This window comes from Emys orbicularis, chromosome 7 (assembly GCF_028017835.1).
Source record: "Emys orbicularis isolate rEmyOrb1 chromosome 7, rEmyOrb1.hap1, whole genome shotgun sequence".
NCBI lineage: Eukaryota > Metazoa > Chordata > Testudines > Emydidae > Emys > Emys orbicularis.
The window spans coordinates 87,680,404-87,824,582 of record NC_088689.1 but is presented as its reverse complement, the minus strand read 5'-3'; the positions used below and the strand labels follow the sequence as shown (position 1 = coordinate 87,824,582).

At 43.5% G+C, this 144,179-nt stretch overlaps 1 protein-coding gene across 1 annotated transcript; it reads left to right on the top strand.

Moving 5' to 3' along the window:
• The first annotated feature begins 90,910 nt into the window (after positions 1-90,910).
• On the top strand, positions 90,911-143,903 carry SFMBT1 (Scm like with four mbt domains 1). Its single transcript, XM_065408146.1, has 20 exons — positions 90,911-90,959; positions 92,049-92,143; positions 106,261-106,501; positions 107,767-107,855; positions 109,020-109,266; positions 111,337-111,434; positions 112,939-113,040; positions 115,469-115,619; positions 117,947-118,029; positions 119,244-119,370; positions 121,025-121,138; positions 122,444-122,486; positions 123,777-123,841; positions 132,931-133,070; positions 136,518-136,627; positions 138,577-138,752; positions 139,513-139,691; positions 140,051-140,296; positions 141,636-141,764; positions 143,763-143,903. Exons 1-20 carry the CDS (start codon positions 90,911-90,913, stop codon positions 143,901-143,903), a joined length of 2,625 nt encoding a protein of 874 aa, XP_065264218.1.
• The last annotated feature ends 276 nt before the right edge of the window (positions 143,904-144,179 follow it).

The following is a 144,179-nucleotide window of genomic DNA, read 5'->3' as shown; positions in this document are numbered from 1 at the left end:
TTGAAGTTATGTAAGTTTTTTGAAAAACTTCAAAAACAGACTCCAACAAGAGACTGCTGAGCTGGAATTGATATGCAAACTAGACACAATCAACTCAGGATTAAATAAGGACTGGGAATGGCTGAGCCATTACAAACATTGAATCTATCTCCCCTTGTAAGTATTTTCACACTTGCTTCTTATCAAATTGCCTGTACTGAACTATCTTGATTATCACTTCAAAAGTTTTTTTTCTCCTACTTAATTGGCCTCTCAGAGTTGGTAAGACAACTCTCACCTGTTCATGCTCTCTGTATATGTGTGTGTATATATATCTCCTCAATATATGTTTCACTCTATATGCATCCGAAGAAGTGGGTTGTAGCCCACGAAAGCTTATGCTCTAATAAATTTGTTAGTCTCTAAGGTGCCACAAGTACTCCATGTGCTCTCTGGTCATGTAGCCGCATTCCTTGGTAAACACACTTCACAGTACATTGGTCTTCTGTTAATAATATGGCCAGTCCAAGAAAGCCAACGAAACCAAACCAGTGCTGATAGAGGCAGTTGCTGGGTTTGGCTTTGAATATCTTCATTTCTGATCTTGTCATGTCACTTAACATGGAGCAGCTGATAAAGATGGTGAGCGGGGGGAGTTGAACTATATGGGATTACTTAAAGTTTGTGAGGAAGGGTAAATCTGTTGAGATTTTTTCTGACTTCATAGCCAATTCTAAGAACATGGGTTTTTTCAGCTCTCTAGATTAAAAATTCAGTACTCAAGACATGGTGGTTAGTGTGGGGACTTCTTGAAACTGTTGTGGAACTTTGCTTATGCTCAGTTGCAGGGCTTGTGCTGTACCGTATGGATGCTACGTGTGTTATGTAATCCAGCCTGTGTGGCGAGAAGTAACAGCATTACTTCTACATGATGAGCATCTGAATCTGATAACTGGTAGGAAAGGGATTTGAGGAGGCTGCTGATGTGAGAACTGAAAGGATGGATACGTTTTTGTGGTGTAAATAAGAACAGTAGGAAGAAAATGTTTCCTCTTTTTATACATCAAAAATACTCAGTGTTGTGGCATTAAATTGGGTGCCAGTAGCATTTATTGGTGATGATAAGTTCACTTGTGTGAATTTCTGAGACATGGTGAACTCTATAGGGGAGAAAAAACAACCAAACAAAAACATGGACTGCAGGTAAGTGCAAGATCTTGCAACTTTCTATTTAATAGGAAAAATTCTATTCAGCTGTGTCTAAGCTCTAAGGTAAAGTTGTTATGAACCTTTATATTATTGAGGGCCTTGTTTGGAACTGTTATGGGTCCCCTGAGATGTTGTTTATTTTGTTATCTTTATAATCTTCCATTATTCATAGTTTTTCATGGGAATTATCGACCAGCCTGGGCTGGAAGTCCTGAAAACAAAATGTGAAAGAATCCCTGGAAAGCACTGGGAGATCCTAGAACTCTGCCATGAAAGGATTGAACTCTGTGGCTTCCAGAGCCTCTTATGAATAAATCCAGCTTTTTGGAAATAAAAGAAAATGCAATTCTGAAGCAAGGAAGGGACAAAGGGAAGGTAGTTAAATCATTAATGAAGAACAACATTAACAGCCTTTCTTAATATACTTAAAAATCTTCTTCTTGCTGCAGTGGCTTTTGTTTACGATTCTTTGCTGTAGGGAAATTTAAAAAACATAATTAAAAGGCTATATTCTGTTCTTGGGTGCCTCTTGCAGCATAATTTGGCCCAAAGAATTGTGCTTTTGGGCAGGCCAATAAAGTGAACTGTGTATCTCACTTATTGCTCAAGCCTCAATCTTTTAAAAAACAACAACAACGGGGCGGGGAGAGCAATTGAAGAGCGGCTTCCGCTTTTTCCCTTAATAACTACCAGAGAGAGGAGCAGTTGCCAGCACTACCCATCTTCCAGCTGGCAAGGCAGCAGCTAAAACTAAAGCTAGAACAGAGGCAGCTCCTTCATAAGACACTGATCCCTTATGCACTTATTTCTCAAAGTCTCGTAGTTTAAGCCCTTCCATGCTCTTATTCTCTCATGTTAAATGTTATGCGCTCTTTACAGCTTAAGTGATTAAAAACTCTCATATTGTAACAAATCCACAGCCATTTAGTCTCCAGGCTTCTGCACATCATAGTCATTCAGTGTCATGATGGCAGCAGGAGTAGAGTGCATCTCTGCCTGTTTTGTTTCAAAAGCAAAGGATTCTTCTACTTGAGCTAAAGAATATTCTGTTAGTAGTATGGTGCCTATGATAAACCAGCAGTTCTGACAGAAACCAGCAGAGGGCAGTGGCACGTATAGACACTAGTCTCTGTGTACTTGTGGCACCGTAGAGACTCTGAAACTACTGTAGTCTTTATGTAACATTCATTTAAAATAAGATACAGTATAGATGTGTATAAAACTAAATGAAACGGCTATATGAATACCATCCATGTATTGTTTTACTTACTATTTTAAAAGTGTCCTTGAAATTTGATTTTACAGATGGCAATCATGCTTTCTTTACTGTTTTGTGGAGGAAAGGAGTGCTAACAAAACATAAAATCAGTACAGAAACCAGTATTGGGTGTTTTCACTATGAAATAGGAAGTTACTGTTCAGTTTGTCATCTCCTTGGAATATCTGAAACTGCAAGACTTAGGGTTTGATAAAATATTGATGGAAATATTTCAGAGACTTCTATTTATAAAGCTTATGGTGTTAGGGAAATGTTTTGAATTACTGATAGTGAATAGTTTGGATTCCCTGCAGCACAAACCGATACATGATTTTTATCACTATGGTTGCTAAAACAAATACCTGCTATATAAATGATTGACAAGAATAAAAAGAGAAATGGAACGGTTTCCTATATTGGATGAACTGGGTAAAAACAAGTCAGCAACATGTTGTATAATGTGTATACTTAACTTTCCTGCTAATCTCTGCTTTATTCCCTTTATTTGTATATCTGATGCCCATCTCTGTCTTTTTAAGAATAACTTGTGCTGCCAATTTCATTTCTTTGATTAAAAATGACTGAAAGGTATATAATTAGAAAATAAAAGAAGCCATGCTCCTCATCCAGACAATGCAAGTATATAACCATGGAGTTCTGACTCAGGTTACTGGAAGCAGCAGGTTGATCGATCCAGTTGCCTTCATGTTTGGAAAACTTTTAACCTAAAGTTGTATTTCAAAGACTAGTCAGTGAGGACAAATCCTGCAAAGTGCTGACAATTAATCAGCACCTTTTAGGATTGTGTCCTGTCATTCCAATATGAATACCTATGTAGAATTAAGATGTTTAGCTGTCTTTTTCTCCTTAAATTCACAGCATGATCTGAATTAAGAAGTTTTGTTTCTTCTGCAGGTACTTTTGACTTCATTGACCCCTAAACTGCAGCATTTTCCTGTGCTGCTTTAGGTGCTTTTGTTGTTGTTATTAGCAGTTGCTGGGGGATATGCACATGGTGGGTTTAAAAAAAACCTTTTCACTTCACTATGTGGGGTTGCAGCAAAAGCTACTGTCATCACTTCTGTATTTGTAATGAAGGCATAAAATTTTCCTCATGGACTGAGATTTCATTGGTGATTGATTTTTAAAATATATGAGGAGGACAACTATGCAGGCTGGGAGCATTCACCTCAAACTCAGCAACAGCCTGATATGTGGAGTATGGTAAATTCTCTCATCTGGAAAATTTAAGCCTATGCCAAAAAGTGCAGAGGCCATTAAAAGAGATGCTGTCAAATAACTTAAATCCAAATTTGGTGGTGGTTTATTCTTTTTATAAAACCTGAGGTATGTAAAAGTTTGCCTGGTTAGTTGAACATTCCAATATGGATGAGGTCTGCTATTTCCTTGCGGTGTTTGGAGACATCTGTACACTACAGCATTGTATTAGTATATAACTAAATGATTGTTGGAGGCTTTTCCTAGAGGAGTAGGATGCCTGGACGTTAATAATATTTAGTCCTCCTTTTAGTTGGTAGATTGTTTTATTTTTAACCTTTGGAAGAGGGGGGTGCAGATTTGTTTATCACTGAGATCCATCAGGCAACTTGTGTTGTCATTGCAGTTTTCTAACACGGTGGTCTCCAAACTTTTTTGATCATGTACCCCTATCAGTAAAAATTTTTGAGCACGCACCCCCAATATATGTATATTTATGTATAAATTCTATACATGTACTACTGTAATAATATATTATGTACATTGTAAAACCTACACAAAAATAGAAATTAAAAAAGGATGAGATAAAGATGAAATAAACTATTTAAAAAATTTTTTTATTAACGGTACAAAAAACGTTTTGCTCTCTCTAAAAAAATTATTATTTTTTTAGTGAGAGAAATGTGATTGAATATGCTTCATTATTTTTGAAAATCTTGGTTTAACACTTCGTGATGCAGCGATTCGAAGGTCTGGTTTTAAGTTCAGTTTATTTTGCACCTTGGTTTTAATGGCTGTCATAGCTGAAAAAGATGCCTCACACAGATACGTAGATCCAAATGGAAGAAGTGCATTGCTGGCTGTGCTTACTAAATCATGATACTCATTTTTCAATCCCATCCACCAATTATGCAAAGGTTTTTGTTGAAATTCAGCTAGTAAATTTCCATCTTCCCTGATGTCAATCAGTTCTTGCAAACTAATCTGAAGGTGTTGCATTTTTATATTTTTAACAAATGGGTTCAAAACCCACTGAAACTCTTCATTTGGAAGATTTTTAAACAGGTTAGAAAATCCTGTTTCCAAGTTTAAGTGTGCAGATATGAGAGTTTTTATAGGTGACACTTACATTGTTTTCAGCAACAAAATCACATAACGATGGAAACATTTCCAAACATCCGTTTTCAAAATGCTCTCTCCATAGCACGAGTTTCTTTCGAAAAGCAGTTACTTTCTCACTCATTGTTAAAACGTCACCTTTACCGTGAAGGAACAGATTAAGTGTGTTTATTTTTTCAAAAATATCTGCTAGGTAGCATACTACTGACAACCACTTGTCATCAAAGAAAAGGTCAGCAAATTTGGAACACGTATTTTTCTTTTACAAAAAGACAAGTAACTCATATTTAAGTTCGACAGCTCTTTTAAGCACTTTGCCACGAGATAACCAGCAAATCTCTGTGTGGTACAAAAGATTTTCATGGTCACTCCCCATTTCATTACAAAGTATTGTAAAGATTCTACTATTTAAAGGTCTTGTTTTTATAAAATTAACCACATTGATGACATCCTGTAGCACTTTGTGCACTTCTGGCTCCAACTTCTTTACTGCAATAGCTTGCCTATGAATGATGCAGTGAATGAATTTCACGTGTGGTGCTATCTCTGTAACCTTACTCTGGAATCCTTTCTTTATTCCAGTCAAAGAAGCCGCTCCATCAGTGGTTACACTTACACAGTTTTTCCATAAAACATTGTTTTTATTAAAGAAGTCATTTACTGTTGAGAATATATCTTCTCTGGTACATCTTTCCTTTAGTGGCTCACAAAAAAGTAGTTCTTCGTGTATTTCATTATTGAAACAGAATCTAGCAAATACCATAAGCTGAGACACGTTAGAAACATCTGTACTTTCATCCAACTGTATAGCAAACCTCCCACACTGTGTAATTTGTTCTAATGCTTGTTGCTTCAAATCTTCAGCAATGTTTTCTATGCGTCTTCCAACAGTATTTGCTGACAAAGGAATGCATTTTAATTTGTCTTCATATTGTTTTCTGTGTATTATTTCATCCATTTTTACTGCAGCAGGAAGAAGTGTTTCTCCAATGGTAGTGGCTTTTTGTCTTTTGCTATTAAGAAAGAAACCTCAAAAGAGGCTTCTAAACATTTATCATTAAGTTTAGTGAAATTTTCTGAAGTACTGGATTGAGTATCGCATGACTTTAAACATCGCTGAAAAAATTGTAGAGGTTTGTGTTCATGTTCTGCATGCTTAGTTTTTAAATGTCTTGCTAATTGTGATGGCTTCATACTATCATTAGCTAATATTTTAAGGCACAATATACACTTAGGGCGAGGTTCATCGTTAATGATAGTGGATGTAAATCTATACTTCAAATAGTCGTCTTGATAATTTCAAATTTTTTTGGCCCACTTCTTGTCAGATCTGATTAGATCATCATTGTTTTTACCTCGTAATGTGGCTGATGAAGAGCCTGTACTAGGAGTAGAACTGTCAGCTCTGCCATTTTTTTGTTGTTCGCTTGTGCTCGTATTATTAGTATTCTCTTCAGTCCGCGGTTTCTTTCCAGGAATCTTTTTAAGCCACTTGTCCATTTTGTGAGGGTTAGTTTGGTTAAAACTAGGTAATATAATCTGTAAATCCACTTAACCGGGCACACGTAAACTGCAATACATTGCAATACACTGAAAGTGAACGAACGAGTGAGGGCGCCACTGTCAACCCCTCCGCATTGTGGAACTCCCACTCTTCCCTCAGGATACCTTGCAGGGCCGACTCCAGGCACCAGTGTAGGAAGCACATGCCTGGGGCAGCACACTGTAAGGGGCGGCATTCTGGCCAATCTTAGGGCGGAGCTCCTCCGGCCGCCCTTTTTGCGCACACTCCCCCCCCCCCCCCCCCCAGGCGGCACTTCTCCGGCCGCGGCCCCCAATGGATGGTCTTGCACACCCCCTGGGGTGCGCGCACCCCACTTTGGAGACCACCCTCTAACAGACTAAGAATCTGTTTATTGAGCTCTGTGGAGTCAGGTGTAACTCTTGGCTAAAATTGATATTCAAAAATATATTTTTTTAGGTAGAATTTCTATTTAATGTGAAAATCAGAAAATGAGGGACCAACACTTCACTGGATCAGTCTAAAAATTCAGATAGTGTCCTTGTTCAATGCAAAACACTATGGAATACTTAAGTGAATATGGAATATTAGGCCCTGATCCTGCCCTGAGAACCACATGGGCAGACCACTTGTTGGCTTCATTGGAGCACAGTGATCTGTCTATGCATTTCTCACTCTGGAATTGGGACTGGAGTGTGATCATCTCTTGGGTTGTAAAAATTTAAAATATATTTTCAGAAATCCCCCTAGAAACTCAGCTTTGTGACGTCTAAGAATTTGGTGAATGTTAATGATTGGGGGGTCAACAGATTTAAACCAAAGTGGAATGGGAATATCAGTAAGCCATTATACTGGAAAAGTCTAAGCTTCTAAAAGTCAAAGGCAGAATCATAAAGCATTAATCACCCATGGAAATTTTCTATGAAATTTTTGGATTCGGTACACAATCTACTTGGCTGTCTTTATTATGAAGGATGATAAATTATATTTTTACTTGCCCTGGATGATTACTAGAGTATAGTTTTGCACAAATACAGTATTATTTAATGTTAGGCACCCAGTTATATTTATAAGATTCATCCATCATCAACAATGCACTGAACTTGATAAGTGTAAAGAATCATCTCTAGAAGGAGTTAAGTATTAGCATAATATCATATGGCTATATCTGTGACCACAGATGGCTTTTTTTGGAAGAGGAAAGTTTCTTATTTGGCCTAGTGTAGATACAGTTTTAATTGCAAGAAATGAAGTTTCCAGTTTATTAAGACTTGGAAACTGGGGATTTTAAGACATAGGTAAGGGCGTGCCTACGCGGGTAAGTGGTGTGGTTTTTTTTGTTTGTTGTTTTTTTTTTTAAACCAATTATATTGTTCTAGTTATATCATTAAAACTCCCTATGTGGACCCTTTTTCAGTAGGAGTGACTCGTTTCAGTTTAGTTGCTTTCGAAGCAGTTTAAGCTAAACTGACAAAAGCCACTCTCATACTGGAGGAAGTGTCCACACAAGGAGTTACACTGGTATAACTACAGCAGATTAAATCAGCCTCAGCAAACAACAATATAACTTTCCCATGTAGACAAGCCCCAAGATCCTCTTTCAAAGAAGAAAAGCAGTAGAGAAATGAGATGGATGTTTTGGATAATGAATAGGTTGATCTTAAAGGTTCTAATGGCACTGAATTGTAGGGTGTAGTTCTTGCCATCACATAGGACTTTTCCGTCTTTTGTGATCAGCAGTAGCAAAAGGCCTGCTAATTCCAAAGATTAGGGTCTTTCCAGCAGAGTTTCATTTAATCTGTTTTGGTTGTGAAAGCCTTCAAATGTGAACTAATTAACCCTTGTCGTAATGCCCTTTTCTATTCTAGGCTTGTTTCATTGTTTCCATTGTTGTGAGCACCCATGCAAACAAGGCACCAAAGACTTACGTAGACTTTAGCAGAGTATAAATTTCCCCATTTTTCTCAATGTGATGTTAATCCTGAAGCCTAATTACAATTACCACTGGCTTTGATCACAGTTTTACTCACATGAGTAGTCCCATTAAAATCAATAGGACTGCACACGTGTATGTATTGAAGTATTTGCAGGATCAATATTATGTTTGGAACCATTTACACTAGTTACTGAGGTGACCTGATAACCTAGTTCCAATGACCTTAAGTCCTGTGTCACACTAGTAAGGCCATGTCTAAACATACAGCACTGCAGCTGTACCAATACAGCTGTGCCGCTGCAGCACATCTGGTGAACATGCTCTATACCGATCGGAGACAGCTGCGTAGTGTACACATAGCCTGAATAGAATAGTGTTACCCTGTGTCCCTTATCTCCACTGCAAATCTAGGGTAAATGGGCCACTTTCTACCCATTTCACTACTTTTCACCTATTCTCCCCACCAAAAAAATTCAAAACTCTCATCTAGTATATCTAGGGCCAAACCCACCTTGTGTTCAACCAAATCAAGGATCAGTGCTTGAGCTGTGTTTAAACAATCTAAGGGTTTGTCTACACTCAGAACAGTACAGCGACACAACTGTGCTGCTGAAGCTCTTCAGTGTAGAGACTACCTGTGCCGGTGGGAGGGATTCTCCTATTGGCATAGCTAATCCACCTTCTCGTGAGGTGATAGCTAGGTCGACAAAATAATTTTTTTGTTGACTTAGTGACATCTACATGTGGACTTAAGCCAACCTAACTATGCCGCTTAGGGGTGTGGATTTTTCCCTGAAGGACCTAGTTCTGCCAAGCTAACTTTCCAGTATAGAGCAGGCCTAAGGACTTACCTGGCCCTCAAATAAACAGTCTGAGTTCTGGTCTGCACTAGAATATTAGGTCAGTTTAACTGTGTTGGTCAAGGGTGGGAAGAATCCATGTGCCTGAGCTGTGTAGTTAAGATGACCTAAGCCCTGTGTAGACAGCAGTAGGTTAACAGAAGAATTCTTCCATTGACCTTCTTGAGGGGGTGCATTACCTAAGGTGAAGGGAGACCCCCCCCCCCCATCGGTGTAGCTAATGCCTACACTGAAGCACTACAGCTATGCTGCCATAGCGTTTTAAGTAAAGTCAAGCCCTCAATTAGAGCTAAACTAGCTAATGTGGATGGAACCAAAGTCTTTAAACAAACTGAACTGTATGCCTATCCGGACTGTAGAAGACTTTTGGGTCACCTAGGCTGTAACATGATTGGCCTATAATCATTTAACTTGGTTATTGTTATAGACAAAAACTTAAGAAATAGTTTACCAGGAGCCATTTTTACTTCCTTTAAAAGACTTTTCCTTGAGGATAATGCCAGGGAATAAAGTACCGATTTGAAAATGAATGGCTTCTTCCTGCCCTTTAATGGTGACCTGAGGCTTCTTAAAAATTGGATGTGTTCTTTTTAGCTGTGTGAGTCTAAAAGCTGTGTGTTTTTCCAGCTTGGTTTTTGCCCCATACATGTCAGGCATGGCAAGTCCTGGTCTTCCTTGCTTTTTTTGGTACGCTTCTTGAGGGTGATAAACATTAACGAGCATTTTATCCTGATTTTTTCATTGGGCACTAAAATTAAATGAGTTAATGAAAGAAAGTCTGAGTTGCATCCCATGCCCACAAATTCGTAGTCTTGTGATGTCATAATTTTATTTCTTTTCTGATCACCATTGTCTTGGAGAGTAGAGAAGATTAGAATTTTTAATAATAGTTTTTTTAAAAAAAAAAAAACCCTGGAACTGTGGGCACACAACTTTTTTTTTTTTTTTTTTTTAATTTAAACAAAAACCTCTTGGGCCTTTCCATGTAATAAAAAAGCCAAAACAAAAACAAACAAACAAACCCAATTTCCCCCTATTTTTTTAAAAAAAATAACTCAGTGCTCACAGTAAAAGTACTTTTCATAGTTCCAGCAGCTAAGAAGTGTTGGATTTCTGTGGTGCAACTTTTGGGATTTGGTGGGTTTTCTGTCAAACTCCTTCAGCTTCAACTTTAACTGAATGCATTTTTAAATGGATCTCTTGTTTTGGAATAGTATCTGGTATTGAAATCAGAGTAGGTCCAAGTAGAATAGAAGATACTTATCCTATGCCCCCTTAGAAATTACAAAGAGTAGGTGGGGAAGTCAGGGAGTTCCTGCAGGTTTGTCCATAATGATCAGTGCGTTTTCTGTGGCTAAAGTTTAAAGAGGTGCTGCTGGAGCTTAAATTCTTCTTTGGGTCTTTGTTTCCCAGGAGTGGAACAAGGTGCTTATGTACAGAAAGGATCTCTCCCATCCCATTGGCCATCTTGTTAAGGTTGCTGTTTCACTTCTGGGAGTTGGGAATCCTCAACAGACTCCTAATTTGGCCCACAAGAGTAGGGACCTGCTGGGAGCAGCATACTGATGTCAGTGGTTCAATCCAACCGGTAATGTATTGAAACTGAACACTGTACCAAGGGTAGCTTGTTTTATGTGCTGACTGCTTGTGAGCTCTTTATCACTGAAGATCTTGATCATTTTTCTCATGAAGACGGTTAAGTAGCTAGAAGTAGTTTTACTTCTGGAGGCTGAAACTCTCTCCACTGCACTATGGGTAACGCAGACCACCAAGCTGGTTACCGTCATCCCTAAATATGAGTCTATTTTGTTCATGGCTTCTCTGCCACTGTGGTGGCTCTTGAGATGGCTTTGTGACAGAGGATATCAGTGGACATACATTTAACTTATGTCACATAGGCCACATGTAACAGGGTGGCCTGCCCTTTAAGGGCCAGGAGACCTGGGGCAAACCCAGGCCTGTTCAATCACCCCCACCTGTGCCATAATTAACTGCATTTCAGCATGAGAGGGCAGGACTAAGGGAGTTACCATACAGCTGCTGGTCACCATACTAACAATTACTTAAGAGAACAGATAGAAAGAAGCTGGGGTAGAAACCCCAGGTTCCTGTGGGAAGTCCTGAGATAGGACCTGTAAGAAATAGGGCAGCCCTTGGAAGACACTGCTGGAGTCCCCAGGGAGGGAAAACAGTGGGAACACTGTCTGACCCAAGACATGGTTTGGTTTGTATGTTATTTCTCCTTCTGTATTTATGAGAATTCTCCATCCAATGTGTTAAATGTAAATGCAAAAGGAAGCTGTGGACAGCTGAGGGAGCAGGTGAAAATCTAGATCATTTTCTCCTTGCTTATTATGGTACTTGAGGTGAAGACGTTAACACAAACATTTTAATAATTGGGAGGGCAATAAAAACTCATTATTGGAGAAAACACTTCCTTGAGATTACTGAAGACAACTTGACATAGAAATATTCAGTAAAGTGGAAATGGGGTGAGTTATTGTAGTGGGCTTTTTAAGTGCTGACTTGTCACTCACAGAATCTACACCAATGCCCTGAGTTCCTCCCAGCATGAAAACTGAGATTTCTCCAAATTCCAATTTAAATTTAGGTTTCCTGCATGACAGTGCAACATGCTGCTATCCTGCAATTAGGCATCTCTTGCAGAACCTAATTCTGCCTTTTCAGGTGTCAGGAAAGGCCCATTTGGGGTAGGTTTTTATGAAAACTTGTACCACAGTTTGTGTGGTGTTTTTTTTTTTTTTTTTTTTTTTAAATCTTCTAATTATTGCCACTGTCCAAGAGTATTCTCCTTTACCTTGTTTATTAATCTTGTGGTTAATACTGGATTTGGATCTCAAAAGACCATTGGTTCAATTCCTGGCTCTTACACAGACTTCCTCCATGCTGTAGGACAAGTCATTTATTTGCTTCTGTTCCCTATCTATAAAACAGGGACAACGCTCCCTTTTCACTGCCCCTTGTCTTGTCTGTCCAGATTGTCAATTCTTTGGGGATAGGACTATTGTTATATGTAGAGTGCCTCCCATTGGTGAGCCCCAACTTCTCTTGAGGCCTCTGGACACTACTGTAATGCAAATAAATTAGGGCTGTCAAGCGATTAAAAAAATTAATCGCAGGATTAATAACTCTGTTAATAATAGAATACCATTTATTTAAATATTTTTGGATGTTTTCTACATTTTCAAATATTTCAGTTACAACACAGAATAAAAAGTACAGCGCTCACTTTATTTTTATTACAAATATTTGCACTGTAAAAAAAGTGATTTGAAAAATACTATTTTTAATACAAGTACTGTAGTGCAATCTCTTTATCATGAAAATTGAATTTACAAATGTAGAATTATGTGAAAAAAAAAAAAAAAAAAAAAACTGCACTCAAAACCAAAAGAATGTAAAACTTTAGAGCCTACAAGTCCACTCAGTCCTACTTCTTGTTCAGCCAATTGCTCAGACAAACAAGTTTGTTTACATTTGCAGGAGATAATGCTGCGCGCTTCTGGTTTATAAAGCCACCTGAAAGTAAGAACAGGCATTTGCATAGCACTGTTGTAGCTGGCGTCGCAGGATATTTACGTGCCAGATGCGACAAAGATTCGTATGTCCCTTCCTGCTTCGCCCACCATTCCAGAGGATATGCTTCCATGCTGATGATGGGTTCTGCTCGATAACAATCCAAAGCAGTGCGGACTGACCCATGTTCATTTTAATCATCTGAGTCAGAGGCGACCAACAAAAGTTTGATTTTCTTTTTTGGTAGTTTGGGTTCTGTAGTTTCCGCATCGGACTGTTGCTCTTCTAAGACTTCTGAAAACGTGCTCCACATCTCGTCCCTCTCAGATTTTGGAAGGCACTTCAGATTCTTAAACCTTGGGTTGAGCGCTATAGCTATCTTTAGAAACCTCACATTGGTACTTTCTTTGCATTTTGTCAAATGTGCAGTGAAAGTGTTCTTAAATCGAAGATGTGTTGGGTCCTCATCCAAGACTGCCAGAACACAAATTATATGGCAGAATGCAGGTAAAACAGAGCAGGCGACATACAATTCTCCCCCAAGGAGTTCAGTCACAAATTTAATTAATGCATTTTTTTTTAATGAGCGTCTTTGGCATGGAAGCATGTCCTCTGGAATGGTGGCCAAAGCATGAAGGGGCATACGAATGTTTAGCATACCTGACACGTAAATACCTGGCAATGCCGGCTACAACAGTGCCATGTGAACACGTTCTCATTTTCAGGTGACATTGTAAATAAAAAGAGGGCAGCATTATCTCCTGTAAATGTAAACAAACTTTTTTCTTAGTGATTGGCTGAACAAGAAGTAGGACTGAGTGGACTTGTAGGCTATAAAGTTTTACTATTTGTGAGTTGTGCTTTCACAATAGAGAGTGCACTACAGTACTTGCAAGGTCTTGGAAAAAATTTTGAAGGAAAAAGTAGTTAAGGACCTTGAGGTGAATGGCAATTGGGACAAATTACAACATGGGTTTACGAAAGGCAGATCGTGCCAAACCAACTTGATCTCCTTCTTTGAGAAAGTAACAGACCTTCTAGATAAAGGAAATGCGGTGGATCTAATTTACCTCGACTTTAGTAAAGCGTTTGATACTGTGCCGCACGAGGAATTATTGGTTAAATTGGAAAAGATGGGGATCGATATGAAATTCCAGAGGTGGATAAAGAACTGGTTAAAGGGGAGACTGCAGCGGGTAGTACTGAAAGGTGAACTGTCGGGTTGGACGGAGGTCACCAGTGGGGTTCCTCAAGGTTCGGTTTTGGGTCCGATTTTATTCAATCTATTCGTTACTGACCTCGGAACCGAATGTAGGAGTGGGCTGATAAAGTTTGCGGATGACACAAAGTTGGGAGGTATTGCCAATTCGGAGAAGGATCGGGATATTCTGCAGGGAGACTTGGATGACCTGGTAAATTGGAGTAACAATAATAGGATGAGATTTAATAGTGAGAAGTGTAAGGTGATGCATCTAGGGATGACTAATAAAAATTTTAGTTATAAGTTAGGGACGCATAGGTTGGAAGTGACGGAGGAGGAGAAGGACCTCGGAGTCCTGGTTGATCGCAGGATGACTATGAGTCGGCAATGTGACGTGGCTGTGAAAAAAGCTAATGCGATTTTGGGATGCGTTAGGCGAGGTATTTCTAGTAGGGACAGGGAGGTGCTGCTTCCGTTATACAAGGCGCTGGTGAGACCTCATTTGGAGTACTGTGTGCAGTTCTGGTCTCCTATGTTTAAAAAGGATGAACTCAAACTGGAACGGGTACAGAGAAGGGCCACTAGGATGATCCGAGGAATGGAAAACCTTTCCTATGAAAGACTCGAGGAGCTCGGTTTGTTTAGCCTAACCAAAAGAAGGCTGAGGGGGGATATGATTGCTCTCTTTAAATATATCAAAGGGATTAATACCAAGGAGGGAGAGGAATTATTTCAGCTCAGTAGTAATGTGGACACGAGAACGAATGGATATAAACTGGCCGTGGGGAAGTTTAGGCTTGAAATTAAAAGAAGGTTTCTAACCTTCAGAGGGGTGAAATTTTGGAACAGCCTTCCGAGGGAAACGGTGGGGGCGAAAGACCTTTCTGGCTTCAAGATTCGGCTTGATAAGTTTATGGAGGGAATGGTTTGAAGGGATAACGTGATTTTAGTCAATTAGGCATTAACGTGCCATCGCGGGTAAAATGAGGGTCCGGCTGTAGAATCTTGCCTGTATGCTCGGGGTTCTGCTGATCGCCATATTTGGGGTCGGGAAGGAATTTTCCTCCAGGGTAGATTGGCAGAGGCCCTGGAGGTTTTTCGCCTTCCTCCACAGCATAGGGCAGGGGTCGCAGGCTGGAAGATTCTGTTGTGGGTGGGTCAGCTTTTGTGGCCTGCATCATGCGGGAGGTCAGACTAGATGACCATATTGGTCCCTTCTGACCTTAAAGTCTATGAGTCTATGAGTCTACTTGTATGAGGTGAATTAAAAAATACTATTTCTTTTGTCATTTTTACACTGCAAATATTTGTAATAAAAAATATAAAGTGAGCACTGTACACTTTGTATTCTGTGTTTGTAAATTGAAATAAATTATTTGAAAATGTAGAAAAACATCCAAAAATATTTAATACATTTCAACTGGTATTCTATTGTTTAACAGCACAATTAAAACTGCAATTAATTTTTTTGAGTTAATCATGTGAGTTAACTGCAATTAATCGACAGCCCTAAAATAAATAAATTAAATAATCAGTCTGAACTTCTAGGAAGAGCGGTTTGATCAGATATTAGGTGTTGGGACTCTTGGTTTGTCTTGCAAATTCCATTATTGCTTTCCTCTCTGACCTTGGGCAAGTTACTTAACCTCCTTCTCCATTTCCCCTTCTTTTATTTGGATAATCCCTTTAGATGGAAGCCACTGAAAGCTGCCAAGTATTTCTTCTTGCTGTCTAGCAGAGAGCATTCCCATATTTTCTTCTCTCTTGTGACACAAATAAATGTCTTTGCAGTAGAATAGTTATTTTTAGTTTTATAAAATAGGAAATGCCTCCCTGAACACTAGACATCTGACAAAATACTTAAACATACAATAAATAACATTTTAAAATACTAAAAAACAGGCAGCATAAAAATAAACCAAATTTCCTATCTTTTCCTAAATATCGTCCCAGAAATATCTGCATCTTGAGCAGCCCTCATAAGATGTGCCTTGCATTGTCCCCTGAAGCTCAGTAGATTTTTGAACTGTTTTAGAGGTTGGTGAGTCCTTACCACATTTAGTTTTACTCTTACAATATTTAATGTTGTGATACTGCATTTGTCATCTTGAGCATCAATGCACAGTTGCAGAAATAAACTGTGCGTGCCCTCTGCTGGCTGCCTCTTCAGCACAGCAAAATATTACAGGTGGTGACTACTTCTGTTTTTGTTTTGTTAAACTTTGGTCTACACTACGACTTTAATTCGGATTTAGCTGCTTTAATTCGAATTAACGCTTGACCCGTCCACACAACGAAGCCATTTAATTCGAATTAAAGAGCCCTTTAATTCGATTTCTGTACTCCTCCTCGACGAGAGGAGTAGCGTCAAAATCGGTATTGTTAATCCGAATTAAGGTTAGTGTGGCCGCAATTCGAAGTTATTGGCAATTCAATGTTATTGGCTACCCACAATGCAACGCTCTGGAAATCGATGCTACTACGGTAGCTTGGACGCACACCACCGAATTAATGGTGCCTAGTGTGGCCGAATACATTCGAATTTATAAAATCGGTTTCCTAAATTCGAATTATATAAATTCGGATTAATCCTGTAGTGTAGACATACCCGTAGTGTCTCTGGGTTTTTTGTAAAATCTGTATGGAATCTGGAGGACTTTCCTATGAAACCATAACAGTTCTTACATTTATTTAGGAATGGAGTTCATTTAGGCCTTTTCAGTGAGTAGCAAGTGTTTTCCCATAGTAATAGTGCAACATTTAACCAAAATCATCATCTGTCTTGCAAGAATTGGCTATGGCGTAACTCCACTAAAAATGCATTATCAGCAAAATTATCATGAGGCATTGCATTACTGTGAAATTTTGTGAGGTGGAGGTGGGCAGTCAAGACATTACAGGTGGCTCCAAGGCTTAGTCACATTAAGGACATGCCATGTGTTCAGACCTAAAATGAACTTTTCCTTAAGGGTGGGGTGGGGGAGACAGTTAGAAACTAAATTGAACTAAATACTTCCAGATATTGTTTTTTAAATGCTAAGGCTTGCTTTTTACCAAGTACTTTCCTGAAATGCAGGAAATAGCCACAAAGCAGCACTCTTAATTATGCTAAGCTTTGTTACAATGAATACTTGTCTGCTTACAGCTTGGGGACAGAACCAGACTTGTCAGTCGCAGGCAACAGGGAAATGCCCAGCCTCCTGAACTTGGGTTGTTATTGGTAAAAAGAATTTCCCATGCTGTGCAATTTGAGGAAGGAGCCAGATTCCTCAGTCTATTCAACAGTCTGTAATCTTAGGAAGTAGATTTGAATTATCCTGGCTGTGGAAGCTATCTCAACTGGAGGAAACTTGTGGGAGCTGGACAGTCCACTTTTGCCAGTGACTGACAGATCTGGTTCTTCCCCCAAGCTTCGGGCAGGCTGTAGTATCCATTGTAATGGAACTTCAGACCTTATTCAATGAGAGGAAACTTTTTCTGGTAAGCACAGATAGACTTTCCTATTATGCTAGTGTATGAGCAAGAGAAAACAGTCACTTTCACTTAATATATTCTTCTGTTTTAATCTCGGTTTGTTGTCATTACTGAGGCCTGGTCTGCACTACAGAGTTAAGTTGACATAAAGCAGCTTACATCAACCTAACTCTGGAAGTGTCTGTGCTACAATGGGTCTCCTGCCAATGTAAGTTCACCCCAATACGTCAACTTAACTCCACCTCTGCAAGAGGCATACAGTTTAGGTCACTGTAGTTAGGGTAATAAAATGTACATATAGACATTGCATTACTTACTTTGTCTGTTGGCTGTCAGCCCAGCATGGGACTCACAGCCCAGGCTATTAGCTGGAGCCCTCCTACCCCCGGGGCTGAGTGTCCTCCACCAGGCTCACAGCTCAGACTGTCAGCCCCGGGGGAGGGGGGGGGGGCTTCTAGCTGTCAGTACCCCCCACTTCAGTTGGTGGAAATGCTCATGGTGAGGACATGCACTGCCGATAGAAGGAGCATAGCGTTTTTACTGCTTTAATTACTGCAGTGGCTGTAAATCAATTTCAGTTAAGTCGACTTAATTTTGTAAGTGTAGAGAAGGCCTGAGTGAAGTGGCAGAGGTATTTTTAAATGTTGTTGAAACTAGCTTTTTTGTAGAGTCAACTAAAATTCTTAATTAAGCTTGCTTTTTTTTTTTTTTTTTTTTTTTTTTTAAGAACTCCTCTCCCTGGAACCAAGCGTAAGAATTGTAGGGACCAAGTTTACTCATTAAGATTTCAGAGGTTCCAGACTACACTATAGTGTAAATACAATGTATAGAATAGGGTGACTGGATAGCAAGTGTGACAAATTGGATGGGCGGGCGGGGGGGTTGGGGGGGGGGAAGTAATGAAAGCCCCAAATATCAGGACTGTCCCTATAAAATCGGGACATCTGGTTACCCTAGTGTAGAGTGGAATAGCCTTCAGTCTTGCCTTTAAAATTTATGGATGTCTACGCTTAAATTGCCACAGCAGCATAGCTACAGCGTTGCAGCTGCATTGCTCTAGCACTTCAGTGTAGACACTGCTTACACTTATGGCAGGGGTTCTCCCATCGGCATAGGTAATTCACTTCCCCGACAGGCAGTAGCTAGGTCAACGGAAGAATTACGTCGACCTAGCACGGTCTACGCTGGGGTTATGTTGCCGTAGCTATGTCTCTCAGGAGTATGGATTTTTCAGACTCCTGAGCAATGTGGCTATACCACTGTAAGTTCCTTGTGTAGACCAGCTCTCAATTGGATGTTGGTGCACTAATACATGCTTATTTTATTCTAGTTCTTATTCTAGTTCTGTCTACTTCCTTACCCAATTATAAAATCATGAACTGTGCCACATGTACAATCTAGTTATCAGTAAAAGGAGCCAAACAATTTAGAGTGGTTTTCTGGAGTACTACTGGCTTAATTGGCAACTGCAAGCTGCTTATACTGGGGGTATGCTATTGGTATTCACGCTGAACTATGCTGTGACGCTGGCAGACAAGGTATCAGCTCATGCCAAAGTCCCCATGTTGCAATTGAATGCTGACAAATACATAGCTGGAATCAGTCTGGCTCACCTGTGTGTTAATGTTAAAATAGGTATTAGAATTGTAAGAATGTGTTTAGACTTCATTGTGTGAGTTGTTGCATGTATTAATCTCACTCATAAGATCTGTATCCCTTATTGTAAGGCAATATTTGAGTGGTTGTATTGTGAACCTCTCTGACTATGGACTGATCTATACTGGAAAATTAAGTTAACGAGCTACGTCGCTCGGGGGTTTGAAAAATCCACATCCCTGAGTGATGTAGTTAAACTGGCCTAAGTTCCCTTGTAGGCAGCCCTATGTTGACAGAAGAATTGTTCCTAGCTACCGCCTCTCAGGTAAATGAACTACCCATGCTGCTGTAGCATTTTAAGTGTAGACAAGCCCTATGTAAATCACCAGACGAGAGAGATATTAATTAGTGTCAGGTGTTGATGTACAACAGAAGTTATGTCCTTCCCAACAGAAAAGGTCCATCAACACCAGACACAGTATTGTGGGATGTTAAAGAGGACAGAAGACTTTGTTGTTCTGATGTCCCCCTCATGAACATTCCTTCCATCAGCTGAGTTTGCAGCTCAGAGCACATGGCCGGAAGGGGATTAAAACCCCCGAACAAGCAGGAACTGATTATCTCTATGCTGCTTGGACTTTGGGGGGGCAAGGGTTTCCTAGGCATAAGCAAGAGATCCCCAGCTGCTTAGCATGGGTTAAATATATAGAGCTTGGTTATATAGAAGCTTCTCTTATCTTTTGAAACTTAAGATTCTAACTCATTTGTATGTATGTGTATCTGTTACCTGCCTTTACCTTGTAAACACTCTAATTTTGTTTTTCTATTTAATAAATCTTTATATAGTTTATTATAGAATTGATTAAAAAGAATTGTCTTTGGTGTGAGATCTAAGGTGCAATTGACGTGGGATGAGTGACTGCTACTTTGGGACAGGAAGTAACCTGAATATTGCTGTGATTCTTGGTGAAAGAGACCGTCTATCACAAAGGTAAACTCACCTTGGTGGCAAGATAGATTGGAGTCTGTGACTTCATGTTTAGGTTGTTTATACTACCTGAAGAGTTCATGCTTGATCGTGTTTGTGAGTTCTGTAGTTAGATTTCACCAAGCCATCTTTGGGGGTTTGTGCCCTGCTTCCTAACAGTCTGTCCTGAGGTTAGTATAATGCTCTTGAGTCACTTCAAGCAACATTACATATACCAGACAAATACAGGGCTCCTTTCCCAAAGAGCTTACAGTGTAGTACTATGAGCAACTATAATCTAACATAGAACAAATTGCATACACTAGTTAAATTACCCATTGGTGGTAACAGGTGTCAACATAAGGTGCAAATGAACATGGTTTAAATTGAGCAGCCCCAGGCCTTGTCTACATACAAATTTATACCAGTTTAGTTAAATCTCTGTGAACACTTACGTTGATTTCATTTAAACCTTTTCCCAATTGATTTAAACCCTTACTTTTGATTTAACTTTTCCTAATCCCAATTTCAGAGAGAGAAATCAAATTGGATTAAACTGTGATTGAGTTAAACGGGTGCAAACTCCTGTGTGAATACGCTTATTTCATCTTAAACCTCACTTTGAGTTTAGCTTGCATCTAACTTACAGATGCCAGCTAAACAGATAAACCTAGGAATAAACTGACATAAGTGTCCACACAGGAGCTTTCACTATCTTAACTAAATCATTAATATTTGCATTCAATATTGCAATTTGATTATAACCAAATCAAGTTAAAATCACAACTTGAACTAAACTAATGCAACTGTATTTACAGGCCATTAGTGTTAGCAATGGTGTGAAATTTCTGTCCATACCTCACTGTGGACCCAGACTGACCTCAGTTGCACTATTTGCATGAATAAGCATTACACTTATTACCAAGTGTAGTACTTAATATCCTAAATAACTCCATTGATGGGAGTGGGACTACGCCAAGGTTGTAAATACTGTATTCATTGGGAAGTGGTTGCAGGACAGGACTTCGTGGTTTAAAAGGGCAGTGTCCTTGTCTTATGTCTGGAAAACATTGTGTAAACTTTTTGGAACTAATATAATAAATCCAGCTGAAAAGCAGTGTTTAACCCAAGAGTTAAATAAATGTGAATTTTTGCTTCTGATACATAAATAGCCAGATAAGGATTAAAAGAAATAAAAATAGAGGTCCACAGATGGACATGTTTTCTTCTTGATTATTGGTTCAGAACCAGGGCTTAAGAAGCTCACTGTTCTGAAAGTATTTGTCCTGGTCTGGCCAAGTCTTTTCTCAACTTGGCATGTTGTGAAATATAAGACTTTTTTTTAATCTATTGGTGTCTGCTTTCAATTTCTGTACTGTTCCAGGTGAACTACATAAAATTTTAGAAGTTTCATTTATAAGAAATAGGGCTGTCAAGAGATGAAAAAAGATTAATTGTGCAATTAAACCATAATAGAATACCATTTATTTAAATATTTTTGGATGCTTTCTACATTTTCAAATATATTGATTTCAATTACAACACAGAATACAAAGTGTAAAGTGCTCACTTAATATTTATTTTTGATCACAAGTGTTTGCACTGTAAAAAAACAAAAGAAATAGTATTTTGCAATTCACCTAATACAAGTACTGTAGTGCAATCTCTTTATCATGAAAGTTGAACTTACAAATGTAGAATTATGTACCAAAAAAACTGCATTCAAAAATAAAACATTGTAAAATTTTAGAGCCTGAAAATCCACTCAGTCCTACTTCTTGTTCAGCTAGTCGCTCAACAAAAAAGTTTGTTTACATTTGCAGGAGATAATGCTGCCCTCTTCTTGTTTACGTCACCTGACCGTGAGAACAGGCGTTCTCATGGCACTGTCGTAGCCTGCATCGCAAGATATTAACGTGCCAGATGTGCTAAAGATTCATATGTCCCTTCATGCTTTAACCACCATTCCAGGGCACATGCATCTATGCTGATGAAGGGTTCTATTCTATAACAATCCAAAGAAGTGTGGACCGACGCATGTTCACTTTCATTATCTGAGTTAGATGCCACCAGCAGAAGGTTGATTTTCTTTTTTGGTGGTTCGATTTCTGTAGTTTCCGCATCGGAGTGTTGCTCTTTTAAGACTTCTGAAAGCATGCTCCACACCCCGTCCCAATCAGATTTTGGAAGGCACTTAAGGTTCTTAAATCTTGGGTCAAGTGCTGTAGGTATCTTTAGAAATCTCACACTGGTACCTTCTTTGCGTTTGTCAAATCTGCAGTGAAAGTATTCTTAAAAGGAACCATGTGTGCTGGGTCATCATCCGAGACTGCTGTAACATGAAATATATGGCAGAATATGGGTAAAACAGAGCAGGCGACATACAGTTCTCCCCCAAGGAGTTCAGTCACAAATTTAATAAGCGTCATCCGCATGGAAGCATATCCTCTGGAATGGTGGTCGAAGCACAAAGGGGCAAACGAATGTTTAGCATATCTGGCACGTAAATACCTTGCAATGCTGGTTACAAAAGTAGGAGCGTTGCCAGCAGATCAAGGGAAGTAATTATTCCCATCTATTGAGTACTGGTGAGGCCACATCTGGAGTATTGCGTCCAGTTTTGGGGCCCCCACTTCAGAAAGGATGTGGACAAATTGGAGAGTCCAGTGGAGGGCAACAAAAATGATTGGGGGGGGGGGGCTAGGGCACATGACTTATGAGGAGAGGCTGAGGGAACTGGACTTACTTAGTCTGCAGAAGAGAAGAGTGAGGGGAGGATTTGATAGCAGCCTTCAACTACCTGAAGAGGGGTTCCAAAGAGGATGGAGCTTGGCTGTTCTCAGTGGTGGCAGATGACCGAACAAGAATCAATGGTCTCAAGTTGCAGTGGGGGAGATCTAGGTTGGATATTAGGAAAAACTATTTCACTTGGAGGGTGGTGAAGCCCTGGAATGGGATACCTAGGGAGATGGCGGAATCTCCATCCTTAGAGGTTTTTTAGGCCTGGCTTGACAAAGCCCTGGCTGGGATGATTTAGTTGGTGTTGGTCCTGCTTTGAACAGGGGGTTGGACTAAATGATCTCCTGAGGGCTCTTCCAACCCTAATCTTCTATGATCCTAAGAAGGAGGGGCAGCATTATCTCCAGTAAATGTAACAAGCTTATTTGTCTTAGCGATTGGCTGAACAAGAAGCAGGACTTAGAGGACTTGTAGGCTCTGAAGTTTTACATTGTTTTGGTTTTGAACACTTCTTGATTTCAATTACAACACAGAGTACAATGTAGAAAAACATCCAAAATATTTAATAAATTTCAATTGGTATTCTATTGTTTAACAGTGCGATTAATTCTGCAATTAATTGCGATTAATTTTTTTGAGTTAATTACTTGAGTTAACTGCCATTAATTGACAGCCCTAATAAGAAACTGCTAACATTTGTACCTTTGCTGTGTTTGCCCCTCAATAAAATTTGAGTGGCTGGCTGGGGTCCTGTGATGTTGCTGTGACTGTCATAAGTAGTTTCAGTTTTTGCTCTTCAAGAAGAGTTTCAGTAGCTCAGTCAAGTGAAGAAAATATCAGCCTTTTATTTATTTTTTTTACTCCAAGTCCAATATTTTCTTGACTGAGCTTAATTAAGTTAATTAGGTTGTGCAATCACACGTGACTGTAAAAGAGTTGCTTATGACTCCGTCAGCATAGGACTCACCAGAAGCAAAATTTTGAATATTAATGTTCTTAATTTTTGTGAAAATAAAGCTTGTCAATATAGATAGGTGGGGGGTGGGATAATGAGCTTAACATGTGCTTTAAAGTAAAGTTACTCTGATTAGTGTCTTGCTCTCCCCCCACTCCCTTAGCCCCTAAGCATGAACTCCAACATTCTAGAACTCAGTATGTAGGGATTAATATTTCATTACATTTGAAAGTTGGAGTTTGAGACTTTGAGATATAGAGCATTAGTTCTAGCTCTAACAGGTCTGAAGGTGGTAGCCACAAATAACCTCAGAACTGTTTGAGAATAAGGTGAGAAGTGGAGGGACAAGACTGGTGGGGTAAAGGTTGTCGTGGTTTATATTATGGTAGTGCCTACAAGCTCTGATCAGGGATTATGGCCCCATTGTACTAAGTGCTATACCACACACACTAAGACAGTTTCTGTCCCATCTGTACAGGTTACATCAGTCTGAATACCTGTAACATTAATGACTGAAATTGCTGAATGTACGAGATCTCGTTCACGGTTGATGCAAGAAATGAGTGCTGTACACCACTAGAAAAATAGGATCTCCAGTAGGGTATAGTAACAGTCATAATGGATTGATTTTTAAATCTCCAATTTTAATCAGCAAGCAGGAAACCTTGATTAAGTCATTGATTTTAACGTGGTTTTATGTTGATACTTTTTAGTTCTCTTCTTAAAGATTGATTCTCATGGGCTAGTAACTATTAAAAGATGTTGATTTGTGACTAAATACTGTATAGCCTTTACATTAAGTTTGATGTGTCTTTATGCTAAGTAGGAGGATACACATCAATATGGAATTGTATAGCTTAACTTGCATACAGATTCTTAATTTTTCTTTTTTTATAGTGAATGGGATATACATTTCCTATTTATTAGAGGATTAATTTTTTACTTCTGATTTGTGTTAAGATGTATTTGGAAATTAGAGTTCAGTTAAAATACACAAACAGCATTTAAATTTTTTTCTTATTTAACCTACTAAATTTAAACACAGAAGTATTTTTAGTTAGTGACTTGGACTGATTCTGGTTAACATGCCCTTCAAGATTTTAGAATTAATGATCTCCTCTTCCCATATCTAATTTTTATTCAGAGATTGAAAGAGGAAACAAGCTTTCTTGCTTTTTCAACTTCAAATTGTTTTTTTTTAATTTTGAACTGAACTAGCTGAATAAACTGGATGAAGAAAATATTCTCCGTGTACAGTACCTGCAGAAGAGGCTACTGCTGTCCAAAGCTGATTTTAGTACTTCAACAAACTTGGGTTCTAGGTGCTTGGCTGGTGACTTCCACCAGTTTGATTTTCTTTAAAACTTTTTGGCAGCAAACATGTACTGCTTAGTAGTATTTAATTTAATTTTAATAGATTATAGTAACTTTAGGCCTTAACGTAGGTACTCTTAATTTCAAATGTAATCTGTACTTCAATAACTGATCTTTTAAATTGATTTGTATCCATCCTTCTAGCATTGTGATAGTGCATGAGAAATTAAACAATGAAAGCTGTAATTAGACCTTCAGCCTACAATGCTATTTTGGCATAGGTCCAGGATTTAATAGCAAGCTCAGTACTTCAGAAATCAAATGAAGATGAAATGGAAAAATAGACACAGTGGATACTAAAAAGGAAAAAAGTGCCTGTTTGTACATAGCACAAACCAAATCCTGAAGTCTTCACTCAGGCAAAACTCTTAATAGGAATAATTCAGAGTGGGACCTGCATTTCTCTGTTTGTGCAACGCCTAGCACAATGGGGCCTCAATCCTGAAAGAAGTTGGAGGCTACTGATATTAAATTAGTAAATGGTTACACTATGTTCACTGGGAGGTCAGTAAAACGATGTCCAGTGGCCAATTGACAACATTGGTATGTTGGTAGATTTGCACAAAACACAGAGCACAAAAAAACCACCAGCACTTAACAGAAGTAAAACGTGAAGGTTGTTGTCTTGCTAAATTGGGTAGGTAGTTGTTGCTACCTACCCAAGCCATACAAAAGAAGTAGTAATGGTTGAGCTACAACCTATCAGATTATTGGCAGATTTAGTCTCTTGTTCCATATTGCATAGGCAGTTAACAAAAGAGGAGCTGAAATTTCACTTCAAAAATATAATGCAAATTGTGAGTAACCATTAGAGTAATTTGTGAGGTGTGTTATGCACTGAAGAAATGAGAAAAATAACTATCTTTAACTTTGATTTAAAAAATAATAAATGTAAGCTTTAACAAGCTGAGTAATGAATGTTAACATTTCTAGTTAGCTAACCATCTTGATATTTTTTTCTCCCTCTGAATCTGTTGTGCTGTTTGATTGCAGCCAGTTTTTTGAACCAATTGTTTTAAAAATAATTTTCTTCACAAAGTATTCATTTGGGGCTAGCGAAAGGTAATGGAAAATGTGATAGAAATTTTAGTGCTCATAAAATTATTTCTGTATGGCTGTTACTATTTTTATTCTGTGGTACAATGTTTTTAAAGTGGTTAGTTTCTGTTATGAAGCACGCTGGAATGTGTCAGATGTAACAATTCTGTCCTTTACACTTACAGCTTCTTTTGGAGCAGGTGGCATCAAAGAGAGAACCAAGGATGAATAGAGGGATAATGTAGTAGTTTAAATTAGTGCCCTACATATGGTCCATGGGAATGAGACCCATTTTGTCAGATTTTCCAGTGGAGTGTGTTGGTTATTAAAGTTTAGTCTTGAGCCTTAGGAAATACTTGGTGAAATAATTTTTACCTACAGATATGTGTTTAAAACCAGACATACAGTATACTTACTTCCAACTTAAACCACATTGGACAAAGCCACCTGTCCATGGCACCAGGCAGCTGCTGTGTGAAATTGCAGGACAACTGGAGATGTTCACAGCTGCCGGGTGCTGAAATCCACAGTAGGACAGGGGATTAAGATCACAAAAAAACAAATTCTGCTTTGTTACATCTATGCTCCCCCATTGAAGTTAGAGACTATATGGATGTAACTTAGCAGAACCAGCATTGGTCATCTTTATTATTTAGTTAGTGTTCCTTTTCTGGCTCCCACACATCAAACTGACTAAAGATTTAAAATAATAAACCATTGCCTTTATACAGACATTCTTCAATTCAGTTTCTTGTGCTGTGTATAACATTAATAAATATTTCAGCATAAATGTGTATTGGGGAAAGTGGAAAAACTCTTGAGCTTTGGTTTATTTTGTCTGCTAGAAGTTGTTGATTTTTATTAGTCTGCAGTTGTCCGTCCCTGGAATTATCTGGTCTCCAATCACTGAATACAGAGTGCACTTGAAGATTATTTTAACACAGATCCCCTTAAGACAAAATTCAGATTACTATTGAATCTACTGGGACAAAAACTGACCAGCCTTTTCTGAGGTTAGAGCCTACATGTTAGTACTCTGCAAGATCTAGGCAGGCAACCACCTGTGGCCTTCTGTTAGCTGACCTTGTTCATTTTGGAGGCATCTTCACTGGCAGCCATTGTCTCAGTGGTTTAAGCCGAGGCAAAGTATCTGCAGTGCTGCACTTGGGGCAAAGCTTTCTAGAATCTGTTCCAGGATGATGGTGATGTGAGCACTTTCAAAAGCTTAGTGCACGTGCACTGTTGGAGGGCTGATTGCAGTTTGTACAGAGCATCAACTCCTCTAGGACTTCCCTAAGGAAGGGAGATAAATTGGTGTTCCTATAAAGACAGGCTTAACTAGGTTAAAATGAAAACAAAACAAAAATGAGATGTCTGTGTGACGTTCACCTGGTGTTACCTGGACCGGTGATCTGCTAGGTCACTCCAATCCTTGACTCTGGGAGCCAGCCTTACCCTGCTCTGCTGTGAGAACCTGCGCTCTTGGGCTGTTCATGCACAGCCTCTGGCATGTAAGCTGCTCCCAGCTACTTGCAACCGAATGACGCTAGCCAATATCTCTGGTCCCAGACACAACCCTAGGAATCGCCATCTTGCAGTGTCCAGTAATGCCTGCTGGATGCTGCAAGCTTATATGAGTTTGTCAATTTAACAAAGAAATTGATATGTACCAGGCTTGTTATCCCAAGGGGAGTCTGACATACTTCAAACCAAACGCACTGCTTCAGGTAGAATAAACAAACAAATTTATTAACTACAAAGATAGATTTTAAGTGATTATAAGTCAAAGCACAACAAGTTGGATTTGGTCAAATGAAATAAAAGCAAAACACATTCTAAGCTGATCTTAACACTGTCACTGCCCTTACAAACTTAGATACTTCTCACCACAGGCTGACTGGTTGCCCTTTCAGCCAGGCTCTCCCCTTTGATCAGTGCATCAGTTGTTTGGTGGTGATGTCTGTAGATGGAGGTGGAAGAGAGAGAGAGCATTGCAAACGTCTCTCCCTTTTATTATGTTCTTTCTTCCCTCTTGGCTTTGCCCCGCTCCCTTTCAGAGTCAGGTGACCAGTACCTCATCGCAGTCCCAAACTGACCAAAGGAAGGGGGGATGACTCACTCGAGAGTCCAACAGATCCTTTGTTGTTGCCTAGGCCAGTGTCCTTTGTTCCTCTGAGACTGGGCTGGGTTTGTCCCATACATGGCCTGATGAGGTGTGAACTGCCCCTCTGTTCTTGGAGAGTTTTTGCCTGGGCTTGCTTTAAGCCATGAGAACATGTTTTCAGCCTCATAACTATATACATGAAATTACAACCTATAACATTACTATAGCAACAATGCTCAGTGCATCATGAGCCTTCTGAAGACACCCGACATGACAAACTTCACATTAGATACCACACAATCCTATTATAAGGATGAACATGAGGTGCAGGGTATTCCCCCGAGGTACAGAACATCACAGTCTGCTAAAAGCTGTAACTTTGAAGCTAAGCTTTAATCATTTGCAGAAGAGCTTTCAAACTTTGGAGTAACTGGCCTCTTCCCTATAAAGTAGCAGTTCATTTGGACAAATCCATTATCTGATTAAAGTGACCCGGAAACGGTAGGCTGCTTTTGTTGATTTCTCGGGATGTTATACACTAAACTGCTGGGAGGAATCTTTAGGGAGGAGGCAATACAGTCTGGGGAGCGAAGCTGTTCCTAAATGGGTTGCCTTGCCCTACACTAAGGCTGTGACCTAATGAGCCCTGTTCTCCAAGGCAAGCCTTGCCTTTGCCTTCATGTTCCACTATTTTTCCTTAAGCTCAATGATTCTGCTCATAGTACAGGTTGGAGAGAACATATGCCTATTATTCAGCAGGATTTTGACTGTCCTGCTGATTTTGATTTCTTTCTTTCAGTATTCCATTGCAGGTGTATTAGCTGAGCTTTTTCATGTTGTAGACCTGGCCTTCATGTTATGCCCCTTCTTCATTCAGTGATTCTGCTTACGTAGTTGAAGAAAGATAAAATGGGACTGTGGCCTCGTCTTTGCTACGGAGTTAGGTCGAAGTAAGGCATCTTATTCTGTAAGCCTAACTCTGTAACCATCTACTCTAAAATGTAGCTCCCACCGATGTAACTCGCCCACTACACCAACTTAATAACTCCACCCCCGTGAGAGGCATAGTGCTTAGGACGATGTAGTTAGGTCGACGCAGTTTCTGCATAGACACTGTGTTGCTTACATCTGCTTTTACTGCGCTGCTGCCTCCCACAACGCCCCACGCTGACAGTTTTAAATCAGTGCAAGTGCTCCTCTTAACTTACTTCAGCTGTTGAAATTTGTATTTATGGAATAAAAGTTTCCTTTATCCAGTTTCACTCATGTGGGTCTGTGCCTTGATCCGAAGCCGGAAGTACATGTTAACCACTGAAACATACATAGTGGTTGATGGGAATAAATATTTGTCATTTAAAATAAGAATACTTAAGCTCCGGTACAGGTACATCCACTATCATTATGGTAACTGACAGGCTGACCTGACTTTAAAATTGAGATCAATTAAATTAACAACCTCAGTCACTACCATATTAATTTTACCCAATTGTTGCTTAACTTGTTACAGGGGTCTTGATAGCAGCACTTGACCTTTTTCATCATAATGCAATGTGGAGACACAGCTGGGCAAGTTAAAGATAGACTTCAGCTTTAAAGAATGTTATTATTTTTCTGATTCCTACTATCTTAAGGTAACTTAGAAATATCTACAGTATTCGAACGCTTCCATTACTGTAGCATTTGAGCACCAACAAAACTGCTGAAAGAGAATAAGAAATTGAAGGAACTGTTCTGAGTCCCTTCCTCCAGACGATATTTTTAGAGGTGTGGGTTTTAGACAGGGTTAACGGTCAGTTTGGGGTGTTGTGGGAGGCAGCAGCGCAGTAAAAGCAGATGTAAGCAACAGTGTCTATGCAGAAACTGCGTCGACCTAACTACATCGTCCTAAGCACTATGCCTCTCACGGAGGTGGAGGGGTTTTGTATTTGAAGTGGAGAAAGAATTTGTTAAAGAATTTGAAGAAACAGTGCTGGACCTGAGTCTTCAGGGTTATTCCTGTAGGGAGTCCTTTTTGCAGAGAGGTGGGTCTTACTATTGCCAGAGTAAAAAGTATGATCTGTGGCTATCCTTTTTAGTCATTTGTGTAAAAAGCCTTCTGTGGCTACTTTAGAAGGGAACAAATTGAGAAAAAAGACCCCTTCGGCCTTAAAGTGACAGCAAGTGGGTTTCATCTTTAATATTGTTCTACAGGGTAGGAATGTTAGACATTGAAACCATGTGCCATTACAACCTGGTACATTGGTATAAATGCATAAATGGGCTAGTCTCTATATATAGCATTAGATTCCTCCCTGCCCTGGGGTGGGGGCTCCGCCTCCTTTTGGGAGCATACTGGAAGGTTATTGTCATAGATATCAGCAATGGTCAATATACACAACAATTTAACTTTCGTGTTTAGACAAGCACTTACAGTAACTCCTCACTTAAAGTTGTCTCGGATAATGTTGTTTCATTGTTAAATTGCTGATCAGTTAGGGAATGTGCTCGTTTAAAGTTGTGCAATGCTCCCTTTATAATGTCGTTTGTCAGCCGCCTGCTTTGTCCACTGCTTGCAGGAAGAGCAGCCTGTTGCAGCTAACTGGTGGGGGCTTGGAACCAGGATGGACTGGCAGCCCCCCATCAGCTCCCTGTTCCCCTAAGTTCCCTGTGCAGCAGCCGCCCAGCAGGCTATCAATTGCCAGCAGTTCAGCTGTCCCTCCCCCCACTGGCATGTGCTGCTCCTGCCATTTGCCTTGGAGCTGCTCCCTGGAGCCTCCTGTTTGCTGTGGGGGGGGGGGGGGAGAGGGGGAGAAAAGAGGAGGACTAATGTCAGGGTGTCCCCCCTCCCCCCTGCTCCTGCACCCCACTTACCCCATCTTCCAAAGAGTGGGGGGACATGACAGGGCTCAGGACGGAGGGAGCTTCCTGGCAGCAGCTGCTGTCTCAGCTTCCTGATTAACTTAAAAGGCAGTGTACTTAGTGGGGTCAGCATACTTAAAGGAGCAATGCGCATCTCTCTCTCACTCTCACACACACACACACACACACACACACACACACACACACACACTGCGCATCTCTCTCTCTCTGCCATGCTGTCTCCCCTCCCTCCATTCGTGCTGCCTTGTAGAGTGTGAGGCTACATTAACAAGAATGAGTTAACCCTTGAGGGCTCAGCCAATTGCTAGTTCATCATTTAGCAGTAAGACATTCCCTGGGAAATATCCCACCCTCTGACTTCACCACCTCAACTAAGCTTCACAATCATCATCGCTGTGTACCAATATTAAATTGCTAGTTTAAAACTTAGTTTGTGTGTGTGTGTGTGTGTGTGTCTAGATATAGATATAGATATATAATAGTCTTTTGTCTTGTGAAAAAAATTTCCCTGGAACCTAACCCCACTATTTACATTAATTCTTATGGGGAAATTGGATTCGCTTAACACCGTTTCGCTCAATCACATTTTTCAGGAACATAACTTCAACGTTAAGCGAGGAGTTACTGTACTTAATTTGGAATAATGTATGGTAGTGGTTCTCAAACTTTTTTTTTCGTGGACCACTTGAAAATTGGTGAGGGTCTCGGCGGACCACTTAATGATTTTTTTCCAAATATTGTTTGTACCATTAGCTAACTATTGTAAAGCGCTTTGGATAAAAGCGCTATATAAAAAAACTTAATTAACATTTTTGTTCTGCAAATAAAAGCTCACAACTCATATTTTAATATCAGTAGTCTTACCTTTCTAATACGATGGATGTGCCCTTTCTCCCATGCCGCGGCAGCCCTGGAGCTGGGAAGGAGGGGAGGGTCTCTCCCTCTCTCCCCTATCACAGCAGCCCCTGAGCTAGGGCGGGAAAGGAGGGGGGTCTCTCCCCCACTACACCAGCCTCTGAGCTGGAGAAGGTTGCCTCTTTCTCTGGCCGCCGCAGCCTTGCACATCCCAAATTTTCCCCCACCCCCTCTTCTCACCGCAAAGCCACCACCTCACCTTATATGTGCGTCTTCTCCAGGTCCAGGCATCTAATTAGTGGAGCCACACCTGCGTGGCTCCACTAATTAGGTGGGTGGCCCTTCATTCTCTTGTGTGTGACCACCTAGGAATGCATCTTAGAGGGAACTATCCAAGGACCACCTGAATGGAGCTCTCAGACCACTGGTGGTCTGCGAACCACAGTTTGAGAACCTCTGATGTAGGGTATTAATTTAAAACAGATGAACTATTCCTGATAAATTCCATGTGTGAAAGCTCTTAATCTTTTTTGAGTGGTGTCCTTGTGGGTGCTCCACTTCGGATGTCGATGCGCCGCTGCGCTCATAGCCAGAGATTTATGGTAGCAGAGCCCAATTGGGTCGCACATGCGCGGTCCCCATTTCGCACCGCTTCAGGCGGTTAACTGTGCTGTACAACCAATCCTCCCGCCCCCACGTTCCTCCTCTACCGCTGTTGTCTCATGTCGGAGCGCTCAGCAGCTAGAAATAACCCTTTTCCCCATTAGTTTAGTTCATCGTTTTTAGTTGGCATAGAATAAACTATTTTCCCTTCCTACTTATCGCCGTCCCTTTAAAAACAACAACAAAAATTCCTCATAGGACCGTAAGTTGCTGTTCTTCTTGATCACAGCAGCACTATACTCGTATCTCTTTCCCCATTACTGAGAGAGTATGCTTCCTTGGGGACATGCCTGGCTCCCTAGAGTTCAAACGCTGCACTACATGCAGGCTTTCAATACCCCCTCTCAGACGGGAACACTCAGTGTGTCTGGTGCCTCGGTGAGGGACATATTCTGCAAAAGTACTTGCACTGTCAAAACTTGAAAGCCCGCACGAGAGAGGCAAGAGTTCTCGAGCTAAAACCTCTCCTCATGAAGAAATCTCTTTGCCCGGCATCTGAGCATCCCTCCCGGCTAGAAATCGCCGACTGCAGCCTCAGACAAAGGCCCCTCTTCCAGAGCAAGGACTCCTGACCAACCTGCCAAAAAGGCAGCAAAAAAGGGGCACCACGTCTCCGACTCCGGAATCGACCCAGAAAAGGCGTTCTGATAGCATCCAAACGCTCACAGTACCGACCGCACTGGCCATATCAATGGCCGACAGAGCGGGTCCCTCCGGTACTGATGGTACCAAACACCTAAGAGCTCCTAAACGATCGAGCTCTGCCAGAGGCAACAAGGGGAAAGTGAAACCCCATGCCACGGCACTGGCAACTGTCAGCAAGCCATCGGTACTGGGCATTCCAGCACTCGTGCTGCCACCTAGTGCTGGTATTATGCACTCCAGCCACACACCAGCGCCGATGAGCACACTCCAGCACATGGTATTGGGGGAGATCGGTAGCGAGACCGGTCGCAGCAGTTCCTCTGCCACAAAGACTTATCTGTCTCACTGGTACCGCAGTCTCCTCTCCTAGGCACTGACAGTACCACGGTACCCATGGTACTAAGCCAATTCAGCTGTCCACATCTTTCAGCACTATTCTGTAGTGGAGAGGAGGATGTAGGACACTTGCCACAACATTCCTCTGCTGTGGCTACTCCTGCCACACAGGCCCCACCAGGCACAGGCTTCCCTGCAAACTTTACAAACCAGCCCTGGGACGGCCAACCCTGGATGCCCACCATGCCCTTCCAACCGCAATGACCATTCTGGCAGCCATGGACTCCATACCCACAACTGCAGCAACAGGGAGTACTCACCAATTTGCCTGTAACTAGTGCACATCAACAACCCATATTGACATCACAGGCACGGTCTGTTGCTTCCGAACAAGAAGCCGAAGAACAAGAGGAATTCTCAGACGCCGAGGACCCGACTGATATTCAATTTTCATCCTCCTCACCGGATGACACAACTATGCCTCCACCTCCCACCGTAGCGGATGACTTCAAACGGTTTCAGGATCTCTACAAGAGAGTGGCCACTTCACTGGACATCTCTGGAAGAGGTCCAGGAATCTCGACACAAGTTAGTGGATATACTACACATGTCCACTTCTAAAATCGCCCTTCCAGTGAATGATGTGATTATGGACCCTGTGAAGCTGCTCTGGCAAACCCCAGCAACGATTCCATCTACCTATAAAAGATCTGATAAGAAGTATTACGTGCCAGCAAAGGGCACTGAATTCCTCTTCTCACATCCAATGCTAATTCGCTGGTTATTGACGCAGTCAATGAACTGGGTAGGCAACAATACTATAGAAACACCTCATATGACAGACTGGAAATGGCTTGACCTGTTTGGCCGCAAAGCATATTCAGCTGCGACCTTACAATTAAGAATTGCCAACTATGAGGCCCTACTAGCAAAGTACGATCACAATAATTACGCAAGTCTCTTGGAATTTATCAACTTTATTCCAGAAGACAAAAAGGATCAGTACAAAGCACTCATCAGAGGGCCACCTTTATTACCAGAACAGTGTTACAAGCTGCCCTTGACTCCGCTGATTCCGCAGCAACATCCATAGCAATAGCAGTCATTATGAGGAGAGACTCCTGTCTTCATCTATCCAGTTTTCCAAAGCCAGTATAGTCCACCGTTGAAGTCTTACCATTCGTAGGTTCCAAACTATTCATGGACAAAATGGACGAGTCACTGCATACCCTGAAAGACTCAAGGGCCACATTGTGGTCTTTGGGCATCCACACATCTAGGAACAAGAGACGGCAGACCAATTACCAAGCTCCTCAAAGATTCTGGCCCCCTCCATATACACAACACAATAGGTACTATGATCAACAGGGGCGGAAACAAAAAAAAACTTTGAGAAGATGGCAGTCCGCTTCCTCGACCACTGCCTCTCCGCCATCAACCTCTAGGCAACAGATTTGAAGCCTTGGTCAAGGGCTCGAGAACCCCATCCCTCTCAATGCTGGCACCATCTACAACTGGCAAAATTTTTGGAAGATGGCCATTCTATCCCATCTGGCAATCCATTACCATGGACAAATGAGTATTAGAAATCATCAAAACTGGTTACTTCATCCCCTTTACCTGCAAGCCACCTAACTACCTCCATTCCCCGTCCCTCTTCACGGATCCCTCTCATGAACATCTACTGCAAGAAGAGGTAAACCATCTCATATCTCTGGGACCAGTAGAACCCATACCAACCCACTACTTTCTCACGTAGAAAAAAACAGGAGGTTGGAGACCTATTCTCGATCTATGCCAACTCAACAAGTTTGTAAAAACAAAGGTTCAAAATGGTTACGCTAAGCAACATAATCCCAGCATTAGAGAGAGGGGCTGGTTCTCAGCCCTCTACCTCCAGGACGCATATTTTCACATATCAGTCCATCCCTCACATCGGAAATTTCTATGGTTTACAATAGCACAGGACCACTTCCAGTACAAAGTTCTACCCTTCAGCCTGTCCACTGCGCTGCGGGTATTTTCTAAAGTACTAGCTGTAGTAGCAGCCTACCTACGCAGAAAGGGAATAATATTTCCATACTTAAATGACTGCCTGCTGAAAGCACCAAAGCTACAGGCATCCATAGAGTCCACCCAACGTACTATAAATCTCTTCATCTCCTTAGGACTTCAAATAAACTTAAAGTCCACTCTAACACTTGTCCAACGCCTGGAATTGATTGGAGCAGACCTCAACTCCCTTGAAGCAACTGCCTCCCTTCCAACAAAACGTTTCCAGACTCTAACCATCTTGATCTCAACAGTGCGAAACAGTCTGCAGGTGTTTGCCAGAACATGCCTACAACTCCTAGGCCACATGGCCACCATGACCTTCATCGTCCAACATGCAAGGCTACACATGAGGTCTCTGGTTATGGACACATCATGTTCCCCACAGGCATAGCATATACAAACTCCTTACCATGCCCATGCAGTCAAGGACTCCCTGTTATGGTGGACCAATCCAGACAACATCTGCAGGGGCATGCCATTTCTACAGAATCCACCAGCGCTCACCATCACCACATATGCATCCCTTCTAGGCAAGGGGGCACACCTACAGGCAGATTCTATACAGGCCGGCTGGTCTCCAGTGGAGTCCCAGCTTGATATCAACCTGCTGGAACTACGAGTGGTTCGAAATGCCTGTTCTTATTTCCTACCATTAATCCAAAACAAAACAGTACAGATCCTCACAGACAGTGTGGCCAGTATGTTCTACATTAAAAGGCAAGGGGGAGTGCGGTCACACTCCCTATGTGTGGAAGCCATGCGTCTTTGGCAATGGTGCATCAAACACAACGTCCACGTTATAGCATCATACCTACCTGGATGCCAGAACAACACAGAAGACACCCTGAGCAGGAAGTTTTATCAAGACCATGAATGGGAGCTGAACACACGAGTCATCCAAGAGATTTTTTTCGGAGGTCGGGGGTTCCCAGCAGTAGACCTATTCGCAACCACACACAATTCCAAATGTCCCCAGTTCTGCTGCAGAGCAGGACTCGGTGGCAACTCACTGGGCAACGCCTTCCTCATCAAGTGGAATGCTCCCCTGCTGAATGCCGTCTCCCTCCCGCCCCCCACCCTCCTAGCCTGTGTACTCCACAAGATAAAATAAGATGGATCCAGAGTGATCCTAATAGCCTCCACATGGCTGCGACAAACGTGGTATGCTTACTGTGACGTTGCACTCTATATGATTTTATGAAAATATGCTAATGTAACTGGAATATGCTTCATGCAAAAGGTCTCTTGTAAGATATCATTACAAAGCTTATAATCTACTGAGTGTGGTCATCCTATTTGTATAAAGGTATCACTCTTGTATCTGAAACTAGAAATATGAAATATAACTCTGAGGGCCTATTTGTAATTATGCAAAGTGTGGGCCATTAATGGTGGTTTGGAATCTCGATGACTCCCATTAACCAGGACAATTGTCTGCAGATGGCTCTGTTTTACCTGTAAGTTTCCCTGTATACGTGTGTGCTGGCAAGTGGGTAATGAAGTCTTACAGTGACATATGCTCATGTCGCCTGAACTGGAATTCATTTTTTAACCTGATGTTTTTCCATTAAAAAGGTGGGACAAATGATTCCCGCCTTATGCAAAAAAGATATAAGTGGGTGGGAGAGAACAAGAGGTGGCAGCCATCATGAGGAATCCCCTAGCTACTACCTGAGCTGGAACAAGGGCTGTACCAGGGGAAAGGATTGTGCCCAGACTAGGAAGGCGTCCAGTCTGTGAAAGAAACTTATTGAAACATCTCTCGGGTGAGATTTTATCTGTACTCAATTGTATTACTGTATTAGGCTTAGATTTGCATGCTTTATTTTATTTGACTTGGTATTTCACTTTGTTCTGTGAGTCTATTTAAGCCCAGGGGAGACCCCTCCATTTTGGTCTTCAGCTGGCTAAAGAGAGAGCCTCTCCACCCCCAAAGATACCTGAAAGAAACTTGAACAAAGGACAGTGACTGCAAGGGGTGTGAGTGATTGCTGGACCCAGACTAAAAGGAGATTAGTCTGTAAAAGGAAGCATTCTGGAACTGGTGAGGATTTTATCTGTATTCAGTTGGATTAGACAGAGACTGGCTATTTGATTTTATTTTACTTGGTAATTCACTTTGTTCTGTCTGTTACTACTTGGAACCACTTAAATCTTACTTTCTGTATTTAATAAAATAACTTTTTACCTATTAATCCAGAGTATGTATTAATACCGGGGGGGGGGGCAAACAGCTGTGCATATCTCTCTATCAGTGTTATAGAGGGCGAATAATTCATGAGTTTACCCAGTATAACTTTATACCGGGTAAAACGGATTTATTTGGGTTTGGGCATCTGAGTGTTAAAGGCAGGAACACTTCTGTAAGCTGCTTTCAGTTAAGTCTGCAGCTTTGGGGCAAGTAATTCAGACCCTGGGTCTGTGTTGGAGCAGACGGGTGTGTCTGGCTCAGCAAGACAGTGTGCTGGGGTTCCGAGCTGGCAGGGAAAGCAGGGGCAGAAGTAGTCTTGGCACATCACTTGGCAGTTCCCAAGGGGGTTTCTGTGATCTAACCCATCACACTTACCTTCTCCACATATTGGTCTGTCTCCAACGTACACTCCCGCTTCTGTCGCAGGATTCAGGTCGCATCATCCATCGGGATCCCCAAAAGCTTCATCTCAAAGCCTGGTTATTACATGACTCTCAGGATCTGAAATGACGTGTTCCTCCGAAGTACAGACCATATTATTAAATAGCCGTAGGAAAACTACCCGCCATGTATATATGGACATATGTGGAAATGAGTTGAATCATGGTGCCAGAACAAATAGACTACACCTGCATCAGCCTCCTTATCTCTTACCTTAGATGATCTACTGGAACTGAAACAAATGGGCCTCTGAGTTCCATCCGTGTACACCTGTTGGCCATCAGGACATTTCATCATAAAGTTGACGGATTCTCTATTTTCACACATCAGATTACTAAACGCTTGCTAAAGGGTCTCTCCAACTCCTATGCAGAAGTGAAAAAACCTACTCTGCCATGGGACCTCAACTTAGTCCTCCACACCTTCTCTGGGCCCCCTTTCAAGCCCATAGCCACAAGCTCGTTACTGCACCTCTCTATGAAGTTTGCCTTCCTAGTGGCCATTACACCTGCCAGGTGGATGGGAGAACTAGCTGCTCTCAAGATGGACCCACCCTATACAGTCTTTTTCAAAGATAAAGTATCTCTCAGACCCCACCCCAAGTTTTTAACCTAAGGTGGCATCATCCTTTCACCTTAACCAAACTATATACCTACCTACATGTTTTCCGAAACCACATACAGGCAGTCGACAATCCAGACTACACTCCTTGGATGTCCACAGGGCTCTTGCCTTTTATATTGACCGAACAAAATCTTTTCACAAGTCTCCAAAACTGTTCCTTTCCATCACCGAATGATCTGAAGGCAACGCTATTTCCAAACAACACTTATCCAAATGGATATCAGACTGCATTAAACTCGGTTATCTGCAGTATGAACGACAACCCCATACGGGGATCTGTACACATGCTACTAGGAGACTTTTTCAACCTCCATAGCATTTCTTAACATCCCTATTGTGGAAATCTGTAAGACCACAACCTGGACCTCACCACACACTTTTACACAACACTATGTATTGTAACAACATGCATCTTCCGATACCTTGTTTGATTACATGGTGCTTTCATCTGATACAACTTCAACTCCGAAGCCCCTTCCTTCCACCCGAGGGCACTGCTCTGAAGTCACCAAAAGTGGAGCACCTACAGGGACACTACTCAAAGAAGAAGAGAAAGTTACTCCTTTGAGGATCAGGGCTTTGGAGCGGAGCCCGGAACTGGAGCGCGGAGCAGCTCTGGAGCAGTGGAGCTGCAGGTTTTTGCCTGGAGCTGGAGCGGAGCTGGAGCACAGCTCCAAAGCCCTGTTTGTGATGGGTGCTCCACTACCCTCCCTTCTCCCCTCTGTTTCAGAGTTCTATCAACCAGACTCTGTAGTAGAGAAGGAAAGGGGGGTGGGATTGTCACACAGTGCCAGATAACCGCCTGAAGCGGCACGAAATGGGGACCGGGCACTGCTACCATAAATCTCCGGCTATGAGTCCAGGGGCGCATCGACACCTAAAGTGGAGCACCCACAGGGACACACTTCTCGAAGAACTTCCATCACTGCACAAGGTGAGTAACTTCCTCTTCTGGAATAAGAGTGCCTTATTCTAAACTAGTTTTAACCCACTTCCCAAGTGGGTTAATTCTAATTCAGATTAAAGCACTCTTCTTCCGGAGTAAAAGCTTCAGAGTAAAGCATTCTTATAATGGAATAAGAGTGTTCACACATGGAGTTAATCAGGAGTAGCTATTCTGCAATAATTCCCCCTATAGACAAACCCTAAAATGAAATCTGTCCCCAAAAGCTTGATTATTCTAATTCCTGTTTACCATAACCTGTGCGATATAGATGTGAACTTCTGACTTGGTCCCCAGTGCAGTTGTGGTTCTATCCGTTACCTTTAAAACACACATTTTTAATGTGCATCTTCAGGGGACGATGTGCAATTTGCAGTCTGGAACAAGTTATCAAGGGATAGCCAACATTTCCCACTATCTTTGGCTTGACTGAGCATTGTGTATTCTGATGCTTTTAGTGGCTTGTTTTCTGTAATGCAGGCACCTCGTTTAAGGGTTGTTTGTATTTAGCAGATACTATTGGTTTAAATTTGGGCTTAATACCAACCTTACCTTGTTACGGTTGTTCTATCTTTCAGTTTATTTGAAAACATTCCTAAACATAGTGCTTTATTAAATCTGTACTCGCAACCATACAATACAATACAAACACAGTGGCAGAATCAATACTGAGTAAGGACACTGCCTTTATTTGCTGAGGATCATTGCAATCAACAGTGAGGAAAATCCTTTGGGAAGTGGCTGCCTTTAACCCCTATAATCAGAATAATTCTAAGATTTAAACATACAGAAAATTTCTTACCATCTCCAAGCAAGCACAGTCTACATAAAATGTGCTTTGAAACCCATGTCCAGTGTGTTATGGAGTAGACTGTTCAAAATCTAACTTGCTCTAGAGAGAATTTTAAAGTAAAGAGTTTGGAGAATAAAACCTGTTATTACTAACCTCGCCCCAACATGCTCACAGCTAAAGTCCAACTTAATACATTCCCTTATTCCTACCCTCAGCAACGCATCATCCCAGGAGGCTTCACAAGCACTGTTTTGGATTCTTAGCCTGGACCATAGCTTTGGGTTCCTTATCACATGAATTGTATATGAATCACATAACACCAGTGTGTTAAATTAAGCATTTAGTTTGCACCAAACAAGCCACAAGATATATTCACAACCTCCCTTCTTCTCTTCCTCCATATCAAATTATAGGGCAAGGCTTTGCAAGGGAGAATCTAACACAGATGCCAGTTCAAATGGGATCTCTTGAGTTTATTAACACCTTACACAAGGAGCACTGTTTGTTTTTTGTTTTTCCCCTCCCCTCCGCCCCCCCCCCCCACTGAAATTGTGTTTGCTTTTTAGATGACTGCAAAACGTCCTGTCACTTCTCTTGGCAGGTGAATAACCCTCTTTCGGGCCAATGTGCTCCCGGCATGGGTCATCATCAGCCATCATCACACTTGCCTTTTTGGTCCGCAACACTGTTAATTTTATGAGCTAGAAGCTTGTGATAGCTCCTCATCTGTGTCCCCTGTCATGAAGAACCAGTGCCCCGCCCTGTTCCACCTTTACTGTATTTCAGTCCAAAACTTACATGTTAGAGACAGTCAGCTAATAAGAAGATCCCTCTTGTAGGGCAGCTTGCCGTTTTCCTCTAATGGAAAAGGAACAACTTGCTGAAATGTTCCATAGTGACTTACCTTATGCTAGCACAAAGCTATGAAATAAGTATTTCAAAATTAAAATTCAGGTGGGGGATTTATGCAGATTGCCTTATTTGAATATTTAAATCTTCTGTAGCTTTTTGATGACTGCTTTATCATTGTTTTCTATATATATCTATATATATATAGATATATATTCCATTTTTTTATTATATATGAGAGATGCTCATTTACAGCCTTCCCCAATCAGTTATTATACAGAAAATACTACTGCTATAAATAAAATGTCATTTGCAAGAGGCACAGAGTTTTGTAAGTTAAATGAGGTGGAAATTCTCCCTTTGAAAGAACGCTCTCAGTGCTGCTGTTGAAGAGGTGGACAAAGTACACTTTTTCATACAATTTTTTTTTCTCTTTGAGGTGTCTGAAAAAAATCTACTTATTTTGTAATGTCTCAAAGGAACTAAAGTAGGGGAAGTAAAGATCTGATGAGTGAAGATTTTAACAGTGGCAGAAAGTGATGATCCTCTTTTTATATAACCACTTTCATTTACATTAAAAAGTGTTCCACAACTATGGACCAAACTGACTAGGGAAACATTTTGAGCTACTTACATTTGTGTGGCCCTCTGTGATGCATACTCCAGTTTAGAAGGGTCTGGTATGCACAAGAACTCAGAATTCCCCTTCCTCCTTATACCAAGGCTAGTTTGTTGTTTCATTCTGCCTTCTCTCACCCCTGACAGCTTTTTGGGGCTAGAGCACAGAACTGGTAGCCAGGAGCTGAGCTTTCTGCTAGGTACTATATGGTTCACATCACCATAATATCTAAGTACCTCAGTCACTGATTCCTTGCATGCACCCTTCCCCACCATCTTTTGTAGTGTCATCATCTATTGTGTAGGGCTAATATATATTGTGACAGGTTGCTCTCCTTAGGATGCCACCTGATGTACTGAGATACCACTGAGCCCGCCTGTTATGCCAGTTTAGGCACTCTTTTTACCTGTCTTGCTGAGTCAGGCTATTATATACACACACACACACACACACACACACACACACACACACACACACACACACACACACCCCTCTACACCCAACTGCAGAATGAAACAGACACTGATATCAGTTCTGGGAATGCTCAGCTTAAGGGACTTGCCCCAGCACACAGGTGTCCACCTCCCTTGGAGTGCAGACCCCAAGATATATTATGAAATCCGCCTCCTCCCTCAATGTGGCAGAAGGTATGCACAACTTCTCGCCCCTCCCCCATTAGGAACTGGATTTAATAAAAAATGAAACAAATTTTATTAACTATAAAAGGCAGATTTTAAGTGGTAAAAGGGGTAACAAACAGAACAAAGCAGATTACTAAGCAGATACAACCAAACATGCAAACTAAGCTTGTTTCACTAAAGAAATTGGTTACAAATAGTAATTTCTCACCCTAGATATGGCTGCAGGCAGATTACAGAAAGTCTTGAAAAGCAGATGCACTGGTCTCCAGCTTGAAACCTCAGTTATTACTCACAAGCTGGATGCCCTTCCAGCTTGGGCTCAACAGTTCAGTTCTTGCTTCCAGGTGTTTTTTCTGTGTCTTTGGGTGGGGAGGAAGAGGAGAACCATGATCATGTCACTCCCCTGACTTATATAGCTCTTGTGTAAGGCGGGAACCCTTTGTCTTCTAGTGGAAAACCACTGGCATTCCAAAAGGGGTGGAGGGATATCCAGTACCAGGTGACTTGGACCCATGTCTCTGTATGGCTGTGGCAGCCATTGCTTGTAGGCTGTCTTCAGCGTCCACAGGAAGACCATGGACTGTGAAAGGGCTTAGTCTCTGCTAATGGTCCATTAGCCCTGTGTGGCTTTTCCATTGTTGTACCTGAAGGGCTGGTTGGGGGTGACACCCAAAGTAACACATTTGAAATACACATATTAGTTAATATTCCTAGCTTCAGATACAGAAATGATACAGGCATACAAATTGGATAATCACATTCAGTAAATCATAACCTTTCCAGTGATGTTTCACATGAGCCCTCCTGCATAAAGTATATCTCAGTGATGTCATATTCATATCATAAGCATATTTTCATAAAGAATATGGAGTGAAACATCACATATATCTGAGGATTGTTGAGGCTTACTGCATCGTTTGCAAAGCACTTTGAGATACTCATAACTTAGATTACTTTGAAATGCTTATACTGACAATTTATAAAGTTATATTTTTACAAGCACTATGCAATCTAATCATAACACTAACTAAAATCCTTGGGAGGGATTTGACTACCTGAGGGTGGATGTTGCTCTGGGGAGGGAAAATTGCAGCTGATTGACAGGAAGCTTGTACAACAGATAAGGGCACTAAGTAAAGTGTTGACTATGAAACTGAAAGTACAGGGGGGATGTGGTTTTTTTGTTTTGTTTTTAGTTTGGCAGAATGTATTTGCTTAAGTCTGGTCTATGCTAAAATGTTGGTCGACCTAGCTATGTCACCTGGGGGTGTGAAAAATCCACATCCCTCAGTGACATTAAGCCGACCTAACATCCAGTGGAGACTGTGCTAAGCTGCTGGAAGAATTCTTCCATTCACCTAACTACTGTCTCCCAAAAAGGTGGATTACCTACACTAACAGGAAAACTCTTCCTGTCAGAGTAGGTAGTGTCTACACTGAAGCAGTGCAACTGCTGTGCTGTAGGTGTACTACTGTAGTGTTTCAAGGGTAGCTAAGCCCTTAAGGCATGTCTACACTGGCAGTTACAGTGCCACTCAGGGAGCGCTGAAAGGAAACCACTGTTGTGTGTTCACACTGTCAGCTGCCTGCGCAATAGCGTGTTCACACTTACGGCACTTGCAGAGGTATTCGGAGCGGTGCACTCTGGGCAGCTATCCCACAGAGCACCTCTTTCTCTTCTGCTGCTAAGAGTTGTGGGAAGGCGGAGGGGGTCGCAAGGCATCCTGGGTCCTGTCCCAGTGCCCTGTGATGCATTGCTTCACATCCCAGAAATCTCTGTGCTTCCGTCCACATTTGGTGCCATCTTTCAATGGTTTGTGTATTGCATGCCCTGCCTCTTCAGGCTGCAGGAATGGATCCCGAACTGTTGACCTGTATGCTGCTCGCTCTGACCAACACGTCACAAGTGGCAGTGGGTTATTCCTTAAACTACAAAGGCAAGAGGAGTGCGGCATTGATCTCTCCATGCGTAGTAGCTATGACTGGGTGGTGGGATCATATCGTGATGCACGTCTGGGATGACGAGCAGTGGCTGCAGAACTTTTGGATGAGGAAAGCCACATTCATGGGACTATGTGATGAGCTTGCCCCAGCCATGCGGCGCAAGGACACGAGAATGAGAGCTGCCCTGCCATTGGAGAAACATGTGGCGATTGCATCGTGGAAGCTGGCTACTCCAGACTGCTACCAATCGGTTGCTAACCAGTTCGGAGTGAGAAAGTCGACCATTAGACTCATGTTGACGGAAGTCTGTAGGGCCATTAATCGCATCCTGCTCCAAAAGACCATGACTCTGGGCTACGTGCGTGACATTGTGGATGGCTTTGCACAAATGGGCTTCTCTAACTGTGGAGGCGATAGATGGCACGTATATTCCAATTCTGGCACCAGACTACTTAGCCACTGACTACATTAATCTCAAGGGTTCTCCAGGCGCTTGTGGATCTCTGTGGGCATTTATATGGAGATATACCTATCTCATAGAACTGGAAGGGACCCCGAAAGGTCATCGAGTCCAGCCCCCTGCCTTCACTAGCAGGACCAAGTACTGATGTTGCCCCAGATCCCTAAGTGGCCCTCTCAAGGATTGAACTCACAACCCTGGGTTTAGCAGGCCAATGCTCAAACCACTGAGCTATCCCTCCTCCAATTTCACAGACATTAATGCAGGCTGGTCCGGAAAGGTGCATGACGCACAAATTTTTTGGAACACTGGCCTGTTCAGGAAGCTGCAAGCAGGGATTTTCTTCCCAGACCAGAAGATCACCGTAGGGGAAGTCGAAATGCCCATTGTGCTCCTAGGAGACCCCGCCTACCCCTTAATGCTGTGGCTTATGAAGCCCTGCATGGGGCAACTTGACAGTAGCAAGGAGTGGTTCAACAACAGGCTGAGCAAGTGCAGAATGACTGTTGAGTGTGCTTTTGGCCATTTAAAAGCCCGCTGGCGCTGCCTCTATGGGAAGCTGGGCCTGGCCAATGACAATATCCCTATGCGTATAGCTGCGTGCTGTATGCTCCATAATATTTGTGAAGGGAAGGGTGAAAGCTTCACTCAGGGCTGGACCGCAGAGGCTCAGCGCCTGGAGGCTGAGTTTGAACAGCCAGAGAGCAGGCCTATTAAAGGGGTGCAGCACGGGGTCATAAAAATCAGGGATTCCTTGAGGCAGCAATTTGAAGCCGAAAGCCACTAATATTTGCTGCTATACTTGGTAGTGCAGTGCTTGTAATGCAAGGAGGTGATTGGTGCAGGCAATGCAATATGTGGGTTAACATAATCGTATGTTGCTTTGCAGGGCTCTTTTTGCTTTCAGTTAATAGAATAAAAATTGCTTTCAAACCAACACCGTTACTTCATTAAAAAACAACCGGAGGAGAGAGCCCCCCCCCCAAAAAAAAAATCAGCAGTGAGGGGGATGGGGAAAAGGAAGGTCCCAGGAGGAGGAAGGGTCCCGGCATGGCTAAAGATTTGTGTATGTCCAGGGATCGTATCCAACCTTCTCCTTTAGAGTACAATGCAGCGGGTACTGTGGTTCAGCAGGGCCAAACTGAAGAGGGATGGGTATTGAGTGCAGTGGGTAGTGGGAGTCTGAAGTGCTGGACTGTGAGGGGGGAGGAGTGGAATGCCGCCAGGAGGTTGATAAGAGTGTGTTGGCAATGTGGGGGGGAGCATGGGAAAGAGTTTTGCGACAGCGGCTGCAGGGGAGGGCAGGCGCGGAGCTGCTCAGTTTGAAGAGCTAGTATCGCCTGGAGTGTGTATGCTTAGCACTCCATGACCTTTAAGAGCCGCTCCGTAGCTTCATTCTGGCATGCCGCGTTCTTCTTTCGGTTCCTCTTCTCGCTGTCCCGCCACTCCTTCAATTCCTGTTTCTCGGCAGGGGAGTGCATCATAACATCACGCAGAAAGTCCTCCTTAGTTCTTCTTGGCTGCTTTCTAATTCTGCACAGCCGTTCAGCTGCAGATACCAAAGAGGGAGGCTGGGCTCCTAAGGTCATCTCTGAAGTTTAAACGCAACATTTTACAGAAGCAGTATTGTTTGCAACACACAGAACACTGATTCAGTGCTTTAAAACGCAGCCAGTTCTCACACACCTCTCACTAACTGGCTGATCCCAGGCAAGCACATGTGAGCCACAAGACCCCCAAAATGGTGAGGAGCCACAGGGGCGGGGTAAATCACTCTTCCCAGACCATGCTGTACACTGGGCTCACAGCTCTTGGGAAGAGCCAGCATTGTGGGGGGGAGGCTGATAATCATTCCTGTCCCTACAATATCCATAGAATGTGATCATTATGGAAGATATCTCTCTGCTGAGGGTGAGCAGGGAATTAAGGGAGGGTCTTCTCCAAGACTGCGGCTTCCGCCCTGGCCCCTGTGCTGCTCACCTGTGTGCCGCAATGGTTTCTCCCCCTCCTCCCCCCCCCTTGATGGCACAGTGGCACGGGAAAGTTACTGTTAATGGGGCAAGAAACAATCAACAGCCTGTTCGACTGCTCAGACTAGGCAGGCAGTGGAAGACAAGCCTGCTTTCTGCAATCCTCCTGCCCCTAACAACTCGCTTCAGCGATTCCCGAAATCAAATCTGTTTACCAGGGCCGCCTCCTCCTGTTTGCGCTTTGCCAAGATCCGACAGCTGTGACTGGCTAGCCTCCTCCAGGGTAGAAAAAAGCTCCTGGCTGCATGCATCTCTGGCCTCTGAGTCATCCTCTGCCTCTGGGTTCCCCTCTTCCAAGATTTCCTCCTCCTGACTCGGTCCACTTTTGACTGGCACACGAGCCACCGAGAGGTGGGGTCGCCGCCGAGTATCATGTCCAGCTCTTTGTAGAACCGGCAGCTCATGGGCACAGCACCGGAGCGGCGGTTTGCCTCCCGTGCCTTGTGGTAGGCATTCCGCAGCTCCTTCACTTTGACCCTGTGTGTCCCGGTCATGGCCCCTTTCTATCCTGCATTGTGAAATCTGCCCCTAGGTATCCTAATTCCTACAGCTGGAGCGAGTTGGGACTGGACCATAGGCGCCAACTCCATGGGTGCTCCGGGGCTGGAGCACCCATGGGGAAAAATCGGTGGGTGCTGTGCACCCACCAGCAGCCAAGCTCCCCGCCCCAGCTCACCTCGTGTCCGCCTCCTCCCCTGAGGGTGCTGCGTCCCGCTTCTCCTCCTTGCGGCGTAACAAGCTGTGGGAGGGGGGAGGATCAGGAACACTGTATGCTCAGGGGAAGAGGTGGGGCCGGGGCGGTGATTTGGGGAAGGAGTCCAATAGGGGCAGGGAGAGGGCGGAGTTGGGGCGGGGACTTTGGGGGAGGGGTGGGGCCGGGGGCGGTCGAGCACCCACCGGCGCCAGGAGAAGTTGCCACCTGTGGACTGGACAGCCATTTTTGTGTGTGTGTGTGTGCGCTTCTGGTGGCAAAAGGCTAGAGCCGGCCCTGGCAGCAGCAGCGCCTTGTGCGCAGGGGGCGCCCTGGGGCCACTGCGGTTTGTGCCGCTGGAGCAGCGCCTGCACCTTGTGGCTGGGCCGGGCGACACTCTGGCTGGGGGCCGCCCCGCAGGGCGCACGGAGCCGCCTGCAGGTGCTGCGGGGCGGCCACTGCCCGGGGCGGCGGCAGGGCAGCCAGAAGCAGCTGCAGCGGGACCATAGAGGACGGGGCGCTGCCGTGCGGGGCCCGCGTCCTGCTCTCCGGGGCTCCACTCCCTCTGGGGCTACCCTGCCCTGGCTCCTCAGCCCCCTGCCGGGGCGGTCCCCCGGCTCTCCCCTCCCGGGTCCCGGCCGGTCCTGGAGGTGGGAGCCCTGGCTGGAGGGACCCTGGGCTGAGGTGCGGCCCGGGAGCCCCGCTGCTTACCCAAACCCTGCCAGCGCCGGACCGGCTGGAGGCAAGGGGGGAGCAGGTGGAGTCAGCACTGGTGGGGGGGAGCCCAGGGCTGGAGCGGCAGGGGGTGCAGGTCGGGGGGGGGGGGGGAGAGAGCCCAGGGCTGGGGTGGGGGGCAGCCAAAATTTTTTTTGCTTGGGGCGGCAAAAAACCTAGAGCCCGCCCTGGGACAGGGCAGTAGAGTTCAAACTGTTGACTAGACAGGCGAGAACAGGCATTGTGGGACATGTCCCACATGCCAATCACAGCACTGTAATTGACCAGGGTGTCTACACTGGCACCGCAGAGCTGTAGCCCCAATGCAGAAAGCTGTACACTTCTCGTTGGGGTGGCATTCTTACAGTGCAGAAAGCTGCTTTACTGTGCAGAAACTTGACAGTGTGGGCAGGGCGTTAGACTGAGTGTCTCCAGGAGACGGGGTAATGCCCATATTGTGGGCGAACATTTTTCACAAAATGATCACTTCATATCTGACTTATCTGTCCTCCATCCTCAAAGGAAACCTGCACAACACCTTCAAAGACAAGCCTGGGAGCTTAAATTCGTAACTTTGTTAGACACTAAAAATCACGATTTTAATAAGGACATTGGATTTATGGCTTATTAAAACAATCTGTATCCCACTAGTTGCCCTTTTTTGTCCTGTGACTGCAGGGGTGTTAATGGGCCACTTCATCTTGAATGGTCCCTTAAGGTATGTCCATGCAGCAACTAGACACCCGCCACTGACCCATGCCAGCCGCGTGGGGCTTGGGCTGAGGGGCTGTTCCGTTGCTGTATAGATATCTGGGTCTCCTGCCTTAATTAAATGGAGCACAGAACTATGAGAAGGTTGAAAACAAACTTATAAGACCTCTTCTGACTCATTAGACAAACATCCCAATTATTAGTGAGGAACTCTTCTCCCTTCTAATTAGTTGCCTACTTACCTGTTAGCAACAGGTTTCAGAGTAGCAGCCGTGTTAGTCTGTATCCGCAAAAAGAACAGGAGTACTTGTGGCACCTTAGAGACTAACAGATTTATTAGAGCATAAGCTTTCGTGGGCTACAAGCCACTTCTTCGGATGTTAGCAACAGTCACTTGCACAGTAACAGGCTACAAGTGAGTGACTTTTTAGCGTGAATAAACAGCAGGACATGATTGGGTCTCAATTTGGAGAGTTTTAAAAATGAATCAGCCTTTGAATGTGGCCAGCTTCCCCCCTTCCCCCCCCATAAATAGTGATGCCAAAATTGTCAGAGTATAGGGACCTAAAGTTGCACTATTGAATCCATAGTGAATACTTCAGAAGCATTGAGCATGTAACAGCTCCCATTGAAGTCAGCTGAATCTGCTGAGTGCTCAGCACTCTTGAAAATGTGGCCACTTTTTTTAGGCTTTAGGAGACCAACTTTGTTCCTGTTTTTGAAAATCATGACTGAAGGTTAGGCTGAACCCTTAATGTTTATCATTATAGAGGTAGCCGCATTTAAACATGAGACACCAAACTCAGACCTGGTACAACAACTGCAAATATATCCGTGACTGACCAGATCTGAGTGTGTCCTGTGGTCTACATGGCTACATGCTAGTTGCTCCTCCACTTCAGCACCTTAGGTGCAAAGTTTTCTTTTTGTGGGAGTTGCCTGGTTTAGGCATATAGTTTATGGTTTAAAAGCTGTTCTGAGAAGTGGTGAAATATGTTACCTTAGCATTTTGATTGAAATAGTATTTAGTACAGAGCAGAAAGGAAATTAACATGTAAATACATACTCCTGCTTAAGCACCGTAAAATCAAGTCAACAGTGTACATCCCATACATACAATTAGTTTTTCCCCCTTGATACTTCACTGCTTGGATTTAGAGACCTTCAGGAGAAGCAGCAATTTGCCTAGGATTTTCTGGAAGGAGTAATTTGATTTCAGGGGATGAATTAGGTAGATATTGCACATTCATGTTTCCTTTACATGACTTAAAAGCACTGTTTCAATATTTTATTGAATGTATTTTGTATATTGTGCTAGAACTTGGGAATTTGACAAAGAGGACACACTTGAATGAATCAAGCCATATCACAATATTATAGAGCAGAGGTGGGCAAACTACGGTCCGCGGGACCCTCCTGCCCGGCCTCTGAACTCCTGCCCTGGGAGGCTCGCACCCAGCCCCTCCCCCGCTGTTTCCCCTTCACCCGCAGCCTCAGCTCACTATGCCGCCAGCACAATGCTCTGGGTGGCAGGGCAGCGAGCTCCTGGGGAAGCACAGCTGCAGAGCCCGGGCCTGACCCGTGCTCTGTGCTGCGCGGTGCGTGGCTGGCTCCAGCCAGGCAGCGCAACTGCAGCGCCGCCAGCCACCGGTGCTCCAAGCAGCGTAGGTAGGGAGCGGGGGGTGGGAGGGATTGGATAGAGGGCAGGGCAGGGGAGTTCTGGGTGGTGGTCAGGGGGTGGGGGTGTGGATAGGGGTCGGGGCGGTCAAAGGGCAGGGAACAGGGGTTGAAAGGGGGCAGGGGTCCCGGGGGACAGTCTGGGGCAGGGGTTCCAGGGGCGGTCAGGGAGAAGGGGTGGTTGGATGGAGCAGGGGCCCCGGGGGGGCGGGCGGGCGGGCGCGCGCGGCGGGAATCAGGAAGGAGAGGAGGGGTTGGATGGGGCGGCGTGGGGCAGTCAGGGGCGGGGGTTCCGGGGGGCAGGGGAGGGGGCTGTCAGGGAACAGGGGTTTTGGATGGGCCAGGAGTCCGGGGGGCCATCAGGGGGCCAGGAGGAGGGTGGGGGCCAGGCCACGCCCCTTTCCCCTAACCGGCCCTCCATACAATTTCCAAAACCTGATGCAGCCCTCAGGCCAAAAAGTTTGCCTGCCCCATTATAGAGGCATATAGCACAACTCCATACTTAAGACCGCATTGACCTTTGTGCTTAAAGTGGAACTAAAATCATTCACACTGAATTTAGTCTCCAAATCTAGCACAATAACCATTCAAAAAAATCTGAATTTTCTATTGTTAATCTTTCTATGAGCTTTATGCTCCAGAGCATTTATGGATAAACAGATGATGTGGTGCTATTAGCAACAATAGCAGCAGTTACTGGGGAAGGTGTCACTTACTGTGAATCCCTATTTAATGCTGCACTTCTTTGAAAATACAGAAGCTTTTCTTCTTTCATTTCCTAGAAGGCATATAACCAGTATATCTTATTTTAAAAAAAACAAACAAAACTAAACCCAACTTTTATATCCTCTATTGTTTAAGTATTGAATTGATTAGTATTTTCCTGCATAATTGTGTCAAGCTTGAGTATGATGTAGTTGGAGAAAATCAACACTTGATTTGGAGGAATGTATTTAACAGTTTGTTGACAATGGAAGTGTTGTAAAATGGGCATGTCTTTGTCATTTTAAATCTTAAAGCTATCTATTTGCCCGGTCCATGAACTGTGCGTGCCTTGTAAGCTCTATGACATGACTTGGGTCCAGGGCCGATGCAAGGATATTTTGCGCCCTAGGCGAAATTTCCACCTTGCCGCCCCCCCCCCCCCCCCCCCGTAACATCGGTTCATTGAGGGACAAATCCCAACAAGCCTTTATAGACCTCAGGGGCCAGCCTGCCCAGGGACTAGCCATACCCAGGGACTGCTCCCCAGACCAGGTTCCCCCCTCCCTGCCCCTGAACTCCCCTGGAGGGTGCACAGACCCCCCCCCCCCCCCCGTGAGCTCTCCCCACCCCACCCCGGCGGACCCCGCCCCGAGTCCACTCACTGGCTTTGCCGGGCTTGGGCCACTGCAGCAGCTCAGCAGGGAGGAACTGCCTTCTGGGGGCTCCTGCAGCAGATGCATGTGGGCAGAGGCCCCTGTGTGCCCCCCTCGGCTCCCACCTCGCCGTGCTTGGACTCTGCGGCTCCCGGGAGCGTGAGCTGCCGCCGCCGCATTTCCCACTCCCGGAGCAGGCTCAGGGCCCCGCGCCCCGGCGGCGGCTCACATGCCCGGGAGCCGCAGAGCCTGAGTGTGGCGAGGGGGGAGCTGGGTGGTGCACAGGGGGCCTCTGCCCACATGCAACTGCTGCAGCCTGCAGGAGCCCCCGGGGGGGCGCCAGGCCACAGCCTGGGCAGGAGGGGCAGGGGGTGTGACTGCTTCCCGCTAGCGGCGCCGCTGCCTTTGCAGGGCTCCTGCCCCCCTGCGCCGCGCCGGCTCCTCCATGGCTAGGGCTCACTGCCCCCACAAGCCGATGCTCTGGCTCTCCGGAAGGCGGCTCCTCCCTGCTGAGCCAGGGCACCACTTTTTGGCGCCCACAGGGCCGTCCTTAGGATTTATGGGGCTCTATGCAGTATTATTAAACTGGTGCCCCTATGCCCGACAGCAGCCTGAGCTTGCAGCCCAGCGGGGGCGGTGGGACAAGGCAGAAAGAATAACAAGATAACCGGCCCGCCTCACGGTGGCGGAGAGTCACAGTTTCCCGCAGAGACCCCTGTACCCTCTCCCTCACGCAGAATGGACATGCAGAAGGTAAAAGCACTAAACTTGGGAATAAAAAATGTCAGTCACAGGTTTTTTGATATGCCCTGAAGTTTGTCAGATATTTATTTGCAAAAACTTTGTAGTAAGGGTGAGTCAGCTGAATACAACATTAAATATTATGGAATACATGATGCAGCTCTTCTCTGTTTTACATTTTCTTAATCAGTATTTCTAAGCTGATCTTATATTTTAAATGTACTCTTAAGCCTTCATAAAGTAATCATTCCAGATTACTACATATTTAACTCACTGAAACAGACATTATTTTAAATTAATCAGTCATAGAGGTTTAGAGTGTTCATAACAATGTTCATTGCTTTTAGAAAAAGGGAACACTAACGTACTGTGTGTGATCTCCATAACAATACACATGTTTATGAAATTTCACCAACTTTGGAAACATTTTTTAAAGATTTTAGGCATAACAAAGGATTTTATATCTTACTAAGGTACTGATTTTGCTTAAAACTAGTTCATCAGATAGTCAGAAGTAAAGAAAGGGAAACTTTGTCCAGCTATCTGGAAGCAAAGGGCTGTTGCTTCCTCAGTGGGGGAGGGGGGGGGTGAAGGGAGAAATGGATGGACAGAAAGGACAGGAAGACTTTGGAATCAAGTTTTTTTTACTATAGTAATTAAAATGTGTATTTTAGATAAGGGTGGTCTTTTGAAGAATTTATTTAAAAAAACATATGTCTGAAGATCCAAGCATTTAAGGCTAAAGATGATTGTGCATCTAAAAATCTATGTAAGGATTTTTTTAGAGATGTGATTTTATAATCTTCACCAACTCACTAATGAAATATTTTTAAAGCAAATTTTAAACTAAGGTCCTGTAGACTGACATGTTCTGAGTAAATATTACAGTCATGCACAACTGTTTTTATCAGTACATTCAGAAACTGACAGTAGATACCTGGGGGTTGGCAAATGTCTGTTAAATGTCTTCATTACCCGTTGAATGGCTCTTTAACAGTTTCAGTGTTGTGCTAATAGGTCTGGCAGGCTGGAGACTTTTTGTCTTTTAACTACTAGATCCCCTTCCCAGGAAGACTCAGAGCCTGCAGGAAGGGTCAGAACAGGGATAGGAAAACCAGTTGGGTGGACACTAAGACCCAGTGGTGCCCCAAATTTTCAGGTGCCCTACCCAGCTGCCTATGCCTGAGGACGGCCCTGGGCGCCCCCAACCACTTGCCGCCCTAGGCGGCTGCCTAGTTCCCCTAGTGGCTGCACCGGCCCTGCTGAGGTCACACCTTGGCCTCAAGTTGCCTTTTAGTTGTACCTTCTCTGCTTTTGCATTTCCAGGGTGAAGAGCCAAATTGATTGCAGCAACCATTTAAACAAGTTTTAGGTTTAGTCCAAGCATGCACTTGATATGTAGAAGTGAAGGAAATGGATAGTTCAGGGTGCTGTAGTGTAATTGGAGCTGTTCATTTCTAGTTTGTGCTGACAGCAACCAAAGTTTCTTACCTCTGATGCTAATTTCAGTGGCCTATGATAGGGATCTTAATCCAGTTTAAATTGGACAGTAGTCCATATCACAGGCACCACAGTTGACACTAACTGGGGAATCTCATTAGACATCAAGGATTCAGTGAGGGAGGGAGACTGCATTAGTTTTTTGCCCTTACAGGTGGCCTTTTCACAACATGATGCACATTGATGGGGTGCTGTGAAGAAACTTGCCTATTCTTGTCTTCACATAGAGGACATCCGTTTTCAGGACTATCAAGCTGACACTTTGACCCAAAAGCAAATTCTCTTACTTTTTGTTTGTTTGTTTTGTTTTTTAAAGAAGCATTAACGTATTATCCTTTATGCAGTTGCTTGGAATCATGCTGTAATGTAGGTAATAAGACTTCATTGGATATAGAACTGATTAAATCTGCTCTTTATGGTTTCTATTTGTCTGCCAAATAATCCCACAAAAGTGCACTTTGTAGCCCTTTCTGCTGTAGTAGCTAGCTGGATAGAGCAGGGGTTAGACTGCTTAAAAAACCTTCAAACTCTGGCTATTGTACCAACCAGGCAATCACTTGCAGCTCATCTACAGAAACAATTAGAGAATTGCTGTTCCCAGATGGCAGGATACAAGTAATTTTATTATTTAAATTTTAACACATTTCTTAAACATCAGTTATTTGGCCAGCATTTCCCTTGAATGTATTTTTCTGAAGAATATAATTTCTGCTTGGAGAGACAAGTAGGAAATACGAGAAGGCTTTTTGGGTACGCTGTTTATGTGTATTGTTCATTGGTTATCAAATTTCAGTCAGTAACTGAAGTAATAGAAGAGGAAGCATGGTCTAGTGTGCACAAGTCTGAGAGTGAGGAACTCCTTTATTCTAATCCTGGCTTTAATACTGTTAGGTAAAAAGCAAGTCCTTACTCACCTCTCCAGCACCCGAGTTCGTGCGGAGTTGGTATGGGGCTCACAATCTGTCAGAGACCAGACACCAATTCGTTGATCAACGGGCTCACACTATCCTTAGCTTAAAAGGCTTCGGAGTAAGTGTGGCCAGTTTATTAGGGGTGAGCATCAATATTTATACACAGAAGTAAACAAAGTGATTAACAGATCATAATGGTCATGCATAATCAATCAAGATTCTACAGGATAAAACAGGTTAAAATGTAGATTCAAAAAGACAAAAGGGGAGATGGCTACTTAAGGGGAAGGGGGTGTCATGAGTAGTTCGCAGGTCAGAGCTTTGATTAAAAGTTCAGACAGAGACATCAAGTCTGGGTTAAGTTTAAGCTCATCAAAAGTTCAGACTCAACATTCCTCCATTTGTAGCTTTGGGATAACTATTTACCAAAAGCTACACCCCATTTTAAGGAGCCAAGGGCCGCTTGGCAATTTCAGCCTGGGCCAACTCGAAGAGAGTAAGGCCCTTGGCTGAAGTAGGAAAAGAATAAACTGACCCACATGAGTCTATGAGGGAGGGGACACACTGAATACAGCAACACAGTATTATAAGGATTACTATGGCCCCAACAATACCCACCAAGAGTTTTTTAACCCACCCAAATCCAGGCAGCCAATTCCATAAGGCTCCCCACCAATCATAAGGTGGCTGGCCAGAGGAGTAGTTCTTAGCCATTTCCCTTAGATGTTTGGTACGTTGAAAAGTGTCAGGGTAGGTGTCATTTACAAAAACACAGCATTCTTCATTTATGAGGGCGCAAGTTCCTCCCTGGGCTGCTAACATTATGTCTAAAGCCATTCAATTTTGCAAAGCTAACTGGCGCAGCTGGGACATTTCCCCGGCCTGATTCTCAAATAGGGTCGCAGTTTCATTGGTTAAAGACTCTAGTAGTCCCTGTAGACGGATGACACCACCCCTCAAGCTAATGAGACCAGCCCACCGCTGCCACGACAAACCATCACGGATATTAATATCTCTGAAGGTTTCACGGATGTTACGAACGTGGGGAAAATGAGGGGGAGTGAGGGAGATGCGAGAAGGCGGTGTTAGCCACGCTAAATAACATGACCCTGCCCAATCAGGGGAGAGAAAGTAATAAGCTTTGGGCCCGCACACCCAGTATGTTCCATACAATGCGTTTCGGGTATTCCATTGCTCAAAGTAGGAGGTAACCCACCACCCGTTGGACCACTGTTCCCCTGGTAATGCAGAGGGGTCGTTGTGCGAACTGCAGAGGCACAATTTGGTAGTGGTGTTTTCAAAGTGCAGTGTAGTACTGCTTGAGCAGTTGTAGAAGGCAATCGTATATCCCTTAACAATTAGTTGGACACCCTCGTGATCTGAGCAGGGCTTCTTAAAAGCTGACTCTGAAGGCTTGCCCACCCATGAAAAAGTTGGATCGGGGTGAGGGATCCACATATGGGATAAGTGGGATGCGCAAGGCTTGAAGCCAAGATTTTTACTAAAGGCGGTGCCATTAAAATACATGTTGCATTTACTTGTTCCCACAAAAGTTGACCCCTTTTCTTTAACAAAACACAGTGATCCTGTCTGATTGGTTACCCTGAGATATCTGTTAATTGGCACTCCTGTTTTGTCCCATGTAAGATTGTGTTGGACTGGATTTTTTTCTCTAGCCGGTGGCATCCAAGTCATATTAGCAGTGGTCAGGGGAATGGGTGTGAAGGGGAGTCCCTGTTCTGCATTTACTGGAAATTGAGTACATACCCAGCAATTACTTCTATTTCCTAAAATACGAGTTTTAACCTCGTGGGAATATCTAATAAAAGCATTATCTTCATAAGCAGAAAATAAACTAAAAAGGCATAATAAAAAACATACAGTTGTCAGAATAAAAGGTCCTCTCATTTTTGCCGAGTCAATTTAAGTCTGATGTCTGAAAGAGGTAAGCTGGTCCACTGGTCGGAGGCAGTGTCCTCAGTGGCAAGAGCTGCTGGTCCGTCACTGTGGTCCACTACGGCTGGCTTGACGTGGGAGTGGTGGATCCAGGATTTGCGTCCTTCCAGGAACACTGCAGTCTGGGTTGTTAAAAGAACCTGGTGGGGTCCAGTAAACCTCGGCTGGAGGGTGTCGCCACGAACGAACTTTTTGGCCCAGACGAAGTCCCCTGGTTGGAACGGGTGGATCTGTTCTTCCAGCGGCACGGTCTGGGAAAACTGCGAGGCTTTCCAAAGGGTACGGAGGCGAGCCTGTAGGGAGAGAAACTGGCACGCGGTCATATGATCCCCTCCCAATAGTGAAACATCAGCACGTGGTAGCGCCCCGCCTTTGAAAGGGGGGTGTCCATAGAGCAGTTCAAAGGGGGATAATCCCAATACACGGGTTGGGCGAGTACGAAGGTGAAACAGGACCAAGGGAAGTACCTGAGGCCACTTTAACCCTGTTTCCTGACAGTATTTAGCCAATGTAAGCTTAAGCTCCCTATTCATACGCTCAACTTTCCCGCTAGACTGGGGGTGGTAAGATGTATGAAAGGAGTGTGAAATGCCCAGTCCTTGTTCTAAATGGCCAAGGACATGACCAGTAAAGTGGGGTCCGTGATCTGAGTCAAGCACGAGAGGGATGCCAAAACGGGGTACAATGTCTCTAAGGAGAATCTTCGCCACTGTGGCAGCAGTACAATTAGCAGTAGGAAAAGCTTCGACCCATGAAGTCAGAGGGCAAACCAAAACAAGGAGGTGCTTTTTCCCAAAAGCCTTTGGCATATCTGCAAAGTCAATTTGAAGATGTTGAAATGGAGCAGCAGGCGGAGGTCTTCCACCCTTAATTTTGTTAAGAGGCGGAGCAGGTCCATTACGCTGACATGTGCTGTATGCTTTCACTATTGACAGGCAGTAGGGTTGAATGCCTGGAGCATACCAAAAGCGAGCGATGGTGTCCACAAGGGCGTGCGTGCCGTAGTGACCCCCCTTATCATGGTGCCAGCGAACTGCCACGGGGTATGTGGAGCGAGGGAGGCAGGCTCGGCCATCCAGCATAAGCCAGGTCCCTTTGACCAGAGTGGCTCCGAGGCTCTCCCACGACTGTAGTTCAGCAGCGGGTACTGGTACGGGGTGCGGTGGAGTAAAGGAGGAGGTTACAATAGCCAAAGTGGGCATGGCTAAGGGTAAGTCGGCAGCCGTCTTGGCGGAGGCGTCAGCCAGGGCATTTCCACGGGTGACGGGGCTATCATCTTTAGTATGGGCCCGGCAGTGAACTACAGCCAGGACCGAGGGTTCTTGGAGGGCGTCCAAAAGCTTGTGGATGAGGGGGAGGTGCTGAATGGGTTTACCGGCAGCTGTCTGGAAACCTCAAAACTTCCAGAGGTGGATGTGACAATGCACAACTCCAAAAGCATACTTGCTATCAGTAAAAATGGTAACGGTCTTACCAGCGGCCAACTGGCAAGCTCGGGCCAGGGCATAGAGTTCGGCGGCTTGGGCTCCCCAGTTGCCTGGCAGTGAGGCGGCCTCTTGAATGTCCCATTCAGAGGTGACTGCATAACCGGTGAAACGCTTGCCATCAACATAGAAGGAGCTTCCGTCCGAGAAGAGGATGCAATCAGGGTTGTCCAGTGGCACGTCAAACAGGTTGTTCCTTATCTGTAAGATGCTATAAACTACTTCCACACAGTCGTGCTGATCCTGGAGGACTGGCAGGTCAGGAAGCAAGGTAGCTGGATTAAGGGGCCCACACCTTTCAAAAATTAGGTTAGTGTCTTCTAAGAGTTCGGCCTCTAGCTGTTGCTGACGATGGGCCGAAAAGACTTGGGTTGTGCCCCTACGCAGAAGGGCTGACAAGGCATGAGAGGTCCAAACCATGGTCAAATGACCCAGGGTCAGGCTCTTTGCCTTTGTGATCAGCAGGGCAGCTGCTGCCAGAGTCCGGGTGCAGGATGGGGTTCCCTGAGCGACAGGGTCGATCTGCTGAGAGTAAAAAGCAAGTGGGAAATGGTGGGGCCCGCTCAGCTGGGTAAGGACGCCACTAGCAATTCCGCCCCTCTCGTGGACAAAAAGGTGAAAGGGTTTGCTGTAATTGGGGGGGCGGAGAGACATGGAGGAGGCCACACTGTCCTTGAGTAACTGAAAGGCTTGGATCGTGTCTGGGGACCACTGCAAAGGGTCAGGAGCAAGGTTAGCAGTGAGTCGGTGGAGCGGTTTGCTTAACTCCCCGCAGGACGGCAACCAGGGGCGACAGAAGCCAATTAATCCTAAGAAACCTCGAAGTTGTTTCTTGGTGTTTGGCAGAGGGCAGTTTTGGATAGTCTTTATGCGGACTGGGTCCATTTGTCTCCCCTCTGGGGTTAACAGGAAGCCCAGATATCGGACCTTCTGTGAGACCCACTGAATCTTGTTAGGGTCTACCCTGTGGCCTCTGGTGTGTAGGTATAATAAAAGTGCCTTACCATCGATGCGGAGGGCAGCTTCTTCGCGGTTACCTAATAGGATGTCATCCACGTATAGGACTAACGTGGATCCCTGCGGACTGGTGAAGCCTTCCAAGTCGTGGCGGAGGCATTGGCTGAAAATCGTGGGGCTGTCTCTATATCCTTGAGGAAGTCGTTGCCAGACATAACTTTGTCCCTCCCAGGTGAAACCAAAGAGATACTGAGAGTCTGGGTGCACAGGAATGCTGAAAAAGGCTGATTTTAAGTCAATAACAGTGAACCACTCAGCATCCCAGGGGATTTGGCTGATGATAGTAGCTGGATCAGGAACTACTGCATGAAGAGGGACCACATACTGATTAACAACCTGTAGATCCTGTACAAAGCGCCAACGAATAGGGTCTCCGTCCTTTTTAGGAGGCTTTTTGACAGGCAGTATAGGGGTGTTACAGGGAGTGCGCTGAGGGCGGACTAGCTTTTGTGCAATGAATCCCTCGATAATGGGGCGGATGCCCTCCCGGGCTTCCAGCGACAGGGGGTATTGAGGGACTGACGGGGGGGTTAAGGAGGGCTTCACTTGAATCCTTACTGGCTCTGCCGAAAGGAGCAGGCCAACATCAGTGTCAGAAATTCCCCAGAGGGTTAAAGGCAAGTCAGTGAGGTCAGGGGAGAGAGGGGGGGGGGTTTCCCAATTACCCTGAGTTGGGGCAGAATCTCCTAACACTGTCATCAATAATCCTACCCCTTCAGGAGTGCAGGTTAAAGTAGCCTCAAGCTTACAGAGTAAATCCCGGCCCATCAAAGGGATCGGACAAGCTGGGGAAAAAAGAAAACGGTGAGAAAAACATTTATCAGCATAAATAACATTTAGAGGCAAAGTGAGTCCCAGAGACTGTGGGTTGCCCTCCACCCCAGTTGCAGTTTTAACCTCAGAGGATAGCCAGGGAGAGGGGGCATGATTTAAAAGAGAGAAAGTAGCTCCAGTATCAGTGAGGAAAGAGACATGCAGTCCTTGGACTGAAAGGGTTAGACGAGGCTCTTTGCTGGGAGGGGAGAAAGTGAGGAAGGAGCCGGCTAAAGACATTAAGGAAATAAGACCATCACATTGTTTGCCTTCGCCCCGGGGTACCGTCATTGAGGAGGCTGAGTTTGCTGCAGCTGCTGCTGTTGCCCGTAGTTGATCCAGGCCTGAGGAACGGGCTGGGCTGGTGGTGCAGGGGTGTATTCGTCCCTGGTGTAAGTATCTGCGGATGCGACCGGACCCTCTGGGCGTCCCCAGGGGAGGGATATGCATCCTGCTGCATTTGCTTGATCTTTTGCCTAGTAATTACTCCTCCCGAGGTGTGCCCTTCTATTTCCCCCTTATCCCTCTGCAGAGATTCCGATCTGGAGTCCTGCAGATTCCCCTCTGTGCCCTGGAGAGAGTCCCCCTGCGGAGGAATAGGGGCAGGTGCAGTGGGGACCAACTGAGTCAAAACACGCCGTGGTTTACACCCTTCATTGAAATAACATGGAGGGGATTCACTCTCGGGAGAATACCTGACTGCCATAATTTTTAAAGATTTCCACAGCTCTGCTGCTGTGTCCCAACAAAACCAGTAACATAACTGTCCCGGATGGTCTTTTTCGATCTGGCTCCTTACTCCTCTTAAGGCAGCCTGTTCGAAAGAGCCATACGAAGGCCACCTCATCTCCGGGTCGGCCAATACCGCGGTATACCCAGTCCAATTCCTTACACACAGTGTGTACAACTTCCTCCTAGACATTTCTGTCTGTACTGGGAGTTTCCCTTCGTTCCATAACTTATTTACAATCCCCAACGGACTCTCAAGAGGCACGCTAGTCCCTTGACCCATGGTGTCTGACAGGAGCCCTCCAACTGGCGTTTATCCTGCTGTCCAGTACACGACCCCTCAATATTGAATTGGCTGGGAGAAATCTCCCGTGGCGCCTGCCAATTCGTATATGAGTGGTCTGACCACTGGACAGAGGCACCGCACCAGAAGGAAATCCCGGACGAGCCCCCAAATTGTTAGGTAAAAAGTAAGTCCTTACTCACCTCTCCAGCACCCGAGTTCGTGCGGAGTTGGTATGGGGCTCACAATCTGTCAGAGACCAGACACCAATTCGTTGATCAACGGGCTCACACTATCCTTAGCTTAAAAGGCTTCGGAGTAAGTGTGGCCAGTTTATTAGGGGTGAGCATCAATATTTATACACAGAAGTAAACAAAGTGATTAACAGATCATAATGGTCATGCATAATCAATCAAGATTCTACAGGATAAAACAGGTTAAAATGTAGATTCAGAAAGACAAAAGGGGAGATGGCTACTTAAGGGGAAGGGGGTGTCATGAGTAGTTCGCAGGTCAGAGCTTTGATTAAAAGTTCAGACAGAGACATCAAGTCTGGGTTAAGTTTAAGCTCATCAAAAGTTCAGACTCAACAATACTGCCATCGCCATCCTTCTCCCCTCCCTCTCACTGGGTGGGAAGATTGTTCCGAGCAGCTGCAAGATGGGCAGCCCAGTAAGAAGATGAGGGAGTGCATGCCTTGGAGTTCCTCCTCCAACTCCAAATGGGGAGCCAGGAGTGGATTGGCCCCTGGCTCCCCCCATCATTAATTTAAACCTCTGCCTGAGCCTCTTGCTCCTCTTTAGCTTCTCTGTAGTTGTAGTACAGGAGCTGTATTTTTAGAATGTTGTGGGTCTGACTTGTTTTGGGGGTCAGGAAGGAATGTTGTTGTTGTTGTTTCCTGTTGGGGCCAAATCGGCAGACATGGTGTGTTTTTTTTGTTTTGTTTTTGTTTTTCCACTTTCCTTGCAGCATAATGGAGGAACAGTTTGGTTAAATAGGAGAAGGACATAGAAATTAACATTAAGATTTTGTAGGAATGTTCAGTTGCTGTTTGTAGGTGGTGTCCAGTGTGGAGAAGGGCCAATAAGGTCAGCCACCAGAAGTATGAGACCTGGGATTTTGCTGGTGGACTTCGCCTGTGGGTATGTCTACATTTCCAGCAGGTAGTGTGATTCCTAACTCAAGATGTACTTGCACTAGGCCTGATCAAGCTAGCATGCTAAAAATAGAGTGTAGCCCCAAGTGACTAGCCACCCTGAGTATATGCATAGGGTCTCAGATGTGTGTGCACTCAGGGCCACTAGCCCCTCTAACAGGGGGACCTATAAAAGAGGCCTCCCAGCCAAGCAGCGAGCAGCTAGCAGCGAGCAGCGGTCGGCCAACAGGGCGGCTAACAGGGGAGTTTAAGTGGGAGTTTACAGGGGGAGGTGGAAGGGGAGGCAGGAGGGCGCGGTGGTCGGTGTGCTATGTTCCCTCAGAGGCTGCAGGCAGAGACCATTGCAGCCATGAGCCAGGCAGCAGGGGACACAATGCAGATGAAAGCATGTAGCAGCTGCGGTATGTATATAGTCCTAGCAGGTGCAACTGCTCAGAGGTATGTTTGTATGAAATGCCGCCTACTTGCTCTGTTAGAGGAAAAGGTTCGGGGGTTGGAGATGCAGGTAGAGACCCTGGTAGAGTTTAGAAGGGGGTTTGAACAGCTAATGGAGCAAAGGCAAGGGGTAATTGAAGGGGAATGCTCAGGGGTGCAGGTGGAAGCGGGGGCTATGGTCTGTGAGGGGGGAATGTCGGGGGGAGAACAAGAGCAGTGGAAGCATGTGACCGTGAGAAGCAGGCCAAGGAAAAGGAGGGCTAGTGAGGGGGAAATAGAACTCAGGAACAGGTTTGGGTGTTTGGCTAACGAGGAGGGGACGCAGCAGGTGGTAACTGATGGTGGGAGGCAGAGGAAGAAAAGAAGGGCAGCTAGTCCAATAGACGGGGGAGGAGTTGATGGAGACAGCATCAATACTCGGCCCCGGGAGGATACAGGATGGCAATAGGGGGACTATAAGGGAAAATGGAGACAGACAGGAGTTACGGCCGCAGGGAACAGGGGATAGATTGGTAGATTGCGCTGCCCCTAGGCAAAGGCAGGTTTATGTGATTGGGGACTCCTTACTGAGGAGGTTAGACAGGCCTGTGACCAGGGCGGACCCAGAAAACAGAAGGGTGTGCTGTCTGCCGGGCGCTAAGATACGGGATGTGGACCTGCGGTTGAAAAGGATCCTAAAGGGAGCAGGTAAGAACCCCTTGATCGTCCTTCACGTAGGAACGAATGACACGGCTAGGTTCTCGCTAGAGAGAATCAAGGGAGATTATGCCAGGCTGGGGAAGACGCTTAAGGAAGTTGAGGCTCAGATTATCTTCAGTGGGATTCTGCCTGTTCCTAGAGAAGGTCAGCAAAGGGCAGACAGAATTGTGAGGATAAATAGCTGGCTGAGGGAGTGGTGCTATAAGGAGGGCTTTGGGATGTATGGCCACTGGGAGGCGTTCGGGGACAGACAGCTGTTCTCGCGGGATGGACTTCACCTGAGTAGGGAAGGAAATAGACTTCTGGGAGGGAGGCTGGCTCATCTCATCAAAAGGGCTTTAAACTAGGAACTTGGGGGAGACGGTTGGGAGATGTCCAGTTGATCTCCACGCCAGATTCCAACACTGAAAATGAGGGCGAAGAGATAAGCACAGATATAGATAGGGGTAGGGAATTGGACATTAGAAGGAGGGGGCAGATGGACACTAGGGGGTCCGTACCAAAGTGCATAACTAATGGGAGAAAGGATAGACAGCATACGGTAAGATGTTTATACACCAATGCGAGAAGCCTAGGTAACAAAATGGAGGAACTGGAGCTCCTGGTCCAAGAAATGAAACCTGATATCGTAGGAATAACCGAAACATGGTGGAACTGTAGTCATGACTGGAGTACAGGTATCGAAGGGTATGTGCTGTTTAGGAATGACCGGAAAAAAGGTAAAGGTGGGGGTGTGGCACTGTATGTGAATAATGAACTAAAATGTAAAGAAATAATAAGTGATGGAATGGATAAGACGGAGTCTGTCTGGGCAATGATTACATTGGGTAAAAGAACTACTAGAGCCTCCCCTGAGATACTGCTTGGGGTGTGCTATAGACCGCCGGGATCTAGCCTGGATGCGGACAGAGAACTATTTAATGTTTTTAAGGAAGTAAAAACTAATAAGAGCTGTGTGATCATGGGGGACTTTAACTTCCCAGACATAGATTGGGGAACAAATGCTAGTAACAATAATAGGGCTCAGATGTTCCTAGACGTGCTAGCAGATGAATTCCTTCAGCAAGTAGTAGCTGAACCGACGAGGGGGGATGCCATTTTAGATTTGGTGCTGGTGAGTAGTGAGGACCTAGTTGAGGAAATGGTAGTAGGGGACAACCTTGGCTCGAGTGACCATGAGCTAATTCGGTTTAAACTAAATGGAAGGATTAACAGAAATAAAACTGTGACTAAGGTTTACGATTTCAAAAAGGCCAACTTTAATAAATTAAGGCAACTACTTAGGGAAGTGGATTGGGCTAACATATTTAGAGAGCTAAAGGCAGATGAGGCCTGGGATTATTTCAAGCTGAAGTTGCACGAGCTGTCCGAGGCCTGTATCCCAAGAAAGGGGAAACGGTTAGTAGGCAGGAGAATTAGACCTAGCTGGATGAGCGGGCGTCTCAAAGGGGCGATTAAGAAAAAACAGAAAGCGTACAAAGAATGGAAAAGGGGGCAGATCGGCAAGGAAACCTACCTTATTGAGGTCAGAGCATGTAGGGATGCGGTGAGAAAGGCCAAAAGCCATGTAGAGTTGGACCTCGCGAGGGGAATTAAATCCAATAGTAAGAGGTTTTATAGCCATATAAATAGGAAGAAAACAAAGAAAGAGGAAGTGGGACCGCTGAAGAATGTAGATGGAGTGGAGATTAAGGATAATCTAGGCATGGCACAATATCTAAATGAATATTTTGCGTCGGTGTTTAATAAGGCTAATGAAGGGCTTAGGAATAGAGGGAGCGGGACAGAGGGGAATAAAGGAGGGGCGATTGCAATTACAGTATCAGAGGTGGAAGCCAAACTTGACCAGCTAAATGGGACTAAATCGGGCGGACCGGATGATCTCCATCCTAGAATATTGAAGGAGCTGGCGCGAGAAATTGCAAGCCCCTTGGCGATAATTTTTAATAAATCTGTAAACTCGGGGGTGGTACCGATGGACTGGAAAATAGCTAATGTGGTTCCTATTTTTAAGAAGGGGAAAAAAAGTGACCCGGGTAACTACAGACCTGTTAGTTTAACTTCTGTAGTATGCAAGGTCTTGGAAAAAATCTTGAAGGAAAAAGTAGTTAAGGACCTTGAGGTGAATGGCAATTGGGACAAATTACAACATGGGTTTACGAAAGGCAGATCGTGCCAAACCAACTTGATCTCCTTCTTTGAGAAAGTAACAGACCTTCTAGATAAAGGAAATGCGGTGGATCTAATTTACCTCGATTTTAGTAAAGCGTTTGATACTGTGCCGCACGAGGAATTATTGGTTAAATTGGAAAAGATGGGGATCGATATGAAATTCCAGAGGTGGATAAAGAACTGGTTAAAGGGGAGACTGCAGCGGGTAGTACTGAAAGGTGAACTGTCGGGTTGGACGGAGGTCACCAGTGGGGTTCCTCAAGGTTCGGTTTTGGGTCCGATTTTATTCAATCTATTCGTTACTGACCTCGGAACCGAATGTAGGAGTGGGCTGATAAAGTTTGCGGATGACACAAAGTTGGGAGGTATTGCCAATTCGGAGAAGGATCGGGATATTCTGCAGGGAGACTTGGATGACCTTGTAAATTGGAGTAAAAATAATAGGATGAGATTTAATAGTGAGAAGTGTAAGGTGATGCATTTAGGGATGACTAATAAGAATTTTAGTTATAAGTTAGGGACGCATAGGTTGGAAGTGACTGAGGAGGAGAAGGACCTCGGAGTCCTGGTTGATCGCAGGATGACTATGAGTCGGCAATGTGACGTGGCTGTGAAAAAAGCTAATGCGATTTTGGGATGCGTTAGGCGAGGTATTTCTAGTAGGGACAGGGAGGTGCTGCTTCCGTTATACAAGGCGCTGGTGAGACCTCATTTGGAGTACTGTGTGCAGTTCTGGTCTCCTATGTTTGAAAAGGATGAACTCAAACTGGAACGGGTACAGAGAAGGGCCACTAGGATGATCCGAGGAATGGAAAACCTTTCCTATGAAAGGAGACTCGAGGAGCTCGGTTTGTTTAGCCTAACCAAAAGAAGGCTGAGGGGGGATATGATTGCTCTCTTTAAATATATCAAAGGGATTAATACCAAGGAGGGAGAGGAATTATTTCAGCTCAGTAGTAATGTGGACACGAGAACGAATGGATATAAACTGGCCGTGGGGAAGTTTAGGCTTGAAATTAGAAGAAGGTTTCTAACCGTCAGAGGGGTGAAATTTTGGAACAGCCTTCCGAGGGAAACGGTGGGGGCGAAAGACCTTTCTGGCTTCAAGATTAGGCTTGATAAGTTTATGGAGGGAATGGTTTGAAGGGATAACGTGGTTTTAGTCAATTAGGCATTAACGTGCCATCGCGGGTAAAATGAGGGTCCGGCTGTAGAATCTTGCCTGTATGCTCGGGGTACTGCTGATCGCCATATTTGGGGTCGGGAAGGAATTTTCCTCCAGGGTAGATTGGCAGAGGCCCTGGAGGTTTTTCGCCTTCCTCCGCAGCATAGGGCAGGGGTCGCAGGCTGGAAGATTCTGTTGTGGGTGGGTCAGCTTTTGTGGCCTGCATCATGCGGGAGGTCAGACTAGATGACCATATTGGTCCCTTCTGACCTTAAAGTCTATGAGTCTATGAGTCTATATGATGGGACTCCGGTTACCACTGCAGTGGACCCACTTAAATGCCTGGTATGTGGGAAGTGGGGCGTTTAGTGTCCGTTCCCACTGTTTAAGCTAATAAAGTTGAAGCCTGTAAGTTAAATCCATCCCTGTCAGTTTTCATTCACCTGCATATCCTGATGAATGGCTTGTTGAATGGTCTTGAGTAAATCACTTTTTATATACTCCTTACCTCGGTACCCAGTCTGTAAGAATGGCCTCATAATCTGCTTAACATGTGGATTGTGAGGCTTAGCTAGATAACTTTACATGAGTTTAAATTTTACTTTTATTCTTGACTTGTGCCAGTTCGACAAGTCACAGATTAAGGATCATGAGTTCAGGTAGGAAAGGTATAAATAGCAGAAGCAACTGGACTCCTAGTGGGGGGGGGGGGGGGAACAGTATTTGTGTATGTATCAGAACGAAGGAAGATGAATGCCGTACATGCTGTATCAGCAGTGTTGTTTTTTAAATAGATTCTCAATTTTTTTCCATAAAATGTGAGTAGCTATAACCAGAAGCCTTCATTTTAGATCAGGACAAAAACACATGTCCGTTTTATGTCTAAAAGGCTTTCATGGATGGCAACTGTCCTGATGAAAATTTCATTTTCACTGGAAACACTTATAGTACAAAAAAATTATGTGGCCAGAGTCCTTCATCCTTCTGAGATTATTTTTGTTTGTATAATAGCAGCAGCGTGCAATATTTCTCCTGGCATAAGGACAAGTTCCTTACCCCAAGAACTTAATATTGAAATGTATATAAATAGTTAACTGGTTCAGTTTATTATTTAACTAAACTACAGGTAAATATTGAATTCCATATAGTTTTTTGGGGGGAAGGGGTTAGTGTATTCACTAATGATCCCTCAGGACTTGCCATAAACAGGGGTATTTGCATGGTGCCATCTTATCTTTGGTCTGAACCTCCGTTTTTATAGCATACTCGGTACCATAGTATGAATGCCTGATCTGTAGCTGTGTGCTGGCTGGCTATTCTTCAGACCAGAAGTGGCTGCATTTCAGTGGTGGTTTTACAAGTATAGTTTATGAAGGACTCTGGAATCTTCTGGATGAAAAGAATTGTGCTATATAGTGTAAGCTTTAATTACTGCTAATTATTATGGCCGGTCCCATTCACCAAACAAGATCACTGCCTTTTTTCTTCCCTACTTCTGTGAATTTCCCCAGAAGTGTATTGGGGAAAGGTTTGTGTTTATCAGAGGCAACATTCTAGTGTGCAGGGGCTCCTTCCTAGGCTGCCTGTGCTGATGTCATTTTCATACAATTATCCCTCTTTTCAGGAATTTCCATCCCTGAATACCAGTCCAGTTCCTTGTAAAACAAATGTCAGTTCATGAGGGTTTTGGAATTCTTGAATTACTACTTACTTTATATATTTCAGAGGCTAAACCCCTGCTGATGTCTCTTTAGCCATTTTCTCAAAATTTAAAGAAGTTTGGAGGAGGCAGAGGAATCACTTGTAGAATGGAAATGTTTAAACAAAGGAAGGAGTCTTCCTGGGTGAGGGGAGAGATCACTGCATGTCGGTCACTATTCTCTGGTCCTTTTTAGATCCCTTCTCAGCAGTGACAGGGATAGCAGAGGCCCTCAATCAGTCTGGGAGGAGGCTTTTTCTCTTTAGGCACTCACCCATTCCTCCTTCTGTAGGCCTGGCTAATTTACACCCGTGTATCCATTGATCCCTTGGGTTGAAGGCCCTATTCAGCTGCATTTGCAACCAGCTTGGATCTGCTTGTATATTGATAACAAATGTGTTATGCTCAGTAGTTTGCTGTATACAAATCCTTTTATGTTACGTGCCAACCTTCTCACTGAGGCCCACAGTGTTTCTCTTCTCATAATAAAACAGGCCATCTCTGTTACTTGTGCATGGTAGAGTTCAGTTGTGCTAGTACAGGAGGATTGTCAAAAGATTAGTTAAAAGTTGAGCTGGTTACTTGCCATAAGTCTCCGGGTCACTTGGATTGAGTTGGACCTGCAAGTACTGAGATAGGTATTCTCTGTATGATGTACTTCAGTGATATAGACATGGCCCATGGCAATATATGCTGAATACAAACTCTGTGGTCTATGCTCTGGCTATCTTTATATCTGATGTTATGCTAGCAGATCTGGGTTTAGTTCCCTGTGTAGAGGTGGACATAGTATACCTTTTCTGAGACTATGGGAGGAATTGAATATTTGAACTACTAGTTTAATACTGGTGAAGGACACTTCAAACATCTAACCTTATGTGAAGGGTTTTCAGAGAGAGAGAGAGAGGCAACAGGGATACTATTTCTATATCTGGCTTTTCAGAGAAGGGGATGAACTTGAGTAAAAGAGGTCATTTACAGTTCATTATAATGCCCACTATGCTGCTTTGTGGGAGACCACCTAGAGTCCTGCTTCCTCATTTTTCAATGGCAAAAATGCTCTGATAATTCTATGTGAACTTTTCTATTTGCTCTGTTGCATTGGTGCCTGTAGGTTTGATTTCTCATAGCAGTGCATGAGCTCAATGTAATACTCCATGTAGTGAGAGTCCAATGTAGACCTAAGCTGATTCATCACCTTTAAATATTCTATGCAAACAAGCTTAATGCTTCTTCCATTCACTGTTGAATGGTGTTTGTTTTGATTTTGCAATAAAGATTTATTTTAATGGGGATGGGGAAAGGAGATATGCGTAGCATATCAGTGGAGTAAGCAGTTAAGGATGTGGGTCATAGAAAAATGTGGTTGGTTCAGAAACACTTTTGAATGACTAGACTGTATCTCAAATGCTGTCTTCTGGTTTCTGTGGATTTCAGGATTACTACTTCTTGCAGGGGCTGGAATTCTGTTTAATATGATAGTGTATTCCTATATCTCTTCAGTCTGCCCTCGTTTTTTGTAAAGGCATGGATTTAACAAGCAGAAAATAAGTAACAGTGCAACTCCGAGTGAATGTCCTGCTTTCCTGGTAACCTATTTCTTTAATTTCTGGTCCTCAACCTTTTATTTTAATGGGTGACTTTCAAGATTTCTGAGCTGGAAGGTTGAGGTGTGGTTTCACCAGTGATAGTTAATGGGGCTGTGGTACTTCTGGGGAGCAAAGAGCCTCTTCTCTCTATAGAGGGGAATACAGAACAGAACTAAGGAGCAAACTTCTGCTATAAGCAGAACTAGGTCTGGTACACTTCTTTGGCTTACAGTGACCAGTGCAAAGGACAAAGATTTAAATGTTTGAATAAACATTGCCACTAGTAACTGTTCTCAGTTTCTAACAAAAAACCCCAAGCAAACAGTTCCAGCTGTTGTCTGTTCTTCTCTCCATATCTAATCTTGTATATTCTCTTTCCTGATTGCTCTTCTCTACACAAGAATTTTCAGTAGATAAGCACAATAGTCCAGTAAAGTCTGTTTCACAGGACTGCCAACTAAATACGCCCTAATACACACTGCAAAATGATGGAACTAACATGAAGGCAAACAAAAAGCGCAGTTCTCAACCCATCTGCAGGAATCTTAGGGCTAGTCTACACTGGTAACTGCCACAGCAGTGCTTTAACATGGCTTATGTAGTCGCTCTTAAAAAAACCACCTCCACGAGGGGTGTAGCTCGCGCTACCAGCGCCGGTGCACTGTCTACACTGGTGCTTTACAGTGCTGAAACTTGCTCCGCTCAGGGGGGGGTGTTTTTTCACACTCCTGAGTGAGAAAGTTGCAGCACTGTAAAGTGCCAGTGTAGACAAGCCCTTAAAGTAAGAACCTCTGCTACAAAAACTACTTTTAAACAAAATAAGTTTTGTTAAACTTAAGTGCTTGTGTTTTTGCCACCAAAAAAAAAACCTTACTAGTTAGCAGAGCCCTTTCATTCAGAGGAAACACGTGTGTAAGGGCATTAGCTTTATATGGACACTTTCACCATTCTTCAGCAAGGCAGGGTCCACAGGTCCTACGGTGAATCTTTAGCCTTGTGTTCTGCTGTGGTGGCAGAACAACCCTATCCTTTGCTGGCAGGGAGTATAGACCCAGGCTCTGAAGAACCCAACAGCTTGTCTTTTCCTCTACAGCAACAAGTGGACATTGTCAGATGTGTAGCCAAGATCCTAGTTTTAGACAGTTCAGATTTTGATTTATTCTTTTAATGAGGGCCTCTATCTGGGTGATCAATCTGAATCTGAATTTCTGAGGCACTGCAGACACATCATTATTTGGAGGGTGGGGACGGATGGGGTGTTTTCCAGAAGCAGAAGAATCTCTTACAAGTTAATTAAGCCAGAGGTTCTCAAACTGTGGTCCGTGGACCACCATTGGTCTGCGAGCGCCATTCAGGTGGTCCGCAGATAGTTCCCTCTAAGGTGTGCACCTGGGTGGCCACACACAAGGGAATGAAAGGCCACCCACCTAATTAGTGGAGCTGCGCAGGTGTGGCTCCACTAATTAGGTGTCGGGACCCTGGCGAAGACACACGTAAGGTAAGGTGGTGGCCTTGGGGTGAATGGGGGTAGGTGGGAGGGGGCAGTGGGATGAGAAGAGGAGGTGGGGGGAATTTGGTCGCCGCAACCCTGCACATCCCAAAGAGGCAACTTTCCCCAGCTCCAGCTCTGCAGCTGCTGGGGAGAGACGGCCCTCCTTCCTAGCCTCAGTTCTGTGGCTGCTGTGGTGGGGAGAGACCCCCACTCCTTCCTAGCCCCAGCTAGGGGGCTGCCATGGCGGGGGTGAGAGGGCACATCCATTGCATTAGAAAGACTACTGATATTAAAATATGAGTTGTGTGCTTTTATTTATAGAACAAAAAACCAATTAAGTTTTTATCCAAAGTGCTTTACAATAGTTAGTTAACGGTACAAACAACATTTGGAAAGATCATTGAGTGGTCCGCAGAGACCCTCAGCAATTTTCAAATGGTCCACGAAAAAAAAGTTTGAGAACCACTGAATCAAGCAGTAATGAAACTAAGATAGGTCTGGTATCTTCATTTCTTTTCTTGGGTTTGCAGAAATAGATTCTGCATATGATGCCACTTCCATGTCCAAGAATCTGCCTCTCAGCAGTGCAACTGCTTTCATGACTCTATGACTGTACATTCCCCACTGTACTAACAGCATCCCCCTCAGACACCTATCACTGGCCAGACACACCACCTCATTGTTCTCCACCTATCCCCTCATTTTAAAAACATTAGACCTCAAACACCAACCAATTTACTTTAATTCAGCATCCAACTTGGATTTCTTTTCATATTCAAGTGAGCCATCTGGCTTTAATGAACTGTAATTGGTTTTAATATGTTGCTTCTAGTTGTTGCTATCTCACTGAACGTTTCATGTGTCACAGAATATGCAGTTATAGAGTTCTAGGAAGGTTTGTAATCCTGAAATAAGTGCTGTACGTTGCAATCTACTTCCAGAGGCTGGATTCTGTTCTGTCATTTGTAATCTCTTTTTTTGGATGTCTAGTCTAGATTTAGCAAAGGGATATTTTAGGGGTTTTGAACTTCATCTGCCTATTGGTAATTCAGCTGATTTCCAGTTCTGTCTGTATTAAAAAAAAATCAGTGCTTCTTGCTAAATAAAGAGGACCTTACTCAGACTTTACTAGGGCAAAGCTCACATTAACTTCAGCATCTCTTAAATAAAAGAGTAGCCTGATTTAGGTGTTTACATGTTACTGGGTTCCTAAATTTAGATGCCAAAATTTAAAAATATCAGCTTATACACATTTTGGTATGTATTTTGCTCTGTTTTAGTTGTGGAAGATACTCTGGAGAGCTGGGTAATATAAATTCTGAAAGTTTAATTAAATTAAACCATCTATGTGACTAGAGCTTCCAGGGTCAGGTGTTAAGGTAATAGGGCTGCATTTCAAAGCATATGAGACTGTAGTGCTTAACAGCACTCCATCTTGTGCAAAGTCCCCCATTTGGTTTTGTACTGTGACAGTTTGTACACAAAAATGTATTACTAGTTTTTGGCAATCCCAAGAAGTATATTGGCTTACAAAAAATATGATAAATGTATTCTGTTTGGCACTGTATGGTAGAGTCAAAATATTTTATAGTTTTTCCATGGGGTAGCCTCATCTTCCAGCATCCCACACCACTTCAGGCATATGGAGATAAATGATATGGTTTAGACGAAGTAGAAGTATTGTAGCAGGAATTTGCCATTTAAATGACATGCATTAGCATGCTGAATTTTGGTAACTATATGTACTTTTTTACAATTGTAGAAAGTTACACTTCTGTAGAGAGTAAACTGATATATGCTGGGGGCTGTTTCTGAATTACCTGAATTTTAAATCTTGGCACATCTACTTCTTCCCAAAAGGTAACTTGGGCTAGTTTTGTTTTTTGGGTTGTACCTCAGAACTAGTAGAACACCATCAAACAGTTGTAATTGTCTTATTTCTTTCTTAGCTTAAATGTATGTCTTTTTATTATCTGTTAACAACTTCATTCATACCTGAATAGATATTTGATACAGAAAAGTTGTCTGCGCGCAACTATTTATACCAATTTAACTATTTCTAAAACTGCTACAAACCGTGTAGACAAGCCCTCTCTATGGTTTTGTCTAGGTTTTGTCTATAGTTTTTAGCTGAGTTGTAACTGAAGTTTAATTGAGAGCATTGTACAATATCAAGTGGTAAATCTAAACACTCAACAAATGGTTGTTTCAGGACACACAGACTTATGAAGTATCTAGATTCGCCTTCAGAGTACAGCTGGGCAGAGAAAGTCAATTCCTTTTCATGGAGGATTTTGATACCTCCAAATCTGGGTTCGTTCCAATTCAGAATGAAAACCAACATTTTCAAAATACTCTCTGAATGAAGGCACCATTTCCTTTCATAATCAGTCAATGTGATGGATTACCCCAGAGCCAGGCATCCCAGAAACCCTGGTAGCCCTGACTCCAAGGCAGTCTGCCTGACAGGCTGCCCCAGAGCCAAGGGCCCTAGGAGAGCTCCCAGTTGGACTGCCAAGGAGACAGACAGACAAGCTGGAAGGAAACCAGGCAAGCTCCAGACAGAAACTTTGTCAAAACAGAACCATCTCCATGAAATATTTTGGTTTAGATAAACTGGCAAATTATGATGAAAAAATTTGATATGAATTTTTCCAACCAATTCTAATTCACAATCATGTTAACTTGATTAGTTGTCAATTAACTCGTTAAAACATGGCTGAAACTATAGTCTATGTAAAGATTCAGTCCCATTCAGACTTAATGTTATAATGACAGTCCCATGGAAAATATCTTTTTTTATAGATGTCCAGGGTGCAAACTTCCTGTGATTCATTTATAATATTTTTTTTTACTAACTCTCTGGGGTTTTCTTAAGTGGTAGCACCTTCAAAGGCTTAATTAGTGATTTTCATGATCTTGATTAAAGTCAGTTTTACTGTTTCCTCTTGATAGTCAGGTTTCAGAGTAGCAGCCCTGTTAGTCTGTATCCGCAAAAAGAACAGGAGCACTTGTGGCACCGTAGAGACTAACAAATTTATTTGAACATAAGCTTTCATGGGCTACAGCCCACTTCATTGGATGCATGTAGTGGAAAATACAGTAGGAACACACACACACACACACACACACACACACACACACACACACACACACACACACACACACACACACACACACACACACACACACCATGAAACAGTGGATGTTACCATACACACTATAAGGAGAGTGATCAGTTAAGGTGAGCTATTATCAGCAGGAGAGAGAAAGAACTGTTTGTAGTGGTAATGAAAACGGCCCATTTCCAGCAATTGACAAGGAGATGTGAGGAACTGTAGCGGGGGTGGGGGGGGGAATAAGCATGGGGAAATAGTTTTACTTTGTGTAATGGCCCATCCACTCCCACTGATCACTCCCAGTGGATGGGCCATTACACAAAGTAAAACTATTTCCCCATGCTTATTCCCACCCCCCCTACAGTTCCTCACATCTCCTTGTCAATAGCTGGAAATGGGCCATTTTCATTACCACTACAAACAGTTCTTTCTCTCTCCTGCTGATAATAGCTCACCTTAACTGATCACTCTCCTTATAGTGTGTATGGTAACATCCACTGTTTCATGTTCTCTGTGTGTGTGTGTGTGTGTGTGTGTGTGTGTGTGTGTGTATATTCCTACTGTATTTTCCACTACATGCATCCAATGAAGTGGGCTGTAGCCCACGAAAGCTTATGCTCAAATTTGTTAGTCTCTAAGGTGCCCCAAGTACTCCTCGTTCTTTTTTCTTGATAGTCAGTTTCACTTATTTGTATGGGTCTTTCACCCAGTAGTATAGAAAAAAGGCACATTTAAACAATTAATTGTAAGAATGGTAGGGCTGTCTCTGGGGCAGACATAGTTGCCAACTCTCACGATGTTGTGAGGTTTTTGTGGGTTTCGGTGTTTTTCCTTAAAGCCCTAGCTTCTGGAGGTATGTGGTTAGGTGAGACTCTCGGCTTTCATTTTAAAAGCAAGTTTCTAGTACTCATGGTTATGGAGAATCAAGGGCACCCTAAAACTCAAACCAGAATGCAAATAAAAAGTACCTCTCGTGTATTTTTAAAATGTTTTCTGATTTAGAAGTCAATTAAGGTTTGGGGGTTTGGATGCATTTTGGATGCTTGGGTTTTTTCACAATACTTAATGTACTGCTGGAAATTGCTTGTAGAGGGACACGTGAACATGGACGTTTCTGCATTTTTTATTTTTTTTTATTTTTTACCTACTATACTTACAAGTTTCAGAGTAGCAGCCGTGTTAGTCTGTATCCGCAAAAAGAACAGGAGTACTTGTGGCACCTTAGAGACTAACAAATTTATTAGAGCATAAGCTTTCGTGGGCTACAGCCCACTTCTTCGGATGCATATAGAATGGAACATATATTGAGGAGATATATATACACACATACAGAGAGCATGAACAGGTGGGAGTTGTCTTACCAACTCTGAGAGGCCAATTAAGTAAGAGAAAAAAAGTGATAATCAAGATAGCCCAGTACAGACAGTTTGATAAGAAGTGTGAGAATACTTACAAGGGGAGATAGATTCAATGTTTGGAATGGCTCAGCCATTCCCAGTCCTTATTCAATCCTAAATTGATTGTATCTAGTTTGCATATCAATTCCAGCTCAGCAGTCTCTCGTTGGAGTCTGTTTTTGAAGTTTTTCTGTTGTAAAATAGCCAGATTTGTGTCCATTAATTCTTTTGCGTAGACACTGTCCGGTTTGGCCAATGTACATGGCAGAGGGGCATTGCTGGCACATGATGGCATATATCACATTGGTAGATGTGCAGGTGAACGAGCCCCTGATGGTATCTGACACAAATCTGACATCAGGAATCATAATACTCAAAAACCAGTGGGAGAACACTTTAACCTGTCTGGTCATTCAATGACAGACCTGCGGGTGGCTATTTTACAACAGAAAAACTTCAAAAACAGACTCCAACGAGAGACTGCTGAGCTGGAATTGATATGCAAACTAGATACAATCAATTTAGGATTGTTAGTCTCTAAGGTGCCACAAGTACTCCTGTTCTTTATACTTACAAGCTTATTAGTGAAACTGAATACTTAATGAGGAAAAATATATTCTATGTTTCAGTTTATTTTGTGCATTGACAAAACTGTATAACCAATCTCACTGGTTGATTCTGTTACACTTCCTGAATTACATGAGTGTTTTACTGCATTGGGTGGGTGTTAAGGTTCTGGCTGCTTTATCCAACCTGTATCCATTCGCTGGGTTTTCAGTATTAAAAGGTTTTTTTTTTTCTTTTTTAAATAGTCATTCTTAATGCTGTGTTTTATTTCATATTTCCTTCTTAGAGGGGGAAAAGGTGACAGCTTGATTCTTCAAATAAATGTAGTTTCATTTGTTCTTGCTATGAGGCAGGCAAGTAGGTCAGTCCTTTCTCTGAACCAGTTCATGAATTGAGCTCCAGTGCAGCAAATCATAGTTAGTTACATGCTTAAATCCTACTCATGTGAGTCTTAAGCTCATTCTTAAGTGCTTTGCTGAAAACTGTGAAGGTTGGTGAGAAAATGATCAAGGTTTGTAGACAGTTAGGAGCTATATCACTTGGGAGTTTTTCATATGCAGCAAAATGTGATACATTTTGTGTATTATACAGTAGTTTGAAGCAGTAACTTACTGCATGACATAATACATTTAAATGAAGCTATCCTTACAGTTTCTCCATAAGCAACTCTTGACAGAGTGCAATTAGTAAAGGCAGTGATTTGATGTGCAAAAGTCCCTTCAAGTAATTGACTAAGTGGATTTACGCCCACTTATGCCAGTGGGAAACTTGGCCCTTATAATTTTAACATAACTAAACTAGACAGTGATGTGTTTTGTGGCAGTTTGCATAGTCTGTTCATGCTTCACTGGTGATTATGAGAGGACTTCAGTTTACCTAGCAAGAAAACATTTCAGGGGAAAATATAATTATCCTTACTGCATTAGAGCTTGGGTAATTATTGGCTATCTTCCACCAGGATTTTACATGGAGTGCGTTCGTGAGGCTAGACAAGTTTGTCATCTTTTGAGAAGTTTGACACCTGTCTCTTCAGAAATTAGTACTTTATTGGATGGCTTCCCAGTCACTGATAAACATAACAATAGTACTCTAAGCTTTTGAGAATGGTGATCTAGGCTTTTTATGAAAATGAGTACCCCTCGAAGCACCCTAGCAGAAAAATAAAATACATTAACTTTCCATGCACAGAGCTGAGCAAATCTGTTTCAGGACAGCAGATCCCTCTGAAATTAATATTTTAAAGTAACATTTTTTGTGCATCACAAAGTGAAATATAATAGTTAAATGAATTGCTAAAGAAATACCATCAAATATAAAGGAAGATAATAAAATCATTAAAAATGATCTGGTAAAAGAATATACATGAAAAGGCAATTAAGTACTCCATCCTGGTGCATGGAAATGTAACCATTTTTTAAATTTGTATAAAAAGGCACAGTATTCAGGTAATAGACCTAATAGATTATTCGCAGCAAGATGGCTTTGCTAGTTTAACAGGATCAACAGAAATAAAAGTGAGGAAGTGATGGCTCATTAGCTAAGGTCTTTAAGCAGTTTTTTTGTTTAATAACATTGTAGCTCCTAAAGTGACAGAAGACCAGCATTTCTGAATCCTTTGAAGACTTATGAAAGGTGTGTTGCTAAAATGTTCAAAATAAATATTCTTAAATGGACATATAGTGGGCCAGATTCTGATCTCAGTTACACTGACTTAAGTGGTGTTACTTGTCCATTTCACTTGTATAGTTGTGATCAGAGGGAGGAAGGGATGGCCTTTTGTTAGGGCACTGATCTGGGACATGGGAGACCTGGGTTCAAGTCCCTGATCTGCAACAGACTTTCTGTGTGACCTTGGGCAAGTCACTCACCCCACTCAGTTTCCCATCAGTAAAATGGGCATTGGCTTGAGGTGGTTGGCAATCTAGGTATCAAAGTCAAGGAACTGACAGAAGATGGCCCTGCCCAGCCTTTCCATTGGAAACAGGAGAGGAGTTGAGCTGTTATTACAGGTGTGATATGTATGGTTTGATAAACAGTTGTAGTTTAAAAAAAAAAAAAAAAAATCTGTGCTGCTAGTTCATATCTCTTGCTCAGTCCCATACCACATGCTGCTGTCTGGGATCTATCATGCTCTTGTAATCCGTTTGAAGGTGGGTTGGAGATCAGATTTTTTTGTATGTGTTATCGCAACACAAATTCATGATGTCAAACTGGCCTTACTAATGAGAAAAATGAGGGCCACTAGCTGAAAAGATGTTAAAGTGAACAGTTCCCCCTTTATTGTTCCTCAGCAGTAAGCTAAACACTTGTCTTGCATCTGGAAAAAAAAGTGATACATTTTTTTTATTTTTTTTTAAAGCTTTTGAGCTTCCTTTCTTTTCTTTTCTTTTTTTAGTGTTCTTGCTTGAACTCCCTGGATGTCTGTAGAAGCAAAGGTGGGAAACCGCACATGAGCACCAGACAGTGACAGGGTTGGCTCCCAAGACTTCCTGCTACTGCGCATTACTGCTGGATTGCTGTGGAAATGAATGGAGAACAGCAGCATGATGCAGGTAGTACCGCTGATGAGCCCAGCGTTAGAGGTTCTCTCTGCACAGAGATGTTACAGCCAGGCTGAATAGGATCAGCAGATGTTTTTAGTAAAAGTGCATGACCTAATTTTTGTGTATAAGGGAGTAGCTTCACATTACAATTACTATGGGATAGATTCCAATTTCCTTGCACATATTCAGTAGTGCCTTAGTCCCCAAATAGTACCAAGGAAACAATAATCTGGCCCTTTGTTAATAAATGATATTTTTAAAAGTGAGCTTTTCCTTTGTATTGAAAATATGGGCTATTCACATATGTTGCTTCGATTTTAGAACAGAGAAGGCTCGTCTGGTGGTGGGAGAGTGAAAAGGGCAGAGCAATTACGTTAAAAAATATTTTGCACACTTAAAGCACACAGCAAATATAAACTAAGTCTCCCGATACCCTTGTGAAGTAAGTCAAAATTATTTAATGTTTACCCTTATATAAGCTGAACTACAAAAGTTGAGTGGTGTGCTTCAGTCACTCATTATCCTCTTCTGAACCCCTCCTCAAAACTGCCCTCTGCCATGATGCCTACCAAAAAAAAAAAAAAAAAACTTAACAGGCCACTGGTGTGCTGAGATCATTGCCTATCACACAGACCAATATTGTCTCATTTTCCTTGTACTCCTCTATCTGTTTGTAACCATCTGTTGTCTCTTGTCTTGTACTTAGGCTGTGTCTACACCAGTGGTGCCCAGCCTTATTACACAGGAGGGCCACACAAACCTAAGCACAACCTTATATGGGCCAAACAGATTCTACATATTTTAATAAGGTTTAAAGTCACCTGTATTGATAGTATATTTTAAGTTTATCTTGCTTCGTATATGTATGCGTAGCCCCCCCACTTTTAAAAGTGATGGAGCCATAGCCTCCCCCACCCCCTGTTCTGGCACCCTTGGCCAGTACCATCCTTTTCCTATGTCTTTGTACATTACCTGGCACCAATGTCTGGTCCTGGACTAGGGCTTCTAGGAGCTATATTAATACAAATAAAATAATAAGAGCTTTGGGTAGTCTTTAACCTTGATTTCTAGTCCCATAGTCAAACCACTGGACCAGGTTACCGTCCACATTTCTCTTTGCCTAATGGAAAAGTACCAAAGAAAATATTTTCCCTCTACCATTGCTATTTGTAGTTTCCTACATTGCTTTAGGAAAGTATAATTACTGTTACTGCTATTGTAGCAATGCAAAAAAATGACTACATACAATGTATGCAAAAATGTTTTACCTGACCATGAAATATGATCTCTGAGAAATAGTCACAGACAGACAGCCTGCTGCCAACCTTGTTCCCTCTGAAGTATACTTAGATGAGCAAAAAAGAGCAACACAGAAGTGGGGAAAGTGTTACCCGGCATATACAAATCAGTTTTGCAGTAGCAGCTAAAGATTTCTAAAGCACTTGCATAAACAGGTGTCATGTGCAAAAAGGAGAGGGTAAAAATAGTTATCTGATTCTGAAAAGATCATAACATGTTAAGGCTGTACAGAGGTTAAAAACCCACGTCTGTGCACTAAATCACACACTGGATTTTTATTTTGCAAAAAAAAAAAGGTAAGTGTCATTAGCCTCTGCTACTTATGGAATGTCTGTAAACAGTTCACTGTTTCTTGAATCTTCTGTCTTTCCATAGATCATTCTCTATGGCTCAATTGCAAATATTCTAAATTCAAGGTGTTACTTGGTTGTGATTTTGTCTGAATCACATAGTATTGTTTTGAATACAGTAAACGTGAGAATTTCTGGCATGAATTTCAAATTGAGTTTCCATGAATACTTTCACATGCAACTTTTGAAATTCACTTTTAAATGAACACTTTTGCTAATACACCAATTATTGGAATGCTCACAAACTAAATATACGAGATGCAAACATAGTCAAAGCAAATTTATTTAAAATTTAAAGAGATGTTTATTTTTGCATTATTTATCCACCTCTATTTATTTGAGAATTATATCTGTTATTTTTTGAAAAATATAAACATAATATAGTGAATTAATACCTCTGCCAGGTCCTTCCTTCAGTCACTTGTTGTAAAAGGCATTTCCACCTTAGTCCTCTCTTCAGAAGTGTTAACAAAATAGCTAATTGAAAATCTTCACCCCCACAGAAAAACCAAATAATAAAACTAACAAGATATGCTAACCTCAGTAGTTCAATCACACTGGTTTCTTGTGTATGACTTTTTTAAATTGATTTCTCCTTTACCTCTCCTCCTTTAAGATAACTGAAAATAGCCTCTGTGCTATGTTCTTTCCTACCAACTCCTTTTCCAGTGTGTGAATGTGGACAGTTATCAGAGAGATGGGATGCTCCCCTATGCCACAGGAGGAAAAGACAATGCCTACTCTTGTCACTTTGTTTTTCAGCTACCAGAATCCCAACCTGACTTCACTTAATCATGGCCTAACTGATTATATTAATCAAGGAGATTAACCGTAGTTAAAACCAGATTGAAAAACCTGGTGTAGACTGAGAGAGTCTGAAGTTAACCTTAATTGCAGGTCTTGCACACTGTAGTATGATGTACTTAACTGTCTGTGTGACAGTCTTCTAACTAAACCATATTAATTATGCATGGAAGTTATTGGCAATGAGAATTAACATGGGGCAAAGGTCCAAATTTAAAGCAGAGCACCTGTAGTTGAATTCATTCCTTGGGAACACTTGAATGAAACTCTATCACATTTCACCACCTTATTCACATATTAACAGTGTCAAGTAATGGAATTCAATATTCCTATGTTCCTGTTGTATCACAGGATGGATAGGCAAAAAGATGACAGAATTAATGCGGAAACATTTGATGCTGAATACAACACTAATGCAAATAGTTTTGGGTAGTAAGTGATATACAGTAGTACTGTTCTGATTTGACACTACTAATCCACACACATAATTTGGCCACAAAAAAAAGGTGTCTTTTCCCACTTCTTTTTCTAATTCCTGAAATTTAGGCTCTACGACCAGTTAGGCATTGCAATGCTGAGCACAGCCATGCCTAAATACCTTTCTGATTTTCAGTTTTTCACAGTTGGTATCACCCATTAGTACAAATAAATAAGATTATTTTGTATTGTTTGAATTCAAACTGATTAGTACATTAAATAGTAAACCCATTAAATAATAAACCCTGAAATGCAAATTGAGTTCAACTGGTCCTATATGCACCAACTGACTAGATCAAAATATTTAATTTAAATGGGGCCCTACTCAGTCATAACTACCTTGCCAAAAAATAAAACAGCAACTGAATGCTGACATTTGACTGTTTCCTATTACCTTAAGCCTTCATAGTGGGACAGACTTCAGCCAAACTTACTAAATACAGTAGAACCTCAAAGATACGTACACCAGAGTTGCAGACTGACTGGCCAACTGGACACTTCAAGCAATGGAAGAGACAAAAGAAAGCAAATACTGTACTGTACCTGTATTGCATCTTAGAGGTAGGCACATCTGGGCTGCCTGTTACCACCCTCATCCCCACTCCCACGCATGTGACAGTCACTTACAGCTAGGAGGTGAAGACATTGACGCTGCCAGCCCATGGCAGCTGGAGCCGGCCGAGCAGGGGCAGCGCTGGGGTCTGCACAGCTTTCATCCCCTCCCCTGGCTAGGAGGGGGACTAGCTTGCAAACTGAGTCCAACCCCCGGGAAGGGAGCTGCCAGTGCTGAGGAGGGAGCTGCTGGCCTGGAGTGTCAGCTGCTGGAGCTGGAGCCTGAACTGTGCTTTATTTAGTGTTACGAACATTTCATAGTTATGGACAACCTCTATTCCCGAGGTGTCCGTAACTCTGAGGTTCTACTGTATTTCTGAATTCTCTGAAATTGAATGCAGAAATTAAGACATTTGTTCACAGAATATATTCATGCATAATATATCTATTAATGGCGGGCGGGGGGGGTGTAAAATTGTTACCTTTCTCCCCATTTAACATAATGTGGCATTTTAGCATGGGGAAATTACTCAATAAGCTTTTCATGTTTCTTATTCACCCAGTAACAGCTACAGTAAATTAATTGGAAACTTCAGCACTGTAGAAAGACCGTACATGGGTACAAGGCAGACAGATTTGTCACATGGTGAACTAGAGTTTAAAGCAGTACAACATTGAGGGTTTAGTTATAAAAATTGGAGGGAAAGTATTAAACTCACTTCCACAAAAGTGAGAGTAGAAGTTTGTAATTACGTTCCAAAGTTCAGTTTCAGTAATTTTTTGTGCTTGTTATGCATTGCTGAAAATAGTAATATATAAATATAATGTAGAAGATAATAGCTTCTGGTTTTCTACTACACGTGTGAGTAACAGCTCATATGCAGCTTAGAGCAGACAATGTATATTAGCAAAATAAAATAGACATAACTCTCAGTTCCAGTTCATTCAGAACTGTTTCTGACAGAACTGTAATAGTGGGCATATGATACCTAGGCCTTGGCTACACTTGCGAGTTGCAGCGCTGTAACTCACTCCCCGTCCACACTGGCAAGGCATTTGCAGCACTGTATCTCCGTGGTTGCAGCGCTGCATGTACTCCACGTCTCCAAGAGGAATAGTGTGTATTGCGCTGCCACTGCAGCGCTGCGGCGCCAGTGTGGCCGCCCAATGCGCTGTGACTGGCCTCCAGAAGTATTCGGCAGTATCCCACAATGCCTGTTCTAGCCACTCTGGTCATCAGTTCAAACTCTACTGCCCTGGCCTCAGGTAACCAATCATGTGACCCACCCTTTACATTCCCCGGGAATTTTAAAAATCCCCTTCCTGTTTGCTCAGCCAGGCGTGGCGTGGAGTGCTATCAGCGAATCTTTCCAGGTAACCATGCCTCCACACACCAAGCGAGCCCCAGCATGGAGCAATGGCGAGTTGCTGGACCTCATCAGTGTTTGGGGGGAGGAAGCTGTCCAGTCCCAGCTGCGCACCAGCTGTAGGAATTATGATACCTTCTGGAAGATATCAAAGGACATGATGGAAAGGGGCCATGACTGGGACACCCTGCAGTGCAGGATTAAAGTGAAGGAGCTGCGGAGTGCCTACCGCAAAGCCCGCGACACAAACGGCCGCTCGGGTGCTCCCCCCCGCGACCTGCCGATTCTACAAAGAGCTGGATGCGATACTTGGGGTTAACCCCACCTCCACTCCGAGCACCATCATGGACACTTCAGAGCCGGGGGAGGGGGAGAGAGGAGGAGGAGGAGGAAAACGGGAGTGAGCGTGGTGGGCTGGATGGAGACACCCCAGAATCTCTGGAGCCATGCAGCCAGGAGCTCTTCTCGAGCCAGGAGGAAGGTAGCCAGTCGCAGCGGCCGGTACTTGGTGGAGGACAAACAGAAGAGCAGGTTCCCGGTAAGCATTTTTTTTTCGGGAAGGAATTTTTTCGGTGCGGGCTCTTTGGGAGAGGAGGGTTAGGCATGCATGCCTAGATGCGGAATAGTGCATTGATGTGGCTTATCACATCGGCCTCGGTAATCTCCTCGAATGTCTCATCCATAACGTGTGCAATGCGCTTGCGCAGGTTTATCGGGAGAGCCACCGTGGTCCTTGTCCCAGCCAGGCTAACGTGTCCGCGCCACTGTGCCGCGAGGGGTGGTGGGGACCATTGCTGCACACAGGCAAGCTGCATGTGGGCCAGGGCGGAAGCCGCATTGCAGTAGAAGACCCTCCCTGGCTTCCCAGGTCACCCTCAGCAGCGAGATATTGTCCAGGACGAACTCCTGTGGAAAATGTTGGGACAGTGTTCAGTGTAGGTGCCCCCTGAAGCTGTTGGCTCTCCCCAAGGCACAGAAACCCAGAGGACAGTGCAGCCCTGAAACAATCAGTCCCCCTTACTCACCATTTTGAGGCTCCCGTGGGATATGTGTGCTCTGTTTCAGATGGGAAAATTGTGCTATTGTGTAGACCCTGTGTGTTTTCTACTCCTTAAGTGCGGAGGAAATCATTACTCTCTCTGGTATAAACAATGCTGCCTCTGTTAAATGTTGCATTTTGCCTATACAGCTGCATCAACCTTGAGACCTCAGCCATCCCTCTTATCGCCTGCTCAGAGACTGCAAAGACTCAGGCAGAGACCGCGAAAAAGCAAAGAAGACATGCTGCAAGAAGTGATGCGGCAATCTATTAAAGAGAATGAGAAAGCACAGAACTGGAGGGAGAGAGAAAGCAGGATCCACCAGGAAAATGCAGTGCACCGGCAGCAAAGCACGGATCGGCTCATAAGCATCTTGGAGCGCCAAGCAGACGCTATCCAGGAGCTCGTAGCCATGCAGAAGGAGCAGTACCGCAAGCGCAAATGCCACTTCCCCCCCTACAGCCCTTGTCCCAAAACTCTTTCCGTTGTGCCTCACTGTCACCTCCAACCCACTTTCCCCAAGTTCCGTGTTCTTCACACCACCAGCTGCCTCCAACACCAGTATCATCATCACACAGCCCTGAAAACCACAACCCTTACTCTCTGCACTCCACCCCCATCACCATGCAGTATAGCTATCCTGAAGTGCAGCACTCACTGCACAGCACACCAGACAGGACATGCGCGAATCTGTGATTGTACCGTTCCCCACTTCACCCCCTTGTTTCTTTTCAATAAATAATTTTTTTTTCTTTTCAATAAATTGATTTTTTGGGCTTTGAAAACATTCTTTATTATTGCATAAAGTAAAAGACTCCTTAGCCCAGGAAATAAACAGGCACTGCAAGTCTGCTTGTCTGGTTAGCAAACACTGATTCCTAAAGATTGGAACTACTGTACTTCACTCCCGTGCAGGGCACCAGATATCACTGCTGGTTTTCAGCCTCAAATTGCTCCCTAATCCTTGCAGCCCCAGGCTGGGCCCCTGTAATAGCCCTGCTCTCTGGCTGTGCAAATTCAGCCTCCAGGTGTTCAACCTCGGAGGTCCATGCCTGAGTGAAGCTTTCACCCTTCCCTTCACAAATAGTATGGAGGGCACAGCACGCAGATATTACCGCGGGGATGCTGTTTTCGGCCAAGTCCAGCTTCCCATACAGAGATCGCCAGCAGCCCTTTAAACGGCCAAAGGCACACTCCACAGTCATTTGGCACCGGCTCAGCCTGTAGTTGAACCGTTCCTTGCTGCTGTCAAGGCTCCCTGTGTACGGTTTCATGAGCCACGGCATTAATGGGTAAGCGGGATCTCCAAGGATGACAATGGGCATTTCGACTTCCCCTACCGTGATCTTCCGCTCTGGGGAAAAAAGTCCCGGCCTGCATTTTCCTGAACAGCCAAGTGTTCCAAAAGATGCGTGCATCATGCACCTTTCTGGGTCAGCCTGTGTTAATGTCAATGAAACGCCCACTGTGATCCACAAGCGCCTGGAGAACCATAGAGAAATACCCCTTCCGATTAACGTACTCGGATCCTAGGTGGGGTGGTGCCAGAATAGGAATGTGCGTCCCATCGATCGCCCCTCCACAGTTAGGGAACCCCATTTGTGCAAAGCCATCCACTATTTCCTGCACGTTACCCAGAGTCACGGTTCTTCTGAGTAGGATGCTATTAATGACCCTGCAAACTTGCATCAACATGATCCCAACGGTCGACTTTCCCACTCCAAACTGGTTTGCGACCGACCGGTAACTGTCTGGAGGTACCAGCTTCCAGATTGCAATAGCCACCCGCTTCTCCACTGGCAGGGCAGCTCTCAATCTCGTGTCCTTGCACCGCAGGGTGGGGGCGAGCTCCTCATACAGTCCCATGAAAGTGGCTTTTCTCATCCGAAAGTTCTGCAGCCACTGCTCGTCATCCCAGACTTCCATGACGATGTGATCCCACCACTCGGTGCTTGTTTCCCAAGCCCAAAAGTGGCGTTCCACAGTGCTGAGCATGTCCGTGAATGCCACAAGCAATTTCGTGTCGTACGCGTTACGCGGCTCGATAGCATCGTCGGACTCCTCACTCTCACTGTCACTTTGGATCTTAAGGAATAGTTCGACAGCCAAACGTGACGTGCTGGCAAGATAAGTCAGCATACGCCTCAGCAGTTCGGGCTCCATTTCCCACAGACAACAGATCGCGCTACACAGAAACTGTTGAAAGATGGCGCCAAAGGTGGACAGAAACAAAGGGATTTCTGGGATGCAAAGCAATGCATCGCAGGGGGTTGGGACAGGACCCAGAATGCCCCGCACCCACGCCCCCCTCCCACAACCCACGGTGCCAGAATGGGAAGAGGTGCTCTGTGGGATAGTTGCCCATAATGCACCGCTCCCAATGCTGCAGCAAATGCTGCAAATGTGGCCACGATAGTGCGCTGGGCAGCTGTCCGTGTGGACAGACTGCAGCGCTTTCCCTACTCAGCTGTACGAAGTCAGGTTTAACTCACAGTGCTGTACATATGCAAGTGTAGCCAAGGCCCTAGAAAAGCAGGCAAACACTGCTGCTTTCCTGGAGTTCCTTGTAATAATTAGGTAGCAACATAAACTAATTGACCCTTTCAGTGTGTTAAGTGACCTCTGCCTCTTCTAAGGAGCTTAACTGCCCCTTAGACAGTTATCTGATGATCATCATTATAGAAGACTTGGTGCTGCAAGCAGCTCAGCAGTGAGTTTAGTGTGGCTGCATATTCTCAAAACCCATCTAGTATTCCCATGTTAAACCACTTTACTTTTGAACTGGCTAATATACTCAAAGCAATCAGTTTGTTTTAGGTCTGTCTTCAAATGGGAGCCATTGCCTACAGGTTTCAACCAGTGCCTTCAAAATAAGGACCCATTTGTGACAAATCAGGAAATTCCTGAGTTTTTTAATAAATATTTTGCAGGCCTCTGTTTGGTTATGAAGGGTTACTTGGCTATGTATTTAAATCAAAGGAGGCTGTAAATAAGGAAATTCATAGGCAAGCTTCAGGCAACCTCCAGTACACATCTTCCATTCAGTTAACAGTGGCTGGGCCACTGAAGGGGAAGAAACTGACTCCATCCAGGCTAGTTTTACTCTGCCCAAGGCTGTCTGGGATCAAAGGGAATTCTAAACTCTCAAAGATCCTGGGAAAGGGAAGGATTTTGGGTGAGCTGGGAGATGCTCTCCACTGTGTCAATGAAAAGCTGACAGGAAGAAAAAGTCACACAGGGAGGCAGACATAGATGCTATGGGCAGATGCCGTTTGCTTCCCCCAGCTATTTGTGCTTTGTACCTTTTGAGAGATTAATAAATAATGCTTTGTTTTGTAGATATTGTTTCTGTATCACTGCAAACTTATCCTCTCATAACCTCCTTCAGGGAAACTCGTACAGGTACCAAAACATATGTTATAATATGGTTGGTAATCAGGTGTAGCCCAGAGATCCAGTCTGAGTAGTTGGGCCCCTGGGTTCCACCCAAAATGGGGGTAGGAAGGCAGGCCTGTCACCTAAAGGTTCACCCAGTAACCATGACCCCATTTCCCCACTGAGTTCATTTTCAGTATCTGAGCATTTTGAACTCTAAAGCTTCTCAAAGCTTATGGGATTATTTCCATTATCAAAATCGGATTGGGGGTAGGTTCCTTTGGAGCAAGTATTGCCATCAACAAATAAATGCAATCAGCAAATGAGATGTGCTTTTCTAAACCTGGAAGAAATCCCACTTTCTAGCTGTAGAATACCTACCACTAAAGTGCTTTAAAACAAAGGACCACCCTTTCAACATCTCCCTTAACACTATTACTCAGTTCAGAAAAAAGGAACCTCATAGTTAGACTGAAGACTTTATTGGTATATTCTTTGTGTTTTTTACATAAAGAATTTTCCAGCTTTCCGTTTTGGACAAGCCTATGCCTTTTTATGTTTGAATGAACAAAAATTGCTTAAGAAGTGAATCTGTGTGGGCTTTCAGGGCAGAAAGATGTGATAAGATGATGATGTAAATGGGTTAGATAAGATGGTTTTAAAATCTTACTATTTCATCACTTATAGGACAAGTGGCTTTCTCTACCCAACCCACTCTGTCTACAAGAGTGTTTATTACCTGTCTTAAAAGAGCTAAATGTGTGGAAATACTTAGTGCTAAAGAACCTTAATGAGCTCCACCCAGAATTTACCAAACAAGTAATATTTGTTATAACAACTAGGTACTAAATGATATTTCTTCCTGTGCATTTAGTTTACAAACTAGATATAAAATTCCCTGATGTTCTTTTAGTTACTTTATAAAAGGCAACCATGGTATTCAGTTTATATAATCAGTTATAAAACTGGAGATGGGAAGGTCCTATTTACTGTATTAGTCATCTTGTCATTCCTTTACCAGTGCAGTGTTCGTTACAAGTACTCAAGTGTCTCTTGCCCATTCTAGTTTTAAAATGCCTCTAGCAATGGGACTTCCCTGCTTCTCTGAAGATGCCGTTCCATTGTCAAACAGACTTCATGACTAGGCAGTGTTTCCTGTGACTCATCTTGGATGGTGTATCAAGCCATGCTCCCTTGAAACCACTCTAATTCCTTTCTTCTCTCTCCTTGGTGTTGACACGCTTACATTTCCTTGGTGCTTCTCCCTCCCCATACCCTCTTCAGCCACTGTTTACTCAATCAATATTCATTTCAGTCTTCGAATCTTTCCTTTCAAGACCATTCATCACTTGTCTTGCTACCTTCTGAATACTCCCTAACTTGACATCATTAAGGCTGGATGCATCTAGAATTCTGTCTTGTTCTGAGTGCCTGCATCAGTATGAACTCTCCTTTGCCAAAGATGTGAACAGCCTGTACACCAACAAAACACTCCAGATCTTCCCTTGCATGAGGCGTACCACTGTTGTTGTTTGCAGTGTTGTAACTGTTAGATGTTAGAGAGACAAGGTGTGTGAGGTAGTATCTTTTATTGGACCAACTTGTGTTGACGAGAGAGACAAACCCTTAAGCTTACACAGCTCTTCAGGTCAGTTCTGTGTAAGCTTGAAAGTTTTTCTCAGAAGTTGGACTGATAAAAGATATTGCCTCACCCACCTTGTGTCTCTGAGGTATACCAAACAGTCCAAAGTGAAGGACACTTTTAGTTGAGGGCTTGTCTACACTCAAGAAAATTAAGCTAGATCAACTAATGCTGTGAATTTAAATGCTCTCATTCGGAAGTAAAAGTGGCCTTAGTTTACAAACTATGCTTGTTGTTTTCCATTTTAGTGCTGCAGCTATTCTGGAGCCCCGCTCCATGTCCTGTACACTGAACCCTTCCATGTCTGCTCTTGTATCCTAGAAAAATTTAGACCGTTAGACTAGGGTCACCCATGTGGATCAAAGGTCCAACCACCCAACAGTCTTTCAGGATCCTGTTAGGTATTGCAGTACTGCTTCACTAATGTCCCATGGAAAGGGCCCGTAGCCTCCCTGCCACATGACGGCTTTTGCATGCAGCCCAGAATCAAATTACATGTACATACTTTTTTTGCAAACTCTCATCTGGTTTTTCTGTCTGTAAACTGTTGGCGCTTTAGAAATGCGTAGTAGTTTGAAAGCAGTAATCATAATAGTGCCAGATGTAAATGTAACTCTATAAATGAATGAATATCAATGTTTTGGGTTATTTCCTTCTCCAGGCTTTTTTATGGAGTGAGGCTCCTTTTACGTTCTCGGTATTTTTATCTAGAGCTGGCCTAAATATACCCGTTAATTGAAGGGAAAAGAGTAATTACCATTTTATTATTTGCCCAGCTCCATTTTAATTTTTCAATCCATTTGAAAACCTGTTGTCCTTGCTAGTGTTGATAAATGATGCCTTTTTGCCTAAATTCCCAATCACTGATAAAGATGTTGTTCAAAATCAGACGTAACAGCAAGCCCTGGAGCATTTCATACTTCGCTTTACCTGATGGCTTCTGTATCATTCTCCAGCTAGTTTTCAGTCCATCTGACAGTGCTCATATCAAAGCCCATGATTGAATCTCTGCCAAATTAGATTTTGTTGAAGCACCTCATCAGATGCTTTGTAAAGTCCAGTTGCAAAGTGCCTACTGCAGCCCCTTTGCTTATTAGTGTTTGTGATACAAAAATCAAGCTTGTTTAGAATCCCTTTAATTTTTTCCTGGTATCTGCTCTGTTTGTAAGCTTGCCTAGAAAATTGCTAGCAGATCAGTAAGTTTATTAGCTAATTAAATAGACCTTTTACCAGTCCCTCTATAAATCCACACCTGCTGCTACTGATTCCCTTGCAATTTACAAGTTACTTTTCACTGGGCACAGACTTGTCATTTGATCTTTCCATTAATGCATTCACAATAGAAACTGTATTAAAAGGTGTTGTATGAAGAGAAACCAAAAATATATTTAGAGTTTGGTGGTTAAAGTCGTAAATCAAGTAACAGACTCTCTCAGAGAGGTACTACATCCATGTCAGATACTAGACTGAGGTTGTTTGTTCTATTCTAGATGCTGGGTCTGGTGTGGAAGAAGCAGAATTCAATTGGGATGAGTATCTAGAAGACACTGGAGCAACTGCAGCCCCCCATGGATCTTTTAAACACGTAAGAGCTCTTTGTTTCTCAACTCCCTCCTTCGCCTTTTTTCTTTCCAGCATCCTGAATATTTAGGGTTTCTTTGAGTTAGCATGCCTGAAAAGTTGCCTTGCCAATGGAAGAGTTGTTGATCACATACATTTGAGAGCAGTGGAGAATGGTTTTTTGTTTTTTGTTTTTTGTTTTGCTGGTCTTTGGATTTTCCTCTCTCCTTGGTTATCAGGAGATTACCTCATCTCCAGCTGGTGGTAATGGAATGATCTAGAGACTCTTGAGCATTTCAGTATTAACTCTGGATCTCAGCACCTTCTGTGATAGTGTGGTCTGCCCAGTCCCTTTATTTCCCTATGCAGTGTGCCAGTGAATTGTCTTTGCTGTGAGAACGTGCTCTAAGGGAGCTGTATTCTGGAAAATAGGAGCTGCAGTTCTTGGGATGCAAAGTATTTGAAACTGACCCAGGTGTGCTCCGAAGGGGAAAATTGCATGATGGACTGCAAAGGAATTGGCAGAAAATATTACTAGAATTATGTTATGCTTTACAAACACTGTCTTGATTACAGTAAAGAGTCCCTTAGGGCACAGGGCTCAGGGATGGTATGGGGTGGGAGGGGATGCCTGGGTTCTCCCCTGACTTCCTGGGTGGTGATGAGTAAATCATTTACAGCAGATCCCTGGTGTTGGATGTGGTTACATTGTGCCACATCATTGCTGGAATCTGAGGTGTAGAACCTGTGTATCTGGCCCTGGGTGGGGCATCAGTGCAGGTATAGAGACTCCTATGCCAGCCACCCCCTGCTGCCCGCACAGGAAACTTAACTAGAGGAAAGTCCCTTCCTCCTCCCATGATATTCCATTATCTGGCTGCAGTTTTGGTCCCTTAGGCATTTCACATAACTTAGGGCATGGCTACACTTGCGAGTTAGAGTGCATTAAATCAGCCCAGTGTGTGCTAACTCACAATGGGTCCACACTGGCAAGGCACGTAGAGCACTCTGACTCCGTGGCTAGAACACTCCTGGTAATCTACCTCGGCAAGTGGAATAACATTTGATGTGCCACCGCTGGAGCTGTTAATGCGCTCTGATCAGCCTGCAGAAGTGTCCCACAATGCCTGTTCTAGCCACTCTGGTCATCACTTTGAACTCTACTGCCCTGCCCTCAGGTGACCAACTGTCAGATCCGCCCTTTAAATTCTCTGGGAATTTTGAAAATCCCCTTTCTGTTTGCTAAGCCAGGCGTGGAGTGCTCTCAGCGAATCTTTGTAGGTGGCCATGCCTCCACGCGCCAGTATGGAGCAGTGGCGAGGTGCTGGACCTCATCAGTGTTTCTGGGGAGGAAGCTGTCCAGTCCCAGCTGCGCTCCAGCCGTAGGAATTACGATACCTTCGGGCAGATATCAAGGGACATGATGGAAAGGGGCCATGACCGGAACGCACTGCAGTGCAGGGTTAAAGTGAAGGAGCTGTGGAATGCCTACCGCAAAGCCTGCGAGGCAAACCGCCGCTCCAGTGCTGCCCCCGCGACCTGCCATTTCTACAAAGAGCTGGATGTGATACTTGGGGGCGACCCCACCTCCACTCCGAGTACCACCATGGACACTTCAGAGCCCAGTTCAACAAGGCAGGAGGAGGAGGAGGAAAGCGGGAGTGAGGGTGCTGAGGAGGAGGAAGACACCCTGGAATCCCTCGATGCACGCAGCCAGGAGCTGTTTTTAAGCCAGTCGTGGTGGCCGGTGCTTGGGGAAGGACAAACACCAGAGGAGGTGCATGGTAAGCAGCTTTTATTTTGGGAAGTAAGTTATTCGGTGTGGGCTCTTGGGGCGAGGAGGGTTAGGGCTGCATGCATGCCTAGATGCGGAATAGGGCATTGATGTGCTTTCTCACATCGCGGTAATCGGCCTCAGTAATTTCTTCAAAGGTCTCAGCCAGAACTTGGGCAATGCGCTTGCGCAGGTTTCTCGGGAGAGCCACTGTGGTCCTTGTCCCAGTCAGGCTAACATGTCTGTGCCACTGTGCCGCGAGGGGCGAGGGAACCATTGCTGCACACAGGCAAGCTGCATATGGGCCAAGGCGGAAGCCGCATTGCAGTAGAAGACCCTCCCTTGCTTCCCAGGTCACCCTCAGCAGTGGGAGATATCTTCCAGGATGAACTTCTGTGGAAAATGTGGGGACTGCGTTCAGTATAGGGGCCCCCTGCAGCTGTTGGCTCTCCCCAAGGCACAGAAACCCAGAGGACAGTACAGCCGTGAAACAATCACTTCCCCTTGACTCTGTGCTTACTCACCCTTTTGGGGCTCCCGTGGGTTATGTGCACTCGCTTTGGGTTGGGCAAATTATGCTATTGTGTAGACTGTGCTTGCCCTTAAGTATGGGGGGATCATTGCTCTGTCTGGTGTGAACAGTGCTGCCTCTGTTAAGTGTTGCATTTTGCCTTTACAGATGCAACCTTGAGATCTTAGCCTTCCGTGTTATCACCATACGAAAGACTGCAAAGAATTAGGAAGAGACCACGTAGAAGCAAAGAAGACATGCTGCATGAAGTAGTGCAGCAGTCCCTTAATGAGAATCTAAAAGCTCAGGAGTGGAGGGAGTATGAAAGGAGGATCCGCCAGCAGAATGAGGGGCGCAGACACAAAAGCGCGAAGCTCCAGCAGCAAGGCACGGATCGGCTGATAAGCATCATGGAGCGCCAAGTGGACTCGATCCAGGCGCTGGTAGCCATGCAGGCCGAGCACTACCGTACCTGCCCATCTCTCCTCTTCTTCCCCCCCCCCCCCCAGCCCTTGTCCCATAACTCTTTCCCTGGTGCCCCCACCTCCAACCCACTTTCCCCAACATCCGGCCTCCAACCCACTTTCCCCAACATCCGGGTTCTTATCGCCACCAGCTGCCTCCAACATCTGTAGCTTCACCACCCAGCCCTGAAAGATACGACCCTTACCCACTGCACTCAACCCCCATCACCATGCATTATAGCCATTCTGAAGTGCAACATTCATTGCACGTAAAGCTCTCCATCTGCACTTCCCTATCTACCACCTAATGCCCTTCTCCCTCCTTTGTGCTGTGTGGTTCGTGGCCAGAGGCCAAGGATCTGACCCTTAATCTCTTTATTCCTGTTTCCTCACCTATAAAATAAGGATATTTACCTGCTTAATAAGATTGTTGAGTCTCTATTCATGAATAAAGCTTCTCAAAAAGCAAGGGAAACTTTAATTAAAAGTTTGCAAAATTCCCCCCACTCCTGTTTGGTCAAAATTTTGTCAAAATTTTGACAACTTTTGATCAGCTATATTCATGGATGTTCACAAAGTCCTTTGAAGCCTCAAAATAGGTAGGTAAGTGCTGCAGAAGTGTGAAACACTAGAAAACATTAAAATTCAGATCATGCTTTCTTTTAGATTTTTTTTTTTCTTTTTATATACAGTAAAGTTTTTTAGCCTTTGCAAAGTCTATTCCTTGCGTTTTAAAAATAATACTTACCAATCAGATCGCCGAGTAAGAGTTCAGGTATCCGGACTCTAAAAATGTGAACTATGAATTTTAATTTCCAGCATGTTAGGGTTATAGCATGAACTGAGCTTATTGAGAGTTACGGTATTGATTCAATCCAAGTTAGAAGAGCACACTTTCTATAGGACTGAACTTGATAAGAAATCAGGCCCTTGGTACTCTGACAGTTATTGGAAGTGGATTGCCTTCATGCTCCTGAGGTACATCCTGTCTATTTGATCTTTGTTATGGGATTCAATACTTTAACTGGGTGATCTTTGATGTCAAGGGTCAGTGTAGGGCTGAGTCAGTAAATGTAGCAACTTTGTTATGTTGACTGTACGTGCATCTTGGTATTCATTAATGAGTTCATTAATGCAAGCATTCATCAATATGCTTGCAAAATTTTATTAAGGCCATGGTTATGATTCAGACTTCTACCAGCATATCAGTGTTTGTCAGGGGTGTGAAGAGGTGTGATCTCTGACCAACATAGCTGTGCTGGCAAAAGCCCCTGATGAAACTGCAGTTATACCAGCAAAACTGCCCTTTTCCAGTGTAGCATATTTTGCTGGGGGTCGCGGAGGAGGGTGGGTTCTGGAATAAGCTATACTGGGAAAAGCACAGTTTTTTACTGGTAGAAGTTGTGTCCTCACTATGAACACATTGCAGGTATAGTATTGCTTTACTGGCAAAATACTCCTAGTTTAAATATGGCCTAAAGTGTCTTCTAATTCTACTTCCCACTTCATCAGCGTAAACACTGTTTAAATGGGTGCCCTGTTGTGGTCAAGATAATGTCTTGACCCAAGTAAGTAACCTTGTCATGTAAGTTAATTGAAGACAAGCTTAACCAGACTCTATTAAACAACTTGTATTACAACTGAATTCAGATTTTGTTAACACAGTAGTTCTGTGAACTTACTTTCTTTTACAGTTGTTGATTGACTTTTACCACTGCCTTCTAGAGCAGTTCTTTTGCTTTATAAAAGTGTGCATTTAAAAAAAAAAAAAAAGGTAGGTTGAGAGACAAGATGGATGAGGTAGTATCTTTTAGGATAAGAGTTCAGCCACACAAAAATGATATTTCTAAAACACACACTAGACTAACAAGTGTTAGATTCTCAAATAATTGAAACAAGAGGACTAACTCCCCTCCACACACACACTCTCTCTCTCTCGTTCAGAGCTCCATTGCATAGGTATATGAAGCCTAGGAGAGGTGGAATAAAATTTGCTGTAATTGTCTTTTCTAAGTTGACCATTTAAACCTGTGGCACTCTGGCTATATCTTTATAGCTGTCACATCCTCATAATGATGAACTTTCAAAATCTTTTTTCCCCCAAGCCAGTGTTTTGAGTCAGATTTTTCTCACCAGTTTTACATATGTGTAGGTAGTCTGTGGCTGGTAAATAGTTCCTTTTCTATCACTTTTGTATTAAAGTTTGTTGAACTTTGAAAATATTAATAGTCCACAAATAACCTCAAGAGGCAGCAAAATGTGTGCCTGGGTGCACCCAAATGTGTATCCATCCACTAAAAATTTTCAAATATAGGTGGTTTAAAATTAAATACCCAAGTGGCCTGCTTTTCAGAGGTGCTGAGTACCCACATCTCCCATTGACATCGGTTGAAGCTGCAGTTATTGCCTTCTGAATGAGGCTCTGTATAAATGCCTAACTGAAGCATGGAAACTGCCCAGAGTGAAATTCAGGCAGAATGGAATTTGCAGGTGAATTTTTAGAACATTCATTATTTCTAATTTTTATTAGTAGAAATTCATTTTTGTGTATGTAGTTGAAGATCTGAAAAGCATCAAAATCAAGTTTTTTGCGGGGGGGTGTTGCTTAAAATATAGCAGGATAAAGAAGTGATGTCGGTAATACCTCAAGACTCATTTCCTCCCTACATGCTGAAATAGATTTTTAAAGATGAGTCTCTGTAAACTTTCCCCTAGAATATTTAAGAATTTTCTGTGACCTCTTATGAGCCTTCCCTTCCCAGTCACAGATCTAAACAATAATAATGGTTCTATAAAGTGGAAGAGTAAGTCAGATGGAGGCACAGTGATATACAGTAGCACCTCAGAGTTACGAACACCTCGGGAATGAAGGTTGTTCGTAACTCTGAACAAAACGTTATGGTTGTTCTTTGACGTTTACAATTGAACATTAACTTAGTACAGCTTTGAAACTTTACTATGCAGAAGAAAAATGATGCTTTTAACCATCTTAATTTAAATGAATCAAGCATAAAAAGTTTCCTTATCTTGTCGAATCTTTTTTAAACTTTCCCTTAATTTTTTAATAGTTTACATCTAACACAGTACTGTACTGTATTTGCTGCTTGCTTTTTTGTGTGTCTGCTGCTGCCTGCTTGTATACAGTAACTCCTCCCTTAATGTTGTAGTTATGTTCTTGAAAAATGCGACTTTAAGCAAAACGATGTTAAGTGAATCCAATTTCCCCATAAAAATTATTGTAAATAGGGGGGCTTAGGTTCCAGGGAATTTTTTTCACCAGACAGAAGACATTATATACGTATACAGTATACATTTTAAAACTATTTTAAACAAACAATGTAATACTGTATTCAGCAATGATGACTGTGAAGCTTGGTTGAGGTGGTGGAGTCAGAGGGTGAAAGAGGGTGGATCGTCCGTCTGCTCCTCTTGCTGTTCTTTCCAAAGTGCTGGGGGGGGTGTCCTAGCTCTTTCCCCCCATCCCCCACCCCACCACAGCCGAGCCTGAATGCCGTGAAACAGCTGATTGCTGCAGGCGGGAGGTGCAGGGAGGGAGGGGGGAATTGCTGATCCGCAGGGCTGCCAGCGGGCGAGAGGCACTGTGGGGGAGTGGAGGGGAACTGATGGGGGGGGGGCTGCCGGCCCACCCTGGTTCCAAGCCCCCACGGCCAAACAACGTTATAAGCAAACATTGCACAACTTTAAATGAGTATGTTCTCTAATAGATCAGCGATGTAACAATGAAACAATGTTAACTGGGATGACGTTAAGTGAGAGGTTACTGTACTTCCAGTTCCAAATGAGGCATGTGGTTGACTAGTCAGTTCATAACTCTGGTGTTCCTAACTCTTGAGGTTCTAGTGTAAATGGTCCTCTAAACTTCAAAATGTGATAAAGGATCTGACTTCAGACCTAGTTTTTCACTCCGTGTTAGAAATATCATGAGTCGTGTTTTCAGCACTTTCTGGGAGCCCTGATTCACCAAGATGAATGATTTATATAGAAATATTTTAAGGAACCAATAAAAGGCTTTTACCTTGGTCATGCAAATACTTCATATAATCCATTTTTTGTGTTTTATTAAAAAAAAAAACTTCCTCACCCATCTTTCCTAATAAACCAGTTTTACATCCCACTGAATATAGCTTGGACTTTAATCAGTGTTACCGTAGGGCATCTCAGAAAGTGAGATGTTTGATGTCCTCTTCACAGAAACTTGAGTAAAGGGAAAACTGTTTTTTGTTTTGTTTTTTTTTTTGCTGACAAAACAGCTGACAGCAAGCAGATACAGCTAATTACATATTTGGGAGGGCCTGCAAAATACTCCGACAGTCGCTTCTCGCCCACCTTCTGCCTCCAACACATGTACCTGTTTCCAGTCCACAATCACGCGAGCCAAAGGATTTTGGGGGAAAGTTAAAAAATGATTCGTTGTGCTGTACTCAGACTGAACTGAACTACTTCTATGCTGTCTGGAGGGCTCTCCTGTTTCCTTTCTGCTATCCCTCCGCAGAAATGGGAGCCACACTCTTTTTTTTGGTCCTTTTTAAGCACTGGTTTACATCCGTTTGGGTTTTCAAGGTTTTTCACAAGTGAAGATGGCAATTCTTTGCATTTCTAGTACTTTACAGATCAGGAAGGCCCCACTGTTGTGTGCTTCACAAGCTCAAAGCTGTCTTAACAGATCAGTGTCATCTGTCATACTCCCGCATCGGTACAACATTAGAAATAACGTACTTCACTATGTTTGACCCCATTTGTAGTGGTGACACATTTCTTTGGAGACATCTTAGTTACTAAAATTAAATAATAAAAGAATGAGACACAACTAAGTCCCTATATAATGTAACAAGTCTATATTTAAAGAATATTTTGTAAACTACGGATTTCAACTACAGTTCCATAAAACATTTTCCCAAGGTGGGAAAGGAGTTCATTTCACCCCTACTCTTGTAGTGGGAAGCCCCACTCAAGTGTGGTGGTTAATATTAGGAATACTCTATAATACGTTTTTTTAAAAAGGTAACTCAGAGGCCCACCCTTGTTGGAATACTCTATAATACGTTTTTTTAAAAAGGTAACTCAGAGGCCCACCCTTGTTGTCTCATGCTATCTGGACTTTGTGGCAGCCCTCGTTAATCCATCTTTTGTCTCCTTTGCCATTTTAATTATCAATAATTGCTTCTTTTGTGAAATTTCCTTCAGTCCATTTGTCTTCATGCATGGCATTCTTTCCAGGGTTTTTTGTTGTCCTGCATTTTAGCTGTGTTCATGCTATTCAGTTTAAGAGAATATAGTTGTATGGCACACATTACAAAATCACCATGGCTAGAATGGCATGAGTTGGTGATCTACTGAGAGATTCTTAAGATGTGCTACACACTAGGAAAAAGTTTAATAGTACCTCAAGCATACTCTCCCTTTCCTCTCCCCTCCACAAAGTCTTGTGGGACATCTCCCCTCTGATCTCATAATATCACTTGTTAACAACAGCAATTACTTTAATGGAAAGTAATATATTTTCTAGCTTTTAGTATGATTTTATATGCATAATAGTCTGATGATAAATATATACGCTATATACAAAACTAATGCAGCACATATTAAAAACTGGCTTAGTGATGGATCTCAAAGCAATTGCGAATGGGGAATCATCCAGTGGGGGTATTTATAATGGGTCCCACAGTGATCTGATTTTGGCCAAATGCAATTCAATACCTTAGCCAATCATAGGAAGAAAACATAATGCTTAACAAAAAAAAAAAAAGGTCTTCTACTGAGTGATCTGGATCACATGAAAAGCTAGGCTTACTTGAACCAACATGCATTTTAATATAGCTCAATGCAAGGTCATCTAAGAACCAAAAGTATATGTAAGCCCCTTCGTTTTCAGTTTAAACCAATTTTTACCAAAAAATTCTCTGGTTTTACAAAAAGTGTTTATTTTTTTTCTGATTTTTCACCCTACTTTTGTATCACTCAAATATTTTTTAAAAAATCTTGTTTTATTAGGAAAGTACAATACATTGCACAAGGTATATTTATTATGATAATACATTAATCTGCGTGTATATGCAAAGCTGCCGTTGAAGTAAGGCTATGTATTAGTCTAGAAGAGAGAGACAATAAACAAACACGCACGCATGTTCTGAAGTGCGTGCACATCTGAACATACTGATGAATCTCACACCCACCACATACACATTTCAAGCTGTTAGCAGATAACTGTTTAAAGATTTGACACACTAAAATGGGAAGAAACACAAAAGTTGTGACGGTACCTCCCATAAGGCTTTATGGGAATATGACATAACTGGAATATGTTTTGTGCTGCCTGTGCCATGTAACATCTCTCTGTAAAGGTTATGGTCTACTATATCTATTCATCCTATTTGTACACATATATCATTTTGTACTTGAGGTTAAGAATATTGGCTGTATACTTGTTTGATTTCTAAGTAAGCTTTGTGAGGCATTCGGTCAGCTTCTTTAGGAAGGAATTTGCAAGGTTAAGTACCCAATCAGGAAGCACTTGGGGAACAATGCATCTTGGAATGCTCCAATCCACATAAGAAGTCTTCCTGGAGACTTACAAGATACCATGTGGACAATGGCTTCTGCCTGTAAAGACTGAGAGTCATGCATGGACATGTGACTTGCCCAGGTGACTCCAGAACTCGATCTTGGAGCTGGACTTTGCATAGGAGGGAGGAGGGGGTCTCCACCCACAAGAGAAAGTCCATTTAAACCCCTGGGAGACCCCTCCATTTTGTCTTCAGCTGGCTAAAGAGGGAGCCTCTCCACCCCCCCCCTAACACCCCCCCCCCAGGATACTTGAAAGAAACTGGAACAAAGGACAGTAACTACAGGGGGTGTGAGTGATTGCTAGACCCAGGCTAAAAGGAGATTAGTCTGTAAAAAGGAGCATTCTGGAACTGGTGAGGATCTTATCTGTATTCAGTTTGATTAGACATAGATTTGCGCATTTTATTTTATTTTATTTTGCTTGGTGACTTATTTTGTTCTGTCTGTTACTACTTGGAATCACTTAAATCCTACTTTCTGTATTTAATAAAATCACTTTTTACTTATTAATTAACTCAGAGTATGTATTAATACCTGGGGGAGCAAACAACTGTGCATATCACTCTATCAGTATTATAGAGGGCGAACAATTTGAGTTTACCCTGTATAAGCTTTATACAGGGTAAAACGGATTTATTTGGGTTTGCCCACTGGGAGTTGGGCATTTGAGTGTTAAAGACAGGAACACTTCTGTTAGCTGCTTTCAGGTAAACCTGCAGCTTTGGGGCAAGTAATTCAGACTCTGGGTCTGTGTTGGAGCAGACGGGAGTGTCTGGCACAGCAAGACAGGGTGCTGGGGTCCCGAGCTGGTAGGGAAAGCAGGGGGCAGAAGTAGTCTTGGCACATCGGGTGGCAGCTCCCAGGGGGGTTTCTGTGATCCAACCCGTCACAAAACTATTCAAAGTTTAAAAAAAAAAAAACAGGAGAAAAGGATGAGTGTATGCGCTGCAAATGGTGTGGCCCAATTATTAAATGCAAATATTTATAGGCTAATAGTTCTAAGTCTGCAACAGACTTGGCATTGTGTTTTGAGTTCTGTTTTAGTTCTGAGGCAAACTGCATTGATGAACGTAATTCAAAGCATTAATCTACTGAACACTTTTTCCCCCTTTCTGTCCACCAAAATCAACCCTGTTATTTACCCAGAAAAATTATTAATAGGTTTTTACACTGATTTTCACCTGTTTTAGTTGTTGTGGAAATAAACACTGATAAATTGCCAGGAAAATAAAATAAAATAAATGAAAACGAAGGGCCCTAAATATATGTCACCCTTACTAGATGGGGGACTGTATTTTGGTAAGCAGTGACTCAAAGGACCAAGATAGCAAATGCTTGGATGTATAAGCGGGAGCCTATCAATGAGAAGTAGAGAGGTATTATTCCACTGTATATGTCATTAGTGAGAACATCCCTGGAATATTATGTCCAGTTCTAGTATAGACGCTTTAAAAAGGATGTTGACAAATTAGAGTTCAGAAGAGAGCTATGAGAATGATTTGAGGTCTAGAAAACCTGTTCTACTGTGAGGTTGAGAAGTTAAATTTATTTAGCTAACAAGGAAGGTTCTGAGGTGACTTCTTCAGCCCATAAGTACTTACCAGAGGCAGTAACTTCTCATCGTAGAGGGCTCTTTAGTCTACAAGACAAAGGGATAACAAGATGTACAAAATTAGTTGTACATCTAATAATGTACAACTATTATTGTACATTATTAGTCAATAATAGTTGACAAATTCAGCCTAGAAATAAGGTGAAGTTTCTTTAGTGAGGGTAATAATCATCAGACCACTTGATGAAATTCCAAGGCCAGTATTATGCAGGTCAAACTTAGATGATCATAATGGTCCCTTCTAGCCTTAATATATGAATCCATGAATGATTTTGCAGCTAGAAACAAGGGAATCAGCACCATGTAACTAAGCTCTTCATGCAAATATACCATTATCACTAGCATATGTACAGACGGAGAACCTTTGATCTAGTCTGTGACACCTGAAATAAGTCCATGGGCCCCATGCAAATGATTCTAGTCCACATACTGAGTTGACTCAGGAACCTGGAAGCATTTTGCTTCCTCTTCACATGCAATTAATAGCAATTGATGGGAGGGTGAGGACTGTGAACAAGGTTATTTTAACTTGTGTACTCTGTGACCAGGTGTCTAGCTTCTCTATGCATTCTTATACTTATTTTCCTTGGACTAATAAATCTGTTAATCTCTCTGCCTATGCATTCCCTTCCACTCTTTCTCATTCCTCTATAGTTGGGATGATAGCCAGCTAGTGATGCTAGGCTGATTGACAATTAGAGATGGTTGGATTTTTATAGGAAGACCTGGAAGCATTGCCTGTAATTCAGGTTGCCAGACACTTCCTATTATAAGACTCTGTTTTCAGTGCTTATAATTTTGCTAAACTTTAACTGTTCTGGCCGAAATTTCCCTGCTAGGTGTTGCTTCTGACTGAAATTTGTTGGAAAGTTTTTAAGTTAAGAGTTCATCAGTTCCCGAGAATGAGATTTGGAGAAAAATTGTGGTTTTGTCCATGTAAAAAAAGAAAAAACCAACTAACCCCTCCCTCCCAGCTCTAGCAACCTTTTTCTTTGAGAAGCTCTATTGCTCCCTGTTTTTTGCGTGTGTAACTTGTGCATGGCCATGAAATTGAGCACATCATTGCCTTATGTACCCACATGATTGTGTTCCCTTATTCTGTCTGTACAACACCTCTTCCCTCCTCCTGTTATACTTATTTCATCTTGTTGTTAATCAGTGTTATCTTCTTAGGACAGAGAAAGTCTTTCTGTATTTGTAAAGCAACTAGTACAATGGGGTACTGTCCTCCTGGGGCCATTATGTGCTATTGCAATACAAACAATAATGAGATGTATCCTCAGTCAGGCAACTCAGTTTTATACTTGCAGGACATAACAGTCTCTTCTCTAAATTCAATGCTTGAAAGTTTAACAGATTTTCAGAGTTGTTACCCAGGGTGTCTCACCCGTCAGAATCTCGTCAGTGGCCAGACCATACATTTTGTCTACAAAATTTAATTTTGTTGCAGACTTGTTTCTCTACCAGAAGAGGGCACTCACCTCTCTCGCTCCAAGGGATTCTCTGGTGAATGGGCAAACCTTTATTGCAGTTACATGGGACCATATATGGCACTACAGTACTTCCACAGGTGGCTACTTCTATCAGAGTGTTCATTTCTAAATCCATGTGATTATCTCTGTAATACAGTGAGAAGGGACCCCCATTTACTGTCATGGAATTACAGAGTTGCTTTGCCTCCTTCAGGCTTTGTACAGAAGATGTTGCCAGCTGCAGTAGAGAAGGGAGCTTGTGGCTTTCTTCTCAAGATTTAGAGTGTAAAATATTGTCCTCTTTAAATTTTTATTTTAAATAGCCTAGGTTTTAGGTGATTTTTTTTTTCTTAAGGATTCTGAATGTCAAATAGACAGACCAGGAACTCCAAAGGTGAAGAGCAAGAGCTTAAGAAGCTGAGCACTTAATAATAGGCATCTATAAACTTATGCCTTGGTTTTCTTTTGGTGTTCCTGACATTTCTATGTATAATAAACTTCTGCTTAAATGGATGGTTGATTAAAATCTAATAATCCAAGTAATTACAGGCCAGCCAGTAACAAGAAGGTTGGTAGTCAATAACACACACATGCAAAAAAAAAAATCAACTTGTGTCTGACTCGTGGCAAAGTATTTCTAGCAGTTAATCCAAGAGAAATGGGGCCTTGAGACCAGCCATGTATATGCACCAATTAACTCAGATTCGGCTGTGGAAACGAGCTTGAATGCTAGATTTTGAATTAAAATTGGGAACAGAGATGTAGAATAAAAGGTAGCTCAGATGTATACTGTATTAGTGGTAAAGTAGTTAAGGTCTTCCTTCCTTGTCAGAACTACTTCAACCACTGGAAGTGAAGCATCCTGTACTGCATTCTCATTTTGAGAAAAGGATAGAAGCTTCTGTATGGAAGACTGTGCAGCCAGACTTCTTTTTATCTTGGAAAGAAGTTAATGATGGTGCTAACAGGGTGAATAAGATGAGGCTCCTCAATGCTCTTAATGTTCTACAAATTGTGTATATCAGTCTTAGGCTTTATGTGGACATTACTGGAATGCAATGGTAAAACCATTCCAAACCTCTAAGATATTAGAAGTAATAAGGGGATGCAGTGACTGGGGTGAAGGACAGAAACAAACAGAGAGCAAAGTGCAGTTGAAGACAAGCAAAACATTAAGAGTAAAATTTGTTGACAGAGGAGAAGCCATCTGTTTAGTGAAAGAACAGGACAGTATGCTAACCAGCACTCAGAGGGAGCAGCCTCAGAAAAATCATTAAAGCCTGGAATTTGCTGTGCAGCTGAGTCAGACCTTGTTAGAGGTGCCAAGTGGGATATTTCAGAATAATGAAAATAATGAGGAATAATGAAAATGTTATTCTTTTACACCAGGGATCAAAGTATGTTGACATATTTTACTTTTAGCATCGACTGGCCTGAATGCCCAGTTGTGACTTACTGAGCTCTTGGGTAAAGGATGATGTACTGCAATGAGCAGGTTTTATTTTAATTAATGATAAAAAGATACCTTCACACCATTTAAAATGAGATCATGTTTAATTATTTAGATCATATATGTCCCTGAGGAGGCAGACTGGCATTTTGGGAGGTGACAGTTGTCTGAGCTTTGGTAGGGCTGCTGGCCAAATAGAAAAGAGTGTGCTTTACCTCCCTTACCATAGAGTTTGTATAAGCCACTGAGTTGTGGTTGTTTTTACCTTTTTCAGGTGGACACTAGTTTGCAGAATGGCTTTGCCCCTGGTATGAAGCTAGAGGTTGCTATCAAGTCTGACCACAACAACTACTGGGTAGCCACCATCATCACTACCTGTGGGCAGTTGCTCCTATTACGCTACGATGGCTATGGGGAAGACCGCAAGGCAGACTTTTGGTGTGACATCATGACAGCTGACTTACACCCAGTTGGTTGGTGTGAGCAGAACAAAAAGATTCTCAAAGTGCCTGAAGGTAACAACTCCCCATGGAAATGAGGGAGTGTGGAATTTATTTTTTCATGTATGCTTTGCCCTTTGTAACTGCTATGAGAAGCAATTTGCACTTGCTATAAAACATCTCAAACTGTTGAGCTAATTTGACTGCCGGCTTCATCTCAAAAACTTCTATGTACTTGCAGTTATAATGAATCCTTTTATCTTCTGAGATGCACCAGCAGCTTGGACCCAAATTAGACTTGCCTTTAAAACATAGATTTTTGGTACTCACTAGCCATTGCCACCCAAATTCTTTGGTTTTGCTATTTTTAGGCATTTGCCTCTGAGACTTTTTTTTTTCTTTTCATAAAACCACTTGTTTTTACATAGAACCTACTCTGTAAATGACTGTGCCTTGTGCTTGTCATAAGCTTCATTCCCAAAGCTATGTTTATATCAGTGGCCGTGAGGTACAAAAAATAAGAGAAAACAAATACCAGGTTAATTTTGAGCTGCACAATCAGTGTTTTACACTTACCTACCTTGCTGTCCCTCCTTGTAACAAACTCTGTACAACCACTCCAATATAGGCCTTCTCTACATAGAACCTCGTCCTCCTTCTTAACACTCTTTCCCCCTCATTGCCGCATATCCGTATGGTGCTCCCATTGATGTCCATTATCAGAGTCTGGAAAGAAACCAGCCTGAGAATGATCTTTGATATGAAGATGCTGTTGGGGTCATGCTCTTGGTTTTCATCTGGTGCCTGCCTGTGGAATGGAATGTCTGATAGGCCATCCCCAAGAGGGGCTTGTTTGCTCCCTCGCATCATTTCTGGGTAACTGCTGAGACCTGACGCCCCAAGAGCAGCTCCCCATACTGGGTCCTGTGAAACCTATTTATCAAAGTGGTTGACGCTCACACTTCAAGGCAGGTGAAACAGAGATCAGTTATTTAAGAAAGTTCACTTCATGATAGATTTTATTTAAAACTTCAGACCCGCCCACTTTCACCAACTCTTGTCTGTTATCTGAAGGGGTTGTACTCTTGTATTGAAATGAAGGAAAGTTCTGAGTTGACCCTATCTGTTGAAATAACACTAATGTGAAATCTTGCTTATCATTAAGTAATCTAAGGTAAAGTCACATTCTGATGTAGGAGCATATGGGCCTTCTTATTGATGTATGGATGAGAGATGTACCCTCCTGAATGAAATGTCTCGAGGGCACTCAAATGATTTGTTGCTTGAAGTAGCGTTTTGCTGGCCACAGAAGTAATCTCTCACCCTTGTTTTTTGTTTAGGTATCAAGGATAAGATATCTGACCAGGAAGAATTCCTTCGACAGACACTGACAGGAGCATGCAGTGCTCCTGCTAACCTGCTAGAGGGTGTGAGTGTTTATTCAAATAGACTGAATTAACTCACTTGAAACAACAGTGAGGCTTCTTTTTTAGGGCTACGACACTCTTAGCATCTTTAACCACAGTATATAAAGTAAAGCCTTTTGTAAGTGAATCATTTCTACATCTTTCTTAATTTTAAGTGCTATTGCTGTAAGCTGTTGAAATTCAGAAAAATATGTTTGGTCCACCTTCTGGTATCTGTGTAGCATTTGTGTGTTGTCAAATGCTTTCCTGAACAGTGTTTGTAACTGCAGGTTCAGATTATCTCTTCCACCCATTAACGCCTGTCAGAGTAAAGGAGCTCCTCACAAATTCCCTTAGTGCCCAGTCCTTTCTCTTGGCCTATTCCTCCTTCCAAATAGCTTTGTGGAATCTCTTCCTTGTCTGACCTTCAAAATGCCTCCTTCCTTAGTCATGTCCCCTGTTAATCTTCTCTTTACTATTGAACAGAAATTTTTTGCATTCCTTTGTCTCCCTCCTTAACTCATGTACCTCTGCTTGAAATGGGACAAATTCAGAACCTAACTATCACCCATTTCTCTGTAGCTAGATCCTTGGTTTGAATAAAATAGAATCAAGAACAAAAACCTGGCCACCTCGTTTAATCTCTAATCTTAATCTGTTCCCCATACAGAGCAGTGTGATTACACTTTGGAAGATGAGTGATATGCTTACCATTTAAACATTGTTTATATTCCACCTTTTAACATGAGCATCTTTGCTTCTTTTCTGTCCTGTCCTCTTACATATTAAAAAGATGTCTGAATTTTTAAAGGGTGGGCTGTATTACTCCACTTCAAGCCCTGAATGTACAACTGGCAAATGCCTCTGAAACAACAGATGAACAGCACACTGATCCCATGCCTTTGCAAAAACCCCATAATTTTATGACCATGACTGCAGATACCGCAGGAGCTCTGATGCAAGCAACCATGGCTAGTGAGTTCTGTAATCTCTTTGGTTAGGGGTGCTATGCTATTTGACTCCTATATTCATGCTTCAGTTGGACAAGTGGTCTACAGCCCGAAGGTGTGTCTAAGACACAGCATCAGTGACAGTGCAGAATCTACATAACTCAGTCTCTTCTGAACTAGTTGTATGGGTCACTTTCCTTATGGTCCTTTTTTTGTTCTGTCCATTTTGGCCTCCAGCTTCACAGAGGGAAGAATCCCTTGGATCTCATTGCACCAGGCTCCAGACTGGAATGTCAAAACTCCCAAGACTCCTTGGCAGCCTGGATTGTCAAGGTGGTGGAAAATGTTGGCGGGAGGCTCAAGTTGCGCTACGAAGGTTTGGTAGATTCTGACCAGTCTGATCAGTGGATGTTCTACTTGGATCCATTTCTTCATCAAATGGGCTGGGCAGCTCAACAGGGATATGACCTCCAACCTCCAGCAGGTACCAAGTAACCTGTCATTTTAAATCTATTGTCGATAGAGCTGGTGATCATGAGTTTGAGACTGCAGTCCCCTCTTTTGTACTCTAAATCTGGATTCCAGATCCATGTGTGCACACACCACGAGACTGAGATCTAACAAACATCCCATTCTTTAATGAAAGAGTGTTCAATTAAATAGTATGACAGAGGTTACACCCGCTTGTTGTAATGTTCATAGCTGCTTTTGCCTGTCACCATCTTTAACCTACTTGAATGTGGGGGAAGGATTGTCTTTTGACATTTATTTTAATGGCCTTGGGTTCTGGTAGGAGGAAAACAATCCTTGTAATAAAGTGTAACTAATGCAATGCTATATTTCATCTCTCGGGAAACTCCATCCCAGAGCTCTGCACAAAGGTCCCCATTTCTTGCTCCTTAACAGCACACCTCTATTAGAGCCAGGTCAGTAGAGACTTCCCAACCCACTATGATGCCTAGACTTCCACCTGAAGTAGGAGTACAACAGTGCATAGTAGGTTGTCCTGGAAAGTTAGTACACCCTAAGGAATGGGGGGGTGAACAATGCATGTAGTGCAAATGCCTGTCAATGTAAATGGCTCTCTCTGAAGTTCAGGGAAGTGGAGATGGTGCCACTCCCACTTCAGCATAAGCACCTCCTCCATTAACAAAACCGCACAAGATGATCTGTCATAATATATATTTTAAAAGAGGAGCTAATTAAACTGATTATGAGAATTGATTGTCCACTATATTCGGGGATCACACCTTAAGCAGTGATTAGCTAAACAGAAGCAAGCTTCCAAAGATGCTGTTTTGCCAAGTATCTTTACTCCTCTGTTGGTTTTGGGTATGTGGCCGCAACTTCCCCAAAGGGGTACTGTTCCTGCTAATTACATTTTGCTATGTGGTGTAGCTGGCTTAACATTTGTTGGGAGTGATTAATCACACTGATTTTTTGAAAGTATATCCTTCCTCTGCCTTGGAAATTATCCCCTGAATCACAGTAATTCTTGGTTTTGGTCACCAGCTCAAAAGGCAGTGACACTTCTGATATAAACTGAAAAGTGTTGGGCTTTTCTCTTAATCTCTTACCTGAAAAAGCAGAAGAGAATTTACTTCAGAAACACAAGGTGCCCATGGTCTCAGTGATGGGCATTTACATTAAATTCTAACTTTTAAGCAGTGCATGTGAATTTAGTTTTTTAGAAGTCAATCTTTTTTTTTTTTAAAGCAGTTAGAGGAGAAGCCCAATCCATCTTCCTGCTGACGTCAATGAGAGTATTTCCCTTGTTGATAATTGTCTCAAGTCCCAAACAGGAGGATTTGGAATCACACTGAAAAATTAATATTCTGTTTGTTTCACCGGCATCACTGTATTGATGGAAAATAAACAAAATTCTATGCCATCAGTCTCTCTCTCTTTAAGGATTTAAATAGTGCAGTTTTTAAACACTGGGCATATGGACTATCTTCTTAATCTAGTTTTGGGCTGCGTCCTTGATATTCTGTGAGAAAAGCCTTTTGGTATCCAGTTCCAGGAATCCCTTAATAAATCTTAGCAGGAACCCAAATTATCCTTCCCCATTGGAGGTGGTAGCAACCTGTGATGGGGCATACTAAAGGAAATAGCCCCACCTAACTGTGCTACACTCTGCGATACTTCATTGCTTGCTGCCTGTTTAACCTGCAGCCATAAAAATAGAGGAAATGACCAGCAATAAATCTCATCTCATTAGTAAATTCAGTATTGTACATTCTTTTATTACATTATGGGTGTGATCAGTATGACCCCAAGATCTCCATCAAATTAAAGATGTAGAAGTATATAGTTCACACAGTGGAACTTGATTTATGTAGTCCCTCTTCATACACAAGGTATCCTAAAGCATTTAGAAAAGCTGAGAGTTCTTAGCTGGAGCTCTGAGGTAAAGTAATATGGTTTCTTAATGGATGCTCTGCTTAGCATTTAATGGGTCAAAAATAAAAATAATTTAGCTTCACCCCTCTTCATTTTCTGTGGGAGATACAAGGACTCTGCTCATTCACTATGCTACATTTTTTTGCTGAAGCTATCCGGTCCCTGAAGAGTGAGGCAGAATGGCAGGACATCTTGACAAAGGTGAAAGAGGAAGAAGAAGGGTCCTCAGTACCCACTGATCTCTTTAAGGTAAAATATCCAGTGCACAGAATTTGATCAAGCAAGGCTCCAGATAGTGTAGTGAGAACTGCTGGCTTTTGTCATAGCTGTCAGAATTAATGTAGGAGAGTAAGCCATTAGAGCAAATTGAATGAGGGCTTGCTGCTGCTGACTACAATGATGTATCATGTCAGGGTCAGGTGTTTATTGAGCAGTGTTGCCATTTGATGCAGGTTCTGATGTTCCCCATTCAGGTGGCTGAAAATTAGGGATCAACCACTTTGTCTCGCTTTGTTTAGTACTGAGGATTAGAAAAATATTTTAACTGACTTGTTTGGCCTGTGGCCACATTCTGCTGCAAGATCAAGCCACAGTTTGCCAAGCTCTTGGGGGAAATCTCTTGGGGCCTGTCGTAGGGTTGTACCACATGGAGCATCTTTCTGTGGCAGGCTGTGGCACAAGTGCGCCTGGCTCAGTTTCCCCTCTCAGGCAACCCAAGGATTCCACTTCAGTCTCTCTTGCTTCAAAAATAACCTTCCTTGGGGCCAGTTTATTATCAAAACTATAGTGCATATCAGTCCATAAAAAAGTCCCTACATAGTCCCTTTATCACGCTGGTTTATAGAGTCCTTAAAATCCCATGACAACACACCACATACCATATGCCAGCATTTTCCACCACCCCAAGGCTCCTCGTCAGTCTTCTTATGCCTCTCTGACGAGACAGCCACGCCAGCCCTTCCAACTAAAGTGCAACACTGATCTTCCCAGCAGAAATCCCCCCACAGTTGCTATGCTGGGAGATAATCTTCACCAGGGAAGCATCCCTCATTCCCCCTGGTCCTAACACTTTCCCTTACTTCCTGCTTTCTAGCCTTGGAGATAGCAGCAGGTTAAGTTCCTCTGCTGCTCTCCTGTCCAGCTAAAGAGTCAGCACACAACTCCCTCTACTGCTCTCTCGCCTTCATCCCTCTCCAGCCCGCATTTCCCCAGAAGTCTGGCTTGGAGATAGCAGCCAGCAAAACCCCTCATGCTGCTCTCCTGCCTACAGCCTTCTCCCAGGAACCAGCTACAGCATCCTTCCAGGGCCTTCCTCAGTCTCCTGGTCTCCTGCAACTCTCACCTGCCTTTCCTGAATGACTCAGAGTCTTTCCCCTCTGTTTCTCCTTGATCCTCTATAGCCCCAGTTGCTGCCCCACCCTCTTAATTGGCCAAATGGAAGTACCTGTTCTGGCTCAGGAGCACTGGACCTACTTCATTTACAGGGCCTGGCCACCCTGTGACTGGGCCCAACCCTGGTCCCCTGATATTGTGGAAAAACTCACAGCTTCAGTGGAAGGACAGTTGCCCCTTATTTTCATTATACAATTCTTGCTGGTACTCGGTCACCTGTGCCAAACTTATGATTTAGGAGAACAAGGCAGGATGAGCTAAAAAAGTCTTAATTAACTTCTATGTGCTTAAAGGTGAAAACTATCAGTTCTTTTGCAATAAGAAACATGGTTAATCTGTGCTCTAATCTTGTGGTTTTCAGGACAAGCCAGTGATTGGAGTGCATTCATTCACTGCAAGCATGAAGTTAGAGGCTGTGGATCCAGTAGCACCTTTTGTCCTCTCTCCTGCTACAGTTGTGAAGGTACCGGGAGTCGTTCTGAATTCTCCAGCTATGGCTGAAGCTCAGTTACCGTTTTTGTTCTGTACTTGTTGATTGAGAATTCTCTGCATGCTTTCTTAAATCTTACATTAGAGTTTAAGCTGAAGAATTTTCATAGATCACGTGTGGGTCAGGTACCTGCCAGGTGACTTTATCCCAGTGGTGAACACTTTTTAGTTAAAAATTGGTGCAGTGAGAATCATAGCTTGAAAGAATAAACAGCCAAAATGATCAAAGCTGGGTGCCTAAACTTTGACTCCTAAATCCATACTTGGTCATTTGTCATGGAATCACAGGGTCAGTGCTATCTTGGCTCCGTACAGTCCCTGGGAGGAACCCCCTTCGGTGTGACAGCCCTTCTTGGGAGTCACACTCTCTTGGACCTTAAGCCCTAGGCTCCACCACCTCCTGGAACCGCACCTCTACACCTTCAGCATACCTGTCTCTATCTGTGAGACACTCTCTCCCCAGAGAGTCCACGAACTATGCATAAAAACAGAAAGGTTTATTGTATGTCTGGAACACAGCACAGAAAGTTCTCAGGGGCCTCAAGCATAGAAAATCTTAGCAAATTCCATCTGGGACTGTCCAGCATCCAGTTGGGCTCAGGCTGCTCTTCGTAGTCCAGAAGCAACCACTCCTTCCAGCGGCCCACTCTGTAACACCTCCAAGGCCCCTTCTCCATCCTTTGTCATCTTTCCTGGGCAAACAGATCACCTGATGTCTCTCTTTAGCCCTTGGTTCTCCCATTGGTCAAAGCCGTCTGGCTTCCAAGATGGGGTAGGCCATCAGTTGCTAAGTTACAAAGTGTCCTGGCTGTCTGGGTCCCAGCTGCTAGGCAGGGTCACACTTGGTTCTCTGCAACAATAAACACCCTTTCCTACCATCTCATTAAACATGCAGCACATAGGGGAAACTGAGGCACAAAGCATTCATATAAAAATTCCCCACTTCATCGCATCCGTGCAACTTAGAATGGCCTGATTTTCACACAATGCTGAATCCTTATAGCTGCTATTAACTTCAGTGGAATTTGTGCATACTTATGATTTTCAAAAGATGCCAAGTATGGATTTCAGAGCCCAGCTTTAGACTCCCGAGTTTGACAGCTTTTACCAACATCTTTATGTTTTAGTAAACACCTAAGAGGTTCCAGAAGACTGTACATCCACACACTATGCAAGTTCCAAAGAGATTATACAACGTATTTAGTCTTCCTTTATGTATTTTCAAACAAATGTTGTGCTCCCTTTGCTTTTTACTATAGAATTAATGTTCTTTGAATCTTTGCTCCTACATCATGTCTTACATTACAGATATTTTATTTCTCTCTCCTGTGAACTCTAACTTATCAGTCTCTTTAAATATGCAATACTAACGTAATACTCTGAGGTACAGCCAGTTCTGAATGGAGTAGAATCATTATGGCACTTGTTGATTTTTTTTTTTTTTTTTTTTTTTTAAATCTGACATTCTAAGTAAAAACACCCAATATGGCATTTGTGTGTGTGTTTGTGGCAGCACTGCATAGCTGATCCATCCTGGTTATCATTCAACATATGATTTTCTGTGGCTCAGGTTCCTAACCATAGTCCTCATTCTTTATTTATGTATTTTGTTTACTCCTTACAAGATGTCATACCTTTGTGTCTGATTTTAAATATTTCTTGGACTTCTCAGTTCTTAAATTTGTATTTTAGTCTCATAATCCTGTCTTCCAAAAACATATTGGACACATCTCTCCAAGCTTTGGGTCACACATAAATTTAATCTTCTCTCGCGCTCTCTTTCGTCGTCAGTCACTATTGAAAATAGTGAACTTATGAAATAACTAGCCTCTCTAGGATCCCACTCAACATTGTCACACATTAAATAGTTCATTATTGTGATATTTAAAACAAAAAACAACCAACCTAAGAGCATGTGTTTTTTTGTTTTTTTTTAAAATAATAATCCATATATCTTGTGTGTAATGTGAGGAACATGAAGCCAGGATATATGTCCACTCTATTTCCTTTTTTCTACAAGCTTGTTATCTCATCAAAGAGAAACAAATTAAGTTACCTTGATATGGATTGTTTTGATGAGCCCTTTTTATTTACTTGGAGTCATATAGCTCTCTAGGCAATTACTTATTGCTAGCTATTTATCACCTCATTTGTCTTTTAAGTGCCTATAAATTGACTGCTTTATTAATGGTTCTATTACATTTCCAGATATTATCATGCAGTCTGCTGGTCTGTGATTCTGTAAATCATCCTGTCTCTCTCCCCGCCTTCCCTCCCCCCCCCAATATTTGCAGATGTGGGATTTGGAAAATACCTGACAATAGATTAGCCTTTCAAAATTAAGAAAGTGTATCTGCTATCCTAAAGGCCATCTGTGTCTCTCTTTTTGGATAACTTTGCAGGTGTTCAATGAAAAATATTTCTTGGTGGAAATTGATGACTTGCGACCAGAATGCACAACCAGCCGGTCATACATTTGTCATGTCAACAGTGCTGGTATCTTTCCTGTGCAGTGGAGTCTGAAAAATGGTTTGCATCTCAGCCCTCCACCAGGTACATGTCTGCACTTTTGTCTGACTCACTGCAGTAGGGCTCTTTGAAAGGAAGAGATTATTATCCCCCAGTGCACTGTGTTAAAAATCTACAAGCTGGGACAGCATTTTTGCAGAAGAGATGTGTGCTACCAGCAGGAGGAAGGGAAAGATCCAAATTCAAGAAATCAGCAGCAGTAAGCTGGTGGAGTCTGGGCTTCTCATGGAGATGTACTTGGGTTTGAGGGCTGTGGGCACCCCATGCTGGGCTTGGAATGAAAGCATCTGGTTATCCTTGGAGGGAGCATGCATTCCAGGGTGCAGGGAGTTAGTGAGCTATAGCCTCGCTTCCTGTGATATCAGAATGCTGTAGCCAGTACAATGGCTGTGGAATTTTCTTCTTCATCCTGCCTGTTCAGCTTTATTTTCTTACTCCCCAAGTGCTCAATGATGGAAATGTGTAGGGCAGAGGGCAAAGATCTTAGGGTTTTATACTACCACCCGTCAGCATAGTGTCTGAGCTTCATTTTTGCTTTTCACTGGTTAATAGGAGCGGAAAGTGTAATGAGTTTGCCTCTTCCCTTTCCTTAAACTAGGTGTACTAAGGTACTGTGGACAAAGCAGCACTGCTGTTCCAGCTGTCTAGCTCCCCAGGCCTGTATTCAGAACCCATTAAAAGGTTTCAGGCTTCTCTTCTAAGCAGCACGCACAGAAATGGTTTCTCCTCTAAAGGAAGTGTGGTGCCTTTGAGATTCCTACTGGACATAGCTTTGGCTGACGCAATAGAAAAAACATAAATAGCCCCTGTCCTGGTTAATCCCAGGAGAGGTTAGATGGAATTACTGCAATTTAACCTGAAACAGTATCATAGATGCTGTTTCATGTGTAGCTTTTTATCTTTTATAAATTCCTAAACCCAAGTCATGGTAGTACTCTGTAGGGAATACCTTAGTTATCCACTTTGAAGAAGTATTACAGCAGTGCTATAGTTCTTCTGTTGCTGAAACCCTGCTGTTTTCAATCACATACAGTATCCTATGCTGGCAGAATAGCACAACAGTACAGTTTCTTGGTCCCTGCTTCCCTTCCTTTATGTTCTGTACTCTGTCTAAACAAGATGGAGAAGGGAATATCTGCTGCAAAAAGAAACTCTTTTGCCTGGATACTGGAGATTTTGGACTCGGAGCTCCCTACAGCTCTGCATTAAGGTTCCCATATCCCAGATTAATATAGATTTATTAAAATAATAATTATGGAATAACAAAATAGATTAACTACCATGCTTAATGGCTATATAGTGGATTTGCATAGTGATTCATCCTAGTTACATTAGTTGTCATTTATTTAATATACAGTACATCAGTGCCTAGCAAATTTAAGGCACTATGTAAATAACGACTTCTATTAAATCTAAGCCTTTCTGGATTATAACCCTTCGTTTAAAAGTGAGACAGTCTTCAGCTGTGCAGTCTGATTTTGTGGGACACCTTTCAAGGAGTCCTCCTGCATTCTCTAGAATGTGGTCAACCTGCAGTAATGTGTTCTGGTTAATGCCCTCTCGTGCCTAGCATGTCCAAACTATCTCCAAGTAGACAGTCTCTAAAGAGAAACTAAGACCCATATTTTTAAAGGTATTTAGGTGTTGTTGCACTCAGTGTTACAACACCAAACTGATATAGAAGCCTACATCTCATTTTCAAAAGGGATCTAGGCAAGCTTCTAAGATGCAGTTGAACATATCGTAATACAGCTTCAGTTGTATTAACAGAGAAGCTAATGCAAGGACATTGTAAGGTTTGTCTTCCCTGCAGTGTTATCTCAAGTTATCTCCTACAGAGTTAGTGGCAAATAACACTTGAACAGCATAGAGTGTTTCCATTAGCAGCATAGAGTAACTGAGTTCTCACTGCATTACTAGTTCCGGTGTTAGCAGCACTCAAACTTCAAACCACACCGCCTGACACGCCAGCTAGTTCGAGTTTAAAGCACCATTTAATTTGGCTAGAGACTTTTGTGTGTGAACGGGAGTCCGGTTAGGGGCAGCACTTGAGTTATACCTTGAGCTAACGCTGCAGTGAAGACAAACTCTCAAGCAGTAGGGCATAACTTAAAACATGCAAAACCACCCAGGGCCTGATCCTGTGTTGCTTACTTGGCAAAGCTGTGGATTTCCTTATACCGCTTCTGTGGAGTGGTGCTGGATTAGGCCTTTCATTGTACAGTGCAACCCACATGCCCCAATTGGGAATTAAATCATGCATATCTTGCATAATGCAAGCATTTGGTTGACTGGAGTCATCAGTTTGGTGTAATACAATTAAGCAACCACTTTGCTTGCTCTTTGCTCAGGTTATCCCGGGCAGGACTTTGATTGGGCGGACTACCTCAAACAGTGCGGTGCTGAGGCTGCTCCCCAGAACTGCTTTCCTTTGGTGAGCTTTTGCAGAATAATGCTTTTTCCTGTACTGGTGGCTACTCCACTTGATGTCCACTTACATAAACAACACCCTTGCTTCCTGTGATTGTTACAGTGGACACATAATGCTTTTGACCCTGTGACCTAAACAGAGCTCATAGGTGTTCATGGAACAGAAGTGTCTAGAGAATGTAATAAAGGTGAACTGAAGTGCTTGTACAAAAAAATTCAGAGTTCACAGATTACAGACCAGATGCTGCTGTCAGTGGCAGTGTGAATCTAGAGTAAAAGGCCATTTCGCATGAGATGTAACTGTTCATGGAATCACTGCCACTGCACTGGTCCTTCATGTGTGCATCTGTGTTAAAATGGTACCCTTCCCCTACTTAGCCCTTGCCACCTATCTAGGGTTTTTTTCCCCACTCTTCTTCCTTAACTGTCATTATGATTTGACTTGAAAATTCAATATAATTTTTTCCCATTGAAACATTTTGAGCTAATTTTAAAAGTAAACTGTTAGGACTTGAGTTGGGGTTTTGTCATTCTGTACCACAGTGGTGAACTGCTGAACACTTTGTGAAAGCATCACAAGAGGGCTGTTTTCTTAGCCCTTGCCAACCGTCTCTCTGGAAAATACTGAGGCAGATGTAGTCATCAGGGAAACACTTCAAACTTCCTGGTTTAGAAAAGGGGGATGCTGGCAAAGCTTTTCTTTGCAGCTTATCCTCCTCTTGCCCTCTCTCCTCAGTGTCTGAAAATACAGACTCTGGGCTTTTCTGAGAGGAGTGGGTTGAGAGGTGGGTTGCCTTCTGCCTGTCAGTCTGATTATTTCAGTTTGCTAGCTACTGGTGTGTCACTTGCAGGTAAATAACTGCGAGGAGTTTCTTGATTCTAGTTTTGGTTAAGTCCTGTCAGTGAGTCTCTCAGCTGAATTTTTCTCATGCTCCAGTGCAAATGCAACCCTATGTGTGTGTGTCATTACATACTATTCTGCCTTGCTTATCTGAAATTCCCTTTAACCTGAAATATGGTTACATATTCCGACATCTGTTAATTACACTGAAAATTCTTTCTGAATCCTTGATTACCCACACGTGTTCGAAGTCCCCCATCATGGTCGTGTAATCAAGTTTGTATGTTTTAGTCCTCCACATGGCTGTTTACATCTGATAGGCTGGTAAATTCACATATTTTCTCCAAACATCCCTTGATCTGTCATCTTTTTATTAGCTAACTTCCAACCATGGATTTAAAGAGAACATGAAGCTTGAGGCTGTGAACCCTGTTGATCCAGGGGAAATTTGCATTGCCACAGTCACCAAGGTGAAAGAGTCCTACCTTTGGCTTCAATTGGAGGGTAAGTGCCCCTTAAGAGAACAGGAAACTTGCCCCAGTCTAACCTTGCCATGAGTCATGTTAGTACACCAATCTCACCTGGAGATTGTCATAAATCATTAACCGCAGGACACTTTCTGCTAAATATGGCCAGCAAATCCTTGTCTTCTGTTGAAGGACAATATTGTTAGCCCTTTCTCTTGCTCTTCTCCTAGTTAAGATTTAAAATGGCAACATTCATTTATCTTGGGGTTAAAATCACCCTATGCAGAGAGTTGGCACAAATCACCATGTAAATCTTTTTTCAGCATTATTTTGAGGAAAAAAAAATTCTGGGACTTAAGTAGAGCATGGGCTTTGTGCTATATCTCTGCACGGGGTGACTTTCACTTAAGTGAAGGTTTTACTCAAGCTGAGCAACCTGGCACCTGTAGAAGATAATTTGCAACAGAAAATCTAACAAGATAGAGCTGGCCTTTGCATGCTTCTTTATATTCCTTTTATTTTTCAGTAGAACCTCAAAGATATGAACACCAGAGTTACGGACTTACCACTCAACCAGACACCCTGTGGAACTGGAAGTCCTCAATCAGGCAGCAGCGCAGACCAAAAAACAACAACACCCCAACCAATACTGTACTGCCTCGGGCTTTAGCCACGGAGGGTTGGGGCAGCAGCCATGGCGCGGGGCGGGGCAGTCAGGGCTCCAGGCTGGGTGGGGAGTCTCAGGGCTTCTGACCCTCAGCAGCACCAAGGCTCAGTGCTTTAGATGGGGTTGGGGGAGTGCTGGCCCCGCGGCTCTGCTCCTGGTTTCAGTCTCGTGGGGGTGCTGGGGCTCAGGGTTTCAGCCCTGTGGCTCTGTTCCTGGCTTCAGCCCTGTAAGGAGTGCTGGGGCTTTAGCTATGAGGGGAGCACCAGTTTCAGCCCCAGCACTCCCCCCCCATAGCTAAAGCCCCGAGCCCTGGTGTGGTCCTCCCCTCCCCCCCCCCCAGTGCTCCCCCCAGGTCTAAAGCACTGAGCCCCAGTGCTCCCGTGGGGCAGAAGCCCTGAGCCCCCCGCCCTGAGCCCTGGTGCCCCAAGGGTCTGAAGCTCTGACTCCCACCCGTGCCCGGAGTCCTGAACCCTCCCCCCCTCCCCTTTTGTGGCTGCAGTCCCAACCTCCCATGTGGCTGACATCTATAACCTCTTCTTCAGAGTTACAGAATATTTCAGAGTTACAGACAACCTCCATTCCCGTGGTATCCATAACGGCGAGGTTGTACTATATACTTCTTGGCGTATGCACAACGTGCTTCAAGTGGCACGTGACTAGGATTCATCACTGGATTTGGTCTTCTAGTTGAATCATTAGTTTCCCTGGCCTGGGCTGGGTACTGACTAGGAGCATCACGTGAACACTGATCCATGCCCCCCTTGATTTTATTTAAAGAACATCAAGGTGCATTTACTATGTCTTGTGCTACTCTGCTGAATGAAAGATGACAAACTCCTTCTTTTCCAGCTTTTAGAAGTGAACAAATGAAATCAGGAAATAGTTGCTGATTAAATGAAGGAAGGGGAAAATACTAAACCAGTGGCACTATTTTGCAGTCATGTTGACATACAGATAGCAGGTCCCAATACAGAATTTTGAAAACTGCTGTTTTGGTTACATTTTGCTTCTTTTAACTGAACAGGCTCCAAAAGGCCAGTTCCTGAATGCATAGTGAGTGTGGAATCGATGAATATATTTCCAGTGGGTTGGTGTGAGACCAATGGATACCAGCTCAGACCTCCTCGCAGAGCAATAGGTACCAGTTCTGTTCTCTTTGTAATTGCTAGCAGTCAAGGTAGGGATGGAAGGTCTTTGAAGCTCTAATAAGTGCATCTACTGCAGAATTATCCTCGTCATACTTCATGAAACTACAAATGAAAGTGTCATCTCATTTTTTAAAATGTATGCAATTACTAGTGTCTACTTAAAATATGAACATGAAATATTTTTAGGAATCTTTTAGTTGTAGGGTGTGGGGTGAAAAGTGAGACACAGTACAAACTTGTACATGCATATACTTCATATGTATTATGCAATGCAAAATGACTAGGAATTCAGTAGTACAGGCAGCGTACAACCCTTCTAGTCAGTTCAGAATGAGATTTAAAGTAACGCAAGGGGCATATCAGAGGGGTGACCCCCAGCAACAGTACTCTTGATTGCAACACAGTTTGTGTATAGAATACATAGCAATCTCAAACATGATCTATCAGTCAGTCCATGTAGCTTTAAATTCATCACTCTGTTGAACAGTTCTTCGAGGTATCTAGCTCCTCCAAGCACAAGCGTAGGTCCATGTTTCACCAAATCCATGTGTCTGTCTTTCTGTTAAAGCAGAATTGTTTTCACTGTAGCAAATGCCTGGATTGTAACCTGTATTGGTAGTTGAATACTGCACTTAACATGTAGCTATTTTTATATAACTTCACAGCATTATCTTGGTAACATCTTCTTGTCTAGAACTTCTTGGTGACATTAGATTGCCCAGTTAGACCTGTAAAATATTCAAATACCACAGTATTGATGGGTGTGAGAGAAGGCAGTCATGCAGATTTATTTATTTTTGGCTGTTGTTATACATACTTTGATGACTGGCCTGAAACATACAAGTTTGTGAAGAAGATAATTCTGTGCTCAAAAGCTGAGATTTTCACAGCTGGCTAGGGGATCTGATGCCCAACTTTCATTAATTTCAATGAAAATTGGGCATGCAAATCCCCTAAACATTTTTGGATAATCTCAGCCCAGATGACTGGTATAAATCTCGTATCAGAGGGGTAGCCGTGTTAGTCTGTATCAACAAAAACAACGAGGAGTCAACCATACTCTCTGTTGTTTTGGTATAAACCTTGTGTCAGTTGTTAAATGATTGCAGCAATTTTTGCATGTAGATACCTTTGGCTTAAAATTTAGAGGAAGTGCTGCCATAAAAAATATTTTGTAATGGAAGTTTAACTTGCTTGGCTTTATTTATTTATTTATTTATTTATTTATTTATTTATTTATTTTAAATCCTTTCTCTTCTCCTTTCCCCCCACCCCACCCCAATCCGGATTTACAGTGAACAAACAGAGGAAAATTGCTGTGGTTCAACCAGAGAAACAGTAAGTAACAAGTTTATTATTATTATAATCAGTGTGGATGGTGATTTGTATTTGCAACTTTGGTTTCATAGAAAAGGGACAGTGAAGTTTGTTGGGCCTGAGTTTATATCTATACTTAATTCCCACTGATATTGAAAAACAATCTCTGCCCTTCTGAATTGAGAGCTACAGCACTGTTCAGGGACACTCTTTGAGTGGGAAGCTGTGGTTTTAACAGTTTAGTGCATATAGACTGCACTGATGGTTAATAGATCATTTCACTCTGAGATTTTAGTTGTTGCTTCATCCCTTGTTTTAAGAAGCTGAGCGATCTTCCAGTATTGGAGGACATTTAGGGTTTTTTGCTGTCTAAAAATATTTGTCAGCATTGTCATCATGGGGATTTCATTATGGAAGCTTTGAACTATTGTAGTGGTTATCCTGAGTTGGGATGATTGCTTTAACTCTTTTCAGTTCATTTTCAGATTCATTCTCCCTTCAGAGCACACAGCCACCTTCATTAGTGTTAATGTGAGTGCAGTGTACATGTGCTTTGAGGAACAGAATCTGACTTCCTTAGTGTTCTGTTGTGCAATTGAGATTTCCACATTATTTGATGGGAACGTTCAGCTGTTCCATGTGAGAGCTCTCATTCAAATAGTGTGCAGCTAGTGTGTTCTTCCAGAGTGGGAGTTGTATTACATGAGATGCTTACCAGATGGAAAATGGGAGAAAAAATAGTTCAAATAGAGACCATCCTTGTGTTCTCATCTTCAAAGGTTTTGTAAAACTATGTAGCATGAGCTTGTTCAAGTGACACTCACAATGATACAGTTAGTCTTGCTGACCTTGATATCATTGCAGGTATCAGATTTTACATGGTTGGACATCCCAATACTTGGTCCATTGTTTTCAGTAAAATAGACTTTCCTAACATGCCAAGCCACCTGTTTTTTTAAATGGGACCATTAGAAGTGTTTTTTAGTTTTTGTTTGAATCCACATCTTTTCAAACATGTGAAATGTAAAAACTGTGATGGTGTCTCCATGGTGGAGTGGGCTGTGTTACCATGCACCTTTGACACACCTGGCTTTTTCAAACAAGGGAAGAACACCACTGGCATAGAGCTGAGCTAGATCAACACAACTGGCTCTTCCTACAGCCTGAGTAAAGTCATTAAATACTACAAAGATAATTGAAACCATAGGCTTGACACACTAAATTGGGAGTGAGAAAGGACCTCGCCTTTCTGCAATCTGGATGTTGATGTATCAACCTTGGTCTCTTCCCAACATCCTCTCTCCATTTCAGAATTTTGTCTTCAAGGACTGTCCATGAGAGGCTGAAGAACCAGGAACTGAATTCCACTGACTCAGGTAAGGGTCTTGTTTGTTGGGTTAAGAAGGTAGGAGAGTTCTGTATCTCTATGGCATTATTGTCTAGCTGCTCAATAACTTCACCTGTCCTGAATTAGTACAATAGGGTAAAAACTTTTCTGAGGGATAATCTTTCAAATGGCAAGGAAGATTTAACTTGGTAACAGCATACAATTAATGCTGCACATGGTACAATGAGAACATGTCTTGATGCTGGAAGTTGGATTATTGTAGCACCTAATCTTTTCTCCCACCAATGGATGTGCTGGGAGCACCTGGAGCCGAAATATTTAGTCTTAATAACCACCCACCCAATTACAAAACACTTTCCTCTAAGCTATATAACTGGTATACATACCAGTAAATCCCATATGCTGTGTGTGAGAAGGAAATTCTTGTCAAATTAATGTCTAAGCATCCCCCAGCAAAAAATGCATTAAAATAATATTGAGAGAGATGCATAAAACTCTGGCGCTTGGGTTGGGCTGTTATAACAAACACTTCATATGCCACACTGAACTGTTAGAATACTATATTGATGTGCAGGTTTGTTTGTCTTTGTGATAACTTGATCATCACTATAAAGCAAGACTGTTCAAAGTGTAAAATAACTCCTGTGCCAAATGGCGAAATCTACTCATTTTCTGAAGTGTTGAAAGAATGTATATAAGTACATCTGCCGATGAAACAGCTATACAATTCTAGCCGCATAGTATCTAACCCTAAATTGCTCTATTTCCCACACAGTAAAATGCATGTCTAAGATTGTACCACTTTGCATATTAATTGGTTTTAAAATGGAGATATAATGTCAATATGATTTCATCTGTTTATCAGTTTATAAACCACTGGAATTAGGGCCTTTTTAGATTAAAGTGCTTTTCAATCAAAATTATAGGACTACTAGAGTAAAATGACTTTATTTTTATATTTATACATCCATAAATATATTGATATATAGCAGCTTAAATTCTGAAGGATGCCAAGACGTTTTACAGACTTTAACTGACATGCAAACTAAAAACAAGGATTACTTCATCCAACATTAAAGTGCAGCAACTGCTGGTGAAAAAATAGCAGTTTAACAATGCAAAGCAATATTATACAACAGTTTCGGTTAGGAAGTAGCAAATAGTTTTTCCGCTTGAAACTGCAAGGAGAATTTAGGGAGCAGTAATTACTGGACTTGAAATTTGTCGAGGACTCTGGTGCTTGAATTACTAATCTTCTCCAATTATATCAAGTGGCTAGGACCTTTGTTTTTTCCCCCCTCCAATTGCATAGTTTCCCTTAGAATCAGGCTTACTTAGGCTTGGTCTACACTAAACCCCCAAATCGAACTAAGGTTCGCAACTTCAGCTACGTGAATAACGTAGCTGAAGTTCGAAGTACCTTAGTTCGAACTTACCTCGGTCCACACGCGGCAGGCAGGCTCCCCCGTCGACTCCGCGGTACTCCTCTCGTCTAGCTGGAGTACCGCAGTCAATGGCGAGCACTTCCTGGTTCGACTTATCGCGTCCAGACAAGACGCGATAAGTCGAACCCAGAACTTCGATTCTTCTTCGAGTGCTTGTTCACGTCCATTCCACATTAGGTGTACGCGCGCCGCGTGCACGAATGTCGGAAACTTTTTCCCTCAGCGGCTCCCGTCGGGCCCGCAGGGTCTCCCTTCCCGCCAGAGTGGCGCCCCGCCCTAGCGTATATATATCCCTGCCGGCCCGACCCTCCCTCAGTTCCTTTTTACCGCCCGTGGCGACGTTGGAACAACTCTATCTCTCGTCTGAGAGTGTCCCTTAGCATAGTGATTAGTGATAGTTATCAGTTCGTTAATAGTTCAAGTGTTTAAGGTTTAGTGTAAATAGTAGTTGATTAGCCCCTCACAAAGGCCTAAATCGCTTTGTGATAGGGGTTGGGCGACCCCGGCACCGGCCCTGGGCGGCGGGGCATGCCGCACGCCCAAGGCTTTAAGGCTTGTGCCACGTGCCGCAGGCCTATGCCGTTGAGCGACCCGCACGAATCGTGTCTTCGTTGCCTGGGGGAAGCCCATCAAAAGGAGCGCTGTAAGATTTGTAAGGCTTTCAAGCCTAGGACCAAGAAGGAGAGAGACTTTCGTCTCAAGCAGCTCCTCATGGAGGCGGCGTTACAGCCCTCCTCTTCCGCGGCGCCGTCGACATCGGTGCGGAGTGCCCCGGCATCGGTCCGCGACCCGACGCCGGCAGGACAGCCTAAGCCTACGGTGCCGCCTCGACGGGAACACACCCGGCACCGTTCTTCTTCGCCGGCCAGACCAAAGAGCCAGCCTAAGACCAGGGGACGTTCCCCGCATAAGAAGCCGGCACCGGCGAAGACCGCGAGTGCCGCCAAGGCCGTTACGGCCCCGGCACAGATCCCGGTACCAGTGGCTCCGGCGCCCAAGGGCCCGTCGAGCCCCGGGATAAGCGCGTCGAGTGAGGAGGAAGGGCTGGAGGAACTGTTGGAACAGCCCTCCACCCCGGACACATTTGAGGCAGCAAAGGACCTCATTGAATTGTCCTCCGAAAGTAACCTCTGCGCTAAAGACATTCCGCCGCGACTGCCATCCAAGGGCAAGCCGGCGATGATGCGCCCGTCACAGTCGCCATCTCGGCACCGAACACGGCGCCGGTCCCGGTCGAGCTCCGCCTCGGTGGACTCCCGGCTTCCCGCCGCGCAACGGGCCGCCAAACAGCCAGGCCCAGACGCGAGCGAGGCACTGTCCCAGCAGCCCGGCTCGAGCAGGCACCGGGACGCGTCGACCTCGAGGTTCCCGAGACCGCGCTCTCGCTGCCGTTCCCGGTCCCGGGATGGCGGGTACCGATCCAGATCCAGGTCTACACGGCGCCTCTCGCGGTCCCGCTCCAGAAGGCGCCGCTCCCCGACTCCGGAACGGCACCGCCCGACAGCACCGCCGTGGCCCTCTAGATCGCCGTCCTTGGCATCGGAGGAGGGCTCGGGCCTTTCCAGTAGCTATGGCCACAGAGTGCACGCCGCTAGGGAGCACGAGGCCTCTTGGCAACCACATTGGAGCCATCCTGGACATTGGCCATTCTGGACCCCGTGGGCCTATCATCAGCAAGGCCTTCCGTCCAGAACCGCGAGATCGGGCCCCTCAGGACACCGGTCCCGCTCCCCACGGCACCGCACTGCCTCCCGTGCGGAGGCCACGGTCTCCAGGCCGCCAGACAGGGTTAGAACGGACTCGGTACCGAGCCCGGCACCGTCCCTGACCCAGGCCAGGGGACGCACCCCAGAGGACCGTCCCGCCGAGGAGGAGTTGCAGGAGGACGAGGACGCACAAAAGGCCATGACCTCCTCCTCCTCACTGGATGAAGCCGTGGCGGGCACAACAGTGTCCGGCCCTCCCCCGATTGACCACCGGGCACACCAGGACTTGCTCCGCCGGGTGGCCCTCAATTTGGGGTTGCAGGCGGAGGAGACGGTTGAGCAGGAGGACCCCATGGTAGACATTCTCAGCCCGGAGGGTCCCTCCAGGATCGCACTTCCACTTATAAAGACGGTACAGTCAAATTATAAGACTGTATGGCAGACGCCAGCCTCCTCTGCGCCGACGGCAAGGGGCGTCGAGAGGAAGTATTTTGCCCCATCCAAAGGGTTTGACTTCCTCTTCTCCCATCCAGCCCCATGTTCGCTGGTCGTTTCGGCGGTCAACGAGAGGGAGCGGCATGGCCAGCAGGCCCCAGCCCCCAAGGCCAAGGAGGCGAAACGATTGGACTTGTTCGGCAGAAAGGTCTACTCGTCGGGAGGCCTCCAGTTGCGGATCGCGAACCAGCAGGCGATCCTCAATAGACATAATTTTAATTCCTGGGCATCAGTGTCTAAATTTAAGGATGCCTTGCCCCAGGGATCGCAACCCGAGTTTGCGGCCATAGTGGACTAGGGAAAGGCGGTGGCCAAGACCTCGTTACAGGCCTCGCTCGACTCGGCTGATGCGGCCGCTAGGACTATCGCGTCCGGCGTGGTGATGAGGCGCTCAGCGTGGCTGCAGGCTTCTGGTCTTCCCCCTGAGGTGCAAAACACCCTCCAAGACCTTCCGTTTGAGGGTACGGGGTTGTTTTCGGAGCAGACGGATGCCAGACTCCATGGCCTCAAGGACTCGCGGGCTACCCTCAAGTCCTTGGGGATGCATACCCCTGTGACACAGAGGAAGCCCTTCAAACCGCAGCCTCCACAGAGGCAGTACCAGCCTCGCCCTCGACACGAACCATACCGTAGGCGGGGCAGAGACAATAGGCGTAGGCGCAACAATATGCCTAACCAAGGCCAAAACCAGGGCAACAATAAGCCGCAGCCGGGAAATAAGCAGGGATTTTGAAGATGCGATCGAGGACAGCGTACCTATCTCTTCTCCGGATCCTCCCCTGTGTTTCAGGGACCGCCTGTCGCATTTTTTCCGTGTCTGGTCCCATGTAACATCAGACCATTGGGTCCTGCGCACGGTAGAGTCAGGCTATACCCTCCAGTTCTCCTCGCCCCCTCCCTCCCACCCACCACCCCCGTCCCTCTTCAGGGACCCCTCTCACGAGCAACTCCTCATGCAGGAGGTACAGACCCTCCTCGCTGTAGGGGCGGTGGAAGAGGTTCCTCCAGACCTCAGAGGAAAAAGGTTCTATTCCAGATACTTCCTCATTCCCAAAGCGAAAGGGGGCCTCCGTCCTATCCTGGACCTTCGCAAGCTGAACAAGTACTTGCAAAAACCACGTTTCCGTATGGTCTCCCTTGGTACCATCATTCCTTCCCTGGATCCGGGGGATTGGTACGCTGCCCTCGATATGAAAGACGCTTACTTTCACATCGCCATCCGCCCGGCCCACCGGCGGTTCCTGCGCTTCACCATCCAGCAGCGTCATTTTCAGTTTACGGTCTTGCCCTTCGGCCTGGCAACGGCCCCACGTGTCTTCACGAAATGCATGTCCGTGGTGGCGGCCTTCCTTCGAAAAAGACGGATGCGCGTCTACCCGTACCTAGACGATTGGCTCCTGGCGGGCCGGTCAGAGGCAGAGGTTCGCGCCCACGTGGCACTGGCGCTACAAGTATTCCGCGAACTCGGCCTGTTAGTCAATGTGCCCAAGTCCTCACTAGTCCCCACACAGAGACTGGAGTTCATAGGGGCAGTCCTGGACTTGGTGGCAGCACGGGCGAGTCTTCCCGTATCGCGATTCCTGGCGATCCAGGAGGCCGTGACCTCCATTCAGAGATTCCCCACGACCACGGCCAGATGTTGCTTACAACTCTTGGGGCACATGGCGGCATGCACCCACGTAGTTGGACACGCCCGCCTCAGGCTCCAGCCTCTGCAGCTGTGGTTGGCCCAAGTATATCGCCCCAACAGCGACCCATTGGACATGGTCGTCACGATCCCGGCTCGGGTATCGAGCGCCCTCTGTTGGTGGCTCGATCAACAGCAGGTCTGTGCGGGGGTCCCGTTCGCCGCCCCACAACCAGTTCTGACGTTAGTGACAGACGCGTCGGACTTGGGTTGGGGGGCGCACCTAGGGGACCTGCGCACTCAGGGCTTGTGGTCCAGGGAGGAACAGTTGCTTCACATCAACCTGAAGGAGCTGAGGGCGGTTCGCCTCGCCTGCCAGACCTTTCACGCCACCATAAGAGGACACGGCGTGTCAGTTCTGACGGACAACACTACCGCTATGTTTTACATAAACAAGCAGGGCGGGTCCCGGTCCTCTCCCCTCTGTCGCGAGGCGCTCCTCCTCTGGGACTTCTGCATAGCCCATTCAGTACACCTCCAGGCTGCATATCTCCCCGGGGTCCAGAACGGGTTGGCGGACCGTCTCAGCCGGTCCTATCTCATGCACGAGTGGAGGCTGAGACGGGACATCCTCCGTTCAATCTTCCTGAGGTGGGGGTTTCCCCAGGTGGATCTGTTTGCCACCATGGACAACAGCCAGTGCCCGCAGTTTTGCTCCTTCCAGAACCGCAGTCCGGGCTCTCTGGCAGACGCCTTTGCAATCCCGTGGGGCGGGAGCCTGCGGTATGCCTTCCCCCCGTTCCCACTCATCCACAGGGTCCTCCTAAAAACCCGCAGGGACAAGGCGACGGTCATTCTCATCGCCCCGGCGTGGCCACGACAACACTGGTTTACAACTCTCTTAGAACTGTCCGTGACCTCTCCGATAGCCCTCCCCCTCCATCACGACCTCATCACACAAGACCGAGGTCGCCTGCTCCACCCGAACCTGCCATCGCTGCATCTCACGGCATGGCTTCTCTCTGGCTAAGTGAGGTGGAGCACAGGTGCTCTCAGGAGGTCCAGCAAATCCTCCTTGGTAGTAGGAAGCCCTCCACAAGGGCGACCTACCTTGCCAAGTGGAAACGCTTCTCCCTATGGTGTGGGCCTCAGCACATCCAGCCCTTGCAGGCCTCGATACCACTGATTCTGGACTACTTGCTGCACCTCAAGCGTCAAGGCCTCGCCCCCGCTTCTATTAAGGTGCATCTAGCCGCCATATCGGCGTTCCACCCGGGGGAATCGGGGATGTCCGTGTTCTCCAACCCCACTGTAGTCCGCTTCCTCAAGGGGCTGGAGAGGATGTTCCCCTACTCACGCCCACCTATACCCCCATGGGACCTCAATCTGGTCCTCACTAAGCTCATGGGGCCCCCCTTTGAACCCCTGGCCTCTTGCTCCCTCATGCACCTTTCATGGAAGTTCGCGTTTCTCGTGGCCGTCACCTCGGCTAGGAGGGTATCGGAGCTGAGGGCCCTCACCTCGGAGCCTCCTTATACTGTCTTTCATAAGGATAAGGTGCAGCTTAGACCTCACCCTAAATTCCTCCCTAAAGTGGTCACGAGTTTTCACATGGGGCAGGACATCTGTTTGCCGGTGTTCTTCCCCAAGCCCCATACGGACCCACGCCATCGTAGCCTGCATACCCTCGATGTTCGGCGGGCATTGGCTTTCTATCTGGACCGTACCAGGCCTTTCCGCAAATCGACTCAACTGTTTGTGGCCATTGCGGAACGGATGAAGGGCCAGCCTATTTCGACGCAACGCCTGTCGGCGTGGATCGTGCTTTGCATACGCACGTGCTATGAGCTCGCCAACATGCCTGCACCTCAGATCCGGGCTCACTCTACTAGGGCCCAGGCGTCCTCGACGGCCTTCTTGGCGCAGGTCCCGCTCCAGGAGATCTGCAAGGCAGCCACCTGGTCGTCGGTTCATACCTTCACAGCCCACTACGCGATCCACCATCAGACCAGGATGACGCGATGGTCGGCAGGGCGGTGCTTCAATCAGTTATTCCTTGACTCCTACCCTCCTCCAATGGTAAGCTTGTGAGTCACCTAATGTGGAATGGACGTGAACAAGCACTCGAAGAAGAAAAGACGGTTACTTACCTTCTGTAACTGTTGTTCTTCGAGATGTGTTGTTCACGTCCATTACACTTCCCACCCTCCTTCCCCTCTGTCGGAGTCACCGGCAAGAAGGAACTGAGGGAAGGTCGGGCCGGCAGGGATATATATACGCTAGGGCGGGGCGCCGCTCTGGCGGGAAGGGAGACCCTGCGGGCCCGACGGGAGCCGCTGAGGGGGAAAGTTTCCGACGTTCGTGCACGCGGCGCGCGTACACCTAATGTGGAATGGACGTGAACAACACATCTCGAAGAACAACAGTTACAGAAGGTAAGTAACCGTCTTTTGCCAGCCGCCGAACTAGCGGCTGGGTGTAGCCATACCCTTAGAAGAAAGAATATCTCCTGTTAAATCACCAGCACCATTTCCTTCAGTACGGTGGAGTTTCTTTGTGGTCTGACCCGGTCTGACCCTGCCTTGCTTCTTCTGACACCTTCCCAGAAGAAGATAGCATGGGTGCAGGTCATAGACTTGCATGAGATGTAATATATAATCTCATACCATATGTTGCAGAGCCACTCACTAGTGTAGGTTTGTCATACTTCTATGCCCATTTCACCTGTATAATGCCCTCCAATCCACCTCCACTGGGACTTCCAATGTTTCAAACATATGAAGAACTTTAAATAGCCAGCTTGTGTTTTATGTTTTTGTAATAAATTTGCCATAGAAATGTTTCCTGACAGTCCCTTTTATCCCCTTTCAACTCCTCCCTCTTCCACTTTCCCCACATTGAACAATATTAAATTTCCCCAAAATGACAATGGCCATAGGTCTCTGACACCAAGTGATCAGGACCAATGACTAGCGGTAAGCTCCAGTATTTTCCATCAGGACTAGAAATGTGTGCTTTATACCTTTTGGAAAGGGAAACTGCCTGCTTTTAATGTGATTGTATCATATACTTCTAGCCCTTTTCAAGAAACCTCTTAAACTGTATTGGTGGTAACTAGAAGCAGACAGATATGCAAAAGTCAGGTACCTTATTTACTCTATCTAGTGTAAGGCTTTTGAAAGCCTATGTATTCTGGAACCTTTTAAAAATGACCTAAAATAGTAAATTCTTATGTCTGCTTTCTCCAAAAATTCTATGGCTCAAAGTACTGTGTATTCCAGTGGAAAGTTGGTAATATGCCATTTTTAATGGCATGAAACTCCCATCTCTAGCCTAGATAAGAATACATGTGACCCTAAGGCTGTAACTTGTCTGGGAATGAATATTCCCTGTTATGGGCCTCAGAATACTGACTCTTCGTAGGAAAAGGAGGCAACCTTTCTCTTGCTGATTTTTTTTTCAAGTGTTTTTTGCTGCTTAGAATGTTAGAAGTAGTTGCAGGGAATGGATCATTGGGAGAGCACAGATGAGGTGGGCAGTCAAAGGCTCATGATAAATTGCAGAGCTTTATGACTGGATCTGTTTTGGGGCTCACTTTGTTATATGGATATGGTTATATTGCCAATACATAAACAGGGTGTGAGTATGCATGTAAAATATAAGAAGTACATCTCAGCAGCATCAATTACAGTCAATGCTATCGTTGCAAATGTGACACTTTAACTCCCAAAATGTATGTGGCTTAAACTTTTTTACAAAATATTAAACTTTTCAAGAAGCCAGTCTTGGCTGGGGAGATTGCATTGCATGATCTAAATCTTTGCTGCTGATTTTCATTTCTCAGTTGTAATTAATGGAAAGTACTGCTGTCCAAAGATCTACTTCAACCACCGGTGCTTCTCAGGACCTTACCTTAACAAAGGGAGAATTGCAGAGCTGCCTCAGTCTGTGGGACCTGGGAACTGCGTTCTTGTCCTTAAAGAGGTGAGAGGGTTATGAGTGTGTGGCTGTGTATACAGTACTGCATATTAAACTCCAGAGTGACTCTCTAATTAGAGATAGGTAATGGACTAATCAATATAAGGCAAGGGTTCTCAAACTGGGGATCAGGACCCCTCAGGGGGTTGTGAGGTTATTACATGGGGGGGTTACAAGCTGTCAGCCTCAACCCCAAATCCCTCTTTGCCTCTAGCATTTATAATGGTGTTAAATATATAAAAAAGTGTTTTTAATTTATAAGGGGGAAGGGATCGCACTCAGAGGCTTGCTAGGTGAAAGAAGTCACCAGTACAAAAGTTTAGGAACCACTGAATAAGGGAATGATTATTGTTGGTGAGTGTTCTGTTTCTTGTCTAAAATTAAGCATAAGGTATTGAGTGGTTAGAGATGTGGTAAAATACCTCTGATCCACCAGAGATGTAATCATTTCATTATTATTGCATTTCTTATTTTTATGTCAAGTAAACCCTAATTAACATTACTGAAAACTACCAGCTGATGTTAGAATAGTTCAGCCCTATTAAAATCCCTATAATGTCCAATTAGTTCATAGTATTTTAGCACTTTTTTCTTTTTTTTTTCTTTTGTACAAAAAAAAAAAAGCATTTCAAGCAGCCCAAAAAGCTTCTATTGTGTTGTGTTGGAATATGTGAAATATGGTTTCTGTCCTATGAAAAAAAGTAGAGTGGTGCAAAATATTCCCAACTGAATGGGAAAGCTCTCTTTTGAAATAGTTTTTTGTATTTTGTTGCAGGGACTTAATTGGGCCTATGTCTGTGCAAATCTTCCAGATTCATGACTTTTTCACTCACACGGAGCATTGTGAGTGAAAATGGAGACATTTTCCAATTGAAAACTGCCTCGTTTCAAGAAAATATTACACAGCAAATTACATGAAAATGTCCCTTGTGACAATAGTCATTTTGCTGAATTTTCCGCAGCAATATGTCTGGGGTGCAATATCTCCTGAAATGAAATGGTGAATGTTTTCTTGGGAAGTTCCTCTAGAATATTTTCCCCACTTCAGTACAATTCTCCCAAAATGAACAGAATGTGGGTTAAGTGTGGAGTTAACTTTCAGTCCTCTGCTTTATTGCATCAAATAACAATCAGGAAGCAAAGGTCATAGGGAAGACTTTTTGGCAACCAAGCCACTTGTGACAACCACTTCTGAGTTTGATTTTAATAGAAAATTCAAACCATGCCATGTATAAAAATCACAGTAGTCTTGCATACGCTAGGAAAATCTGTAAGCATTTTCCTGTCCTTTGGTGACAGACAACATGGTGGTCAAAAGACCTGAACCCCGTCTACAGCTTCTACTATTGTTAGCATTTGTAGAGCTGCACCACTGCAGAAATGTACGTTTTTCTGATGCAGAGCAACTTTGTGTGTGTAAACACTTTGCATGAACTGGAGGGGAAAAAAAGAGTAAGCCATAGGTGAATACTGTAGCTGAGTTTTCAGAGTTAGATAAACTAATACCCTCAATAAATTTGCAGCTAAGCCGGTTAAAGATAATCAAATTGTATGCTTTGGGTTTAAGGTGACTGCCATGAGGCTTGGGAAATAGTTCATTGTAACTTATGTTGTACAGTTGGCCAGGCAGCATTATGGGGGCACAGGAGTCATCTTCCTTTGAAGCATATGGCATCAGCAACTGCCCAACGCAGGATTCTGGCTTTGATAAACCGTTGGTTTTATCTGTCATGACAAATCTGTATTCCTGTGAGAAAGCACCAGATTATAGAAGCTGCCTCTGGGAGGGACCTTTGTTGCATGTTAAATGTCATTAATTTTTTTTTTTTTAAGTAGTAGCTTTTGTGCTCATTGACTAGAGAAATGGTGTTCTCTCGTGGACAGAATATGGTACAACTGCACAAGATCCTTTGTGGAGGTGCTTTTGCAACCTTTCTAGGAGTAATGACCCTTGTTTTGTCTCTTCGCTTGTTAAATTGCAAATGTTGCTACCTCTTCCCACATCAGATTCTATGCTATGTTGATACAGGTGTTTCATTTTGTAGAGGGTGAATTGAATAGTTTAATTTGCTTCACTGTGGACTTCTACAGTCCTTTCGAGCAAGGCTCAGGGTACTCCACAGCAAGCTGAGCCTATCTATACAGCAAGGCTTCTGGATTCTGCAGTACTCCCAGTGTGGCAGACTGGAAATTCTGTGGCAGCTTCGTTTAAATTAAAAAAGGCCTGACTTTCAGAAGGGCTGATGAATACCCACAAATCCTACCAAAGTCAGTAGCAGCTACAGGTGTTCAGCATCTTTGAAAATCCATCCAGGAGTTTAATTACGAAAATAAATACTACAATCAATATAGTAGCCCTTGTGTTTATATTGATATGCTCAATATATTTTATGCTGCCCCTCCTTTTTAGTTTTTGATGTGTCTGAGTTTTGAGCTGATGCATATAATCGCCTTGTGGAAGCTGATGGGGTGAAGCTGGAGGTTTGGCAAATTGAGGCCTTTGACACCTGGGGATGTGTTTGGAGGTGTTTTGGGACTGTAGGAATAAGCATCCTATCTAGATCTTTCTGCTAAAAAGATTAGCGTGAAAATAGTTAACTATGAAACCTAAAGATGGGTTGAATGTCAAGGTGATTAACACCCCACTGACATGAGGTTGCTAGCACTTCTCAGAGCTCTTTATTCAGGTTGTCTGCAGAATCAGGAAGGCAACACTGCACTGATAAAATTGCAAATGTGAGCAGATGATCACTGCAACAAAGGCTAGAAACCTTTTTTTTTTTTTTTAATGAAACCTTAGATTGTGGTGCCCCGTTCTGTAGCACATGGCTGATTCCACAGCCAAGAAGTCATTGATTACACAGGACCATACCCTTGGGTGATACCCAGAATTATACCCTTTTTACCACCCAGTGTCTGTCTTATCTATTTAGATTACAAGCTTTTGGGGGGAGGGCCATCTACTATTCTTCGTACAATGCCCTGCACAATGGCATTCTTGGTTGTCTTTTAGGAACTACCATAATAAACATGATTAATAGTAAAAGCTCAGGAATGAAGTAGCATGCATAGGCAGCAAAATGTCACTGGCATTACCCAGGACTGCCTGAGCTTTATAATGTCTACCCTTGAATTAAGTTGGGTGATATGAGATAAGGACAGTGAATCTCCAAAAATTTCTGGGAGCTGCTGAAATCAGTAATCTTTTGGCAGTCAAATTCTGAAGACTTGGCAAGACCCTACTTACGGTCTGTTATGATTTATCATGTAAGCAGTTGCTTTTTTTTCCAAATCCCACTATGAATGAGTTTAAATCTCAGATAGTAGTGGTTTGATGCTGGTTAATTCAGATAAATGGAATTAATCTGCCAATCCACTCTAGCTCTTTAAAACATATTTACTGTACGAATAACCTAATGGGTTTTTCCCTCCTCTTTTCATTTCCATTTGCAGGTTCTCACTTTATTGATCAATGCAGCCTACAAACCTAGCCGTGTCCTTCGAGAACTCCAGCTGGATGAGGATGCTGCCTGGCATGGGCATGGAGAGACCCTGAAAGCAAAGTAAATTCCTGCCCCACATCCCAGTCCAACTGATCCCAGTAGTAATATCTTCTACAATCTACATTTTTGGTTTAACTATTTGCCTTTTAGGAAAATGACATGTGGTTTGTTCAAGACAAATAAGGACACTGCAAAACTTAACCCTCCAACTCATGCAAAATGTTTCAGGAACATCCAGCAGAGTGCAGCTGGTATGTTGTTGCTTACTGTATCAGGTGTGCTCTGATACTACTTTGATTTCAGTGTAGTATTACTGGAGTAACTAGTACAACATGGCGTGTGCACTAGCAGATCAGCAGCAAACGGGTAAAAGATTTGTAATTTGAAGATAGTTTTGTGTTTCTGCTTTGAAAGTGTCAGGGAAGGTTTTCAGGCTGTCAGCACCTTCAGCCAAATTCCATAGTGGAAAAAGGTTTCCCTTTAAATATTAGCCTATTTACAGAGCTGGAGTCAAACACTGGGAAGACCTTGGTTGGGGAATCCGTTTTACATTTTTGATGCAAATATGCTGCCCAGTGCTCCTGCTGGGCCTTACTGGTCCATGATTTCACTATTACTGAGAAACCAATATGTGGCTAGGAACCACACTGAAAGAATATTGTGATAATGTTAACATAATATAATTATTAAACCCAGCAATTTTGAGCCACTTGGTTAACTACCCAAAAGGGAAGAAGGATGGTCCTGTAGTTGAGGCACTGGACTTCTACCCAACCAGGAGATCAGGATTCTGTTTCCAGCTCCGCCACAGACTTACTGCATGACCTTAAGCAAGTCACTAACTCTCTCATTGCCTCCATTCCCCATCTGTAAAATGGACATACTTACCTACCTCGTGGGAGTTCTGTGTACTCAGATATAGTGATGAGTCCATAGAAAAGCTTATGTAAATAAAATAAATAATGTGAGAAAGGAAAGGTCAGTTTTGAGTGGCTTATTGCAATTATTAAATATATTCTTCTGATATAACAGTGAGGTCAGAGATGGGTGGGCAGGCTACCTATGAAAATCACTGCCTGTTTTTTCTCCATGTTTCCGATTTTAGGGCCAGTATGCAATTCTAAGTTGAAGAACTGTGGTCTGAGGTATCCCCAATAGACTCACTAGCATATACCACTGGATGTACTAAAAAAGCAAAGCTAGGGAATGATGCTTGACTCAGCTATACACAACACCCCCACAACATGTAGTTCCTCCATAAAATCTGTCTGCGTCATATAAGGCTAGTGGACAAATAGAAGATGCCCTTTCTTATTGCTTCATTGTCCACTGGCACCAGGGAAAACATTAATCTGTTGTCTTTAGTCAAAAGAGAAGCTGTCATTCTGGCACATAGAGCCATGGTGTTCCTAGCCTTTCCATTCCTTGATAAGTTGCTGAGTAGGTGAGGAAGAGTGGTTGGTGGCACAGGGGGTTGGTAAGGTGATGTATAGCTTTCCACATCCAGATAACCTGCCAAATGTAGCTGAGTTCACTAGGGGCTGTAAGTTATCCATTTAATGGCTGTTCAGTGGCCTCTGCAGTGAGTTGGTGGAGTTAGTCCAGATCCTAGTAAGCAGGTGTCTACATGCCAATGGACATTAATTGGCAATTTTTGCATTACCATCTTAGATTAGATGGTTTAGTCTCCATGCCCATATAAACTATGGGAATATTTCCTCCAAATTATATTGGAAACATACTAGCAGGGCAGTGTGCAGAACCTTGGCACAGCAATTGCCCTTGCTGTACTAGCTTGTTAATATTTATTCACATGTGCATCTGTCATTTTATGTTGCTAAAGGGAGGACTTGGGCTTTGATCAACAATCATAAAAACCTTCACGAGCTCTCTTCAAATACATTTTGAATATGTAATGTCTGATATTGATAATGTAATATAGCACATTTATCATAGTGAATAACAGTATTAGGACCAGCTAGAATATGATGATATTCTCCCAACGGCAGGTACAAAGGGAAGAGTTACCGTGCCACTGTGGAGGTTGTGAGAACAGCAGATCGGGTGGCAGATTTCTGTAGAACAACCTGCATCAAACTGGAATGCTGTCCAAATCTCTTTGGCCCACAGATGGTGCTAGATAAGTGTTCAGAGAACTGCTCTGTCCTGACAAAGACCAAATACAGTGAGTAGATACCAGGGTTTTTTGCCAATGTAATGATCTTCATTTAGACAATGCCTTTGATCCAGAAGGATCTCAAAGTGTGTTACAAATTATATATCACTTCATTCACCCTGATGAGCAGCCCAAATGCTAATGATATAGACCTAGATACCCATATCTTGGATCAAAACAATGATTATCTAACAGTGAACTGCAACATCATAAAACCAACTATTAACTATTCTGCATAATGTTGTATTAATTCCTGCTGCTGATTTCTAGGACAAAAACTGATTCCAGGATACTTTCATTAAAAGTTATTTCACTCCTGCCACTCTGCTTTAGAACAAGCTGCTCCATAATGTCTTTTACTAATTTGAACTCCTGGCCACAGTGAGAGTAGATTGTGCATCATCTCAATAAATCTGTACAGACCATGCCAAATCCTGCAGAACCCCATCACCACCATCTGCCACTCTATAGCTGATGACATTGTTTGCACCAAAAACTGTTCATTTGAGGCCTTTCTCAGAACTAAAGAAATATAATCTCCCTTTTTGGGGTGATTAACTTTATTAATAAACGCGTACTTGATGTATTGTATTGAAGGAAAGAATAGATCCATTCATGTTGATGTTCTCCACAGTTGGGATTTCTGTTGGAAAGCTTTCTGTGAATGATTCTGCATTCCTGAGGGCTGATAAGTGAAAACTAATGATGCTGAAGTTCCATTGCAACACAGTGCATGTGAAGCACACACCCTTTGCTTTTGTCCATGTAGCACACTATTATGGGAAGAGGAAAAACAAAAGGATTGGCCGACCACCGGGTGGCCACAGTAATCTGGAAGCAGTCATGAAGAAACCAAGCAAGAGGAGGAAGAGACGAAAACACTTCTTTGTCCATAAGAAAAAACGTTCTTCCACCTCAGTGGACAACTCTCCAGTTGGATCTCCCCAGGTATGTAGCTACAGGCAACTTGCGCAGTACAGTGCATGTTCATAGATTGGCTGTGCAGAGTCCTATTCCAACACCAAGGCAGTTTCCAGTTCCTTTAGACTCTGTGCAGCCAAAAAGTTACTGTAGATCAGAGAGACGAAGTGGCTGAGGTAGTATCTTTCAAAATCTTGTCTCTCTCAGTGGCAGAAGTTGGTCCAATAAAATATATTACCTCACCAACCTTGTCTTTCTAATATCCTGGGACCAAAATCATTACAATAGCACTGCATGCAATTGGGAGTGTAAAGATCAGAGACTATCATAGGACTTTTATGTATTAAATTTCCCATTCTAAATCTATTATTTCTCTTCTCCTTCAGGGCAGTGGGGGAGAGGAAGAGGATGACCAGGATGACATAGATGAAGAATCATTGAGTGAGGACAGTACCTCAGAGCAACAAGATGAACTGCTTGAAGAGTCAGAAGTGTCGGAGAAGAAATCACGGTCCTCCTCTCCCACGCAAAGTGAACTGTCCCACTGCCTGGCTCAGGATCAAGACAAGCGGAAGAGGAAGCTCCGGACCTTTTCCTTCTCTGATGATGAAAATAAACCCCCTTCACCAAAGGTACCTCTTAAAATACAAAATTTCTTACTTTCTCAGTGGTTTGGTCACTTCCTCAGGCGTGGGGAGGGAGATACCATTAATTCAGAATTTTCCTCCATTTGGCAGTTTGCTGTGAATTTCACTCATCATCCTGATTGAAAGTTGCTTTTAATTTCCAATGTACACCTGGAGCACTCTGTGTCCTGTCTTCCCAGTGCTAGATGCAAAGGTGACGTTCCTTGAATTGCAAGGAGAAGGTTGATAGAGCAAATGTTGGCTCTAAAGGGGGTTAATATAGCAGCTGTGATGAGCTTACTGGCTAATCTATTCACTCAGCCAAGGCCAAAATGTTGTTGTAAGAGGATCCTAGCTTTGAAAATTATTACCAAAATTATCAGCAAATTTTGGTATTTCTTAAAAATAAAAACGCCTATTTGTGATGAAGTGACAAGCTGCTGCTGTACCAAACTGTTCCTTCAGAGCTCGAGTCTGCAATTATTAAAACTTAAAATTAACATAACTGTAATGAAATGTATTTTGATTGTATCAGGACCCACCCAAAGCTTAAGTAGCATGAAAATAAGAAGGTCCAATGTGCCATTGTCAGATTGCTTAAAATGCTACCAGAAGCACTCCATAAAGTTTTCACTTCCATCTCCAATACAGGCTGAAAAGCAATACATACCACAACTTTCACTTCCACACAACCTTAATGGTAACCTCATATTCTCAGATCATCTCATAACAGTCTATTCATTTGGAAAGTTACTTTGCCCTACTATTGCCAAGGTTACACAGCTAAGGTTTTGCTTGTGTATTGTATGTGATGCTAGTCTAGACTTCTAGTGAGATACAGTGATAACCAGGGGGAGTTCTGCATCTGAATGGGAAAGATGAATTCTCCTGGCCGTGCAAAAATAAGTGTTTTCATGCCCTGCTGCTCTCTGGGAATCCAGGAGCAGAGAGAAATCCAGTAAAAGCCTGAGATTGTGCACCACCATGCCTGGTGTCAGGCAGGGACCATGAACTTGAGGGGACTAGCATTTCCCATGCTCAAAGCAGCATACAAATATTACTAATCTTCACAACTTGTCTGGGAGGGAGGAGAGGATACTACCCCAATTTAAAAAAATGTAAAATAACGAGTTTTGGGAATTTTTCCAAAAGCTGCACAGCAAGCTGTTGGCAGAGCTGGGATTTTAGAACTCAGCACTTCCTGACTTCCGATTCTTAGCATTCCGCTAAACTATGCTGCCTCTCAAGTTCAGAGTTATTTTAGGAACATGCTATGTGAACATGGCAATATTTTTGGACATGGCAAATATAACATTTTGGGGTTTGGGGGGGGCGGGTGGGTTAGGAAATAAAGATTGAAGTTGCCGAAAAGCTGCAACTGGACAGTAACCCTCTGGAATGGAGCGTGGCTGACGTCGTGCGGTTCCTCAAATCCACAGACTGCGCCCCGTTAGCCAGAATTTTCCTGGATCAGGTATGCAACACTTTTTTAAAAATACGTGAACCTGCTGCTGCATTATCTGCTGATTGACTGACCACATGAAACCAGTTTTAATTACTAAAGGGTAAAAAATGTTACTGCAGTTTTTATAATGTTTTTGATATGGCAAAAAACTTTACACTTTGTTTCTTACAGCTCGTTCTAGACTAGAGGCGTTCGATTATGTTCCATTGCTTGCTGAATGTTTTGCTATGTGATGCATTTGATTTCCAAAACTGACTTGGGAGAAAACTGATATGCAGCAACTAGAACAGGTCACAATGAATTCAGTGGCCTGTTTGAAAGAGGATATAGAGCTTGTTATATTGACCCAAATAGCACTCCCAATATCAAATGATTTGTAAATATTGTACCATTTACTATAAATAACACTTGCAGAGTGCTTTGTAAACCTTAAAGTTTGGAGACTGCTAAATATTTATTTTACCAGGCATCACACAGTGCTTTGCTGATGCACTAACAAAGAGGGAGTGTGATAAATAAAGTGGGGGATAGCTCCTTTTGATGGACACCCAGCCAGCCAGTTAGCTGTAAAATCCCTCTTGGTACCTGTTCTTTACTTGCTTTACCTGTAAAGGGTTAAAGTCCCCCAGGTAAAGGAGAAAAAAAAAGTGGGCATCTGACCAAAAGAGCCAATGGGAAGTCTAGAACTATTTTAAATAGGGGAAAAAAACTTTCCCTTTGTTGTTCTCTGGGCTGCAGGAACACAGAGCAGCAGAAATGCTGTGTAAGGTTTGAACCAGGTATGAAAAAGTATTTTCCATAGCTAGAAGAAATAATTTGAATAGGGAATGTTTAGTTAGACACTATCAGGTTTATTTCTTATTTTGGTTTGTGGCTCTCCTCTGTGCTAACCCCTGATGCTTTTGTTTGCTTGTAACCTTTAAGCTAAACCCCCAAGAAGCTAGTTTGAGTGCTTAATTTTTGGAATTGCTCTTTTAAAATCTAGCAAATGCCTATGTTCCAGATGTATTTTCTTTCTTTTTGTTTTAATAAAATTTACTTTTTTTAAGAACAGGATTGGATTTTTGGTGACCTAAGAGGTTTGTGCATGTTGTTGGATTAGCTGATAGCCACAGCTAATCTCCTTCGTTTTCTTTCTCAGCTCTTCCCTGGAGGGGGTGAAAGGGCTTGAGGGTACCCCACAGGGAGGAATTCCCAAGTGCTCCTCCTGGGTTTGCATTTGGGTGATGGCAGCGTTTACCAAGCCAAGGTCAGAGAAAAGCTGTATCCTTCAGAGTTTAATACAAGCCTGGAGTGGCAAGTATTAATTTTTAGAATCCTTGCGGGCCCCCACTTTCTGCACTCGAAGTGACAGAGTGGGGATTCAGCCTTGTTTATCACAGGGAGTCATTAGGGCAAGAAACTTTAATGCATATTTAAGAGGGTATCAAAAACACAGCACAAAAGTGAGAATCCTTTTAATGTATTTTTTCGTATTACATCTATTTTTCAAAGGTAGATTTTGCAGTCTTGCCTGTTAAGTGCTCAGTACTACAAATTGCCCCTCCTGGGTGGTGAACACGAATTTTGCTAAGGGCATAATATGAAGGCTGTAGGTGTTATTGAGGGTGTAATTTGGCCTGCACAACCTGTATTACAGTGTGGGGATGCATGAGAACACAACCCAGATTGCTTCTCTGAACACAGATTGAGTTTGCAGGGCTAGAAATTAGGGGGGAACATACCATTACTTGTAAACTGAATACATTTTCTTTGGAACCATTGAGACAGTAAGGATGAAACCATATGATACCTTATTTAGACAATTTAGAATGGACCTGCACTTCAAGATGAGGAAGGAAGGAAGCAAGTAGGTAATGAGAGGGAGATTTCTAGCTAAGTGAAGCAGCACAAGTGAAAGAGCAAATTCCTAGGGGTATGAGCTGAAACTTAAGGAAGCCAAAATTTGAATGGGAGTAAATGAGCAACTAATTCTGCCTTATCAATGTTCTGTTTGTCTCCTGACAGGAAATAGATGGTCAGGCGCTTCTCCTGCTCACCCTCCCCACTGTTCAGGAGTGCATGGACTTGAAACTTGGGCCAGCCATTAAACTTTGCCATCACATTGAAAGGGTCAAACTTGCTTTTTATCAGCAGTTTGCTAACTGAGGGGTGGCCAAATGGAAGTGGACCTTTGGAAGCACAACTGCAGCAACATGCTCCTCCCTTTCTGGCGGGGAAAGCCAAATGGAGTTAAACTGAGGCTCCAGTTCTGCTGACCTACAAACATCTGTTCAGCCACAGTTTTGCACTTTGAGGGAAGGAAGACAACATCTGGAGCAAAATGTCAATCAAACATAGCAGCTACCCTACCAGCTGGCTGCTAGCTTGGGAACACGAGTCTCTCACTCTGTTGATCACGTCTTTTTTAATTTTTTTAAAATG

Excerpts from the sequence above, each read along its gene's own strand:
- SFMBT1 (XM_065408146.1), top strand. The coding sequence starts at position 90,911 with ATGTGGATCAAAGGTCCAACCACCCAACAGTCTTTCAGGATCCTGTTA. Across the intron at positions 106,502-107,766 it reads GATTCTCAAAGTGCCTGAAG|GTATCAAGGATAAGATATCT; the intron begins GTAACAACTCCC and ends TTTTTTGTTTAG. Across the intron at positions 139,692-140,050 it reads CTCCAGTTGGATCTCCCCAG|GGCAGTGGGGGAGAGGAAGA; the intron begins GTATGTAGCTAC and ends CTTCTCCTTCAG.